This window comes from Rattus norvegicus, chromosome 7 (assembly GCF_036323735.1).
Source record: "Rattus norvegicus strain BN/NHsdMcwi chromosome 7, GRCr8, whole genome shotgun sequence".
Taxonomy (NCBI): domain Eukaryota; kingdom Metazoa; phylum Chordata; class Mammalia; order Rodentia; family Muridae; genus Rattus; species Rattus norvegicus.
Genome location: NC_086025.1, coordinates 74,234,797 through 74,378,975, shown reverse-complemented (window position 1 = coordinate 74,378,975; position 144,179 = coordinate 74,234,797). Strand labels below are relative to the sequence as shown.

The 144,179-nt window shown below is 39.2% G+C and overlaps 1 long non-coding RNA gene across 4 annotated transcripts; it reads left to right on the top strand.

The window, feature by feature from the left end:
- Window positions 1–65,753: 65,753 nt before the first annotated feature.
- Window positions 65,754–124,364, top strand: LOC102556196 (uncharacterized). 4 transcript variants are annotated; one of them, XR_010053379.1, is made up of 8 exons: window positions 65,754–66,388; window positions 67,745–67,924; window positions 75,131–75,371; window positions 75,476–75,534; window positions 79,118–79,308; window positions 79,729–79,981; window positions 80,185–80,468; window positions 80,901–81,333. It is a non-coding gene; the product is annotated as an uncharacterized LOC102556196 (long non-coding RNA). The 4 variants fall into 4 exon arrangements; XR_005487099.2 differs by lacking the exons at window positions 65,754–66,388; window positions 67,745–67,924 and adding exons at window positions 73,208–73,693; window positions 77,023–77,145; XR_005487098.2 differs by having other exon boundaries at window positions 65,758–67,924.
- The last annotated feature ends 19,815 nt before the right edge of the window (window positions 124,365–144,179 follow it).

The window sequence follows — 144,179 nt, the reverse complement described above, 5'->3', positions numbered from 1 at the left end:
TTAACTACAGGTAATGGAGGGCATGAGAGGGTACTGTGTGAGAATGAATAACAAAAGGGATAAAATTTTCATCTAGGAAATTGGACAATGCTTCTCTCAAGAAACAAGGGTGAAGTGGGAGCTGAAGGTGAGTAGAAAGTCAGCAATAACAATGGGAAAAGAGATCTGAGCCCAGAGCTAAGGCAGTCCCCCACCCCTCCTTACCCAAATCCTGCCCAAAAAGAGCTGGTCTCCCAGGAGTCCTATCGGTCCTAAGCCCACAGTTGAGACCACCACTTCTGCTCCAATAACTGTCCAAAGAGGGAACCGGCAGGAGCACACAAGTCACAGGAAACACCTGTGACAGGACACAGCCTAGGACAGGAGCATTCCAGTCTCCCTCTGTGCCCAGAGCTAAGGCTGTCCCACAGACCTCTTTACATAAATCCTGCCCCACAGACATTCCTTTTAATAAAAAATTAGTAAAATAAATAAATAAGTGGTTTAGCTAAAACTGGCTATCTAATCAATCATCTCTAAGATTTATTTGTCTTATAAATTGTAATGTGACCATTTATGTCACATTTTGAAATTGATGAAGTTCAGAGATTTGCTTTCTTTGAAGGAAAAGAATTAAATGGATTCAAATTTAAATGAAATCAAGTTAAGAACTGTGGACTATTGATATTGTCTTACTAAACCTCTCTCTTTGGCTTCTTCATTTAACTCTGGAACAGCTTTTAAATCACTCCTTCTGCTCCTGTACAGGGTACAGTGTTGAATCCTCAGTAAAGGAAGACGTTGCTACCAAGGTGATTTCTAAAGACAAGAAAAAAAAGCAAAAAAAAAAAAAAAAAACAGAAAACCCAAAAACCAAACCAAACCAAAAACCCTAAAACCAATTGTATATGGCATGGAAAAGATAGAAGAGAGAAAACGTAGAGGGCAAACCGCCCATATGTGCCATAGATTGTGAATAAAATCCAATCCAAGGATTGGTAGATGCATGCAGTTTACAATACTAGTCCCATGATAAATGATTTTTAAAAAAGAAATATAACTACATCATATATCTGGTAAGGACATTTACAGAATTTTGGGTTTTTTCAGTTTCTATTATGTTGTAATTGTATGAAATTTAAGTTTCATTGTGAAAACTTTATACATAAATGTGATGTTTTAGAAAATTCTAATCAACTCACTTGACAATGCCTGGTAGTTCTATCTATCTATCCATCTGTCTGTCTATCAGTGAGGAACTTATAATTATGTATCTATCATCTCTTTATCTAGTAACATAATTTATAGATGAAAGGCATTACTTGATTCTTCTGGTCTCCATCTGGTCCCAGAGGTAAGGCTGTTCCACAGCCCTCAGGACCCAAAACCTACCCAGAGAGAGCTAGTCTCCCAGGAATGCTCTCACTCCTAAGATCACAGGCTTAAAGGCCTACAGGACAGACAAGCTCTAATCAGAGACAGCAAGAGAGCTAAAACAAGAGATACGCAGATAGCAAGAGGCAAGGGCAAGAAACTAAGTAACAGAAACCAAGGCCAATTGCCATCTTTGGAACCCAGTTCTCCCACCACCGCAAGTTCTGGATACCTCAACACACCAGAAAATCAAGATTTGGATTTAAAATCACATCTCATGTTGATGATAGAGGGCATAAATATCTTAAGAAATACAGGACAATGCAGGTAAACAAGTAGGAGCCCTTAAAGAAGGAAAACAAAAATTCCTTAAAGAATTATAGTAAAATACAATCAAACAGTTGAAGGAATTGAACAAAAGCATCTAGGATCTAAAAATGGAAATAGGAACAATAAAGAAATCACAAAGGGAGACAACCCTGGAGACAGAAAACCTAGGGAAGAGATCAGGAGTCATAGATATAAGTATCATGAATAGAATACAAGAAATAGAAGAAAGACTCTCAGGGGCAGAAGATATCACAGAAAACCTTGAAAAAACACTCAGAGAAAATGTAAAATACAAAAAACCATCCTAATCCAAAACATCCAGGAAATCAAGGACACAATAAAAAGATCCAACCTAAGGATAATAGATATAGAAGAGAGCAAAGATTGCCAACTAAAAGGACCAGTAAATATCTTCAACAAAATTATAGAAGAAAACTTTCATAACTTAAAGAAAGAAATGCCTATGAGTATGCAAGAAGCCTACAGAACTCCCAATAGAAATTTCTCCTGTCACATAACAGTCAAAGCACCAAATGCAAAAATTGAAGAAAGAATATTAAAAGCAGTAAGGGAAAAGGGTCAATATAAAGGCAGACATATGAAAATTATACCAGACTTCTCAGCAGAGATGATAAAGACTAGAAAATCCTGGACAGATGTCATACAGACCCTAAGAGAAAACAAATGCTACCCAAGACTACTATATCCAGCAAAACTCTCAATGACCATAGTTGGAGAAACCAAGATATTCCATGTCAAAAGCCAAATTTTCACAATATCTTCTCACAAATACAGCTCTACAAAGAATAATAGATGGAAAACCCCAACCCAAAGAGGGAAACTACATCCTAGCAAAAGCAATAAATTAATTGTCTTTCAACTAACCCCAAAGAAAATAGCCACACAAACATAATTACACTTTTAACATCAAAAATTACAGGAATCAGCAATCACTATTCCTTAATAACTTAACGTCAATGGACTCAATTCCCCAATAAAAAGACATAGACTAACAGTCTGGATATGTAAATAGGACCCAGCAGTTTGCACCATTAAAAAAAAACCAAAAACAAACAAACAAACAAACAAAAAACCTACTACACACTCATCAGTGACAAAGACAGATACTACCTTAGAGTAAAAGGCTAGCAAAGGGTCCCAAGAAATGAACTGAAATAGCCATTCTAATATTGGATAAAGTCGACTTTCAACCAAAATCTATCAGAGAAGATAAGGAAGGACACTTCACACTCAACAACAACAAAAAATCTACCAAATCTATCAATTCTGAACATCTATGCTCCAAAGTCAAGGGTACCATGTTCATACAAGAAACTTTACTACAGATCAAAGCACACATTGCACCTCACACAATTGTATTAGGAGACTTCAACACCCCACTGACATCAAGGAAAAGATCATGGAAACAGAAACTAAACAGAGACACAGTCAAACTAACAGATGTTATGAACAAGTGGATTCAACAGATATCTGTAGAACATTTAATCCTAAAGTCAAAAGAATATACCTTCTTCTCAGAACCTCATGGTACATTCTTCAAAATTGACCATATAATTGGACAGAAAACAATCCTCCACAGATAGTTCAAAATAATCCTATGCAACCTATCAAATCACTACAGACTAAAGCTGGTCTTCAATAACAACAAAATAACAGAAAGCCCACATGCACATAGAGTCTGAACAATGTTCTACTCAATGATAGCTTGAAATAAAGAAATAAATTAAAGATTTTTTAGATTTTAATGAAACTGAAGAAATAGCATATGCAAACTTATGGGACACAGTGAAAGTAGAGTCAAGAAAAAAACTCATACCTCTGAGTGCCTCCCAAAGAAACTGGAGAGAGCATATACTAGCAGTCTGACAGCACATCTGAACGCTCTAGAACAAAAAGAAGCAAATACAACCAGGAGGAGTAGATGGCAAGAAATGAACTCAGGGCTGAAAGCAACCAAGTAGAAACAAAAAGAACTATACAAAAAGAATCAAAAAACTAGGAGCTGGTTCTTTGAGAAAATCAACAAGATAGATAACCGCTTAGCCTAACCAGAGGGCACAGAGACAGTATCCAAATGAACAAAATCAGAAATGAAAAGGAAGACGTGACAACAGAAACTGAGGAAATTAAAAAAAAAAGATCAGATCCTACTACAAAAGCCTATACTCAACAAAACTGGAAATTCTATAAGAAATGGACAATTTTCTAGACAGATGCCAGGAACCAAAGTTAAATCAGGAGCAGATAAACCATCTAAACACTCCAAAACCCCTAAAGATATAGAAACAGTTATTAAAAGTTTCCCAATCAAAAAAAGCCCAGGTCCAGATCAGTGTAGTGCAGAATTATATCAGACCTTCAAAGATGACCTAATACCAATACTCTTCAAACTATTCCACAAAATAGAAACAGAAGAAACACTACCCAATTTGTACTTTGAAGGCACAATTACACTCATATCTAAACCACACAAAGACCCTACAAAGAAAGAGAACTTCCAACCAATTTCCCTTATGAATATCGATGCAAAAATACTCAATAAAATTCTCACAAACTAAATCCAAGAACACATCAAAATGACCATCAATCATGATCAAGTAGGCTTCATCTCAGGGATGCAGGGATGGTTCAATATACAATGTAATCCACTATATAAACAAACTCAAGGAAAAAAAGCACATGATTATCTCATTAGATGCTCAGAATGCATTTGACAAGATTCAATACTCTTTCATGATACAAGTCTTGGAACGATTAGGAATTCAGGGCCCATATCTAAACATCATAAAAGTAATATACAGCAAACCAGTAGCCAACATAAAACTAAATGCAGAGAAACTTGAAGCAATCCCACTAAAAGCAGGGACTAGTCAAGGCTGCCCACTCTCTCCCTACCTATTCAATATTGTACTTGAAGTCCTAACCAGAACACTTAGACAACAAAAAGAAGTCAAAGGGGTACAAGTTGGAAAGGATGAATTCAAAATATCACTATTTGCTGATGATATGATAGTATATTTAAGTGACCCCAAAATTTTCACCAGAGAACTTCTACAGCTGATAAACAGCTTCAGCAAAGGGGGTGAATATAAAATTAACCCAAACAAATCAGTACCTTTCCTCTACTGAAAGGATAAACAGGCTGAGAAAAAAATTAGGGAAATGATAATGTTCACAATAGTCACAAATAATATAAAATACCTTGGTGTAACTCTAACTAAACAAGTAAAAGGTTTGTATGACAAGAACTTCAAGTCTCTGAAGAAAGAAATTGAAGATCTCAGAAAATGGAAAGATCTTTCATGCTCATGGATCGACAGGAGTAATATAGTAAAAATGGCCATCTTGCTGAGAGCAATTCACAGGTTCAATGCAATCCACATCGAAATTCTAACTCAATTCTTCACAGAGTTAGAAAGAGCAATTTCCAAATTCAATGTAATGACAGAAATCAGAGATAGTGAAAATGATTCTCAACAATTAAAGAACTTCTGGGGGAGTCACTATCCCTGATCTCAAGCAATAGTGATAGAGCAATAGTGATAGAATCTGCATGGAATTGGTACAGAGATGGGCAAGAATATCAATGGAATAGAATTGAAGACCCAGAAATGAACCCACACACGTATGGTCATTTGATTTTTGACAAAGAAGCTAAAACCATCCAGTGGAATAAGAATTTTCAACAAATGGTGCTGGTTTAACTGGTAGTCAACATGTATAAGAATGCAAATTGATCCATTCTTATCTCCTTGTACAAATCTCAAGTACAAGTAGATAAAGGACCTCCACATAAAACCAGATTCACTGAAACTAATAGAAGAGAAAGTGGGAAAGAGCCTAGAACACACAGGCACAGAGGAAAATTTTCTGAACAGAATACCAATGGCTTATGCTCTAAGATCAAGAATCAGCAAATGAGACCTCATAAAATTGCAAAGCTTCTGTAAGGCAAAGAACACTGTCAATAGGACAAAGTGGCTACCAACAGATTATGACAAAAATCTTTACCAATCCTACATCTGATAGAGGACTAATATCTAATATATACAAAGAACTCAAGAAGTTAGACTCTATAGTATCTAATAACCCTATTAAAAATGGAGTACAGAGCTAAACAAAGAATTCTAAAACTAAGGAATATTAAATAGCCAAGAAGCATTAAAGAGTTCAACATCCTTAGTCATCAGGGAAATGCAAATCAAAACAACCCTGAGATTTCACCTCACACCAGTGAGAATGGCTAAGATCAAAACTCAGTTGACAGCAGATGCTGGCGAGGATGTGGAGAAAGAGGAACACTCCTCCATTGTTGGTGGGATTGCAGACTGGTACAACCATTCTGGAAATCAGTCTGGAGGTTCCTCAGAAAATTGGACATTGAACTACCTGAGGACCCAGCTATACCACTCTTGGGCATATACCCAAAAGATGCCCCAACAAATAACAAAGACACGTGCTCCACTATGTTCATAGCAACCTTTTTTATAATAGCCAGAAGCTGGAAAGAACCCAGATGCCCTTCAACAGAGGAATGGATACAGATAATGTGGTACATCTACACTATGGAATACTACTCAGCTATCAAAAACAATGACTTTACGAAATTCATAGGCAAATGTATGGAACTGGAAAATATCATCCTGAGTGAGGTAACCCAGTCACAAAAGAGCATACCTGGTATGTACTCACTGACAAGTGGACATTAAGCCAAAAACTCTGAATACCCAGGATATAATTCACAGACCAAATGAAGCTTGAGAAGGCAGACTAAAATGTGGATGCTCCACCTTATATGTAGCCACCAAACCCAGTCCCTACTCCTGATGCCAAGAAGTGCTTACTGACAGAAGCCTGATATGGGTATCTCCTGAGAGGTTCTGCCAGAGCCTTAACTGATACATATGAAGACGCTTGCAACTAATTATCTGACTGAGCATGGGGACTCCTATGGAGGAGTTAGAGAAAGGACTAAAGGAGCTGAAGGGGTTTGCAACCCCATAGGAAGAATGACAATATCAATCAACCAGAGCTCCCAGTAACTAAGTCACTAACCAAAAACTACACATCTAGGGACACATGGCTCCAGCTGCATGTGTAGTAGAGGATTGCATTGTCTGGCATCAATGGGAGGAGAAGCCCTTGGTTCTGTGAAGGTTCATTTCCCCAGATTAGGGGAATGCCAGAATGTTGAGATGAGAGGGGTTGGTTGAGAGGGATAGCCATCTCATTGAAGCAGGGAGAGGGAGATACTGGGCAAGGGGATAACATTTGAAATGTAAATACATAGCTATCCACTAAAAAAAAAGAATGTGGAAAGAAACCTGACTCAGCAGTTAGAAGTGCATAGTGTATATACCTCCCCTCACTCCACACACACACACACTCACACACACACACACACACACACACACACACACACACACACACAAAATGAAGAATAACAAAATGGAATACATAGTACATATACCACACAGACACACAAACACAGAAAGAAAAATAACAACATGAAGTATACAGTACATATATCCACACACAATACAAATGATAAAGAATAACAAAATGATTTTTTACAAAATGCCTTTCTCAAACAGCAGCCAATACAAAGGATTGCCGTTACCAAGGGCTCAAGTGATGTTTGAAAGCACACAAGGATGTTCAACTAAAGCAGAAAACAACTAGTGAGTGTTGATAAATGAGAGTGATGAAGGTCTCATTGGAGGATGCTGGCACAGCATTTGGATTACATTCAAGTCAAAGAGAAAGGCATTGGACATCATTATAATGCAGTGGTTATAGCATCATATCACAATACAGTAAATTATGATACTGTGTTTGCTCATGAACAAATGTAATGAATAAGAAAACATAATATATAGCAATAAAATAAATTCAGCATTGGACTTCATTCCTAAGAGAGATTTTTTTGGAAAATTCTGTTTTTATTCTTGAAATCCAGGTAAGAACTGGTTAAATATCACCTGGAGCAGCTAACTCTTGGGGATTACATATCCTGATTTCTCACTGCCTTTAAGGAGAAAAGGGATTGTGTCATTAAGATGCTAAAATTACTCCCTGAATCATCTTTTAATTATATTTTATTGTTATTATTTAAAAGTTTTTAAATTTAAATAAATTTTTGTCACAAACTCACCAAAATCCCCTTAGATCCTCTTCCCCTCCCTACCCATACAACTTTAAATTCTTACCAAAAAATAAAAAATACAACCACAACCTCCCTCCCACCAAACCATGAAAACAAAATAAAAACATACCCAAAAAGAATTCAAGGCATTTTCAAGGGACTCCTGACTGTGTGAATGACTGGGTCTCTGAGTCTTGTGCCTTTTCTTGGACTCTTTTCCTTCTGTTGGTTTGTCTTGCCCATCCCTGAGGTGATAGTTTTTATATTTTATTTTATTAATTAAAAAATGAATGAATGAATGAATGAATGATATCCTAGTCACTGTACTAAAGGCTAACAACTGAATTATCACTTATATCTGCTGAGTAAGGGAAAGTCAGTTTTATCCAATATAGTGACAGTAGATATATCAACCACTCTAGGACATTCTTCATGTTCAGGAATCATTGACCAGCATGCAATGGACTCCACAGTATTTTTGTATCCTTTTATTTGTTATAGACTCATTTTTAAGTAGTTATATCACTACTTAAAATACTTCAGAAATATAATTTCGGAGACTTCAGAAATATGGATACTGTCATTCTCAAGCACATGTATTTATTAAACACACACCGAGATCAGCACTTGAGCTGCAAGTGGATCTTAAAAATAATGCTGAAGGAGCTTCCAGTCTGAAGCATCATGCTGGAATTGCACAGGAGGCAGATTCACACCCTGCAGGAATGCAGACAAGGGTTGCAGAAACAGCAGCAATCTGGTGAGAATCCTTCCTGGTGACAATTAGATTTGAAGCACGAGACACAAGTGTTAGTGGTCTCTGCAGCACATTCGGTTTGCCCCAGATGGACACGATGACATTTGACTATGATATTAAGATATCTGCTTCACATTCTTTACTCAGTAATGTAAGAGTCTTCACTCTAGACTGCTCATCAGTAAGAAATCCACAATTATAGATATTCACCATGAACATGTTAATACCAAAATTCCACCCTTTTATTAAAAACAGGCATTCAGGGGGGTACACTTTGGCTCTAACTTTGATAATAAAGATGGAATCTTCCAAGCTATAAATTTCTAAAAAGTAAACATAGTTAGTTATAGCCTATGAAATCTCCATGCTATGTCCGTGGCTGCAGAACTGTCAGGATCACTTCGACATACCTAGCCTTAATTTCAATAGAGATTTTATCTCAGGGTCCTAGGCACGAGACCCCCGAACTTACTCTGAAATATTAGATTTAGCATACATTGTTATCTCGTGTCACAGGAACAAGTAGAAAGGCTACTTTTGTATATTTCCAGGAAATCCCTCTCACTCAGACACAAGTGACCCTGATCTCCTCATTCTGCACAGTTAATCAGACCAAGCAGGGGACAAGTGTGAAGTGGCCGATGTGAAACACTTGACATTTTCAAGAGACAGTCCCACACTTCTGAGAACCAACTTATTTTCTCTCCACTTAGACGACTTACTAGACTGTATTTTTCTAAAGCTATTTTAGGTTTCACAGAAAATTTGAGAGAGAGAAAAAAAACTGTCTGGGCTTGGGTGATGGCTCAGTAGATCAAATGTTTGCTGCTTCAAGTTGGGATCTGCAGAATCCACATAAAAAGTTGAGCAGTTGTGGCAGGTGCCTGTAATTTCAGAACCCAGAAGTCAGGGCCACGGGATGCCCTGGCAAACTGCAAAGCAGGTAGCCACGGGCTGCAAGATCGGTGTTCTGCAAGGGATCTTGGCTCAATAAATAAAGTGAAGAATAATGGAGACATGTGGGGTTAACTTTGGGCCTCTGCATGCATAGGCACACATGTGGATTCACACCTGCACATATATGTCCAATACTGGTAATATGTATATAAACATACACCATATAAACATACACCACATACACATGCAAAACTGTTTTCTGTACAGCCGTCACCCCATCCACCCCTCTTCCCCTACTTTTCTTTAAGCTGTTTTCTCTTCTTGATAACATTTTGCAAGATTGCAGTATACTCATTAGAGCTAACGAACCTACATGGTTACTTAATGGTTAACTAATGTCAGTAGAAGTTTACATTAAAGCTTACTCTTCATTATGTGTTCCATGGGTTTAAACAACATAATAGGTTTCTACCATCCCGGCACACTATAGAATAGTTTCACTATTTTAGAGACACTATTATCTGTTTCCACCTGTTCATCATTATGTCCTTCCTGTTGACACCCCGATTATCGCTGACACTTTTATTGTCCCCTTAAGCTTCTCCTCTCCAAGAATCTCGCAGAGTTGTAATTACACAGGACATAGCATTTTCACATTGGCTTATTTCACTTAGCAATAAGTACTTAAGACTTCTTATCACACAATGGTGTTTGGCTGGAGAGGTTAATTGCACTTTGTGTTCTTGCTGGATATCTTGCTTCCTTCCAAGACCTTGAAATGTTACACAGATTCACTTGTCAGTATTTGAGTAGATAAAAGTTTCCAATTCATTCGGTAAACACAAAAGATAACAATTCTTGACCAGTTCATAAATGTGTGTTTAGCGGTGTAGGTAACTGACAAACAGTGGTTCTCAACCTGTGGGTCGCAACCCCTTGGGTGGGAAGAATGACGCCGCTTTCACAGGACTTACTCCGACCTTCAGACGACACAGATATTGCCATTATGACTCATACAGCAATAGAATTGCACGGATGAAGTAGCAGTGGAGTGGCTGGGGATAACCACAACGTGATGATTTTAAACATATATTAAAGGGTCGCGGGAGGAGGAAGGTTGAGAACTACTGTTGAGAAACAATTTTCCCAAGGGCTACACAACTGTGTTCCCCTCAGAAGTGGGGTAGTGTCCCTGTGGTTCCAACTCCTGGCCAGCATGCTGCTACTCCAATTTGAACCAGTGAAGTAGCATCAGTCTGCTATTAAAAGGCACAGGGAACCGGAGGTATGTGATGGTTTTAATCTTTCTGTATGTGTTTCATGATGACTCAGAATCTTCACTCATTTTTAATTAAGATGCTTGGTTTCTTTCTTTTTTTTTAACTGTCATTCCTTTTCATTCCTTCCGTGTATTCAACTTTCTTTTCTCTTATAACCAATAGAATGGCAAAAATAAGCATATTTTGCGAGGTTTTCACTTAGGATAAATATTATGCAAAAGTAGAGCTAGGTCTTCGGCAGCTGCTTGTGAGGGCGTGCATGTCACTTCCGTCTACAGCCAGCAGAAATAGAAAAGTGCATGCAGCATGAAGACTTTTAAACCATGGCTGCCTAACCATGACCTGAACAAGGACAGCACTGATGTCTTCCGAGCTTGTACTGGTGACTCAAGCTCAGGAGGGCTCAAGCCTAGATAAAGACAAAGAACTGCGGGCAACGAAAGAGTGCTGCAAGCAGGAGAAATTGTCTTCCCCAGGGAAGAGCAGACTAACTGCTTATCTGATTCCAAACAGTCAGCTCTGGAAGCATATACATACAAGTAACATATGTAGACTGAGCAGACCGTGTGTGTGTGTGTGTGTGTGTGTGTGTGTGTGTGTTATTCCTCTATAACATGGGTGTTACTTACTTCCACTAGCCACAAAGAATTTGGGGAAGAAGATTCCCCCAAACATGCTTTAAAATACACACACACACACACACACACACACACACACACACACACACACACACACACACACATCACAGATTAAAGAAAAAGAGGCTGCGAGTTTGAAAGGCATCAAGTTAAAAGGTCTTGTGTTGGGCACCTGAGCTTATATTGTACATGTTTTCTATCATATGAACTACTATGTGTACTTTTATGATGCCTGCCTTGCCTCAATCCCTAGAATAATCGATTTGGTTTATGAAAAGACAATAAAAATATCAAAGTATTCCAAAAAAGGTTATCCCACACTTTGGTTTCATCTCACCCGTTATTTATTATACAAGTCAATTCCCAATGAAAATACGGACTGTTACTCTAGTGCCTGCGTACTGACAATTTCCCAACTCCAAACCACAACAATGAAGGAGACGAAGTCACATGACGCATAGCTCAAACCTTTCACAGCTTAATAGACAAGAACGGCCGAGAGACCGTGGCATATTCCTCATCTCGATTCCTTCCCTATTGTGAACAGATGGGAGCTCTGCTATTTAAAGAATAGTAGATCCTGGTATTTGGCCATTATCCAAAGCAGAAACCAAAGAAGGAGCAAATTCATCTGGCTCAGTAACAGAAGAACTAAATATAGACAGCCAGCCAGTGAGGGGTGCAAGTTGCTAAGCAGGGGGCTTCTTTCGTTGCAGTTAAAGGCTTTATTCATCCATTCAGTACATGGCCATTAAATCATTTTGATACATGTATTTCCCTATTTATGTTTAATGCCTACCCCATAATCTCTTTATTATTATTATTATTATTATTATTGTTGTTGTTGTTGTTGTTGTTGTTGTTATTTCAGTTGTTGCCATGTCAAGGATCAAACTTGAGACCTTGTGCAAGTAGGGAATTGTCCCATTTAGCAAAGATCCTGATTAAACTGATTCCCGAACTGAAACAGCTCTAGTTTCTCTGAGTCCAGTGAGCCTAATGAGATACTGTACCTCTGAAGAGTTTTACTCCTAAAGTTATTAGTTTATTATGAACAAATGAATTTCCTTCAATTAGAGATACAGCCCCTTCAAGGGTGTGGCATTCTGAGAGTTTCTGCCGTAATAACAAATACTTGCATTAAGTTGCCACTCATGTCTTGAACACCTACTGCAATTACATTTCCTCCGCAGAGAGAGGGAGTCTGCCGTCTCTTAAAGAAATGCTGGGGGCTTCCATGTACCCTGCAGTATCTGTGATATTTGGAGTCCTGTAGAGAGGAGTACGAAAATACACTGGGAACTGTGTAAGCGCAGTGCTGATCAGTGGGGGCGGTTTATTGATTAGAAGAGAAAGTGAACCACACTTCAGAGACACAGAAGTGTCTACTGTTCCGTCTCAGCAGCCATCGCTTCATCACACACATTTGAGATGTTATTGATGCAATTATGCCTTAACTCAGATATGAAGCAAACTGAAACAGAAGACAGCCTGGGAGAAGCTCATGGCAACACTGAAGCAAAGGAGGCAGATACAGCGGGATGTGTGGTACAAGCTTTGAAGCTGGATAAGAGCCTGTACTGTAATAGTCTGCTTGTGTTTACAGGGTAGGAAACACTGGGAACTGGGAGGACTTATGAGGAGTCCTTCAAGACTGTAGACATGCTTTATCTCCTTGTTTGGGTATTAGTTGCATAAGATGCTGCTTCATGCATAGCAATCCATCAAATTCAGGGTCTGTAGCTTTTCAATCTTCTGAACATATGCTACCTTTAATAAAAAATAAGTATTACAATCTATAACCAAAGCCCTGCCTTTGATAGCACCATCTTATTAACTGTAGGTTACCCTGTCTTTTAATAGATAAATTATTCAAGATTTATGAATTTAATTATTAAACTATTAAAAACTGTGTCTTCACTGATGAATTATTTTTAAACATTGGTTGTACTTCTGTTCACTTACTAAATTAAGTTTGATTCCTCTTTAAGCTATTTGTAACTGATCAACCACCTTTGTCTCTTAAACATGGACAAAAATCTAACCTGAAATTAGATGTGGATTGACTTACATATTGCAAACCACACCGCAGCATTGACCATTGATTTCTTTGACCTCATTGCTGCTAAAGCTAAGCTGACAGAATTGTATGGACTCCAGTTTCATCATGACCTCGTTCTTTATTCCATGGGACTTGTAAACAAAATCACATCTACAACTTAGTCAGTTACATGGGGATTTCTTAGACCTGCCAGTTTTCCTTTGCATGCATACCTGTAGGATCCAAGTCTTAACGTTTGTATGTATTCTGCCACTCATTATTTTAATTTTATCAAACTGATTCCTTACCTAACCCTAGATTTTATAAACAAAAATTTATTTTGAATTCACCACAACTCATAAAATAGAAGTAAATACCTGCGAACATAAACATTTAATGTAGTTAGGCACTTTTTAAGGTGAGATCCGGTATAGCTTGAAATTCTGTGTTTCCCCCAGGAGCCTTAGGATGAGTGAGGTCCTATGCCCACTTCACCCATACATTTTTCTTAAACCAGTAACTATGATTGAACAGTCCCATCATTTTCATAGACTTCAGTTTATACCTACCCTTTCGATTCATGTGAGGACTGAGGCAGGCCGACTCCATGACAGTCCCCAAACTGACATTGGAAGAGACTGGGCCTAAGTTTCTGTTTGGCAAAACTGGGCAAGTCTGGTCAAATCAGTTCCTGGAAAAGCTACAGCCCATGGGCAGCCAATCAAGAGCTGCCTTGCCGTCTGGTCTAAGACAGAATGACTTGGAAAAACAGGTCCTAAGCTCCCTGTGGAAAGTCCTAAAGCCTTAACCAACCCCAAAGACATGCATAACCCTAAAGACCAAGCCTACCTACCAATCAAGTGAAAGGTCACTTGCTCCTTCCTGAAATTCCCCTAAATTGAACCTGTGAGCTTTCCTCTACATTTCCATCTTGGCGAACGGTAGATCTCTGCTTGCTGGATTTCTGCAGAATAAAACACTGCTTGCTTTTGCATACTATTTGAGTCTGGGGTAACATTCTTCAGTGAATCATGGATGCTTACCTTCAGATATGTAATTAATTAATGAAATTTAAGCCATTACCTGCATCTAGTAAAGAGTCTGAGTTTTCTCAGTTTAAACCATCCTAAGACGTTTGCAGATACACTTTAATGAATAATCCCTGCTTTGAGGATCCATGTTCATAATAACTTCTCATAACAAGAAACGGGATCAAAGGTCCACTGCAAAAGTGATTTTTGCCTCAGAAAGTGTCTTAATAATTTTGGTGGTGAAAAGTTGTGTTTATTTAGGGATCTCAAATGTCTCTTCTTTTTGCATTATTAACCCATAATTTGTCTTCAGTATCACCCAAGGAAACTTTGATTTTATTGGATACTCTTGGTGAATTTTGAAGCCATGTGTCCTTGATGTACTAACTAATAGTATAATCCATGCATAATCCACAGTGACTATTTCTCTAGGTTTGGATTGGTGTTCACAAATCATATTTGTGGGCTATTCCAGTGGATATGTGGATCTCGGTGTTACTTCCTCTATTTGGGCTTCAACAAACACACATTTAAATTTTTAATTGCATTTAAATGAATGTTTATTGCCTTCATGGAAATCTAAAGGGTAGCCGGACTTCCAAATCAATTTTTGTTCTTTTATCTCATGCTTTCTTTAAACCTTCATGCTCTTTGATAGAAAGAATGGGGTTAGGGAGATAGTGCCCTACAGGCAGGCACCATAAGGCAGGCTCCAAAAGAGTTTCTATTTGGTGACTCACGTCTGCTAGAGCTGCATGATAGTTTTTGACAGGGGATTTCACTAGCAGTTCCACTATGTGCACTGCTTGAAGGTAAGAGAAAAACAAAGCCTTCACTTTGTGTGTATTAATCTTAGAACTCCCTCACAAGCAACAGTAGTTGTAAAGCACAGATTTGGGGATCCTGGATATCTGAGCCATACTCTTCATAAAATCACAAATGGTTGATGCTGCCCCACAACGTTGACCAGTGATGACCATAACCCACATGGTCATCATAAAAGTATGTTTCACATGTGGGGAATAATAATGAACATACTAACTATCCATATGCATATAAAACATTCTTAGCTATCCTGTAATTATGTAAATAATGGGCCAAATATAAATCATTCCAGTTCCTTGGAGTGTAATTTTACCAATGGTTGCCAAAATCACAAGTGTGCTTTTACTATGACTTTACACTTCCCCTTTCAGCAACTTAGTTTACAGATGGCACTTGCTCAGCGAACAGAGGCTTCATTGGAAAATCATCATACGTGTAACAGCAAAAAACAGAAAACAACTTAAGTGTCAGTCAATACGTAAAATTCAAATTAAGTAAAAAATAGCATATTCATACAACAGATCACTTTGCAATTAAAAATAACAGAATCTTTTAATATACCGAATTGGAATGATATTTTTCAAGATACACAGATTGTTAATAAGTACTAAGAAGTGGGTTACTACAATACTATTTGTGCGAACAAGATGAGAGGATAACAAGGATTTCCTTATCTCAGTGTAGCACATCTTTGATAGACCTCATGAGAAACTGATATGGCCTACAGTCAAGAAAGGGAATGGGTGATTGCAGATCAGTGATAGAAGACAGCTCTGACCGTGTATGGTTCTATGTACCATAAATAACATAACTGTAACTGAATTATATACTCAAGAGTGAAATATAGTATGAAAAATAGAACAAGAGGCCTATTCCTGACCAGTGATCTTTTTCAATTAAGATTTAAAATGTCATCTTAATTTTAGAAACAATGGCATACTCTGGACATCTGTAGTTGGCACAAACTTGTTTTGGACTGTAACAGACACAGTGCATCTGCAGAACCCATTCATCTTCATATTAAACAAATGGGAGATTTAAAGGGCAAGTCAGTCAGATGGATTGCCTCGTCCTTCTCACTTTCAAATGACACTAGTAATTGCCACCATTTCTCCTGGGGCCTGCCGTACTTTCCTGCTTATAACTGTGGTGGGCTGAAGGATCACCTGATGTTGCTGCTTCAGGCCCTCTAATCAATTTGTTTGTATTATGCTCTCCACTAAAGCACTTCTTTCTCAGAAGGCACATTAGGTGAAGGGAGATCCATTCCACGGCATATCTCCAGACTTCTATAGGATAGGTAGGCAGGTGAGAGGATGGATGGATGGATGGATGGATGGATGGATGGATGGATGGATAGAACAGAGAGACAGAGAGAGACAAGCAGACATAATCAGAAAAACAAAGAACAGAGAATACTTGAAAAACTCTGAATTCTCACTCATCTTACTTGATCCAAGATATTCCTCTTAATATTATGAATTCCATGACCCCTCTATACTTGTATCAAAAATGCTCCTGTAATGATTATGCATTTACTATTCATGCCTTATGCATTTTTTCCAAAATTCTCTATGCCTGACCATTTTGCAGAAAGACTTAATTTGGTTTATGAGAATAGAAGTAGGCTTTTGGCCCTCCCCTTTGCACTGACCAGGCTCAACATCAAAGTCAAATTAATTTCTATGAGATCACCCTTCAAAAGGGTGCACAGCTCTAATTGAGGTTCAAGAAACTCATTTCCAGCGCACACTAGCTGCACCAGAATTTCTGGCCTCACTGAACTGAGTGAGGCTGTTCCTGAGTCAGGAAACCATAGTGTTCGTCCCCAGAACGTAACAGTTCTCCACAATTCCTGGATTGTTTGGTAGAGGCACCCCACGTCTCTTCAAACCCCTATTCCCCTTTCTTCTGATGGTCTTTCTTTTTCTTGGGGTGGGTGTGTAGGAACCACTGAATCTTGTGAATAAAGTATCTCTGTCATCTATCCCCAGTCCTGAGCTCTGCACAGCTCACTGGAAGCTCAGGCACTCCTGCTAATCCTCTCATCGGAACACAGATGGTTATATATTTTTGTTCTCTGTTTTTAGTAGATACTAGGACTGGAAGATGGGGCTATTTCCTTTACTGATTTTCAGGAAAAAGAAGTAGTTTGGATTCATTTATAGTGTAAAACTCCTCTTTAGTTAACATCAATCTAATCAGATATCATGAGCATTGGTTATTTTTGACTCCTACCTGCTTCTTTCATTTCCATTTTGTTTTAAGAAAAAACAACTCTGATCTTTGCCAATTTTTTCCTCATCTCAGCTCTTTACTTAAAATGAATAATTAAAACCATGCAACTAAAAAACATCAGAAACCCTGCAGTCAAAGTAATTTATTTTAATTAAAATTTGATTCACAGGATTCAAACTGATCCCATAAGGCAAAAACTTGCAGCCAAATTCAGAAGATGTCTTGGGAGCCTGGAGAGAGTCCGTCAGCATTTCTAATACCAGTATAAGCTTAAGATCATTAAAATGACTCCAGGGAAATAAACACCAATGATGAGAGAGCATAGATATTAATGTATATTTCAGTGTTTGATCTGGAGGGACTATGGACACTGTTGGACTCCCAAGTTTGAAGATATTCACAGTTCCAGAAAAGGAATCTAGCAATATTTAAATGTTGTGTAAGAATGCAAGTTTTGATGTCCAAAGTAGCAAAGTAAGGTTAATATAAGGATAGACAACCAAGAGCACGAATAAAATGCATGCACCATCTGAGAACTGAAATTCCTTACATTTGTAATTCAACTTCTGAAGACGCACACTTGCAAAGCACTTGGGAGGCAAAGGCAGTCTGAGTTCAAGGCCAGATTGGTCTGCAGAGTGAGTTTCCTATGGCCAGAGACACACAGTGGAGATTCTGTCTCAAACCAAACAAACACATACAAAAGCAGAAGAACCTTGTTTGCAATAATCACACGGAAATAGCACCATGGACACAGTTAGCAGGAGTATCTTCTTATAGCCTTGCGTCTTTAACTTTATTTCTATTTCCTTCTAAATATTAACCCTATTTTCCTGGTACAGGGATTGAACCCAAAACCTTGGATACACCAGGGAAACACTTTGCACCGTGTGTGTGTGTGTGCCTGTGTGTGTGTGTGCCTGTGTGTGTGTGCGAGAGAGAGAGAGAGAGAGAGAGTTTTATACTTTGAATTCTAAAATATAATGAATAAATATTTATTTTATTTTATGTTATCAAGCCAGGCTTCTAACACTTCTAGTAAACGTCCTCTATGCTGAGCTAAGCCAAGGCATAACTTCTTTTCTTGACATCATTTCTTTTGACCACTGGTCTTCCCCACACCTGACATTTGTCCTTTATCTCTTTCACTGAGGATATAACATATCTCAGATAGCATCCCAGGTACTAGGATCCAGAAGTGGACAAATCTAGCATAGCCTAAAGCTTCACGAATGGTCATTAAATCCAGTCAGAAGAAACACTCAAATAGAAGAGAAGATGGACTAATGAGAATTTCTGAGAAGCAGAACTTTGTTCTCATAGTAATTTATTTCTCTGCTTTTGTTAGACTAAAATAATAATCAGGATTAAGACATATAAGAAGCATGTTGAGTTTCATCTAAAATGATAACAGAAGTTGTCAGCCATACTTACATTGGTTTCTGGTGCTAAAATACTTGGAGTTTCATCTGTCAATATTATACCATTAAAGTGCCTTAATGAACAGAGCACAGTGGTACACATCTTTAATTCCAGTTCTTAGGAGGCAGAGGCATTCTGATCTCTGGATTTAAGGCCAAGTTAGTCTACATCTCATGTTCTAGGCCACTCAGGTTTATACATAAGATCTGGTGTCAAAAAAAATAAAGGGTACAAACAATTGATCACAGTGCCCAAATCACTGTGCAGAATGCCCCACCTTCCCTTCCCTCACCACTTCTCTCTTCCCACCCCCTTCCTCTCTTCCTCCCTTCTGTCTCTGTTTCTTTTTGTCTCTCTCTTACACACACACACACACACACACACACACACACACACGTGCGCACACACTCACACCATAATGCAGTTCCAAATAACACATTAAAGGAACTCTCAGATCGTCACAATTCATTTTTATTATTTCAAAATACAAGTGAAATTGAAAGTTTCTAACCACTTAAAACTCTTACCGGACTCACACAATGGTAGAGGTCACACTAGTTCTGCTGGATGGATTTTATTAGCCAACATTATTTGTGAAGCATAGTAGAAACAGGACAGCATTTCATGCTACTCCATTTGCCGGCTCAGCTGTGGCTGCTGCCCAGCAGCGAGCAGGTGAGGGGGCCTCTTCACTCAACACTGCAGCTTCCAGTGAGCACAGTCAGCCTTTTGCTCTGAGACACAAATGCATTTCACTTCTTGCACATGATTGTTTCCTCAATTGACTCAGCTAATAGAGTTACCATTTCTCACAGATTCGCCTTCTTTGACTTTATCACAGTTCTCAGTAGAAATCTCTAATAATTGCAGTTGGCGCTATCACTGAAGCAACAGTACCGCCATGCTGGGAAACCCACTCCAACCCATGTGGACCGAGCAAGGGCAAAAAACTGGTCATCCTTTCAACGGTACCCCTTGCTTCTCATCCTGTCATGTGCCTTTTAAACTGATTTTGGCCTTATCTCATGTTCCGTGAGCTTTTCCCCATCACTACTTTCCACTTGATATCTGTGATTTGAATCCTCGAGTCTACTTACCTTTCTATTCAGTTTCAACAGGCTTGACCTTGGCTACAAGGGAATGAAAGACAAGTACACCGGATGATGTATTTGGATTCCACTGCCTTTGAGGCAGAGCTGTAGTAGGAAATACAAAAGGAAGCCCTGAACAATCTGTCAATTGTTAAGTATAGTTGTATAAACTCTCTCCCCAGATACTGGATTAATGTTCCTGAGTTTGGAAACATTTTATAATGTAGCTTTTCCCTACAGAATCTTTGTAGCAGACACTAAACAGGAACCTCAGCAATGTCTGGAAGGGAAGGATGTGCATCTTTTATTGTCTCAGTCAATCCACCGGGCCAGCAGGACATCCACTTACATTAGAAATTGTAATGTGGGCAGCCATCCAACATTAAAAATGATGGCTGGCCTCAGTGTCCAGTCTCCTAGGAGAATCTTCACATGCTCAGGGTGACACTGGAAAACTGTCATCTTTTTTTAAAAGCAATATTATAGTTCTAAAGAAAGGGTTTTGTATTTTGGCTAACAATTCAACCATTTCATCTTTGGGTTAATTTAAAAGTTCAGGTAGCTACCATCTGGTCTCGCAGATTTAACTCCATTTGTTAGTTCGTGATTTCCAGAATATCCTGGATATTTTCCAATGTTTTCTCAAGTACATTCAACCTTTTTCAAAAAACAATTTGTGAAAAAATTTGAAATTACTTCCTCTGCAAAGTGTTGACAAATACTTTATTTTACTCCTTGTTTTGTGTTGTTTCTTGTGTAACACACACTCGCATTGCAGAAAAGGGGCAGAGGGGTACTCAGTGTCTATACTTAAAGATGAAGCTTTCAAATTGGTATCCATGGAATAAGGAGGGTCTTGGTGTCATTTCATACTTTAATGTGAAGTTATATTATATTTCTACATTTTAGAAAATTAAATGAAATATTTACAAGCTAATTCCTTTTTATAGCTAAAGTAGTATATTTTTTATTTTTAATATGTAGTAATATTAACAGCATAATTAGTCACAAGATAATAATTGGCTATCTAGGAGAACTTTCAGGACTCCTAGTATATAAATGAATTTCTATAGTTTTATTAAAACTTTGCAAAAATGACTTCGCAAAATTCTGGTTTCCTGAGAAGACACATTAATACAAAATACTGGACTTAAATAAGACAAAATGTTTAATAGATACAAATAAAACATGGTCAGATAAGTGAGATGACCACTACACTGTACAACCAGACTAGATGTAACACTGTTACACATAAGAACAGTTGAGAGACTGTGAGGGATGGAATGAAAGTGTCTCTGATTGCCTTGTATTGTTTGAGTATTTAGTCACCATTTAGTGGAAATGTTTGGGAAGGATTTGTTTGAAAAGGTGTACCATTGGAGTGGGCTTTGAGGGTTCAAAATTCATCCTATTCCCAGTTAGTGCTCTCTCCTGCTTTCTCTCTAGTGCCATGCCTACTTTTCTGATGTCTCCTTTTTTCTGCCATGATGCTCCTGAGCTCACCCTCTAGAACTGTAAGCTCCTTATAAACTCGTCTGTAAGTTGCCTTGTTTATGGTATCTCTTCACAGCAGTAGAAAAGTAACTAAGACAGACTGAAAGATGGTTTGAAACAAAATGTCCTTACTGCCAAAAGTATCACACAGTGAATAATTAAGGGCTTGCTTCACCTTGAAGGCAAGGGTGTAGAATGAAGCCATAGGGCTCTGCAAATAAATACACATGAAGTCATCATTTCACATGAAGAACTAATATAAACATTTGCTATTAAAGGGGTACTGTAATATGGAGAATCAACCCATGCCTTTTAGAAAATAGTATTTTATTAATTCTTTGAGAATTTGATACAATATAACTCTATGATATTAACATTCCCTCCCCCCAACTCCTCCAGGATCCGCCTCTACCACCCTATCCACTCAGTGTAATATTTTCTTTCTTTCTTTTTTAAAGCCTATCTAATGCAGTTTGTGTCATCCAAACAAATACTCATGAGTGTGGAGCTGTTCCCTGGAATGTGCTCCATCAGTTGGGAGTAGGGTTAGTGCCTACCTCATTCTCCATGCTGGAATTCTGTGTGCTTGGATTTGCACAAGCTTTGTGAATGCTAGCACGATAAGTTTACTACCTTACTGTATCAAAGGCACTTTCCTGGCAGACATCCATAGCCTACAGCTCTTACAATCTTTTTGCCTCCTTTTCTGCATTGATCCTTGAACCTTAGGGGAAGAGCTATGATATAGAATTTACAAGATTTTTAAATAGATGTTTCCTATTTGGAGCTTAATATTCTACAGTTTTATTCTCTGTATGTTGTCCAATTGGGGGATTCTATGTTGGCATCCAATGAAAGAAGAAACATTTCCTTTCTGGCTTAATTTTTTCTTTCATTGGATATTTTTAAATTTACATTTTAAATGTTATCCCCTTTCTCAGTTTCCCCTCCAGAAACTGGCTATCCCATCCTCCCTCCTCCTGCTTCTAGGAGGGTGCTCCCTCACCCACCCATCCACTCCCTTCCACCTCCCTGCCCTGACATTCCCCTACACTGGGGCATCAAGCCTTGACAGGACCAAGGGCTTCTCCTCCCATTAATGCCTGACAAGGCCATCCTCTGCTACATATGCAAATGGAGCCATGGGTGCATCCCTGTGCACTCTTGGGATGGTGGTTTAGTCCCTAGGAACTCGGGGGTGAGGGTGGGGGTTGGGAGTGGCTGGTTTACATTGTTATTCTTATGGGGTTACAAACCCCTTCAGCTACTTCAGTCCTTTCTCTAACTCCTCCTCTGGGGACCCCATTCTCAGTTCAATGGTTGGCTGTGAGCATCTGCCTTTGTATTTGTCAGACTCTGACAGAGTCTCTCAGAAGGCAGCTACATCAGGCTTCTGTCAGCATGCTCTTCTTGGCATCAATAATATTGTCTGGGTTTGATATTTGTATATGGGATGTATCCCCCAGGTGGGGCAGTCTCTGGATAATCTTTCCTTCACACTTTGTCTCCATATTTTCTCCTGTGAGTATTTTTGTTCCCCCTTCTAAGAAGGTCTGAAGCATCCTCACTTTGGTCTTCCTTCTTCTTGAGCTTCATATGATCTGTGAAATTTTTCTTAGATATTTCAAGCTTTTGAGCTAATATCCACTTATCAGTGAGTGCATACCATGTGATTGGGTTACCTCATTCGGGATGATATTTTCTAGTTCCATCTATTTACCTAAGAATTTCATGAAATCATTGTTTTTAATAGCTGAGTAGTATTTCATTGTGCAAATGCATCACCTTTTCTGTATCCATTCCTCCCTTGAAGGACATTTGGGTTCTTTCCACCTTCTGGCTGTTATAAATAAGGCTGCTATTAACATAATATAACATGTGTCCTTGTTATATGTTGGAGCATCTTTTAGGTATATACTCAGGAGTGGTATAGCTGGGTAGTAATGTCCACTTTTCTGAGGAACCTCTAGACAGATTTCCAGAGTGGTTGTACCAGCTTGCAATCCCACCAACAATGGAGGAGTGTTCTTCTTTCTCCACATCCTCCCTAGCATCTGTCGTCACCTGAGTTTTTGATCTTAGAACATTTCTGCTGAGAGTTGAGAAATTAACTTTTCTATGGATGCAGCATGAAGTCTTTAACAATGGGTTTAGTATTGTGTCTAACAGTTCTAGGTTTTCCCTAAGCAGATCATGTTCTTATCACGTCTGTATGGTGCCTGTTACCCAAGTAGATCATGGTCTTATCACATGTAAGGTGCCATCCCCAATTACCTGTCCAGAGTTTTGTTTCTTCTGGATGCCAATGCAAGTTTCTGAAAGAGATTTCCAAATGTGTGTAGTAGGATCACCTTCACTGAAGAACAAGTAGTTTGGCAACATATAGTGGCCAAAGTGGGAATATGAAAACAGCCTTAAAGACTGTCAAGGTATCATGTGAGAAAGAAATAAAAAATATGGCTACAGAATAACTGTTTGGGGCTAATATTTAGAGCCTAAGAGGCTTCTAGCCCCAGTTTACTATTAAGATATTAACAGTTGGAACAACTATCCTCACAAAGATGTGTTTTTACATTGGAACTGTTAAACAAGTGCTATGTAAAATGTAGAGTTGCAGAAATCCCACAATCTTGCTTGCCCTTTTGAATCAGGAATGATTTTACTGTAATGGCCTCCTCTGGTTTTCTTGCTCCCATTATTTGCTCATAGGAACACATCCCTGGGGTTCTACTCTCCTCCTAATCGTCTTGCCTCTTACAATAATCAATAAACAGGTTAAAATTTCAACACATAAGTTTGGAGAGCACACAATCAGGTCTTAGAAAAGAATCATTTATCCATTCAGCAACAAGCTATGTACTTACTGAATGCTTGCTAGGTTTTAAGGTCTTCAATAACAGATCTCAGCAATCATTAAATAATTCAGATTGATTAAAACCATATTCCTAATGCACTGTCATGTTTTGATTTTTATAAAGTGTATAATCTAAGCATTCTATTTGGTCCAGAATGTATGCATGGCTTCTGAAATAGTTATTCCGTAATTTGCAGGAATATGATTAGTCACCATTGCTTTAGGATATTTGATTACCTTGTGAATCTTGGGATTGTGTTATTTACTGGAAAAATATGTTTCTAGTTGTGATGTGGCTCAGGCCAAGCATACACCTTTAGTCTAAGAGCTTTCTATTTATTATAAACAGAATTGAAAAAAGAACAGGATTAAATAAAGTCAACCATAGATCAAGAGGCAGAGCAAGCAGTCAGTTGTCATGGAGTGAACATAGGAAAAACAAAACAGAGTAAGAGGAAGTCAGGAGGACTGATAGACACATGGGAAGTAGAAGGGAAGGACATTCAGTTTGAAGGTTTTTGAGGCAGTGTGGAGAAAGAGAGCTTCTTTTAGGGAAGACGGCTATGGAGGAAGGTCACCTGGGTACTTTTTCTGACTCTCTGAGCTAGCAGGTTGTCACCCCAGCATCTGGCTCTTGAGCGTTCATTGGTAAAATCGAACAACACACAGTGGAAGCCACATGCTCTTTAGAGCAGGAGAGAGCAGTTGATAAACAGATGGTACTTTCTTTCACTGGCTGTGTGAACCTGGGCAAGGCATTTAGACTAGTGAGTCTGTTGGTCCTCCCCTCGATGTTGGATTTTTACCATTTACCATGTGGGCCTTCTACTCTCTGTTATTGGATGGCCTGCTTAACCAGATACATCTTTAGGAAATTGAAAGACAAAAAGAGAGCTCAAGGATCTTTCTCTTTTAGTGGGTATCTGTTTTTCCTTCCAGTTCTAAACACATTTTATAGTTCCCTGGAAATGTCCCTTCTTTCAACATGACTTTGTGTCATCTCAACAACACCTCTCTTTCGTTTCTTCTGCTTTTTTTTCTGAGCAAGGTATAGCAGTGACTCCTTGAGGTGCTCACTTCTATTGATGATACAGCATGAACTTTACATCATTTTTACTGTGCCTTGTGGGTTCCCATATCCCCATTTTCTCCTTTGGAAACTGCCTTCTGGAAGATACTCCTCTTGCTCCCTGGGTTTTCATTCATTACGTTGTTTAATCTTTCCACTGGTGGGTTGCTTGTGCCTCAATAGTTGACCCCACACCCCTGTGCATGTGCACAGTACTAACTGAGAGGATATAAACCTGGGAGGGATATGGCAGCATTCTGAGGGGTGAAAGCAAGTATATGGCCAAGATATATTACAACCGTGTAGAAAAATTTTGAAGCAAATACAAAAGTCACATACATATTCTTAAGTCTCAGTTTGTGTGCATGTATAAAGTGTTTAAAAATTATGTCAATGAGTTCTATGAATGATTAGATGAAATTATTCTGTAATACTCTAGCATCTCCCATATAAATATGAGTATATACCACAGCTGTAAACATACTTGGTGTAGTAAAGAGTTCATCAAGGGTGCTCTACCCATTGTTTACCCTGGGAAATATTTTTTAAGTTGATGTAAGCATAGCCTACTACATGTGAAGACAAAGGACATGCAATGACACAGTGGCATGTATAAAAAGGAGTGCCTCCTTTAAGATTCCCTCCCCTGCTGAGCCTATCTTTATTTTTACTTCTGGGTTAGTTTGCTCACTCAAGAATAAGAAATAGGTAAAACATCAAGAGCTCGAAGCAGTCACCTTCATTCATCAATGATCAGGATAATTGCCCAACTGGTGACAATTTAAAATGCCATATATATGTGGCAATTTAAAATTTCATATATACGTGTGCATATAAATGTGTATATATGTATATTCACTACATATATATATATATGTAATGAATATTAATTCTTGCCTTCTCTTGATAGCTGAAATGCTGGATGGAATGCAAATCTGTAAATGCCTACTTTAGCATGAGGAAAATTTTGTGAACATTCTTCCCAGTGTTCAAAAAGATTTCCCTCAGAAGAAATTCTTGCCTCACCTTGTAGATCCTTCTTCACAAAGTTGGCATTCAATGACGTTCATTGACTGAATAGAACATATAATAAGTTATCAGGGTCTAGCAGTTTTTTTTACGGCCCGAGAAAAGACACAGATGGCTGGGCAGATGGCATGTAAGGCCACATGATGTCTTCCCAGGGAGTCTGAAATGATTCACAGAAGACCATTGCATCACCACTGTGACCAGCTTGAGGCTCCTGTGAACCTGGGAAGACACATTAGTTAGCAACAGAATGATTAATAAGTGAGGGTTCAACATCCTGCCCCCTGCTGCAAACAGACAATATACAGAGAGAAGCAATAGCTTCAGGACATTGGCAAAGGTCAGGTAAAGACATCACAAAAGTTGAATCACAACCAGGGTCAAACACACAAAAGAAAATGTAGTTCTTTTTTATCTGAGAGCTTTTGGGGTTAGATGCTGAGCATGTTTACGTAATAGATAAGCAATTATAACAGGAACATGTTGACAAACTCAAAGTCTATTCAGAATTCCCTTGTTGAGTTCACACTGTTTTGTCATTCAAAAGATGTTCAGCCTTGAAAGAGTGGGCCCCACACTAGGCATCACAGCAGAGGTGGCTCTGGAGGTATTGGTGGAGAGGAACTGGCCTCTGAGGGCATAAGAGCTGAAGAACTGACCCTGTCTTCTGCTGATGCTAGCATTGGAAAGCCTATGAAGTGCAGTGTCATAGAACATGCAATGGTGGTACAGATAAGGGAGAGCCAGTGAGATAACCAGTTTAGCTACCACCCAGGCCCAGATCCAGCATTTTGAGGTGGCCCCACCCTCAAATCAACACCATCTGGGAACTGTTGGGGCACTTACAGGGGCTGATCCTTCTGATTGAAAGCTGCAGGATCTCCGTATCACAGGGCAACAACAGGATAACCTGAAGGAGTTCTGGTGAGGACCTAATATTGATGACGCCACTGATGCTAGAGATCTCAAACCAGACCAGTAATTGATAGCAATGAACATTTGCAAGTGGAGATGTGTGGTCAGAGGGATGTACCGTGGGAAACTCTGTAACACACTGAAGCTTCCAGGATGAGATGTTTCCTATGTTTTGTTTTTGTCTTGTTTGTGGTTTTTATTTGGGGTGGGTTGCAAGGTCAAAGGGCTGACATGAGGGGGATGGGAAAGATGGGTGGGACTGGAGTGGATGATGTGAAACTCACAAAGTATGAGTGAAAAGTTAAAGCTGTTCAGCAACTTAGGTCGTGAAGCTATTTAACATGTTGCTGATTGGTTTGCCCTGGTGCAGAAAAAATACATTTGCAACTTGTGACCTTCAAACCTTTACTTCTGATGCAAAACAAAACAAAACAAAACAAAACAAAACAAAACAAAACAAAACAAAACTCTTCAGATCTAAAGGCCTCACGGTGCATTGACCATAGCCCATCTCATGCTGTGTTGCTGTTGGCACAGTTACAGTTCCATCGCTGCTACCGGTGTTCTCCACATCTCTTCCCCACAATTCTCAGTGAAGGACTAATTAATTACCTTTGCTACGTGTTCTTTCTATGCAAACACTGTTGTACAGGAGAATTTGTCAGCACACTGAGTAAGCAGTAGTGTCTTCAAACATACGTGATATCATGGCCTTTCTTCAGTTTGCTATATCTAAAAGGTTTATGTGTCTGAATACCGAGTCCTCAGCTGTTAACACTATTTTGGGAGGTTATGGCACCTGTTGAGGTAGGAAGCTTGGCGTTCAGAGGTTGGCCTTTGTGGATGAAAGCCATACCTCATTTCTTTCCCAAGCGATCTACTTCCAGGTTGGTACCATGTAACAAGCAGCTGCCACATCCTCTCAATCCAAAAACCATAAGAAATTCCAACACTGCCATGGTAGATAAATTCCTTGGGCAATGAGCCAAAATAAACTTTCCTCTTTTAATTTACATCTGTCAAGCATTATAAAATACTCACAAAAATGTAATGAGCTAGCACATACAGCTAGACAAAAATTATTTTGAAATAGTCTGTGTGATGGTTCGTATAAGCTTGACCCAGACAGTGGCACTGTTGGAGTAGGTGTGACTTTGTGGGTGTGAGCTTTAATACCTTTGTCCTAGCTGCTCTGAAATCAGCATTCTGCTAGAAGTCTTCAGATGAAGATGTAGAACTCTCAGCTCCTCCTGCACAGTGCCTGTCTGGCACAGAGCATGGATGCTGCCATGCTCCCACCTTGATGATAATGGACTGAACCCCTGAACCCGTAAGCCAGCCCCAAATAGAAACCCTAAGTAAGACAGTCTGGTCAAATGCTTTTCTCTCTACCTCGCAATAGTCACAATGCTACTAGAGGAACGCAAGATTTGCCTGGCTCCATATTTGTTTTTACTGTCCCTTCTCTGATACATATTCTTTCAGTGGATGACTTGATGTCTCAGGTAGGACATGAAATGACAATTAGACTGAGCTTCTGGAAGTATGAGGAGACAACATTCAGATGTCAGATCCCGCTGGGCTTGGCATATGTGAGGAGTACTGCCTGATAAAGTTAGGTAATGATCCCAGCTCCTTTCTCCAGTTTGAAACAGTTCTGAGGATCATTTTTTTTTCTTGAACACTTAGAAAGAATTAGCCTAGGATTTAAATGAGATGACATTGTTGATCCATTTCTTCTACCCAATCCACTTCCTTCTTCCCTCTTCCATTTCATAGTGACCATCTTGCTGATTTCAGGACCACTCTCTAAAACACCTCCTGTTTGCTATTTCTATCTGAAACTTACTTGTCAGTAGGTACATCTGTGAGATGGAGTGATAATAGCCCATCAAAACACCATAGAGATGGGTTTTAAAGCTAATTACACAGTTGCTTGACAGGCAATGAAGCCCCATCACTAGTGATAGGTACAACATAGACAGTTCTCTATACCACATCGCACTATGATTATTAAGATTTTTCCATGTAAGGAAGAGTGATGACACACAGATAGAAAGAAATAAATGTACTGACTGGTGTTAAGTGTCAGGAATTGGCATAATAATAATGATTATGATTAACTTATTATATAATTTCAGCAAAGACCTTGATGGATCTGACAACGCAGGGAAGGAACTATAGTCCCAAGTTGCTGCAGCACCACTGACAAATACACAGAAGGGCATAGAGGATGTACATGTCCTGGGCCTGCTTTAATCAGGGTGAATAAGACAGGCATTTGAAAGGGACAATCTCTGTGTTTGACATCACCCTCTTAGATTCACGATTTAACATCTTTGCTAGAACATCGAAGATGGTGAAATAAAGCTCTTAGTGATATACTGGCAAGCTTGGCAGATACAGAGGACTGGATCAGAAAAGGGGCAAGTTTAAAGAGCTGTTGGGCAGCCAGAATTAAAAAGAAACATATTTATGAGTTGCAGCCAACAATAAGACCAGTAATGCCACTCCCAGGCATATATGCTATAGCTTCCACCCTCACTGTCATGGGCAATCAAAACTGGCCACCATCATATTGGCAGGTCCAATCTGTCAATGTTGCTGACACTGCTTTGGGGTCATAAGTAATTTTCCAATAACTCATCTTAATTTCATGACTTTTAGGCTCAGAATTTATGGAAAATGAGTTTGACTGCCTGAACTTGAAGCAATGTCCACATATTGGTGGTCTCAGAAAATCAATCAACTTGGTTTTTCAATAGAAAATGCTCTCTGTTTCTAACTCACAGTCAGAGAGGATTCTTTAATGGTAAGATAAAGATTCAGATTATTAAATTATACAAAAAGACAAATGTCCTATGCATGGATCTCTCTGTGCTCTGAAATTTCTGCCTCAGGGACTGGTTAAGATAGCTAAGTGCATAAAGTGCTTGTTGGGCACACATGAAGTCTGAACCAAGTGAATCTTTGGAGCTCGTTAGTCAGACTCACTGAATCAATGAACATCAGGTTCATGAGAGAGCTGACACAAACATAAAATGGACTACATACTTGGGTCACAGGATGTAGGACAATGAAGTTTTGCTACTATCTAGAAGCTTCCTTCCTACTACCTTTCTTCCATAGCACTAGAAGGTATATATAGGTAGATATATAGGCTGTGGGGAAAGAAAAGTGTTCAAACATCTTACCTAGTGGTGAAGCCTGTAAGGAACAATACTGTCCAACCTGGTAAAATATATATATTGGTACAATTGTGGCACAAATGTTATGAGGTTACCTATCACTTTCTTTTTGAATTTAAGGCCTACTCCATAAAACATATCTCATTCCTATTACTATAAACCAGGCCAAGAAACCTTGGCCATGGAAGTCATAAGTTCTAAGAGAGAGCTTACAATTATTTTGGTAAAAGAACATAGTATAACATTATCATTTAACTACTTCTTGTTATACCCACAGATTGGTACAGGTTTCAGTCCTCATCAGAGAAGCTTCTTTTTACACTGAGTAGAGAGTCATACAGTGACTTGTTCCAATAAGTGTAAATAATAAGTAATTATGTAGTGATCAACCTTAAATGGGACATTGTGTGATACATCTGCCATACAAGACTCAAGAAACATGAGAAGAGAGAAAGTTGAAAGAGTTGAAAGTTGAGGAACACATGCAAAAACTATGTCTTCTGGACATGGCATGTTCATGGTGTCAATGAACTCACAGTGGCTCTATTTACTTTTACCAGATCAAGCTATTCAAAATTCTAGCTTGAATAGAGAAGGGGCTCATGAATTTCTACTTTATTCAATTCCTTGAATAGTAGAGGAGCTATTGACAATAGACAGCTGCCGGAAGGAGAGCATTCAATTCTTAGGATGTAGCTCCTGGTAGGTAGTATATATTCCAATAGATGGCCCTACATCCATGCACATATGGACAGCATTCTCTACACACAGTGGATTAAAAATAGAGGCTATGAACTTAGAGAGACATGACAAAGAATCTGGAAGAAGTAGTGAGAGATAAATATGATCAAAATGCATAATATATTTGTATAAAATAACAGATGAGTAAATTAAAGATATATTTTAAAATAAGATTCACTGAGCAAGACAGATGACATTGAACTTCCACAGATTCATAAACATATGAACAAGTACATAACACATATACATATATACATACACATATTAAAACAATAACAAAATTAAGAAAAAACAATTAAGACCTTTGATATAGTTATCTCAGCATATTGTACCATATATATACATGTAGACATCTCCAGGAATATATTTAGAATTTGAGGTCATATACTTGGTATTCTTGAACATGCTCTCCTCCAAACTGAACTTTAAGCATTTTCTAAAGATTAAAAATCTCAAAAGATCAAGAAATTGTATTTTTTCATATAGAAAAATTTATACAAGGTGAACAAACTCTAAGTTAAAGCCAAAACACATTTGTTTTCAGTTTGAGAGCAATTCAAATTTCATTACTGAAAGTTCAAAATCAGCTGTACACACTTGGAAATTGGCAATGTACTATGTAAATGAAAGTGAGCTATGAAAAATACTTGTATCAGAGCCACAAGAAATGAAGTTAAAAATTCAAATTAGTAAAACTGAATGAATATTTTGAAGATATTAGAATCTGAACTTAGGTCTTTCATAAAGCAGTGAGTCATTATATCAAAAATAATTTTAAATTTTCTGAGACAGCTTCAAATGAACTATTTAAATATAGTTGGTCTATGTCCTCCTTTTCACACATAAGTGATTTAAATATGAAGACATGAAAATGTGTTTTATATAGATTGGCAGAAAAGACAGGTTTTAAAATATTTTGCACAATGTTCATGTCAGCAATGGGTAAAAGAAAATCACCGTGTGTGTGTGTGTGTGTGTGTGTGTGTGTGTGTGTGTGTGTGTGTTGCTATCTTAGATCTCCTTTGTGTTGTAAGCTTATGTGTCAACAAAGGATGTAGAAAAGTAAATTTCTCATATGAATGCATGATATAAGAACAGTTGAGTGATAAATCTGAAGAGGCCCCTGTGTCTGCCAGAATCTTTCTATGCATTATGTGGGAAGCCTGAAATGCAGGTTTTGATATTTATAAAGAATTATTCAGGTAAATCATTGGTATCCATGACCTGGGATTATCACTCTGATGCCTAAAGAAATGGTCTCAATGAATCTCTGTCCTGTGTGCCTGGTAGTTTACCTGATACCTATTCCTATAAAACATCCCCTCCCCCACATCTCTCCTCTCTCCTCTCCTCTCTCTCTCTCTCTCTCTCTCTCTCTCTCTCTCTCTCTCTTTCTCTCCCTCCCTCTCTCTTTCTCTCTCTCCCTCTCTCTCTTTCTTTCTCTTTCTCTCTTCTCCTCTTCCCTTCCCTCCCTGCTTCTGCCCTCCTCTACCTTCCTTTCCCTCCCTCCCTTCTTTTCCTTCCCCTTTGTGGGGATCTCTGCCAGAAAGAAATCCAATTCGACATAATGCAGTATCTAATGTTCATTCACACTTCTAGTTTCTGATACCTAAAAGTTTATTTTAGGCATATTTAAGGACACACACAATTTTGCAAAAGTTTCCAGATGAAGATCAATTCAATCCTATGTGTTCAATAAAGCTTAAGACAGAATTATATTGAGACTCTTTAAAGTACATATGGCCTCTTCCATAAAGATGGATTCTATTGACCGAGGAACAATTCCCAAGATAAGAATCTAGAGAGAATGGCTTAGATAAACATGAACGTCTGAGGGAGTCACGTGTGACCTGGTCCTACAGATAGCACTGAACAGTTGGATATTGATTACATTCATTCTCAGTCTTCTGGAAAGAAAGCAGGTTACATCTGTCTTAGTTAATGTTCTACTGCTGTGAACAGACACCATGATCAAGGCAACTCTTACGAGGACAATGTTTAGTTGGGGCTGGCTAACAGATTCAGAGTTCCAGTCCACTATCATCAAGATGGGAGCATAGCTGCACCTAGGCAGACATGATGCAGGAGGGGCTGAGGGTTCTACATCTTCATCTGAAGGCTGCTAGTAGAATACTCCCAGGCAGCTAGGACTGGAGTATTAAAGCCCACACCTACCACAGTGACACACCTACTCCAACAAGGCTATACCTACTCCAACAAGGCCACACCTCCTAATAGTGCCACTATCTGGCCCAAGCATATACAAACCATCACACACATCTCTTCTGTTGAAGAGATAACCTGAGTGTTTCACATTTCTGTTTTCTCTAGTGTTTGTGTGAGCACAAGGACCTCTTGCCCTCTACATTCTCTCTTTTCTCTCTTCTCTTCTCTTCTCTTCTCTTCTCTTCTCTTCTCTTCTCTTCTCTTTCCTTCCCTTCTCTTCCCTTCCCTTCTCTCCACTTCTCTTCTCTTCCTAAAAACTTCATCTGAGAATGAAAAAAGAAAATACAATGTAACTTTAATTCCTCATTCCCAAGTTCCAATAATCTGTTGCCTTAGAGCAAATTCCTATGTACAATTATATCTGCAAATATTTTAGCAAATTCGTGAAAGTTAATAACTTCCAAAATCACGGCATTATTAACGTAAATAAATATCTATTTTCCCTTCCACTTGGTTTTCTTTGCTCCCTCTCAAGTTATCAGCTGTGGAAACCAGGTCACCTGTCCTGTTGAATTTCCACAGCTGGGAGCTGTGAAGTTTTGAAGACAAAAAATAGTAATATATGAAGCGTGAGCATTCACAGTTTTCTACACCTGGTCCCTCTTGGAAACTCAAGCTTTCCGTTTCTCCTCTTGGAATGTTGTCCCATGTGTCCCTGACAATAACATGAAAGCTGGGGGGAAAGCAGGATGAGGGATTTGCCTTAAAAATGGTGAGGCCCTTGTTCTAATGCAAGGAACAAGGTATGAAGGAAAGGGGATAAAAGACAAGGACTTGTAGGGCTTTGTTTGTGGCTGTGAGAATCTACAGACTACATTTAAAACTGGTGAGGAGGTGTGAGGAGGAGCTGACACTTCTGGAGATAACACTGAAACAGAGAATGGTTTCCACATTCATTTTTCACTATAAATTAGAAGTTTACTCACCCCTCCCACATTTTGTTTTTCTGAAAAGTCAAGGAAGTATGCAGGAAGTATTTGCTTTGTGAGTTTTAAGAAGTTATGCAGCTTTTTTAATGTTACTAAAAGAAATTGTATCACTTGGGGATCTCACTGATTTTCCTCTGGTCCATTATTTTCTCAAGACTTCTCATTTAAAAAAGCCCAAGACCCATCAATGTGTTTATTTTGTGTATGTAATGGAGGCTATGCTTAAAGCTGCAAGTTGTTGTTCGAATTTTAACCTTTCACTCGACTACCATAGAGCCCTCTAACAGAGCTCTAACAGGGCTGCAAATTATGCAGTTGAACTCAGTTATAAAAATGACAACTACCAGCATATGAAAAGATCTAAGACCAGGCAGATTATTGAAAGGTATATTTGAACTAGTTTAGCCTCATGTCTTTTCTCTTTTGGCACCTTCATCATTCTCAAATGTCTGCAGCACTATCAGCCACCCCATTTCCACCAAACAAAATCCCAATGATCAAGAGAGCATCTCTTTCTCCTTTCTTTTTCAGAAACAATGTTTGTATTTCAGAAGACACGCCTTGTTTGTTGCTCTTCAACTCTTGTCTCCTAAGCCAGAGTTGGATGCCAAGACTTTTCCTAAGCTTGAGCAGAAATAAGAAATTCCCATGATCTCATTGTCTCAGGTCTATCACAAATCATCCTGTGGATGCTGGAGATCTTGACACTCTTCTGGTATATATGACCATGTGCAGAAGAAGTAGGTATCTTCATTGAAAAAATGGTAACCTGAGGTCCTACTTGCCCATATATTCAACAGTGTATTTACACGTTTTATAAGGTACCAAGTACATAGGATAAAAACACTACTGGAAGTAAAAACACGTGTGGGGAGGAGAGAACTTTAGAAAAATATTAATACTACCCCTTCTCTAAACTCCTGCCATAGACATTCTTTATGCTTTCCAATATCTTAAAGTTGTACTATTTAAAATGTGTCATTCTTGGGAAAGAAATAATTATAAGCCAGGTTTCTTTCTTTCTTCAGTGGCAGGAACTCTTTCATACAAGGCAAGTGGTCCTACCCTGACATGAGTCCATTTCATGTTATTAGAGATGGTGAGAGATAAGAACAGGAAAGACGTGTTTCAAACTGGAAGTGTAAGTTTCTGCTTTGGTTAATGAATTTCAGCTTACTCTGAGGAGGATAAAGGGGCAGGGCTAAGTTCACAGTAGAATGGGTAGCACTCAATGGGAAGGGAGTTCTCACTGTATTCTCTCCACACTACAGGAATTTGGGCCAAAGACTGATGAAGAAATACAGCAGGTGCATTTCGAAATAATATCCATTTTGCTACTTTTCTTTGAGACTTAACATTGTGGCTAGCAGCTGGAAAGTTTAGAAAGTTAATATGGGCCACCTGCACCCAGAGCAGACCCTGTATCACAGCTCTCTGTACCCAGATCCCATGGATGACAGAGCTGGACTCTCAGAAGTGAGGACAATCCTGAGAGCACAGGGGAGCCCACCACTTCTGCTCACATTCCTGGTCCAAGAGGAACCTGCATGGAACCCTCTAGACACAGGAACCTAGGAGCAGTCAGGGTCAGGATTTGTCCAGTTTCTGCCTGTGCCCTGAGCTAACCTTGTAACACACCTCTCCGCACTCAGATCCCACTGGGTGGAAGCTAGTCTTCGGGAGTGCTGACACACAGCCTTGCAGGAGGGTCAAGCCCCTGTCAGAGACAGCAAGATCAGCTAACAGTAGAAATAATCAGATGGCAAGAGGTAAACACAGGAATCAAGCAACAGAACCTAAGACTACTAAACATCATCAGAGCACAGTTCTCCAACCAAAGCAAATACTGGATAACCCAACACAGTAGAAAAGCAAGATTTGGATTTAAAATCCCATATCATGATAATGGTAGAGGACATTAAGAAGGATTTAAATAAATCCCTAAAACAAATACTGGATAACACAGGTAAACAAGTAGAAGCCTTTAAAGAGGAAACACAAAGCTCCCTTAAAGAATTACAGGTGAGGGAATTGAACAAAACCATCCAGGATCTAAAAATAGAAATAGAAACAATAAAGAAATCACAAAGGGAGACAACACTGGAGATAGAAAACCTGGAGAAAAGATCAGGAGTCGTAAACACAAGTGTCATCAACAGAATACAAGAGATAGAAGAGAGAAGACTCTCAGGGGCAGATGATACCATAGAAAACATTAAAAACCATTAAAGAAAATGTAAAACTCAAAACCATCCTAAACTAAAACGTCCAGGATATCCAGGACACAATGAGAAGATCAAACCTAAGGATAATAGGTGCAGAAGAGAGTGAAGATTCTCAACTAAAGAGCCAGTAAATATCTTCAACAAAATTATAGAAGAAAATTTCCCTAACCTAAAACAAGAGATGCCCATAAACATACAAGAAGTCTACAGAACTCCAAATAGATTGGACCAGAAAAGAAAAGATTCTTCCCATCACATAATAGTCAAAACATAAATGCACAAAACAAAGAATATTAAAAGCTGTAAGGGAAAAAGTTCAAGTAACAAATGAAGCCAGAAGATACTGGGCAGATGTCATTTAGACACTAAGAGAATACAAATGCCAGCCCAGGCTAGTATATCTAGCAAAACCCTCAATTAACAAGAATGGAGAAACCAAGATATTCCAAGACAAAACCAAATTTACACAATATCTTTCTACAAACCCAGCCCTACAAAGGGTAAAAGATGGAAAACTCTAACACAAGAAGGGAAGTGACACCCTAGAAAAAAGAAGAAAGTAATCTCCTTGCAACTGAATCAAAAGAAGAGAACCACACAAACTAATTGCACCTCTAACAACAAAAATAACAGGAAACAACAATCAGTATTCCTTAATATCTCTTAACATCAATGGACTCAATTCCCCAATAAAAAGACAAAGACTAACAGAATGAATACATAAAGAGAAATCAGCATTTTGCTGCATATGGGAAACACACCTCAGTGACAAAGACAGACTGAATAAAAGACTAGAAATAATTTTCCAAACAAAAGGTCCCAAGAACCAAACTGATTCTAATTTTGAATGTTATCAACTTTCAACCAAAAGTTATCAAAAACGATAAGGAAGGACACTTTATATTCCTCAAAGGAAAAATCCACCAAGATAAACTCTCAATCCTGAATATCTATGCTCCAAATGCAAGGGCACCTACATTCATAAAAGAAACCTTACTAAAGCTCAAAGCACACATTGTACCTCACACAATAACTGTGAAAGAGTTTAATACCCCCCTGTCAGCAATGGACAGATCATGGAAACAGAAACTAACAGAGACACAGAGAAACTAACAGAAGTTATGAACAAAATGGATTTAACAGATATCTAAGGAACATTTCATCCTAAAACAAAAGAATGTACCTCATGGTACCTTCTCCAAAACTGACCATATAATTGGTTGCAAAACAGCCTTCAACAGATACAAGATTGAAATAATCCCATGCATCCTATCAGATCACCATGGACTAAGTCTGGTTTTCAATAACAACAAAAAGACAGAAAGTCCACATACATGTGGAAGCTGAACAGTGCTCTACTCAGTGATAACTTTGTTAAGGAAGAAATAAAGAAATTAAAGACCTTTTAGAATTTAATAAAAATGAAGGCACAACACCCAAAATTATGGGAAACGATGAAAACATTCCTAAGACAAAAACTCATACCTCTGAGTGTCTCCAAAAAGAAACTAGAGAGAGCACACACTAGCAGCTTGACAGCACACCTGAAAATTCTAGAACAAAAAGAAGCAAATATACCCAAGAGGAGTAGAAGGCAGAAAATAATCAAACTCAGTGCTAAAATCAACCAAGTAGAAAGAAAAAGAACTATACAAAGAATCAACCAATCTAGGAGCTGATTCTTTGAGAAAGTCAACAAGATAAAGACCTAACCAACTAACCATAGGGAAGAGAGAGCATATCCCGATTAACAAAATCAGAAATGAAAAGAGAGACATAACAACAGAACCTGAGGATATTTAAAAAATCATCAAATCCTAATAAAAATGTCTATACTCAACAAACTGTAAAATCTTGATGAAATAGACAATTTTCTAGACAAATACCAGGAACCAAATTAAATCAGGATCTGATAAAACACCTAAACAGTCCCATAGTTCCAAAAGAAATAGAAGCATTTATTAAAAGTCTCTCAACCAAAAAAAGTCCAGGACAAGCTGGGTTTAGTTCTGAATTCTATCAGACTTTCATAGAAGACGTAATACCAATACTATCCAAATTATTCCACAAATTAGAAACAGAAAGAACACTACCAGACTCCTTGTATGAAGCCACAATTACACTTTTACCTAAAAAACACAAAGACCAAACAAAGAAAGAGAACTTCAGGCCAATTTCCCTTATGAAAATCAATGCAAAAATACTCAATAAAATTCTCTCAAACTGAATCCAAGAACACATCAAAATGACCATCAATCATGATCAAGTAGGCTTCATCTCAGGGATGCAGGGATGGTTCAATATATGGAAATCCATCAATGTAATCCACTATGGAGACAAACTCAAAGAAAAAAACCACATTTTCATCTCATTAGATGTTGAGAAAGCATTTAACAAAATTCAATACCCCTTCATGTTAAAAGGTTTGGAAGATGAGGAATTCAAGGTCCATACCTAAACATAGTAAAAGAAATATACAGCAAACCAGTGGCCAACATCAAACTAAATGGACAGAAACTTGAAACAATCTCATTAAAATCAGGGACTAGATAAGGCTGCTCACTCTCTCCCTACCTACTCAATATAGTACTTGGAGTCCTAACCAGAGCAATCAGACAACAAAAGGAGGTCAAAGGGATACAAATTGGAAAGGAAGAAGTCAACATATTTCAACATATTACTATTTGCAGATGATTTGATAGTATACTTAAGTGACGCCAAAATTCCACCAGAGAATTCCTATAGCTGATAAACAACTTCAGAAAAGGCAGTAGATATAAAATTAACTCAAACAAATCAGAAGCCTTTCTCTACTGAAAGGATAAAGAGGCTGAGAAAGAAATTAGGGAAATGACACCCTTCACAAACAGTCACAAATAACATAAATATCATAGTGTGACTGTAAACAAGCAAGTGAAAGATCTGTATGGCAAGAACTTCAAGTCTCTCAAGAAAGAAATTGAAGATCTTAGAAAATGGAAAGCTCTCCCATGCTAAGGAACTGGCAGGATTAATATTGTAAAAATGGTCATTTTGCCAAAAGCAATCTACAGATTCCATTCAATCCCCATCAAACTTCCAACTAAATTCTACATAGAGTTTGAATGCGAAATTTCCAAATTCATTTGAAATAACAAAAAGCCCAGGGTAGCCAAAACTATCTTCAACAATAAAGAACTTCTGTAGGAATCGCCATCCCTGACCTCAAGAAGTATTACAGAGCAATAGTCATAAAAACTGTGTGGTATTGGTACAGAGACAGGCAGGTAGATCAGTGGAATAGAGTTGAAGATCCAGAAATGAACCCACACAGCTATGGTCACTTGATCTTTGACAAAGGAGCTAAAACCATCCAGTAGAAGAAAGATGGCATTTTCAAAAATGGTGCTGGTTCATCTGGAGGTCAGCATATAGAAGAATTCAACTTAATTCATTCTTATCTCTCTGCAAAAAGCTCAAGTCCAAGTAATTCAAGGAACTTTACATAAAACCAGATACATTCAAACTAATAGAAGAAATAGTGGGGAAGAGCCTTGAACACATGGGCATTGGGAAAATTTCCTGAACAGAATATCAATGGCTTATGTTCTAAGATCAAGAATCAACAAATGGGACCTCATAAAACTGCAAAGCTTCTGTAAGGCAAAGGACACTGTCATTAGGACAAAATGGCAACCAAGGGATTCAGAAAAGATCTTTATCAATCCTACATCCAATAGAGGGCTAAAATCCAGTGTACCAAGAACTCAAGAAGTTAGATTCCAGAGAATCAAATAACCCTATTAAAAAATGGGGTACAGAGCTAAACAAAGAGTTCTCAGCTGAGGAATATAGAATGGCTAAGAAGTACCTAAAAGAAATGCTCAGGGGTTGGGGATTTAGCTCAGTGGTAGAGAGTGGGAAGCGCAAGGCCCTGGGTTCGATCCCCAGCTCCGAAAAAAAGAACCACAAAAAAAAAAAAAATGAAATGCTCAGCATCAGGGAAATGCAAATCGAAACAACCCTGAGATTCCACCTCACAACAGTCAGAAGGGCTAAGATCAAAAACTCACATGACAGCAGATGCTGGTGAGGATGTGGAGAAAGAACACTCCTCCATTGTTGGTGGGATTTCAAGCTGGTACAACCACTCTGGAAATCAGTCTGGAGGTTTCTCAGAAAATTGGACATAGTACTACCTGAGGATCCAGTTATACTACTCCGGGGCATATACCCAAAAATTCTCCAACATATAACAAGGGCACATGCTCCACTCTGTTTACAGCAGCCTTATTTATAATAGCCAGAATCTGGAAAAGCCCCGATGGCCTTCAACAGAGGAATGGATACAGAAAATGTGGTACATCTACACAGTGGAGTACTACTCAGCTATTAAAACAATGACTTCATGAAATTCTTAGGCAAATTGATGGTACTGGAAAATATCATCCTCAGTGAGGTAACACAATCACAAAAAAACATACATGTTATATACTCACTGATGAGTTGTTATTAGCCCTAAAGCTCGGATTACTGAAGATACAATCTACAGACCACATGACTCTCAAGAAGGACAACTAAATGTGGGGATACTTCAGGCCTTCCTAGAAGGGGAAACAAAAATATTCATAGGAGGAGATATGGAGGCAAAGTTTGCAGCAGAGACTGAAGGAATGGCCATTCAGAGTCTGCCCCACTTGGGGATTCAGCCCATATACATACAGCCACCAAACCCAGACAATGTTGCTGATGCCAAGAAGTGCATGCTGACAGGAGCCTGATATATCTGTCTCCTGAGAGGCTCTACCTGAGCCTGACAAATATAGAGGCAAATGCTAGCAGCCAACCATTGAACTGAGAACAGGGTCCCCATTGGAAGAGTTAGAAAAAGGATTGAAGGAGCTGAAGGGACTTGCAACCCCATAAGAACAACAATGCCAAGCAACCAGAGCTCCCAGGGACTAAACCACCATCCAAAGAGTACACATGGACAGACCCCTGGCTCCAGCTGCATATGTAGCAGAGGATGGCCTTGTTGGACACCAATGGGAGGAGAAGTCCTTGGTCTTTCTAAGGCTTAATCCCCCAGTGTAAGGGGATGTCAGGGTGGGGAGGTGGGAAGGGGTTAGTGGATGGGTGGGGGAACAGCCTCATAGAAGAAAGGGGAGGATGATATAGGGATTTATTGACAGGACATTGGGAAAGGGGCTAACATTTGAAATGTAAATAAAAAGAATATCCAATTAAAAAAACTAAATTGGAAAGAAGATGAGCCCATTTTCTACCATTGTTGTCCAAAGGCATTATGAGGAAGAATGGTCAATGATCAAGAAGAAGGGAAAAACTGACAAATAGGCAATGTGGGATTCCATTTCCCCCATTCTTCTGCAAATAACTCTAAGTTGGTAACACACGCCCCTTTCTCTAGCTAAGGTTATATTTTTTGAGCAGCTGTATTTCTGTATTAGTCATGACTACTTTTATGGACCTAATTGCTCACTTTGTGTAGCATCCTGCCTCTCTGTTCCCTCTGTAATGGGTGGATTATACACAGTAAGATCTAGTTCTGTTCTGCATCCTGGAGAAAATACACAGTCATATATATCTCTGCTTTCTATTTTCTCATGCTTCAGATTTTTCTGAATATTTTCACTGACTCCCAGGCATTTGGATATGATTTACACCTTTGTGGATTTTATACTTACATATTCAATCAAGTTTCTCTTTTGTTTTCAAAACTTAAACCAATTGATAAAGGAACATATCCAAATGTAACACAGGCTTCGCATAGGCACCATCCAGAGAACAAATACCACCTTTGTCCTCTACTCAACCTTTCAGTGTATTAGAGTACAATCTATTCAGTGTATTAGCATATCATAAATACATTGGCTTATTCATTTCATCAAACTTGATGATAGTCCTTTTGAGTCACTAAAAGATGCATATTCTATGGTTCTTCGGGTCTTTCTTTTTTTTAAGAAGAGGGTGTGGAAGAAAAGAAAACAGATAAACCATTAATAAATTCTTTTAATCTAAATCGTTGCATTTTCTTGCTACATATTTAAGAGTTTTTGTAGTACTCGGTATAGCTACAAAGACAGTTTCCATTACACTAGTGTTGTCTTTAATGAGGAGCCAGGGTCGTGGTGAATAGACAAACTACAGGATTTAAATGGAAGAATGTTGTGATGAGGCGGTTCTGTTGTACCAAGATGACAAGCCAGTTCGTGGTAACCTTGAAGTCTTTCATGAGGTTTCAATGTGACATGAATGAGTGCACAGAGACTGTGATGCTTCCTCTGTATAAAATAGAAAAGTGTCTTAACAGAGGAGAGTTCAAGGAGACAAAAGACAAATTCAGAAATAAAAAAAATGGATTATAATAATTGGCTCTCGGGGACTGCGTCTAGCTTCTCATCTGACAAAAATCCTTGCTGATAGGAGGTAAATGCCAGCGCTGTAGTACTCCCAAGTATAAAATGCTCCCACAGTTCAGTTTCTCAGTGTAGATATTTTGAACCAGAATGTCTAGCTCATTATCTCTGAGAGCTGAGTTAATAGGCATGGCTTAATAATTATTTTGTAAATAAAAATAAAATCATTCACACAGCTAAGCTGTAGATGAATACGGTTGCAGTGAGGTCCCCAGGGCACAGTTTGGCCTTGAAACCTGGAAATTAATTGGTTAAATGATTCGTTCACATGCTCCTTCTAAAAAGGTAAATTTTGATATGTTTAACAAATATGAGCACATAGATATGGAAAATAAAACATAAGAGAGATCATTCTTTACAGCAGCAACAAGAAACCTGTCAGAGAGAAGAAATCGGGGGTCAGGTCTGCAAGGTGAGTTGAGCAGACAGAGTTAGATAACTAACGGCTATCATGGAACCTGTTCTCTAGGTAAAAAGGAGTGATCTCTGTGGTTGGAGAAATGAGAGCAAAAGAGCCTGGTTCTTTCTATTCAGAGAGCTTTGGAGAATCTCTCGGGAGAGGAGGGGGGACAAGAAAGAACAATCAAGCAGTTACTAGATGTTTCACACAGTCCAAAGAAGATAGGAACTTGGGGGAATGACCTGAAAACTCATCACAGGAAAACAGTGAGCTTCCCAGTGAGATCCTTCTAAGTGAGAACGCACTGAAGCAGGCTAACAGATTATGTTCCCAACTGTTACAACCGGAGTCATTTTTTTATAAGCTTAATTACTAGAATCATCAAAATTGCAGAAGCATTTTTGAATACTTAATACATTTATTTTTCCAAAAATGTTTACTTAAATAATTTAATAATGATGTAAGCAAACAATTTATCAATGAGTGCGATGAAGGAAAACAACATAAAAACACACATATAATAACGCCACACTTAAACCAATTGCTTTGTGCACCTTCCCACCTTACCCAAAAAGAACTTCAGAACTTGAGCAAAAATTTCAAAATGTACAAAAACACCCGTCTCTGTAGATTTCAGTTCGGCTGGAATGAAACAGAATTATATGGAAATATAAAAACTATGGGGGGATAATTACAAAGCCAGCGCTACAAGCAGGGAGAGAAAGCTGGAAAGCTCCTGGTCTGCCTCTGTGGATAGAGCCTTAGTTATCTACTAGTGTGTGGCAGCTGCCTCTAAATTAGCGATTTAAAGGAACAAGCATTTTATTATTTCTCATGATTCCCTGGGTTGCCTAAGCTCAAATGATTACTTACAATGACCTTTATATGTATGCCGCGAGGGCTCATGTTTAAAGATGTAGTCTGAAATCCCGTCTCGAAAAACAAAACCAAAGAAACAAAAACCCACATAAACTGTAAGTCTTTTTTTTTTTTTTTTCAGAGCTGGGGACCGAACCCAGGGCCTTGTGCTTGCTAGGCAAGCGCTCTACCACTGAGCTAAATCCCCAACCCCATAAACTGTAAGTCTTAAGTACAGTTTTCCATCTTCCTTGAAATTCTCATGGTATAGTATCTGAACACTGTGATGGAATATTTTACGACTGAGTGTATCAAACCAGAGGAGGCAGAGCCTTGTCTTTGTCACAGCTTAGAGTCCTCTCTGTGTCACTATCTCTGTTATTTACATTAGTTTACTCTGGACTCAAACGCAGAGGACATAAGGCCACCGTTCAGTTCAAAGTATGACAAACCTTGTGAAGCCAACCATCATCTATATAGAGAAGGGAAGATACGAGTTCTAGGACACAGGAAAATGAATCTAGCTGATAGTCTGGGCAGCAAAACCAAGGAAGCGACTTCTCCTGACACTAACTTTGTACTATTGCCGCCATATCTCAGCATGAGGAATACTCAGAAATATCAAGAAACACACATGAGCTCCACTTAAGTAGATACCACGAGATGCCTAAAGCAAATTCGGTTGAGAAAGAAAAACAAGATCCACCCGTAACACCATCCTATCAAAAGTAAAACCTTCGGCAGAAAAAAATAAAGACGTCACTCCCCTCTCCCACCACTAGAGGGAGAATATCCCCAGAACAAGTTACATTGTTACATTGACTGGAGCTTGGAGTCAGTAAGAATTTGTCAAAACGACTTTTGTTGAGAGCGAAAAGATATTTACTGTGATCCTATGTCCTTTAACTTCTTTCTAAAAACAATGACTAGCAGTTTCTGATTTAAAGCATGGCATTGCTGTGGCAAAAGCAAATACCATTAAATTGGAAGTAAACAGTGAATAGAATGTTCCAGGTGGGAATACAAATAACGATACATTATTTTGTCACATTTTACCTTCCGAGTTTCATTATTAAAATTATTTCTCACATCAGAAGTCAGATAGGATGAGATTGTTTCAAATGGAGAGGTCCAAAATAATTACTCATTAATATTTTTAGTATTTAAAAAATATTTCCTATAGGATAGAGAGAGACAAAGCTAGACCCAGAGTGGACTCCCGAAGCTCACTTATGTCTGTGAGTTTTATGAGACGTTGTAGAATATGAGTGTTTTAACAGATTTTTACCACACATTTGACTCCAGATGTGGTATGAAGATGAGTCGTTCATTTTGGCATGGTAATGAGCCCATTTGACCAAATACCATGTACTCGGCTCACATTACATGTCAAGGAAAGATAATAGTGACATATGTCTTGCAAGAGTAAAGCTGTGCTCATAATAATACAAATAAATGTAATTAACACTTTAAGAGAACCTTTAAAGAATTAACTTATTCTACTTCTTTTTAAATCCTGCTTCATATTTTCAGGTTTTGAGATTCTATGTGTACCGTATTTGGGATGTTTAGAATTTTTCCATCAAGTTTGTCCCTTTTGTGGCATTTGAGATCCTATGCCACCTCTGCCTGTCCTCTCCTCTGTGAGGGTGTTAATGCCTTCCTTCTGGTCCTTAAGAGCTGCCCCGGTCCTATCTATCTCAATGACCACATTGAGACCCTCCTGAACATACAGATTTGTCTGCTTCCTTTTAATCATCTCTTCACCTTACAGTCAAAACTTTACTCCTTTAGGTCAGTGAATAAGAGGTAAGTGCTGAAGCCTGAGGGTGATCCTTGGCTCAGTTCTCCTAGCTTCCACTGTCAGTCTGACTTTCCATAGCTCTTTCATGATTTTACCAATTACACCGGCCTCTAGCATACTGGTACCTCCTCCTGAGACTTGTGAATGTACAACAGCTGTGCGTGGAGTCGTGCGTGGGGCCGTGCGTGGGGCCGTGCGTGGGGCCGTGCGTGGGGCCGTGCGTGGGGCCGTGCGTGGGGCCGTGCGTGGGGCCGTGCGTGGGGCCGTGCGTGGAGTGTGGCTGCAACTACTGGGGGTATGACTTCTGCTGAGACTACATTATAACTCACCCTCCTCTGAGTCCCTCATTTGTCCTCAGGTATAACCACCACTAGTGGTCCTGGGTTAGCACAGATTAGACAGTTACTAATTCCTGTTCTTTTGCTGTAAGAGGCAGGAATGATATTTCTAAAGGACCCATCCGCTTTGAGGCTGCTGACCTTGGCCATCTTTCCAGGGTTCCCTCTTCATGTTTTTTTAAAGATTGTATTTGAAATTGTCCTTAGTTTGTTTTCCTAGAGTCAAGGAATCTTGGCCAAATTATATTTCTGCCAGATTAGTAAATATATTTACTGCCACATTATTTCTAATTTTCACCAATCTGTATTTGCTCATCAATAGGACCTTGTAGGAGGAGTACACAAACACCTTCACTATTTGGTATCATATAAGATTATATCCTCAATAGGTATTCAAAAAATATATCTGTGATGATCTGGCTGAGTTTGTAGCTCACTTTTGCTAAAATTCCTTAAGCCCTGATTTCCAGCACCAACACACACACACACACACACACACACACACACACACACACACACACACACATGCATGCATGAACGCATGCACGAAAGCATGGATGGACACCTTTGAAAAACTGCTTTTAAAAAATGTGTGTATAATGTGTCCAATATTTCTAACTTATCCATGGAGATGATAATGCTAACATGAAATGGAAGAAATGACTGGAAAATAGATTTCATTTCACAATATCTATCTCTACTGAAAAAAATATAGAAAAGCGCTCGTGCTCACTGCCTCTAGCTCTCTGCTCCCAAACCCCGTGGGAGAGAGAACTCACCGCCTGGACAGGTGAGCACTCCTGAGACTGCAGAGTGGAAGAGACCATCAACACTGCCCACCCCTGCCCACATCCATAGCCCAAGAGGAAACTGTATACGGCCTCTGGGTTCCCTTGGATAAGGGCACAGGACCAGCAAGTCCCCTGTGTCTGAGACACAGCCGGAACCTGAAGGGACAGACCAGATAAACAGTTCTCTGCACACAAATCCCGTGGGAAGGAGAGCTAAACCTTCAGAGAGGCAGACACGTCTGTGAAACCAGAAGAGACTGCACTCTGCCCACATCTCTGACTCCAGAGGAAAACACCAAATGCCATCTGGGACTCTGGTGCACGGGGGCTCCCTGAGAGGGCAACCTCCTGGTTGCTGCCCCTGGGGAGAGCTCATAAGCAACACCCCACGAGCAAACATGAGCCTCGGAACCACAGGTAAGACCAACTTTTCTGCTCCAAGCAACCTGCCTGGTGAACTCAGGGCACAGGCCCACAGGAACAGCTGAAGACCTGTAGATAGAAAAAACTACATGCCTGAAAGCAGAACTCTCTGTTCCCATAACTGGCTGAAAGAAAACAGGAAAACAGGTCTACAGCACTCCTGAAACACAGGCTTACAGGACAGTCTACCCACTGTCAGAAATAGCAGAACAAAGTAACAGTAGAGATAATCTGATGGCGAGAGGTAAGCACAGGAACCCAAGCAACAGAAACCAAGACTACATGGCATCATTAGAGCCCAATTCTCCCACCAAAGCAAACACTGGATATCCAAACACACCAGAAAAGCAAGATCTAGTTTCAAAATCATATTTGATCATGATGCTGGAGGACTTCAAGAAAGACATGAAGAACTCCCTTAGAGAAATGCAGGAAAACATAAATAAACAAGTAGAAGCCAACAGAGAGGAATCACAAAAATCCCTGAAAGAATCTCAGGAAAACACAATCAAACAGTTGAAGGAATTAAAAATGGAAATAGAAGCAATCAAGAAAGAACACATGGAAACAACCCTGGATATAGAAAACCAAAAGAAGAGACAAGGAGCTGTAGATACAAGCTTCACCAACAGAATACAAGAGATGGAAGAGAGAATCTCAGGAGCAGAAGATTCCATAGAAATCATTGACTCAACTGTCAAAGATAATGTAAAGCGGAAAAAGCTACTGGTCCAAAACATACAGGAAATCCAGGACTCAATGAGAAGATCAAACCTAAGGATAATAGGTATAGAAGAGAGTGAAGACTCCCAGCTCAAAGGACCAGTAAATATCTTCAACAAAATCATAGAAGAAAACTTCCCTAACCTAAAAAAAGAGATACCCATAAGCATACAAGAAGCCTACAGAACTCCAAATAGATTGGACCAGAAAAGATACACCTCCCGACACATAATAGTCAAAACACCAAATGCACAAAATAAAGGAAGAATATTAAAAGCAGTGAGGGAAAAAGGTCAAGTAACATATAAAGGCAGACCTATCAGAATCACACCAGACTTTTCACCAGAGACTATGAAAGCCAGAAGATCCTGGACTGATGTCATACAGACCCTAAGAGAACACAAATGCCAGCCCAGGTTACTGTATCCTGCAAAACTCTCAATTAACATAGATGGAGAAACCAAGATATTCCATGACAAAACCAAATTTACACAATATCTTTCTACAAATCCAGCACTACAAAGGATAATAAATGGTAAAGCCCAACATAAGGAGGGAAGCTATACCCTAGAAAAAGCAAGAAACTAATCATCTTGGCAACAAAACAAAGAGAAGAAATGCACACAAACATAACCTCACATCCAAATATGAATATAACAGGAAGCAATAATCACTATTCCTTAATATCTCTCAACATCAATGGTCTCAACTCCCCAATAAAAAGACATAGATTGACAAACTGGATATGCAACGAGGACCCTGCATTCTGCTGCCTACAGGAAACACACCTCCGAGACAAAGACACTACCTCAGAGTGAAAGGCTGGAAAACAACTTTCCAAGCAAATGGTCAGAAGAAGCAAGCTGGAGTAGCCATTCTAATATCAAATAAAATCAAATTTCAACTAAAAGTCATCAAAAAAGGTAAGGAAGGACACTTCATATTCATCAAAGGAAAAATCCACCAAGATGAACTCTCAATCCTAAATATCTATGTCCCAAATACAAAGGCACCTACATACATAAAAGAAACCTTACTAAAGCTCAAAACACACATTGCACCTCACACAATAATAGTAGGAGATTTCAACACCCCACTCTCGTCAATGGACAGATCATGGAAACAGAAATTAAACAGAGATGTAGACAGACTAAGAGAAGTCATGAGCCAAATGGACTTAACAGATATTTATAGAACATTCTATCCTAAAGCAAAAGGATATACCTTCTTCTCAGCTCCTCATGGTACTTTCTCCAAAATTGACCATATAATTGGTCAAAAATCGGGCCTCAATAGGTACAGAAAATAGAAATAGTTCCATGCGTGCTATGAGACCACCACGGCCTAAAACTGGTCTTCAATAACAATAAGGGAAGAACGCCCACATATACGTGGAAGTTGAACAATGCTCTACTCAACGATAACCTGGTCAAGGAAGAAATAAAGAAAGAAATTAAAGACTTCTTAGAATTTAATGAAAATGAAGGTACAACATACCCAAACTTATGGGACACAATGAAAGCTGTACTAAGAGGAAAACTCATAGCTCTGAGTGCCTGCAGAAAGAAACAGGAGAGAACATATATCAGCAGCTTGACAGCACACCTAAAAGCTCTAGAACACAAAGAAGCAAATACACCCAGGAGGAGTAGAAGACAGGAAATAATCAAACTCAAGCTGAAATCAGCTAAGTAGAAACAAAAAGGACCATAGAAAGAATCAACAGAAAGAGGAACATTTCTCTATTATTGACGGGATAGCAATCTGGTACAACCTCTCTTGAAATCAGTCTGGAGGTTCCTCAGAAAATTGGACATTGTACTACCTGAGGACCCAGCTTTACTATTCCTGGGCATATACCCAAATGGTGCTCCAACAAACAACAAAGACACATGTTCCACTATGTTCATAGCAGCCTTATTTATAACAGCCAGAAGCTGGAAAGAACCCAGATGCCCTTCAACAGAGGAATGGATACAGAAAATGTGGTACATCTACACAATGGAATATTACTCAACTATCAAAAACAATGCCTTTATGAAATTCATAGGCAAATGGTTGGAACTGGAAAATATCATCCTGAGTGAGGTAACCCAATCACAGAAAAACACACATGGTATGCACTCATTGGTAAGTGGCTATTAGCCCAAATGCTTGAATTACCCTAGATGCATAGAACACATGAAACTCAAGACGGATGATCAAAATGTGAATGCTTCACTCCTTCTTTAAAAGGGGAACAAGAATACCCTTGGCAGGCAATAGAGAGGCAAAGATTAAAACAGAGACAGAAGGAACACCCATTCAGAGCCTGCCCCACATGTGGCCCATACATATACAGCCACCCAATTAGACAAGATGGATGAAACAAAGAAGTGCAGGCCGACAGGAGCCGGATGTAGATCGCTCCTGAGAGACACAGCCAGAATACAGCAAATACAGAGGCGAATGCCAGCAGCAAACCACTGAACTGAGAATAGGACCCCCGTTGAAGGAATCAGAGAAAGAACTGGAAGAGCTTGAAGGGGCTCGAGACCCCTTATGAACAACAATGCCAAGCAACCAGAGCTTCCAGGGACTAAGCCACTACCTAAAGACTATACATGGACTGACACTGGACTCTGACCTTATAGGTAGCAATGAATATCCTAGTAAGAGCACCAGTGGAAGGGGAAGCCCTGGGTCCTGCTAAGACTGAACTCCCAGTGAACATGATTGTTGGGGGGAAGGCGGCAATGGGGGGAGGATGGGGAGGGGAACACCCATAAAGAAGGGGAGTGGGAGGGGTTAGGGGGATGTTTGCCCGGAAACCGGGAAAGGGAATAACATTCGAAATGTAAATAAGAAATACTCAAGTTAATAAAAAAATTATAGAAAAGCAATATGAACATTAAAATAATGTTCTAGACATAGCTGATATTTTAAAGTTTTTATTTAAGTAGGTAAAATTATAAGAGTATCCTGATAAGGAAAATGAAAAGAATATTCATTCCTTTGGGTATATTGACCAATATGGTCCAACAAACAAACAAACAAACATTACAAGCTATTGCCAGTGTTCTTGTTTATTCTCTAGAACTTGATGGCAAGCCTTTACTGCTGAAGACAATATATACTTGAGTCATAGAACATAGAGAGGTAAAGTTGGTGGTGCCAAGTAGCTTTCTACTTCCTGGGTATCTTCCATAGTACTGGAAAGTACTCTGTACAGTCCTAGAGGAGAAACCCTATGATTAATCGCGCCCAGCTGAGGTGATGCTGAGCTGGTGTGAGGACCATCCTGGAAAGCTATGTCCACCAGGGCAATAGCGGCACGAATGTAGTGACAGCAACTAACAACCCTTGGCATGGAACCTAAACCTAGCACGATTATTGTCAGACCGGTCCTAGACCCTAAGAAAGAACCTATTATTCTGCTAAATCAACACAGTTAAAAACCACACATTTCCTAATGTCTCATCCTTAGACCTGCAGGTTAAGGTTTATACACAAGAAGTACAAGTCACAGAAGGAAGTAATTGAGGAAGATATCAGAAGATGGAAAGATCCCCCATGATCAATAGCATTAGCACAGTAAAAATGCCCATCTTACCAAAAGCAATTTAAAGATTCAGTACAATTCTCATCAAAATTCCAACACAATTCTTTAGAGACTTTACCAGAGGAATTCTCAACTTCAGATGGAAAATTTAAAAAACCCAGTTAAAACAGTCCTGAACAATAAAAGAAGTTCTGGAGGAATCACCATCTCTGAGCTCAAGCTGTACTACAGAGCAATAGTAATAAAAACTGCACGGTACTGGTATAGGAACAGCGAATTAAAGATGCAGAAATAAACCCACACACCTCTAGATACTTAATTTTTGACAAAGAAGACAAAAATATACAATGGAAAAAAAGAAAGCATTTTCAACAAATGGTGTTGGACTAACAAGATGTCTGCATGTAGAAGAATGCAAATAGATCCATATATATCACCCTACATAAAACTCAAGTCTAAGTATTTCAAAGACCTCAACAAAAAGCTGGATACACTAAAACTAACAGAACAGAAAGTGGGGACTAACCTTGAACTAACCGGTACAGGAGACAACTTCCTGAACAGAAAACCAATGACTCAGGCTCTCAGATCAACAACTGATAGATGAGACTGCATGAGACTGAAAAGCTTCTGTAAACCAAAGGACATTGTCATCATTACATCTGACATTGGGCTAATAGCCCAAATTTATAAAGCCCTCAAGAAGCTAGACACCACTTGAAACAATGGGATAGAGAACTAAACAGAATTATCAACAGAGGAATATCAAATGGCCAAGAAACACTGAAAGAAATGTTCGACGTCCTTAGTTATCAGGTAAATGCAAATCAAAGTGACTATGAGACTCCATCTTAAACCTGTCAGAATGCCTAAGGTCAAAACCACAAACGATAGCACATGCTGACAAGATGTGGAGAAGAGGGACACTCCTCCAGTGCTGGTGGCAGTAAAACCTTGTACAACCACTTTGAAAGTCAATTTGGCAGTTTCTCTAGAAAACTCCTGGGCACATACCCAAAAGATACCATAACGTACCATTGGGACACTTGCTCACCTATGTTTGTAGGGCTTTCTTCGTAATACCCATAAATCAGAAACAACCTAGATGTCCCTCAACTGAAGAATGGATAGAAGATAAGTGGTACATCCATGAAATGGAATACTACTCAGCTATTAAAACATGATGACTTTTACAGGCAAATGGATGGAACTTGAGATTATCACCCTGAGTGAGGTAACACAGTCCCAAAGGGATGTGCATAGTATGTATTCACTTACAAATTGATATTAGCCTTGAAATACTGGACACCTGGGCTATACTCCACAGACTAAAAGAAGCTAAGCAAGCAGGCCCAAGCAAGTTTGCATGAATCTCACTTAGAAGGAGCATAAAGGATGGAGGGAGGGAAGTGGGTAGGAGATGGGAATAGGAAAAGGAATGGGGAGGGGGTTCAGAATCAGGTGTAGAGGGAGATAGGTGAGATAGCCAGGTAGCCATGAGAATGATTGGAAATCCATGGCAGATAGAGTTTGAGAGGGTATCTTGAACATGTGTCAGAGACCTATGGATGAGGGAAGTTCCCAGAATCAATGGGGGTGACCTTGGCTGAGATCACAGCAGTTAGGACGTGGAACCTGAGGAGGCAACTTCCTGTAGCCAGCCAGGTTGGCTCCTCTTGCCAACCCAAGTGGAGCAATGCAGACGTCAACCCACCCACAGAAATCTATACCCCAAGTTTAACCTGCCTACAAGAAATGCAGGGATGTGGGGATGGAGCAGAGACTGAGGAATGGCTAAGCAATAACTGGACCCACATTGTGGGCAAGCACACATCCCTGACACTATTAATGATACTCTGTTATGCTTACAGACAGGAGCTTAGCATGATTGTCCTCTGAGAGGCTCCACCCAGCACCTGACTGAGATTCACAGACCCACAGCAAAACAGTGGGTAGAGTTCTGGACTTGAAGTAGATGGGAGTTCCACAGGAAGACCAATGGAGTCAGCTAGCTTGGTCCCTTGGGAGCTCTCAGAAGCTGAATCACCTCCAAAGGGCACACACTGAATGGACCTAGACCCCCCTCCCCCCGCACATACGTAGCAGATATGCAGCTTGGTCTTCATGTGGATTCTGAACAATTGGAATGGGTGCTGCCCCTAGAGCTGTTGCCTGTCTGTGGAATCTGTTCCCCTAACTCAGCTGTCTTGTCTATTCTCAGGGGGAGAGGGGGTGCCTAGCCCTCCAGAGACTCGGTGTGCTGGGGTGGAGGGATGCCAAGGGGGGCCTCCACTCTCTCAGAGGAGAAGGGGAGGGGAAAGAGAGAAGGGACTGTGGGGGGTGGGACAGAGATCTGTGAGTAAAAACAAAATAAAACAAAAAAACAAACAAACAAACAAAAAAACCCAACCAAACAAAAAACAAACAAAAAAATCCCAATGCCTAATGGCTTATCCTTATACCTACAGATTAAGTCATCTCCCCCCTATTAGAGGGGATTTTATTTGTAGAATTATAGATGGTGATCAGCACAGGGATGCATAACTGGTCAAAGTGCAAAGCAAAAGAGACTGCAGAATAGAGAGCCTTAAATGGAATAGATATACATACATACATACATACATACATACATACATACATACATACATACATACTATTACACTTCTACCTTCTAAGGCTTAGAAGCCACTATAGAATAGGGAACAAAAAGATCGTAATAGCCCAACAGAGGTGATAGATGACTAGCAGGAGACTGAGTTTTCCTGATCCAGCCGAGTATCTGTACATATGAATTCACAACACTTATGATAACATGCAAAAGAATTATAGAAGTCCAAGAAAGACCACATGCCAGCAGTGAAAGGGGAATTGGACGCAAGTTCCACCACTAGACAAAGAGCTATTGGCAACTGTTAGCTGCTGGGATAGAGAAAGTCGTTTTTCCTAAGAATGTCTGGGTGATATGTTGACCAACCTTGGAGAAGACCACATACCCAGGGATTTTTGGGTGCCACACACTGATCTTGAAGCCATGACAGACGGTCACAGGGTTGGATGGGGAGAGGAAAAGGAAGTAGATCCGGGAAGAGTTAGGGGTGGGAGGGTAAAAGTAATGAAACAATGTTGTAAGAAACTTATTAAAGAGCTAATAAAATGTTTTAAATTAATAAAAATAATTTAGCTATTGCTAGAACTAAAAGGTACATGGGGAAGACGCCATTAGAAGTCATTTGTGACAGGCTTAATTTCTCCTTTAACATGACACTAGAGAATTCTTTGATGCTTTAATGTCATCTAATTTAACTACTTTGTTTTACCACAGTTATAAAAAGGAAGAAAATGGGAAAGTAGAGTTTAATAACTGAATTGCCCATGTGGATGGATGTGCTAAAGTGCATGTGGAGAATCTCAGCCAGGTTGTGAGCATCAGGAAGGAACATAGCAGACATAAACTAAAAGATACATAGCAGACATATACTAAAAGATGCATAGCATACATAAACTAAAAGATGCATAGCATAAAGATACTGTGTATCTTTAACCAGCTGTATGGACTAGCACAGGGATAATGTATAAGAAATGTATACTGAATGCATTAAATATTACAGAGTAGGCTATTTTAATGTATCTTTATGTTTGCCTAAATTTAGGAAGTCAAATACCCTCTTCAATCTCAAATGTGTATTATGTCTTGTTTATTTGTTTTAAGTTATAATTAAAAATCTGTATTAGCAAAATATGACCCAATGAGGAATGACTAAGGCAAATTTTCTAAGATTCCCCTTGTACTGTGCAAGTAAGGTAATAAAATATTATCTGTCCATGAAAGAAGGGGAAACTAGTCTGCCTGCATCTACATAATGGGCGAGAAATTGGCCCGTTGAATTGGAAGTATTTTCTGTGACAAATGTAGAAATGGTACCCAGCCATTACAAAGCAGACAGAAACTGCAAGGTCATGGAGCTGGGGTCCAGATGGTTATTTGCCTGCCAGGATATTGGTCTAAGTTTCAGGACTGAAATTTTAATCCCCAAAGAACAGGACAGGCCTGTGATTGTCACAGAGAAAAGAAAATTGAAATTCTAGCTAACTACATCATTGCTAAGAATTGTATGCCACCCCAAGGCATTGAACTACTGGAAGTACAATGAAGTGATTGTTCTTCAACAAACTGCATGTGAACAACTAAAATTATAAGTAGGTTAAATTTTTCACATAAACTTCGGCTTCCTCTAGAACATTATTCTTTTTTGGTAGCACTTTTGGCAGATCATGTTCACAGGAAGAAGCCGGTGTTACCCTCAGCATAATGTACGATAATCCCCAGCAAGTAGGAGCCAATGCGGCGTGTGGCAGATTGATGACCCCGCCTCTGTTTGCGGCCTCTTTTTTATTCTTCCAATTTAGAATTCAGATTCCTACTCAGACTCAAAAAGATTCAAAACTTTCTTATTTCTGCTGAGCATAAATTTCCAAGACAACTTGTAAAATTAGAACTTTACCAAAAAGTGCTGTAAACGTCTAAATTAGATGGCTCTGGAGAAATTTCTATAGGCATATCGTAAAATTTAATGATTCTAAAAAAGAAAAAGTAGTTTTAAGCCCTCATGACTTATTGTATAATCCAGACAACAACAGAAATTGGAACACAGATCTTTACTAATCCTGACATGGAAATAAGTTTGGACACATAAATCAAGGCCTCAGTTGAAGAGCAGCAAGCAAATGGCCTAGCAGATTTTTCATTTCATTCCGTTAGAAATGTAGGTCCCAGTAGTAAATCTCCAGGACAGGCATTCTGTCTTTGAAATGGCTTCAAGCAGAGCCAACGCAAAGAGCCGCTAACAAATGCTGATTATTGATGAGGTAGAGACTGCAGCAGGTGGGTAAAGTTCTTTTAAGACACACCTGAAAAAAATGAGAATTGCAACAGAAATTCAAGATACTTTAAAAGAGAAACTCGCTTCCATTGTGTTACAATTGTCTGACTGTGTAAAGCCGGTTATTAAGTAACTGAAATCCTGGATCCCTCAGCTCATGTTTGCTATTTCTTATAGCCATGAGACAGGTAGGGAAAATTCTTCAGGCTGACATCTAGAAAGAAAGAGAACGTAGCCATCTGCTTCTTAACTTGACCTAGCTTCGAGGAGATCCTTGCTCTATGTGTTCCAGTTTAAGGATTCTAACTCGGCATTTCAGTGGAGAGGCATCCCACCAGCCTTGCAGCTCTGCTCTACATCCCTCCCATTGGCAACCCTAACTTCTCAGCTTGGTCCCCGTAAAGAAGCCATTGCTTGCTCCTCAGTTCTAGAGAGCCTACGCACTTGCCTGAAAGAGGTTTGGAATCAAAGAGGTTTGGAGTAGAAATATTACAGCATAAGCAGAGAGGCAGGGTGGGATGTAGGACATTAAAGGAAAGGCTGTGATTCAGTTCATAGAGCAGAATGGAGCATCTGTCTGAACAGACTTACCTTCAAATCTTTCTCATTAAAGAATGTGGAGAATTGATCAGGTTCATTCTTAAGTCCTGTTGTCTGGAGATGGTAACTGTATCACTCAATGTATATCAGTGGAAAGGACAGAAAAGCAGCTAAGAGCTAAGCATACCCAGGTCTACTTAGAGTAACATGTGCTTGCAATTCCTTTTTAAGCTGCAAAAGGATTTTTTAAAATATTGAAAACATATTGTTATTCTAACATTAGGCTCCATAAGCTGGTGAAAGATGAGAATACCTTGTGGTGTGCATGCATGCAAATGTGCGTGTGGCGTTCGTGCGTGTGTGTGTGTGTGTGTGTGTGTGTGTGTGTGTTTGTGTGTGTGTGTTTCTCTGTGTATATGTAGGTAGACATGTGTGTAGTATAAAAGATCCAAAGACAATTTCAGTGTTTGCTTCAGAATGTGGAATAAATCTATTTTATGTATTTATGCATTTATTTGTTTAATTACTTTATATATGCATGTGTGTTTTACCTGTCTGTCTATCACATGAATGCCTGGTACCCATGGGACTAGAAGAGGTCATAAAACAGTTGTGGACCCGCGGATCCTGGCCCGCAGCAGCTCTCTGCCCCCAGACCCTGTGAGAGAGAGACCCAACCGCCTGGTCAGGTGGGCACTCCTGAGGCTGCAGAGTGGAAGAGACCACCAACACTGCTCACCCCTGCCCACATCCCTGGTCCAAGAGGAAACTGTATAAGGCCTCTGGGCTCCCGTGGGGGAGGGCCCAGGAGCGGCAGGACCCCTGTGCCTGAGACACCACCAGAACCAGAAGGAAACAGACCAGATAAACAGTTCTCTGCACCCAAATCCCGTGGGAGGGAGAGCTGAACCTTCAGAGAGGCAGACAAGCCTGGGAAACCAGAAGAGACTGCTCTCTGCACACACATCTCGGATGCCAGAGGAAAAAGCCAAAGACCATCTAGAACCTTGGTGCACTGAAGCTCCCAGAAGGGGCGGCACAGGTCTTCCTCGTTGCTGCCGCTGCAGAGAGCCCGTGGGCAGCACCCCACGAGCGAACTTGAGCCTCAGGACCACAGGTAAGACCAAATTTTCTGCTGCAAGAAAGCTGCCTGGTGAACTCAAGACACAGGCCCACAGGAACAGCTGAAGACCTGTAGAGAGGAAAAACCACACGCCTGAAAGCAGAACACTCTGTCCCCATAACTGACTGAAAGAGAGGAAAACAGGTCTACAGCACTCCTGACACACAGGCTTATAGGACAGTCTAGCCACTGTCAGAAATAGCAGAACAAAGTAACACTAGAGATAATCTGATGGCGAGAGGCAAGCACAGGAACCCAAGCAACAGAAACCAAGACTACATGGCACCATCGGAGCCCAATTCTCCCATCAAAACAAACATGGAATATCCAAACACACCAGAAAAGCAAGATCTAGTTCCAAAATCATTTTTGATCATGATGCTGGAGGACTTCAAGAAAGACGTGAAGAACTCCCTTAGAGAACAAGTAGAAGCCTACAGAGAAGAATCGCAAAAATGCCTGAAAGAATCGCAAAAATGCCTGAAAGAATCGCAAAAATGCCTGAAAGAATTCCAGGAAAACATAAATAAACAAGTAGAAGCCCATAGAGAGGAGACACAAAAATCCCTGAAAGAATTCCAGGAAAACATAAATAAACAAGTAGAAGCCCATAGAGAGGAGACACAAAAATCCCTGAAAGAATTCCAGAAAAACACAATCAAACAGTTGAAGGAATTAAAAATGGAAATAGAAGCAATCAAGAAAGAACACATGGAAACAACCCTGGATATAGAAAACCAAAAGAAGAGACAAGGAGCTGTAGATACAAGCTTCATCAACAGAATACAAGAGATGGAAGAGAGAATCTCAGGAGCAGAAGATTCCATAGAAATCATTGACTCAACTGTCAAAGATAATGTAAAGCGGAAAAAGCTACTGGTCCAAAACATACAGGAAATCCAGGACTCAATGAGAAGATCAAACCTAAGGATAATAGGTATAGAAGAGAGTGAAGACTCCCAGCTCAAAGGACCAGTAAATATCTTTAACAAAATCATAGAAGAAAACTTCCCTAACCTAAAAAAAGAGATACCCATAGACAAACAAGAAGCCTACAGAACTCCAAATAGATTGGACCAGAAAAGAAACACCTCCCGTCACATAATTGTCAAAACACCAAATGCACAAAATAAAGGAAGAATATTAAAAGCAGTGAGGGGAAAAGGTCAAGTAACATATGAAGGGAGACCTATCAGAATCACACCAGACTTCTCGCCAGAAACTATGAAGGCCAGAAGATCCTGGACTGATGTCATACAGACCCTAAGAGAACACAAATGCCAGCCCAGGTTACTGTATCCAGCAAAACTCTCAATTAACATTGATGGAGAAACCAAGATATTCCATGACAAAACCAAATTTACACAATATCTTTCTACAAATCCAGCACTACAAAGGATAATAAATGGTAAAGCCCAACATAAGGAGGCAAGCTATACCCTAGAAGAAGCAAGAAACTAATCGTCTTGGCAACAAAACAAAGAGAATGAAAGCACACAAACATAACCTCACATCCAAATATGAATATAACGGGAAGCAATAATCACTATTACTTAATATCTCTCAATATCAATGGCCTCAACTCCCCAATAAAAAGAAATAGATTAACAAACTGGATACGCAACGAGGACCCTGCATTCTGCTGCCTACAGGAAACACACCTAAGAGACAAAGACAGACACTACCTAAGAGTGAAAGGCTGGAAAACAACTTTCCAAGCAAATGGTCAGAAGAAGCAAGCTGGAGTAGCCATTCTAATATCAAATAAAATCAATTTCCAACTAAAAGTCATCAAAAAAGATAAGGAAGGACACTTCATATTCATCAAAGGAAAAATCCACCAAGATGAACTCTCAATCCTAAATATCTATGCCCCAAATACAAGGGCACCTACATACGTAAAAGAAACCTTACTAAAGCTCAAAACACACATTGCACCTCACACAATAATAGTGGGAGATTTCAACACCCCACTCTCATCAAGGGACAGATCATGGAAACAGAAATTAAACAGTGATGTCGACAGACTAAGAGAAGTCATGAGCCAAATGGACTTAACGGATATTTATAGAACATTCTATCCTAAAGCAAAAGGATATACCTTCTTCTCAGCTCCTCATGGTACTTTCTCCAAAATTGACCATATAATTGGTCAAAAAACGGGCCTCAACAGGTACAGAAAGATAGAAATAATCCCATGCGTGCTATCGGACCACCACGGCCTAAAACTGGTCTTCAATAACAATAAGGGAAGAAGAATGCCCACATATACGTGGAAATTGAACAATGCTCTACTCAATGATAACCTGGTCAATGAAGAAATAAAGAAAGAAATTAAAAACTTTTTAGAATTTAATGAAAATGAAGATACAACATACCCAAACTTATGGGACACAATGAAAGCTGTGCTAAGAGGAAAACTCATAGCGCTGAGTGCCTGCAGAAAGAAACAGGAAAGAGCATATGTCAGCAGCTTGACAGCACACCTAAAAGCTCTAGAGCAAAAAGAAGCAAATACACCCAGGAGGAGTAGAAGGCAGGAAATAATCAAACTCAGAGCTGAAATCAACCAAGTAGAAACAAAAGGGACCATAGAAAGAATCAACAGAACCAAAAGTTGGTTCTTTGAGAAAATCAACAAGATAGATAAACCCTTAGCCAGACTAACGAGAGGACACAGAGAGTGCGTCCAAATTAACAAAATCAGAAATGAAAAGGGAGACATAACAACAGATTCAGAGGAAATTCAAAAAATCATCAGATCTTACTATAAAAACCTATATTCAACAAAACTTGAAAATCTTCAGGAAATGGACAATTTCCTAGACAGATACCAGGTATCGAAGTTAAATCAGGAACAGATAAACCAGTTAAACAACCCCATAACTCCTAAGGAAATAGAAGCAGACATTAAAGGTCTCCCAACAAAAAAGAGCCCAGGTCCAGACCGGTTTAGTGCAGAATTCTATCAAACCTTCATAGAAGACCTCATACCAATATTATCCAAACTATTCCACAAAATTGAAACAGATGGAGCACTACCGAATTCCTTCTACGAAGCCACAATTACTCTTATACCTAAACCACACAAAGACCCAACAAAGAAAGAGAACTTCAGACCAATTTCCCTTATGAATATCGACGCAAAAATACTCAATAAAATTCTGGCAACCGAATCCAAGAGCACATCAAAACAATCATCCACCATGATCAAGTAGGCTTCATCCCAGGCATGCAGGGATGATTTAATATAAGGAAAACCATCAACGTGATCCATTATATAAACAAACTGAAAGAACAGAACCACATGATCATTTCATTAGATGCTGAGAAAGCATTTGACAAAATTCAACACCCCTTCATGATAAAAGTCCTGGAAAGAATAGGAATTCAAGGCCCATACCTAAACATAGTAAAAGCCATATACAGCAAACCAGTTGCTAACATTAAACTAAATGGAGAGAAACTTGAAGCAATCCCACTAAAATCAGGGACTAGACAAGGCTGCCCACTCTCTCCCTACTTATTCAATATAGTTCTTGAAGTTCTAGCCAGAGCAATCAGACAACAAAAGGAGATCAAGGGGATACAGATCGGAAAAGAAGAAGTCAAAATATCACTATTTGCAGATGACATGATAGTATATTTAAGTGATCCCAAAAGTTCCACCAGAGAACTACTAAAGCTGATAAACAACTTCAGCAAAGTGGCTGGGTATAAAATTAACTCAAATAAATCAGTTGCCTTCCTCTATACAAAAGAGAAAGAAGCCGAGAAAGAAATTAGAGAAACGACACCCTTCATAATAGACCCAAATAATATAAAGTACCTCGGTGTGACTTTAACCAAGCAAGTAAAAGATCTGTACAATAAGAACTTCAAGACACTGAGGAAAGAAATTGAAGAAGACCTCAGAAGATGGAAAGATCTCCCATGTTCATGGATTGGCAGGATTAATATAGTAAAAATGGCCATTTTACCAAAAGCAATCTACAGATTCAATGCAATCCCCATCAAAATACCAATCCAATTCTTCAAAGAGTTAGACAGAACAATTTGCAAATTCATCTGGAATAACAAAAAACCCAGGATTGCTAAAGCTATCCTCAACAATAAAAGGACTTCAGGGGGAATCACTATCCCTGAACTCAAGCAGTATTACAGAGCAATAGTGATAAAAACTGCATGGTATTGGTACAGAGACAGACAGATAGACCAATGGAATAGAATTGAAGACCCAGAAATGAACCCACACACCTATGGTCACTTGATTTTTGACAAAGGAGCCAAAACCATCCAATGGAAAAAAGATAGCATTTTCAGCAAATGGTGCTGGTTCAACTGGAGGGCAACATGTAGAAGAATGCAGATCGATCCATGCTTATCACCCTGTACAAAGCTTAAGTCCAAGTGGATCAAGGACCTCCACATCAAACCAGACACACTCAAACTAATAGAAGAAAAACTAGGGAAGCATCTGGAACACATGGGCACTGGAAAAAATTTCCTGAACAAAACACCAATGGCTTATGCTCTAAGATCAAGAATCGACAAATGGGATCTCATAAAACTGCAAAGCATCTGTAAGGCAAAGGACACGGTGGTTAGGACAAAACGGCAACCAACAGATTGGGAAAAGATCTTTACCAATCCTACAACAGATAGAGGCCTTATATCCAAAATATACAAAGAACCCATGAAGTTAGACCACAGGGAAACAAATAACCCTATTAAAAAATGGGGTTCAGAGCTAAACAAAGAATTCACAGCTGAGGAATGCCGAATGGCCGAGAAACACCTAAAGAAATGTTCAACATCTTTAGTCATAAGGGAAATGCAAATCAAAACAACCCTGAGATTTCACCTCACACCAGTGAGAATGGCTAAGATCAAAAACTCAGGTGACAGCAGATGCTGGCGAGGATGTGGAGAAAGAGGAACACTCCTCCATTGTTGGTGGGATTGCAGACTGGTAAAACCATTCTGGAAATCAGTCTGGAGGTTCCTCAGAAAATTGGACATTGAACTGCCTGAGGATCCAGCTATACCTCTCTTGGGCATATACCCAAAAGATGCCTCAACATATAAAAGAGACACGTGCTCCACTATGTTCATCGCAGCCTTATTTATAATAGTCAGAAGCTGGAAAGAACCCAGATGCCCTTCAACAGAGGAATGGATACAGAAAATGTGGTACATCTACACAATGGAATATTACTCAGCTATCAAAAACAATGCCTTTATGAAATTCATAGGCAAATGGTTGGAACTGGAAAATATCATCCTGAGTGAGCTAACCCAATCACAGAAAGACATACATGGTATGCACTCATTGATAAGTGGCTTTTAGCCCAAATGCTTGAATTACCCTAGATCCCTAGAACAAATGAAACTCAAGATGGATGATCAAAATGTGAATGCTTCACTCCTTCTTTAAATGAGGAAAAAGAATACCCTTGGCAGGGAAGGGAGAGGCAAAGATTAAAACAGAGACTGAAGGAACACCCATTCGGAGCCTGCCCCACATGTGGCCCATACATATACAGCCACCCAATTAGACAAGATGGATGAAGCAAAGAAGTGCAGACCGACAGGAGCCAGATGTAGATCGCTCCTGAGAGACACAGCCAGAATACAGCAAATACAGAGGCGAATGCCAGCAGCAAACCACTGAACTGAGAATAGGTCCCCCGTTGAAGGAATCAGAGAAAGAACTGGAAGAGCTTGAAGGGGCTCGAGACCCCAAAAGTACAACAATGTCAAGCAACCAGAGCTTCCAGGGACTAAGCCACTACCTAAATACTCTACATGGACTGACCCTGGACTCTGACCCCATAGGTAGCAATAAATATCCTAGTAAGAGCACCAGTGGAAGGGGAAGCCCTGGGTCCTGCTAAGACTGAACCCCCAGTGAACTAGACTATGGGGGGAGGGCGCCAATGGGGGGAGGGTTGGGAGGGGAACACCCATAAGGAAGGGGAGGGGGGAGGGGGATGTTTGCCCGGAAACCGGGAAAGGGAATAACACTCGAAATGTATATAAGAAATACTCAAGTTAATAAAAAAAAAAAAAAAACAGTTGTGAGGCATAGTGTGGGTGCTGGGAATCAAATCTATGTCCTTTGGAAGAGCAGCCAGTGCTCATAACCACTGAGCCATCAATTCTACTGTATGCTTTGGAGCTTCTCAGAGTAGCTGGACCAGCTAGTCAGTGAGTTCCAGGGTCCCTCTATATCTTCCTTGTATGCCATTGTTCCTGGCATTTTTACATGGGTACAAGAGATCAAACTTATGTTTCCATGGCTACCAGAAAGTTATTCTCCTAGTCCAGTGATATATAACTTTTTAAATGTTTGTTTTATTTTTATTATGTGCATGTGTGTATGACTACGTGTGAGTACGTGCAAGTGGGTACCAATGCTGCAGAGACCAGAGGTGTAAGATCTCCTGGAGCTAGAACTACAGACAATTGCATAATAATAAAAAACATGGGTGCTGGGAATTGAACTTGGGTCCTTGGGTCATGGCATTACATGACCTCAACCACCAAGTCATCTCTTCAGCCCATGTCATCTTTTAAAAAGGAAAGGGTGCTCAGGTAATTGTCATAAGTTTTGCTGTAACCCAGGGAATAGTGATAAAAGTCCCACCATGAATTCTGACCTAGTTTATTTATTTACATGTACGCCCTAGTGTGTGCGTTTCTGAGTTTTGGTTTTTAGTAGACAGATACTTTTCCTAAAATGACTCAGAAATTTGGATTATCATCTGAAATTTAAGTCTCTTTGATCCTTGTTGCCCTAACTTGATTGTATTATATTACATTCTTTTATTCTTTTGTACTCTTCATCTATCATGTTTTGGTGACAGAGAGATCCATAGAATATAGCCAGAGTCAACTGGAAACTCCGCAAGGATTCTCTGGCCAAAACATCTATGAAAGTCTAGGAAGAAAGAAGAGAACTGATTCACCTTAATATACAATGTTTTGAGAACTTTAAATTGCTTTCCTTTCTTTCTTTCTTCCTTCCTTTCTTTATTTCTTTCTTTCTTTCTCTCTTTCTTTCTTTCTTTCTTTCTTTCTTTCTTTCTTTCTTTCTTTCTTTCTTTTTTTCTTTCTCTCTTCCTAATTTAACCTTGTTCTAGAGTCCAGACTTTATTCCCCTCCCATTCCACCTTTTGTTGCATATCCCATACCTGCTCCCCCAGTGTTCTTATTCAAGAGGATGTCCCCACCGACACCTTCCACCTCCCACCAGACCTCCCCACTCCCTGGGGCCCCAAGTCTCTTGAGGGTCAGATGAATCTTCTCTGACTAGTCCAGACCCGGCAGTCCTCTCCTATATATGTGTTTGGGGCCTCAGATCAGCTGGTGTATGCTGCCTGGTTGGTGGCTCAGTGTTTGAGAGATCTTGGGGATTCATGTTAGTTGAAGACTGCGGTCTTCTTATAGTGTCACCCTCCTCCAAAGCTTCTTTCAGTTTTTCCCTAGTTCAACCACAGGGTCAGCAGCTTCTGTTCAATGGCTGTAAATATCTGCATCTGACCCTTTCAGCTGTTTGTTGGGTCTTTCACAGGGCGGTCATGATAGGTCCCTTTTTGTGAGCACACAATAGCATCAGTAACAGTGTCAGGCCTTTGGACCTTCCCTTGAGCTGGATCCCAATTTGGGCCTGTCACTGAACCTCTTTTCTCTCGGGCACTTCTCCATTTTTGTCTCTGCAGTTCAGACAGGAACTATACTGGGTCAGAGTTTTTGACTGTGGGATGGCAACCTCATTCCTCCATTTGATGTCCTGTCTCTCCACTGGAGGTGGGCTCTACAAGTTCTCTCTCCCTACTGTAGGGAATTTCATCTAAAGTCACTCTCTTTGAGTCTTGAGAGTCTCTCACCTCCCAGGTCTCTGGTACATTCTAGAGGGGAAGAAAGACCATGTTGGATTAATTTGAAAACAAACTTCTGCTCTTTATCCACCAAAGAGGAGCTCTGGCATTGTTTGTGTTACAGTACAATTGTAGGAAACGTTTAAATATGACTTCTTAAAAACATCTCTCAAGTGGCTCTTCTTTTGTTACTGAAAAAAATTAACAATGAAGAGGAAGTAATCCTTGTAAAACCCATTTCATACGCAAAGAAAGAACCTTCTAGAATGTTCACTTTACATTCCTGTAGCCTCCTGTTCCAGCACCTGGCCCTGATTCCTTTCCTTGATTTTTCTTGCCTGAGACAGACGGTTATTGCACACACTGAAGCACTATTATGGCTCTGAGAGGTCCATTTTTAGATAGAATTTGCAACATCAGCCTGACAGCTATCTGCTAAAATTCACCGGAGACATTTTTATAAAAACGAATTTCAGACAAGGTTCTATAACTGGGTATTTGACATTGATTGTTCCCTCGAGGGGTACATAAAGTAATATAAGCTAAATAATATAAAAGAGGTTTGTAAATAATATTAGGTACAATTAATAACAATCAGAATTTATGATAAAGATAGGTTTAGTCAAATAGAACAGAGTAGAATCTGGGTGTTTATGTTAATTATTATGTGATCACCACTTAACGTTGATTTGGATGTTGCTAAAATCTACTTATTTATTTAATCTCTCCTTTACTCTCCATTCCCATCTCTTTATTATCTCCTTCTGTTATTCTTCCTGTAGTACTGACAAGATAGTAATCCTTCAGTCTCTAAGCCTCTAACTGTAGGGATTAAAATTTTATGTTGCTCTACTTGGTAGTAATTAAGATCTTACTTATACAAGGTAAGATGGAGTCCACTCCTTTGTTTCTAAACTTTCTGGGAGGTATGCATGATGATTAATTCCTATCAGCAATGAAAAAGATAAATGAGTCACTGAGTTGTAAACAGTGGTTAATGTCTTACAATCCGGATGTAAAGTCACTTCTAACAGTGTCAGCTCCAGATGTCCCAGTGCCAACCTCCTTGACATTTAAATATTCCCAACTTTGAAAACGTGTGTTTAGTGCCTTAGCTGTACACTTAGTGCTTTGTGTCTTCATCTGAGGCAGTGCTGAGCAACTCATCCAGCGGCATGAGTAACCATCACCTCTTAGCTGGATCCATGGTGAGCTCTATCACATTTTTATTATTTCAGTTCCTTCTTCTTACCGCCCTTGTTATTTTTCCATTTCTTTCTCTTAGAGCAGGGAGAGGGAAAATTTCCTCACAAGAAGAGAAACTCTGAATGTCCGTTCCTCATGAAACCTGCTGAATAATTTTGCAACATATCACTTCTGCATACTGACTGGGATCCTCAGCTCTTCTGAAGGTTTCCAAAATAACCCCCCAGCTCTGTAATAGTAATGGTAATTCATCACTCAGGTAAGTTAATCATTTTGTCATCTCTCTGGTCTCCAGTATGTTTCTTTTTATTCTCTTCTCAATATATAAGAATTCTCTTCTTCACCCCTATATAACTTTGCAAACACATATTTGAGCCCCCAAATCCAGTATTAGCCATTTGGACCTTCTCCCAATTCATAATGTTCTGAATCTTCTACTCTTCATTCTAGATTCCTTTTAACCATTAATTAGCTCTTCTGACTTGATGCCCCAATAAGACATAATCTTCATTTTCCTCCCCACAATACCGTTTCTACCCAACACTTTCTACAACTTTCCTTGATTTGTTTTACTTTTTATGTTTTCCACCTTCCATCCATTCTCACCCCAGTGGCATGGAAAAACACAGGATGAGTGTAGGAGATCAGTTGGAACTACAATAGTGTCACCAGAGCCTAAGAAACTAGGAAATGTATTTTTACAAACATGCATTTATTTAACAAACCACATGACTTCATATATCAGTTACTAAGTTATTCATGTCATGGTTTATGCTTGTATTCAATTATAGAGATCAGCAATAAATAAGTTAGATGTGATAAGATCAGTTTTGGAATCCACATTGAGTGTGTGTTGGACTGTTCCCAACTGGAATAAAAAGTTGTAAAAGCAGAGAATTCTCAAAAGAAGAAAGACAACTAGATAAGAGACATTTTAGAAAGTGTTAAACATCCCTGGTTATCAAAGAGATGCAAATTAAAGCTACTTTGAGATTCTCTCTCACCCCTGTCAGAATGGCTATCGTCACAAATGACAGCACATGTTGTGGAGGATGTGAGGAAATGGGATGACTTATTCACTGTTGCTGGGAGTGAAGAATGATGGAGCATCCAGGGCAATCAGTGCAGAGTTTCTCAAGCAACTAAAACAAGTACCCAGCTATACCACTTCTGCACATGCACCCAAAGGACTATATCTTGCTATAGAGACACTTGGTCACCACATTTATTGCTGCTCTATTTATCACAGCAACAAAATGGAATCAGCTTAAATATCTACCTAGAGGTGAATGGGTAATGAAAATGTACACAAATATAGGAAATTATACAATGCACAGGAAAATGGGTATACTGGAAAATATTGCATTGAGCAAGGAGACTCAGTCTCAGAATACAAACACATGCCATGCTCTCCTATGCAGATCTTCGCTTCTAGCTTTTATATATAGACAAAATTGAGAGAGATGCCAGGCACCAATTTATACATAGACACATGAGAGAGGAGAATGGGAGCTTTAAAGGAGAATGGAAGGGAGGGCAGCTAAGTGCATGTGATGCAGAAGTGGGATGGGGCTGCTGGGAGACATGAAAAAGAAAAGGCAGGGAAAGCCCAGCTCAAACCAAGGATGCATGGGAATGCCATATGAAAAGGTGCTAATGTGCATTAAAATAAATTAACAAAAAAGTTTAATAGGTGCCAAATTATAAAGGAGAGAATATAAAACAAAAAAACAGTTATTGCTTAAGATCAAATTAAAAACAGGATATAAAATGCTTTCTTATTCCATGAACATCATAAGGTAAAGATTATGATATGTTATGTTGATAAAGGAGAAAGAGAGAAGGCATGATGTGCTGGTGCGAACAAATTGGAATTGCTACAATTGACTCTTAAAATACAAATACGTGTATGGCAGTGGTCCTATTCTTACCAAAGTGGGAGCACTTACATTTCCTCTTGGTTTTACCAACATAGCTAACTAGTTAACATAACTAAATTATATGGTGTATGTTATTGTAGGCCAGCGGGCTGTGAAAGGTACCCTGAATTCCTGGGCGATATTTGTCGAATCCCCGGGAACCCTAAAAGGGACGGCAGGTACATACCCGGTCTCCTAGGAGATCAGGACCTTCTCACATAGCTGTAGCTGCCCCCCCCAACAGACCTCTGTAGAAAGCTTTGAGACAGATCAGTCATATAGGGCAATGTCCCAAGCCCCTTCTCCACAGGTGAGGAGGACATGACCACAGATTACATAGGCTCAAGGTAGTTCATCACATAGGACAATGTTCTGAGACCCTCGTGACCACAGGTTACATAGGCTCAAGGTAGTTTAGTCACATAAGACAATGCCCCAAGCCCCTCCTCCACAGGTGAGGACATGACCACAAGTCATGTAGGCTCAAGACAGATTAGCCATAGAAGCAGAACCATGCCCCTGATTATGTAGATGAGGTCTTCCCAAGCTCTCAGGCCAAACCAATAGGAAGTACCAGCTATCAGACACTGACCCATCCAAAAACTCTAATTTAAGAATCGTGCTCAGACGGATTAGAGGTGTGCAGAAATTATTCCATCATCTGAGGGCTTTTGTCATAAGAGCTGTAACACTGCCGATTGTGGAAGAGATCTGTTCTTCCAAAATTGCCTCCAGAAACTCCCCTGCATCCATCGCCAGCTAGTCAGTCTCCTGCTGTCAGTGGCAGCAGAAAGGAGAAGGACCAGCAGCAGGGGTAGCGGAAGCAGTGCCCCCTTCCTGCCTGAGTTCTCTTCCTTCCTTCCTGAACCAGAGCACTAGTCAGGCCAAAGATCACCTAGGAAAGCCCGCGGCTCTGCAGCACCACATGTTATGTTAAATTTTATAACAAAATAATTCAGTATAATTAATACACGCCAGTAAAATGATTCAGTACAAATAAGAAGAGATTTTTAATAAAGTTCTTTGTCAGTAACAGTCAATAGCTGGCATTAGATCATAGTGATCTATATGCTTGAATTGATTTTAAAATGACCCATCTCTATCAGATACTAATACCTACCAATCATATCATCTTCTTTTAGAGACAATATAATTTCCTATATGCAATAAATGCATTTTCAATGTACTATAAGCCTTCCAACAAAATAACACGTATCAGAATCTTCTGATGATTTATTGCTAATTCCCATTAGATATATTCTGACTCTTTGTAAGCAAAAAGCAATTGTGCAGAAGTTTATGTCCATTCTCATCCCTAAGCAAATTTCATAAATTTTAAAGACAGTTCTATTAAGTGGCAAATAATGTATGAATATAAAAGGCTTACACATAGGGAAATTGAGGGCAGATTAAAATCAGGACCCTGACAGAGACAGGTAGTTATTAAATGTTGTTATCTCCCTCCTGCTTTGAGTGCTTGACAGTCTATAGAACATGGCAGCAAAAATCAAGCACCAGACTGAGATTCGGAGCCTTTGTATTAAATGCCAGCTTCGCCGTTGACTAGTTGAGTGATTGTTCTAGGTTATGTGCCCTTTCTAATATCTAGTTTGATTATCTGTCTGTTGAAGATAAACTCACTTAGTGAGTTGGCAGGTGAGTGGGCAGCATATGTGAGTGGACCAAGCACTGATGGGTGCTTGCTCACTGTTAAATAGTATTAGTATCTTCTAGTCACTAGTCCCTCTAGGGGAGAAGTGATGCAATCTGACTCTTTGATACATCTGCCATTGGGGTGCGTGGTTATTGTCTTGGGATAAGTGACATGTAGGATGCAAATTAATACTCTACTTCACAATTCCACTGTTTATAAAGGGGATATAATGTTAAACTGTGAGAAGCTGAAAATTATTAAGTAAGGTAACTAGGGTACAGCAATATAAACACTGCATGTTCTTTCTTATATGTAGACCTTAGCTTCTAATATATATAGCATATGTATTATATGTTAACTATATTGTATTGTATTATAATCGGGGATTGTGAAGTATACATACCAAGCAACTATTAATGAAACAAGACCCAAATTATTGTAGGACAAATTGTCTGGATGACACAATCCAAGGAATGCAGCCAATGAACTGAGCATTTTAATCATTGCTAAATAAGAATGATGGGAATGAATAATTAGAAAACCTCACAAAACCTGAGAGAGAAAGCATACATTTTCATGTGTGAAGTGGAAATTTAGCCACTAAAGTTGGATTCAGAATAGGTCAGGATATCCCCCAAAGAGCCAGCACAAAAAGAAAAGTCCTAAGGTGAATGTCTCAGAACAAACTATACTATCAGAACAGAACAGACTCCAAAGGGCTCCACTGTCTACATTGGATCCTGTGGTGAGCTGCTGGCCAGCACCTGCTCCTGCTGTCAGAATCCTCATTACAAAGGAAGCATATTGGCACTGGCGCTCTATGGTGAAATTTTACTGAAAACACCATAAAAACCTATATAAACAGAACTGAAAAATCTGTCTGGAATCACAGCGAGGTTCTACATCTAGAACAGTGAATAATCACACATGAAGTTAGATAGTTCACATTCTTTTTTTTTTTTTTTTTTTTGGAACTGAGGACCAAACCCAGAGCCTTGTGCTTGCTAGGCAAGCATCTACCACTGAGCTAAATCCCCAACCCCAGATAGTTCATATTCTAATCAGTAAAAACTCCATTTAATCAACATTTAGTCCTGAAAAATATCTAATTTGTTTACCTTATTGAACTTAAAGTACTGAAATTGTCTTTTAGTTGTCAACCCTGCTACATTTTCACATGACAACATGGTTCTAATAGTTTGAATAATTGGTAGCAGAGACTATCAGCTGTGACAGCTCTTTAAATATAACAGGAAAAAATGAGTAGTGATTGGATATCAATTGAAAACCATTGAAATACCAATATCATCAAGACATAATGTTCACTATATTTGAGGAAAGATATATATATATATATATATATATATATATATATATATACACAATTAGGAAAAATATGGTCTGATAGTAAATAATAAATAAAATTATCTTAAATTCTCCTTTTCTTTCTTATATTTGAAACCAAAATCAAATTATGAAGTTGGAAAATCAATAGCAAAAATTCTACTTTCTGAAATAATTTTTATTTTAAGCAAGCATTCACATATCATGTCCAATAATTTATATAAACTCCTGTGAGTCATTGCAGAATGCAGGCATCCTTGACCTAAATGCTTCTGATGTGCAAAAAGTCAAGCAATCCAGTGACAGAAGTGTTTGAACTATACCTAAGTGTTGACTGTTTTGACAGAACTCAGTTCTAGGTCCCCTTGCAAAACTCAATAGAATGTTACATATTAATTAATCCCATCTTTCAAGGAACTTGCCCAAATTTTATTTCAAATTGACTAGCTATATAAAGGAAATGAAAATGGGTTGGCTAACAGGATCCTAAGACATTTTAAAATAAAATCAGTATTTCTCCTTTCTATCTCATTATCACAAACTTTGCAGAAAGAGTGGCGCATGGGAGAACAGATGGCTTCAATTCCCTCTTTTGTAGGCTGGAGATCATCGCACTTGCTACTCTAATATGGGAGGGTTCTAATGACTAAGGAACATTTTCATGGTTTGGAACTCAAATTTCCCTCAAAGGGCATAGATTTGGTTTCCAGGTTTTGCCGCTATATGTGCATAGTAGAACCTTTACAGGGCTCTAGGTGCTATAAAGGGGCAGTAGAGCCTTTGCAAGGTTCTAGATGGCATAGAGGAATGGTAGAACCTTTACAGGGTTCTAGGAGCTATAAATGAAAGGTAGAGGCCTTACAGGGTCCTGGGTTATGAAGTGATGGCAGAACCATTATAGGTTTTAGGATTCTAAGCATTATAATGAGATTCTAGAATCTTTACAGGTTTCCAGGTGCTGTAGAGGGATGGTATAACCTTTACAAAGTATGACTTAGTGAACAGAGGTTAGATGAATAAGTTAGGAAGTCAGGAAAAATGGGATGATCCCTGGAAGGGAATACTTGGATTCTGTCCCTCTCTTTTTTTCTTTAATCCCAGCCACTAAAAGGTGAGCAGTTTTCTCCCACTTCATATTCCTTGCCATAATACTGTACTTAAACCTGTGTCCTAAAACACTGGAGCTGGCCAAAGACTGAAACTTTTCTCTGAAACTTATTCAAACTTAAATCATTCTTTTTTATAAATTATCCCAGATATCTTTTTATATGAATAGTAAGTTAATATAGTTATAAAGAGATTAAAGGAAAAAATTCTTAGATCATCTCAGTGGACGCAGAAAATGTATTAACACAACAGAAGTTCATCTGTATTAAAAACTCTTGGACACTAAGAATATAAATTAAGTTTTCAACCTATTTAAGGAATTTGATTAAAATCTGAAACTAAGTTAATAATTAATAAAATATTAATGTTTGCTGTTTATATTTAAAATAAAACACAAATACCTACTGATCTTTTTCACTAAAAATGCTATTTTTGTATTAGTTACTTTTCTATTGGTGTGATAAGACACTATGACCAAGGCAACTTATAAAACAAAGACCATATTGTAGGTTTACCATTTCAGAGGTCGAATCCATTATAACCAAGGCAGGAGAATGGCAACAGGAAGGTATGGTGATAGAGTAGTAGATGAAAGCTTACATCTTAGGTTCTATCTATAACCAATTAGAGAGAGAGAGAGAGAGAGAGAGAGAGAGATTGGGAATGGCATGGGCTTTTGAAACCTCAAAACTCACCCTCAGTGATATACTTTCTCCAACAAGGCCACACATTTGAATCCTTCCTAAACAATTCCACCTACTGGTGACTAGGTATTCAATCATATGAGCCTATGCAAGCCATTTTCTTTCGAGACACTACACTTATCAAATATTATTTTACATACCATTCTGACAAAGTATTGTGCACATAATGCATGAGAGTTAATATTTATGAGGAGATTATTAATTTTGATATGCATCTATGGATGTATATCTATCTCTGTGTAATATATAATAATATTACATATTATATAATAATATTATATATATATATATATAATGATATTGTTCATGTCATTCCACACCAAATACACACATAGCACTTAATGTGCTCTTTGTAGGTAAATATTGAGGACAATCAAAACAGCCATAAGGGAAGATTAACACAAAATCATAAACTTTTAAAAAATATGAGGAGATGCATGTTTTAAAAATTGTTTTCTGTACCTTCATTGAATGATTCTCAAGTGTGAAGTTCATAAATGGCATCATTGTATGGCAATTCAAAAGACTGGGTACACTTGGAAATATATGAGATTACAGAGAAAAACAAACTGTGTAATGAGAGGTTAACTTTGACTATTCATTTTTGTCTTCTGTTAGTTGAAAATAGATATCTTTCTCATCTAATACATCCTGATTACAGTTTCTTCCCTCTACTTCTCCCAGCTCCTCCCAATATCCCCTCTCATCAAATCCACTCCCTTTCTGTCTTTCATTAGAAAAGAACTGGCTTCCAAGAAATAACAACAAACCATAACAAAACAAATAAAATAAAGTAAAATGAAAACTATCACATCAAATTTGGACAAGACAAACCATCAGATGGAAAAGAGCCAAAGAGAAGACGCAAGAATCAGAGACCCACTCATTCACAGACTCAGGAATGCCATAAAAACACTAAACCATAATGTAAAAAAATGGAGGACTTTCTGAAGAACTGTGCATACTGCTTCAGTCTCTGTGAGTTCACATGAGCTTTGCTCAGCTGAATCAGAGGGCTTTGCTCTCCTGTGTCCATCACCTCTATCACCCCTGACTCACCGTTTCTCGTTATTCTTTGGTAGGTTTGCCTGAGCTTGGAGTATGAGATAGAGACATCATATTTAGAGCTGTTTGTTCCAAGGTCAGTTGTCTGAATAATGTCTGGCTGTGGGTCTCTGTATCTGTTCCAATCTGCTGCAGGAGGGACCTTTTCTGATGATGGATGAATAAGGAACTATGAGTATAGCAGAATATAACTATGAGTGTGGCAGAATATGCTGAGTCATTTTATCACTATTCATAGAAGAACGGCAGTATTTCATTTTATCCTAGGTCACATAACTTTTTGAACATGGAGAGGTAGAGCTGGTGCCTACATAGAACCCCTGTGTCCTGGTGTTTATGATCTGGGAAGATGCTTTGCAGGCTACCATAAAAAAGAAATATAAGCTCCAACACAGTCACAGAATCTTTCATCTACAGTGCTGTCCTGCCTAAGATATAGGCTAGGGCAATGGTGGCACAAAGCTTGTGGGAGCAACCAACCAGTGTCTCATATGGAACCCATACCTGACACTGCTTAGGGGACCAAGAACCAGAGACTGTCCTTATTTACAGAGAAGCCATGGTTGATTAGTTAGGTTAATTTGTTTATAGGCTGACTAGTAGATAATATATTTCATAAAAAGAAGAAAAGTATTACAGCTTTCTGAGTACAAAAGGTACCATTTTTAAAAAATACCACTATGGCATATTTTAGCCACATTGTGTTTATATACCTGCCCACATCAAATATGTTACAAATAGATAATTATAATGAAATTCTTGTCTGCGTTTCTATTTTAGAAGTAATTCTGCCTCATTAAACAGTGATAAGAGAAGGCCACATACCACAAAAGAATGAGACAGGTGTTACATCCAAATGTTACCCCTTTGCAGGGGACATCCTGAATTTCTCAGGTCTAAGATTTTATGATAAAATATAAGGATTTTTGAACTTTTGTGTAGGAGGTACCTGTGACAAGGCAAAGACTATTTCCAGGTGAAAACTGTGCTATGAAACACAGAGGGCAGTGTGTTTGTTATTTTGTCTCCATGCCCTCCCCTGTATTCCAGATGACAGAATAAATCTATTTCTGGTGCTGGAGAGGCTGGGTGGATCCCAGCCTCTATAGCATGTTGGTATTAACCTAGCTTGATCTTGGTTTCACTAACAGTGAACGCCCTTGAATATTTTAATAGCATCTGTGCAAAGCTCAATGTTCTGAAGAAATGTGTAAAAAAGAAAGGAGAGAGAGAGAGAGAGAGAGAGAGAGAGAGAGAGAGAGAGAGGAGAGAGGAGAGAGGAGAGAGAGAGAGAGAGAGAGAGAGAGAGAGAGAGAGAGAGAGAGAGAGAGAGAGAACAGGAGAGAGGAAAGAACAGGAGAGAACACTAAGAAAAACAAAAACTACAGGTATAGTCTTAGAAGGTAGCACCCTCCTCTCTTCCTGTGGTCCATCCTCTGAATGTTTCTCTGGCAGCCATACCCTGTGCTGTCCTAATTTGTGGAACTCAGGGAACATGTATAACATAATTAAACAAGACTTGATTTATTTCTTGCTTACTCCTCTCCATTATAATGGAATCCAGAATAACAGAGAAAGAGGAAGCTGAGAGAAGGGACCGTACTTTCTGAAATGAAGTTCATTATTTACCCATTCCTGAAAGAAAATTCAGAAACCTTGTTAATATCTTACTTCTGTAGACACTCAGGTAATGGTTGTTTGTTAAGTATGATAGTAATTGAAAAAGTAGAGATTCTCATAAATGCCATGAAGGTTTTTGTTCGGTTTCAGAGACAAATGAGTATTCCTTAAACATTAATTTGGGTTTGAATGGACAGGGAAGAAGCTAGTGACTCATGGCCGGCCCTAAAGAAATTAACGAATACATTAGAATTTTAAATAATGATGAAGAGAAGGAGAAAGCAGAGTAAATTGGATGAGAAATGAATTATTTGTACTCTTTTGACTTTTTTGCACAGATATTTTCAGGATATGAGACACCAAAATAAAAAGGCTTCAAAGACAGCTGAGATTATAAGTCACAGAATTGTAACACAGACTTACCCTAGGGAGTCAGAGAATTACAATTATTTTATTACATAAAGGGATCTTATATAATATCTAGTATCATATAGTCAATTTATACATTATTAAACTGGGCCTCAGGAACTTCAGTTATAATCCCAAATCCACGAAGAAATTTTGTATATGAATTAGAACCAGCTTCCTACTTAGATTTTGGTAAGTCCAAGTCCTCAACTATTGTCAGGAGAGAGGTGACCATTAATGCTATGACAGGGATGGATTCAAGAGGAAGAGCTTTAAAAGGAAAATTAATTCAGAAAAATGTGAAGGCATTTGTGTGTCTTTTCCAGAGTACCCTGGGCAATTTATAACGAGGTTGTACTAACAAGGAAAAACAACAGATACTGTTGTTTAGAAATAACTAAAGTAGGAGTGAAGCAGCAATGTTTTTTTCCAGAAGCTTATCTTAAAATGCTCTGACTTTCTTATAGATTCTATTGAATTGTAAATATCAATGGTCTATTGATGAGATCATTTGGGAAATAAAAAATAAACCAATGCTGTTTCTGTGCCTTTTATGCAAGTTTATCTCTCAAGCATAAATAACTCTTTAATAAATGACTCATCAAAGTCTTCCATATAAATTGTGCTTGATGTGCTGTTAATGGATGGGATTTAAATTGAAATGGAGAGAACTTAGCTCTGAACACTTCATTCTGAGCCACTACCTTAGGGAGGTCATGTTCACTTATTCCCATTATAATTTATTATTTCCATTAAAATGTTTTCCATTTAGCTTTCCCCACTTAACTTTAGCTATGAGATATTTGCTAGCATTCTCAAATTTGTGTGTTTACGGTGGTGTCAAATGATATCTGTGGGAACACCATCTTGTGTGGGAACACCATCACTCCTACACCTCTTTTTCCTCTTTAACCGGGACTCCAATTATACATGTATTGTATACATACATACATATATACATACATACATACATATGCATAGAACACTTTGCCACAGGTCACTCCTTCTCAGTATTCTTCTTCTCTTTTGCTGTCCTTCCTATTTCATTTCTGTATCCCATCTTGAATAACTTGTTACTTTTCTTGTGATGGATCAAATACATGGTCTTGTTTATGTGAGGCAATCTTTTACTAAGCCACTAAGCTACATATCCTTGTTTTTATTTCTGTTTTTTTTTTAATTGGGTTGTGTGTGTGTGTTTTATAAATGTGCATATGCATATCTCTGTGTTATAAATGTATTCATGCACATCTCTGTGTGTTATTGAAGTGTATATGCACACCTGCGTGCACTATAGATGTGTACATGCACATAAGTGTGTGCTATAGTGCGCATATGCACATCTTTATGTGCATTATAGATGTATATATGCATATGGATGCATCTGTACTGTAGGTGTGTATGCTGTGTGTGCTATAAATCCTAGCATGGTCCACTGCCCCACATATAATGTTTTTAATAACTGAATATTTGAAAACATCTTTCTTCCATTTTTCAACTGAAAATGGCTTCCTTGTGTGCACTACTACTCTTGCAACTGTTGGTTTGTTCATTTGTAAAACAAAGGCACTCTGTCAGAACTAGCAAGGTTACAGAAAAGGATCTATTTCTGAATTTGCTTTATGCTGCAGGATATGAGTAATGGATTAAAACAACACAAGACAAAAAAAAACAAAAAAAAAACAACCAAACAACAACAACAACAACAACACCCAACAACTTTGAAATCTGAAGCCCGAAAGGAAAACTGCAATGCTACTTGGGTCCACTAGGGAAGAAAGTGAAGGAGCTAGCAAGTAATACACTTTATATTCCCAGGAAGGTAAGATTTTAGTGGACAAGAGAGAAAAGTATATTTTGTGAAGTGTTATAGTAGGGTATAAATTGAATTTCTGGTAATATTTTATAAGAATAACTTGTAATGACTGGAATTACTTTTGAACCGCTATCTATAGGTTGACTTTATCTTCTTATTGCTACTCCATAATGATATTAGATTTGGGGGATATGATGTTTAATATTGCTTCTGGCTGCACAATGTTCAACCTAGACTTTATAAAGGCAGAAACTGTGCATCCTACCATCTAGGCTGTGTGTAGCTGATTGTCTATACTAATTTTTGTTGAGGAAACAAAATGTATTACATGCGTAAGACAGAAATGTGGATCCTCCTCAAGTGCAGTGGAGAGGTACTGAACGTTATTTTCTTAATACATAAATAACTAAATTGTGTTTCTTTTAGAACTGATACCTCCAGAAACAAGATGGAAGGTCATTTGAATCGAGGAGAGACTGAGATTGAGGTTATGATTATGGATAGATGGAAGTGTGTGCAGAAGACACAGTCTATAAGAATGAGAACAAGTGGTTAAACACACGACTTATTACTGTGTGTGCAGAGTCATAAGGGCTGGTGTCTGACCACTGGCATCCCTGGGAAGACTCTTCCTCACCTTTGTATCTGTCTGAGAAAGCTTCTTGTGCATGAGTTTGGGGTAAGTAAATGGGTAGGAGGGCTGAAACTAGGTCATGTGTTAGAAGAACTGATAATAGCATCTGTATTCTGTCTCCTAGAGATTAAAATGATGCCATGGATGTTAGTTGAGGCAGAAACACAGACTGAAAGTAAGAGATGAGATTAAGGTGAAAATGCTATGTATTGCTTGAAACAATCTGATTTACATATTTTGTATCACAGCCATTTGATATGTGCAGAGCATATCTGATTAAAAGCACAGAAGGAGTTGGAGAATGATTTGAGTTGGACTGATTGTGAGAAGCATAGGAATAATGTTTCCGAAAGGCTAGCACACAGATCACCTGAGAAGCAGGGTGTGCGGAGGCATAAACAGCAAACCACATTCAAACGTTTCACACTGAGCAGAGAAGAGCACTGAGGAAAATCTACAATGCTGAGAAAACAGAATGCACTTGAATCTGGGTCCTGGAGAAGCTAAGGGAGTTTACCATTCCCACAAGCAGGTAGCAACATCTGTGTCCAAGCCCTTATTGGGTGTTGAAGGGCAGGGAGACATAAGGGGATTCATGTCTAATACTTTCAATCACTCCTGGGAAGCAGGCATTCAAGCAACCTGTCAGAAGGATTCTGGGCCAGGTTTAGAGTGCCGCAGTAAACAGACATTAATCACATGTTACTTTTTGTTTATTCCTGGAGCATTAGAAGCTGTAGACATCTTTGAAGCTCTCTGGTGAATACATATCCCATAAAGAAAAAATATTGAACTTAATTTAATCCCCTTTCAATGGGTTTCCTGGCCTCTGTGATCACCTTGGAGTCTGGAAAAGAGTTACCTTGAGTGCTCTTATTAGGGAATTACCGTTGCCATTGGGGTGTTTTCTCCAAGTGATAATTGGCCTTTTGTTAATTTCTTTCTTGTCTATGACATTTTACAGAGAGTTTTCTGTTGCAGTCCAGGGTGAATGAGTATTCAGGCAGAAGCAGGCGTTGCTCCAGGACAGGATTTCTGCAAACTGTTTCCTCCCAAAATGTCAAAACATCGGGCAATCAGCTTCATCATGCATCATTTTAAGAGGACAATTCTCTGTGGATCAGAACAAAGTCAGACAATATTATTTTAGACAAACAGCCTCGATCAAAATTGCCATTTTACCCTTAGGAGCATTCTATACAGAAGCAAACTGTATTTGTATTTTTCCTGATTAATATCTCTGGCTAAGGAAATCTTTCCCATAGAATGTCCCTTTATTTCATTCCATGTATGAAACAAATTTCAGATTGAACCTGATTGTAATTATGTATAATCATCAATGTACTGGTGAAAATCTGACAGATTTGATATAATATATTTTATATTGTGTGGTTAAATAAGTTAGATTTTGGTTTAGGTATGAGTGTTTCAATAATGGGCACACCACCACCACCACCACCACCATTATTACCACTTTTACCACCACCACCAAGAACAACAACAATAAAAATTCCAAAATATCCCACAAAACCCAGTCATAACAATGCTTTAAAGAGGAGAGAAGTAGCTTTCTCCAAGAATGTCCTCCAGCGTATGTGCTTCTTGGATTACTCTGGTGCTCGGCCACTGCTAAGATCAACTAGTCTCCAACCACAGTCATACACGGCAGAGGGTACATTATAAGCAGTATAAGGGAAGGATGGATAAAGAAGACAGTGGGAAAGAGGTGCATTATAGAAAGTGCTTCAGATCTCCTACATTGATGTGTATGTGTGTGAGACAGAGACTAAGACAGAGACACAGAGAGTTGGCAAGGGAGAGAGAGGAGAGAGAATGAATAATTTAGGGATGTGCCCAGAATTTGTTACGTGGGCACTTGAATATCAAAAATGGATGAGAGATACAGCCATCCAATTAGACAAGATGGATGAAGCAAAAGAAGTGCAGGCCGACAGGAGCTGGATGTAGATCGCTCCTGAGAGACACAGCCAGAATACAGCAAACACAGAGGCGAATACCAGCAGCAAACCACTGAACTGAGAATAGGACCCCCGTTGAAGGAATCAGAGAAAGAACTAGAAGAACTTGAAGGGGCTCGAGACCCCTTATGTACAACAATGCCAAGCAACCAGAGCTTCCAGGGACTAAGCCACTACCTAAAGACTATACATGGACTGACCCTGGACTCTGACCTCATAGGTAGCAATGAATATCCTAGTAAGAGCACCAGTGGAAGGGGAAGCCCTTTGTCCTGCTAAGACTGAACCCCCAGTGAACTAGATTGTTGGGGGAGGGCGGCAATGGGGGGTGGATGGGGAGGGGAGCAACCATAAAGAAGGGGAGGGGGGAGAGGGATGTTTGCCCGGAAACCGGGAAAGGGAATAACACTCGAAATGTATACAAGATATACTCAAGTTAATAAAGAAAAAAAAATGGATGAGAGACACGTCCCTTTGTCTAATGTTCATCTACTGAGGTAAAATGTGGAGGTTTTATTGTTTAGTTGTGGTAGAAGATCTTGCCACTATAGCATGTGTCTTTCTGTAACTTCTGGGGAAGAGGAGATTACCCAGGAGTGCACTATGAAATGATAACCTAATGGAGTGCAGGGAAGAAGGGTTTCTTTAGCACAAAACCAACTTCATGCATCTAGACAGACGACAGAATTCTTTACCAACCATGTCTAAATACAAATTAGTCAACACCACTTGTTTGGGCTTGAGGCTGTCCTCAGTTGTTCTCTTCTCGGTAGGGCGGGCCTTAAGCTGCTGCGATCAACAGGGCTTTGAAAGGACAGTCACAGTTGGCTGCCTCTCCTTCGCTAGTGAGTCAGCTTCTGCAGGAAGCGGGATGCTAGTTGTGGATTGACAATTTTGCGCACATCATTGTCAGCCTGGATATATATATTCTGCAGCTTCTCACTTCCTTTGATGGATCCAAAGAAGCCATTGCTTAGTATTTTGATAGCAATGAATCTGGAATAAGGAACAAAATATTCTTTCTGGCATGGGCCCAATATTCTGTGTTACTCAGTATTCTGGGGATATAAAAAACCCTTAAAATTCCTAACAATTTTGACAGAATTAAGTAAGTATTAAATCAATATTTAATAACTAGATTCTATCACAGCATGTAGAAAACTTGATAGAAAAATAATTTGTGATATTGCTATATTTTATCAAGTTTTTGAGCACTCCTCAGTAATTAGTCTCCTGCAGCTCTAGTGGAAAAATCAGTCAATATTCATCAGTTTTTGTAAAAGATATTAGGATTGGGGTTGGGGATTTAGCTCAGCGGTAGAGCGCTTGCCTATCGAGCGCAAAGCCCTGGGTTCGATCCCCAGCTCCGGAAAAAAAAAAGATATTAGGATTAAAGGAAAAACAAGAGTCCTTGAGGCCTTTTTATTATCTAGCACTTTGTTGTTTCATCATTAGAGGGAGTCATCAGTCCTCCGGGTTTTCCACTGACAAATAAGCAACAAGAGTTGGAATGGGGCAGGGCAGGGAGAACAACTTTATAACAATGTTATCTTGCTGTAAGAGTCCGAGGGAAATGTTAAGGCACTCTCTTTGTGACAGGACCAGCCAGCAATACACTGTTCAGACTGACGTGAACAGGGTTTAGTCCTTTCTGGTTAAATTCAACACACGTTGTCAACTTTCTATTTTTAGAAACTACGTCAGATACTGTGGGAGGAACAGATTTCTGAGTATAATCCTGGGACATCTGTGGTGTCACAGAACAGGAATTAGATACGAGATTAAAATAATATATGAGAAAACATGATATAGTTGTGGATGATGTCCAGAGGAAGCAGAGAAGTGATTAACCCAGGAAATGGCTTAGAGAAGAACTGATCTTGGGTCGACAGTTGATGGAAGCCGTGATAACAGACACGCGGTATGTGTCTCAGCCTCCTTTTCGGTTCCGCCCTTAACTTGCTCTGCTGACTTCATCAGCACATTCGCTAAGCTGAGCCTCTGTTTCTTATCTCCAAAATGAATCATTTTGACTTCATAGTCTTCAAAAGTCTAACAAAAATGTGTGAATCCATAATGATGTTTGTGGAAATAATGAATGAGGTATACTTTTCCTTAAGAGCCTCTCAATGTGTTCAAGGTTAAATGACAAGAAGACAAATAACTAGACTTAATGGATGTCCAGTGAAACACCTGACAATAACACTGCCTCAGACACATGACATATATTATCAGCTCAGATTTATCATAAAATCAGCAGTGATGAGGATGGGGATGAGAAGAAGGAAAATGAGGAGGAGGAGGAGGAAGAGGAAGAGGAGGAGGAGGAAGAGGAAGAGGAGGAGGAAGAGGAAGAGGAGGAGGAGGAGGAGGAAGAGGAGGAGGAGGAGGAGGAAAACTGCATAACCAAAGCTAGCATTTTGTTTAAGTAGTGCTTTCACTATATGTATCATTCAAATTATTTCATACTCTGACACTATTTAATAGAAGATATTAAAGCTTAGACAGGTTAGGCAACATGTTCAACTAACATGCCAAAGCTAGACCCAGAACTCTTCAGTGTTCTACTCTGTGTTGTGTCCATAACTATGATTTCAGAGTGGTCAAAGCCTTGGTATGCTGAGCAGGAAGAGATCAGGGTAAATGTTATCTACCCTGTGGTACTGGCAACATCGTGGGTACAGACACAGAATCTATGAGAGGCAACTCTACAGACCGAAGAAGCTTGCGGAGTGGGCATAAGCATGAGGTACAGGCTTTGCTAAAGAATCCAGCAGCCCACCTACCAAAACTGGAGTTCAAGCGAAGAACTAACATTGAGGAACAGGGAGCACAAGTATTAGTGAGCCCTGGTGTGTGTGTGTGTGTGTGTGTGTGTGTGTGTGTGTGTGTGTGTGTGTGTGTGTGTGTGTGTGTGTTCACATGGGCACATGCAAGGGGGGATAATATATATATATATATATGTATATATATATATATATTCAATAATATATATATGTATTCAAGCAGTGAATCTCTGACTGAGCCCAAAGCCTGGAGATCAGGCTGGGTGGGAGACAAGATGGCATGTTGTTTGAGCAAGAGTGCTACACAACCCAGGGAGTTTTTCTGAAAGGACAGTTCCTTACTGGCTGTGAGCAGTAAAATAACTCTGTAGCCCTCTATTTTGTCTGTGGAATGGGTTCATGGTCACTTACTTTTTGGAACTGCTCTTTAGATCAAATCACATAGTGTGTATGAAGTTGCCCCTAAAACACTGACATAAAGGTTTTATGAGAATTTTATTAGGTTTTCTTTGTTATTGTATCAGAGCCATGTTTTCTCTTACATGAGTGTAGGCAAATTCTAGGTTGGTGTAGAAAAACCCATTTCCTCAGGGGACCACGTTTCTGTTGCTTGTTCTATATGGTTAGGATACGTTCCAATTTATGGCTTAAGATGTATGTACTCTATTCTTGCCATCACTTCACACACTTGAACTTCTTTTCATGGTTAAAGTGGTCGCAGTGAGGCTGAGCAGTACTATCAACACACAGCGCTATACTCCAAGCTTATCTTGGGATATTAGGTTACTGTATTGGGAAGAAGTGATGGGCAGAATATCTTGTGTGGTTTGTAGCCCATAAATGACACCAGAAGAAGTCTTTTAGCAATACTAGTACTTAACAGTGACAATGGGAAAAATGGTAGAGTTCCAGATCAAGTGAAATTCATATCTTGTCCTATAGACACACACTAGTAAATGTCAAAAATTTAACTTTAGTTAAAAGTCTAACTTTAGGCATCCAACTAGTCACTGAATCTGGTGGTTGTCCTTCTTGGATGTAGTTTCTTGTGCAGTTAGAGGTAGTCCCTCCTCCAGTTAAAACTAATGAAAACTGAATTAAAAAGCAATGTTCCCTAGTCACATGACACAAAAATACTCTCCACATGTGAGGCTCAGGGTTGTTTTCCCCCATCATGAAGCTTGGGAAGCCATTTTTTTTAATGTGGCAAAAGCATAAAATGGAATGGGCATGGATCTTTCCACCATTGTCTGAAGGCTAGGAGAACTCATAAAGGCTCCTCTCTTCCCTCCTCTCCCCTCCCTTCCCCTCCCCTCCCTTCCCCTCCCTTCCCCTCCCCTCCCTTCCCCTCCTTTCCTCTCCCCTCCCCTCCCCTTCCCTTCCTTTCCCCCCCTTTCCCTTTCACTCCCCCTCTCTCTCATGCTTTCTTTCTATATCCCCCATTCTTCCCTTCCTCCCTCTCTCCCTTACCCCTTGCTCCAGTAAAACCTTATCAGTAGGTCTTACTTGTGAGTTTTCCATTCTGCACAGAATAAAGGCCACCTTTGCCTTCCCAACCAGGCCTTCAGGACTCTCCATACAGTGGGCCATGCTTGTGTAATTACTTTTCACGGGTCTCCCTTCTGTCCCTTTTCTAATTTGTTCTCCATCATACTGAAATTCTTCTGCTTTTCTGACATGGTAACTTATCCCTATTTCTGAGTCTTTTTCCTTGTTATTTCTGATGAAAATCTATTTAGGCCTCAGCTATAGCTTAAAAAAAAGAGGTGTTTTTTTTTGTAGCCAGTTTCTAGACACTTTTTTTCTTTTTAAATGTCTTCACTTTAAGTTCCTAGTGCCTACATATCATCTACCTATAAAACTGTCTAGTCATCTATCTAGTCTTCTGGTACCCTTAAATTAGAACATATGTATAGTATTTTTTACACATTTCTTAATAATAAAGGTCTTTTTTCATTATTTAGTCTTCTAGCACTCAATACATTGCTAGTATTCAGTGAGTATTTCTGAAAAAGATACGGAAAAGTCTATTGCCTTTTTCCCAAACTTTCTCAGTATCAGTTTTAATATTTTCTCCTGAATCATGAGATGTATGTATAAATTTTATTAAAAGAGACTAAAGAACTAGAACTAACTTATATGTTATGTGATATATGTGCTTACTAAGTGATATTAAATATGGTATAGAGTATTTATGTATGTAACACATATGACACAAAAATATATGCATGGTATATAACAACTGTGGATTGATATAAGGTTTATATATTATCTCAACTAACAGACACATACACATACACACATATACACACACAGATTTATATATTATCTTCTATGTGTTATATATTCTCAATGTTGAGTTTTTAAGCTTAAGAATATCTGTCATCATAGAATATTTCCAAACTGTAGATTCTAATATAACAATTTTGAGATTGTACCTAGGATTGTACCTTGACATTTTCAAGTTCCAAAGTCAGGGATGGGTGAGATAGGTCAGTTGATAAATAGCTTATTCACAGACATGAGGAACTTTTTTCAGATCCCTAGCACTCACAAAAGAAGGCTGGTAGGGAGGGGGGTCCTGTACCTACTCTGGTGCTGGGGACAAACAGAATTCTGGAGCTTACAGTCATCTTCCAAGCAGAATCAGTGTGCTCCACTATTCTTCAAACTGAGGTAGAGAACAATTTTAAAATTACACTCAGTGTCAATATCTAGGTTATATACATATGTACATCCATGTGCATATATCAATGCAGACAGATACATGTATACTTTCACACATGTGCACAGTTACTAAGTCATGAATATGATACTGATTGCATCCAACCATTTGAGTATCATGGAACCAGTAAGATTTTGTGCTCAAGGATGTCTGTACCTTGGAACCATTAGGGAACATTCAAAGTATGTATTCATGATTTTATGTCCACATATTTTGTATTCATTAGTGTACTGTGTGACCTGAACATATGGGTTTTTCCAAACCTTTCATGGCATGAGTACTCCTGGCCTTGTAGAGAGACAAGAGCTGACAGAAAATGAGCATACTATATAAGGAAGAGAACATTATAAGAGCCATTCTCTAGCCTATATGCAAAGCTACTGGTAAAATAATCCAGGGCATATTGTCATTTCACCTTCAGATATAACGGTTATGAACATATTGTCGTTGTCACTGTTGTCACCTTTGGGTATGTTATGAACTAGAATAGTCATCCTCTGTGAAGGCAAATGTGTGACCTGCACAGTGGATGTGCCACTGTCCCTTGCTGTGGAATAAATTGTTATATAAATAGTTCTATGTTCTCCAGCTCTCTAGGTGACAACAGCAGAGGGAAAAATCCACCATGTGCTTTTACATTATCATGTGAACATCATGGTCATGCCTATGCATTGCTCAACTCATTCTAACAACATGGTCTCCTGGAAGCTGCTTAACTTTATGGGGACACTGAACTAAGATTATTCTAGGGAAAGCATGGCCTTTCTAAGAAGAAAAGGCGCCGGGAGAACAAGAAGGCTGCAGTTCACCTCTTAATAGACCCAAGGGAAATCAGTGAGTCATCAGGATGAGGAAAGCTCCATTTAGACTGAACAGTCTGGGAAGGGGAAATGAGAAAGAAGCTACATCTAAAGTATAGCAGGCTCCTGATTTGGAAGTATTTTTCTAAGCGCGAACTCAATTCAGTTCTGGGCACTAACTGGAAAAGATCAGTGTCTCACTCATTCAGTCTGTAACATTTGTTTGTCACGGGTGGCACTAGATGAAGCTTTCAAAATTGGTAACCTTTTTGGACCACACTGAACATGTAGAGGAATGCCTTTGAAAATATTTGGGAAAGGTGTTCTGGGTACACAGTGATCCCCAGATACCTTCTTCCTGTCTCTCAGTCCCTGCATGATAAATTCGGGCCATTTAGTTTTATTGATACAATTGGCTACATTGTCCAATAAACAGATAAGAGTCACTGATACAATCTATGTTGCTGATGAAAATGATATTGAGATATCTTTCTTATGTGCTTAGAAATCAGCTGGATAAAAACACTAGAGTCTCAGTGAGGGGCTATAAGAGCAGTCTATACTCATAAGAGCTTGTTCCAAGGAGAGGTATGTAGGGACCCTCATCATCCCTAAGCTGATTTGCCCATTTCCCATTAATACATAGGGCAAGTGGGAACTGGAGGAAAGGCTTCAGTCCCTCAAGGTAGAGACAAAACCAAAAAAGACCAGGGATCTTCCTGAGAGCAGCCAGTGCAGGAGGGATAACTTCCAAACATGATTGAGCAAATCACCCCTTATGAGACTTGAAAGTTAGCAGAGCTGTAAGGAAAAGAGAGAAAAGTATCCAGACATCTCTGCAGACCAAATACCTAAATAAGAAAGATCAGTTAGAAAAAATATAAATAAATAATTTTAAATAAATCAGAGCTTTCAGAGGGGACCAAGAATGAAGAGAAAAGCAAGGACAGATTTAAAGTCAAGATTGACTTGCATAATTTAAGAACCAATTCATGTACAAAAAACTGGCAAATCAGCATAGGGATGGTGAGACTCTCTACACACTTCTCCTTGGGACAAGCTCTTACTAGTATAGACCACTCTCATACCCTCCACCAAGGCCCTAGTGCTCTACTCAGCTGATTTCCAAGCACATAAGAAAGATATCTCAGTATTGTTTTCATCAGCAACATAGATTGTATCAGTGACTCTTATCTGTTTCAAATGTTGTCAATTGATGTCATGTCATTTGTTATTATTTCAAATGTAGTCAATGCAATGGATAAAATGTGAACTATTTATTAAGCTATGGTGAATGAGCTGACTAATTATCTTAGAATACATAAAAATTATCATGAACCACATGTAAATTGTACAAGATGATTAACATTAATTCAAAAGATACGAATAAAAATGTTAAGCATCTTAAATAACCATAAGAGTTACATTTAAACTAAGACAGGAAGAATGAAAACACTAAGAGAGGTTAAACTGGGGTTGGGGATTTAGCTCAGTGGTAGAGCGCTTGCCTAGCAACCACAAGGCCCTGGGTTCGGTCCCCAGCTCCGAAAAAAAAAAAAAGAGAAGTTAAACTATTCGATAAACTAAAATTTGAAATATTCATAAGGTACAAAGTACTATACTGTGGATATTTAAATTCCTCAAAGAGCTAATATCTCTAGTGTATCAAATGTATTTACAAACTGAGGTAAGAAAAACAATGAACATTAAAATAAGTAATCTTAAGAGAATATATATATTTCTATATATACATGTATATTCATAATTGACAAAGTCAGAATATTTTAAACATCATGAACAACTTGACCAGTAAATCATCAAATATTCACAGTGAATCACTTTTGTGTCTTTAGTTGAGGGACACATCCATACTTGCTACTAGTTAGCAGGTATGTAGGAAAAGCAAACTTTTCTGTGCCTTGGGATATCTAAATATTTGTTTTAGTAACTCAGCCTGACCACATCCCTAATGTTTGAAATTCAGTACAATCTTTAAAGTTCTGTCTAAATCCTTAGAAATGATCTCCTGATATTAAAGCATGGTTTATGTCTGTGACAACCTTCTTCAGCTTATCCAGCTGCGGACATCCTGGTGTCTTCATAAGAGTTTCTACTGCTGCCTTGAAAACACTAGGACCAAAAAGCAAATTAGAGAGAAAGGGGATTATTAGTCTTACACTTCTCTGTTGCTGTTCATCATCAAAGGAAGTTGGGACAGAGGGCAGGAACCTGGACACAGGAGCTGATGCAGAGGCCATGGAAGGGTTCTGCTTACTAGCTTGCATTCCATGGCTTATTCAACCTGCTATTTTATAGAACCTGGGACCACCAACTCAGGGACAGAACCACTCATAATGGACTGTACCCTCCTACATGAATAACTAATTAAGAAAATGCCTCACAACCTTATTTTAAGGAGTGATTTTTTTTTTAATTAAGCTTCCCCTCCTTTCAGGTAACTTGGTTTGTCAAGTTGACATAAGACTCGTCATAGCACTTGGTAACAAAATTGTCTAAAAATTAAAGAATGAAGTATGTTGTAGCTTTTTAGAAAATTCAATCCCAGTGGACCCAGAAACTTCCTGTGGGATCATTGTCTAGTAAAAGCAATGGGTATGAAACAGAAATGAAACATCCTAAAAGAAAACATACTTTCACATATATGAAACATACATGTACAGCTCTCATTGTTTAAATTGGCATTAAGAAGGAACTGTAAAGGCCATAGAATGGTGAGAACTTGATAAAGGAAGAGGGGCTTAACTCAAGAGGAGGTGAGCCTGCGGTGTCAGTGTGTTCTCAGCCCTTTAAGAGTCATGTTTTCAGCCTAGCTTGGTCTATGACCTGTACTTCAGCTACTCTGAAGGCCGAGTCAGGAGTTCAGTATTGGATAGTTTATGTAGTTTAGTAAACCCCAGTCTCAAACAGAGAAGGAAAAGGTACAAAAGGGCTTGGAGATATAGATATGCTAGGGTTTTCCTGCCACCGTGAGACTCTGAGCTCAGTTCACAGCACTGGGAAAAAAATTCCAAAGGCTGTGAGCAGCCTTAGAGGGTTCACTGTACAGAAGGAAAACAGCCTGTTAAGTGCACAACTCTCACAATCAGCTAGTTGTATTGCAGTGTCCAAAAATGTGGTGTGTGTGTGTGTGTGTGTGTGTGTGTGTGTGTGTGTGGTGTGCATGTACTCGTGCATGTATGTGAGTATATATATGTATGTTATATGTATTCTTTATATACAAATATATGTAAATAAAAAGGAGGTCATGAATTTGATAGAGAACAGAGTGTTTGATAGAGAACATAGAAGTTGTTGGAGGGAGGAAATGATTATATTTTAGTTTTTAATATAAAAATTTTATTTTAGGTAGATATGAATTGATTAAATTGCAGACAGGAGGGCTAGCAACTTAATGGGTGAACAGGTCAAGAGTGCTAGAAGCAGCTTCCTGTTTCTGTCTGCACCTGGAGCTGACCCTGTGACACAGATCAATGTGCCCGGGTCCCGCCAGGAGAGAGGGGGGGGGGGGAGAAGGGGGGGAGAGAGCTGGTCTCCCAGGAGTGCCGACACACACAGACTTACAGGAGGGTCAAGCCACTGTCAGAGACAGCAAGACCAGCTCACACCAGAGATAACCAAATGGCTAGAGGCAAGTGCAAGAAACTAAGTCAGAGAAACCAAGGCCATATGGAATTTTTAGAACCTTGTTCTCCCACTACAGCAAATTCTGGATATCCCAACACGCCAGAAAAGCATGATTATGATTTAATATCGCATCTCATGATGTTGTTAGAGGACTTTTAAAAGGACAGAAAGAACTCCCTTAAAAAAACAAACAAACAAAAAACAAACAAACAAACAAGCAAACAAAAAAACAGGAAAGCCTTCCAGTATCTACCTGCACCCAGATCTGACTCTGTAATATAGCTATCTGTATCCAGATCCTGTGGAGGGAGAGACCTGGATTCTCTGATGTGAGAACAATCTTGAGAGCACAGGTGAGACCACCACATTTGCTCACCTTCCTGGCCCAAGAGGAATCTACCTGGATCCCTCTGGATCCAGGAACCGAGGAACAGTCTGGGACAGGATTCTTCTGGTTTCCACCTGTACCCAAAGCTGACCCTGTGATACAGCTCTCTGTACCCAGACCATTCTATGAGAAAGCAGGTCTCCAAGAGAGCTGACACACGGGCTTACAGAAGGGTCAAGCCACTGTCAAAGTCAAGATTGGTTAACACCAGAGATAAGCAGACGGCAAGAGGCAAAGGCAAGAACCTAAGCAACACAAACCAAGGCCACTTGACATCTTCAGAACCCAGTTCTCCCACCACAGCAAGGCCCAAACACTGGAAAAGCAAGATTTTGATTTAAAATCACAACTCATAATGATGTTAGAGGACTTTAAGAAGGACATTAATAACTCTCTTAAATAAATACAGGACAAAACAGGTAAACAGGTAGAAGCCTTTAAAAAGAGCTTTAAAATTGCAGGAAAACACAACCAAACAGGTGAAGGAATTGAAAAAAAACCATCCAGGATCTAAAAATGGAAATAGAAACAATAAAGAAATCACAAATGGAGATAAACCTGGATTTAGAAAGAGATCAGGAAAGAGAACAGGAGACATAAATGCAAGCATTGCTACAGAATAAAAGACATAGAAGAAAGAATCTTAGAAGCAGAAGATCCCATAGAAAACATTGACACAACAGTCAAAGAAAATGCAAAGTGCAAAAAGTTCCTAACCAAAATCATTTAGGAAATCCAAGACACAACGAGAAGATCAAACCTAAGGATAATAGGTATAGAAGAGAGTGAAGACTCCCAACTTAAAGGGCCAGTAAATATTCCAACTAAATTATAGGAGAAAACTCCCCTAACCTAAAGAAAGAGATGCCCATAAATATACAAGAAGCCTACAGAACTCCAAATAGATTGGACCAGAAAAGAAATTTCTCCAGTCACATAATAGTCAAAACACCAAATGCACTAAACAAAGAAGAAATATTAAAAGCAGTAAGAGATAAAGGTCAAACCTATTAGAATTACACCAGACTTCTCACCAGGGACAATGAAAGCCAGAAGATCCTGGGCACATGTCATACAGACCCCAAGAGAACACAAATACCAACCTAGGCTACTATATCCAGCAAAACTCTCGGTTACCATAGATAGGAAAACCAAGATATTACATGACAAATTTGCACAAAATCTTTCAACAAATCCAACATTACAAAGTATAATAGATGGAAAACTCCAACACACCCTAGAAACTACACCCAAGAAAAAGCAAGAAAGTAATCTAATTTCAAATAACCCAAAAGTTGGAGATTTAGCTCAGTGGTAGAGCGCTTGCCTAGCAAGCACAAGGCCCTGGGTTCGGTCCCCAGCTCCGAAAAAAAGAAAAAAAAAAAGGCGTGTGTCAAATAACCCAAAAGAAGATAGTCACACAAACATCCACTATCAATCAAAAGTTATCAAAAAATATGTGACAGAACACTTCATATTCATCAAAGGAAAAATCCACCAAGATTAACTCAATCCTGAATATCTATGCTCCAAATGCAAGGGCATCTGCATTCATAAAAGAAACCTTACAAAAGCTCAAAGCACACATTGTACCTTGCACAATAATAATAGGAGATTTCAACAGTCCACTCTCATCAATGGACAGATCATGGAAATAGAAACTAAACAGAAATGCAGAGAAACTCATAGAAGTTATGAACCAGCTGGCTTTAACAGGTATCTATGGAAGGTACCTCATGGTACCTTCTCCAAAACTGACCATATAACCAGTCACAAAACAGGCCTCAACAGATACAAGAAGATTGAAATAATCCCATGCATCCTGTCAGTTCACCAAGGACTAAGGCTGGTCTTCAATAACAACAAAAACGACAGAAACCCGCTTACACATGGAAGCTAAACAGAGGACTACTCAATGATAACTTGGTCAAGGAGGAAATAAATTAAAGACTTTTTAGAATTTAGTGAAAATGAAGGCACAACATACCAAAACTTAAGGGACACAATGAAAGCAGTGCTAAGAGGAAAGCTCATATCTCTGAGTGACTCCAAAAAGAAATTGGAGAAAGCATACTCTAGCAGCTTGACATCACATCTGAAAGCTCTAGAACAAAAAGAAGCAAATACACCCAAAAGGAGTAGACCAAAGGAAATAAGCAAACTGAGGGCTGGAATCAACCAAGTAGAAACAAAAAGAACTATACAAAGAATCAACCAATCCAGGAGCTGGTTCTTTGAAAAAAATCAACAGAATAGATAAAGCCTTACCCAGACTAACCAGAGAGCACAGAGAGAGTATCCAAATTAATAAAATCAGAAATGAAAAGGGAAGCATAACAACAGAAACTGAGAAAATTTTTAAAAAATCATCAGATCCTACTACAAAAGCTTATATTCAACAAAACTGGAAAATCTGGAGGAAATGGACCATATCTAGACCGTTATCAGGTACCAAAGTTAAGTCAGGACCAGATAAACCATCTTAGCACTCCCATATCTCCTTAAGAAATAGGCACAGCCATTAAAAGTCTACCAAACAAAAAAGCACAAGACCAGATGAGTTTAAGGCTGAATTCTATCAAACATTCAGATATAATACCAATACTGTCCAAACTATTCCACAAAATAGAAACAGATGGAGCACTACTGAATTCCTTCTATGAAGCCACAATTACTCTTATACCTAAACCACACAAAGACCCAACAAAGAAAGAGAACTTCAGACCAATTTCCCTTATGAATATCGACGCAAAAATACTCAATAAAATTCTGGCAAACCGAATCCAAGAGCACATCAAAACAATCATCCACCATGATCAAGTAGGCTTCATCCCAGGCATGCAGGGATGGTTTAATATACGGAAAACCATCAACGTGATCCATTATATAAACAAACTGAAAGAACAAAACCACATGATCATTTCATTAGATGCTGAGAAAGCATTTGACAAAATTCAACACCCCTTCATGATAAAAGTCCTGGAAAGTATAGGAATTCAAGGCCCATATCTAAGCATAGTAAAAGCAATATACAGAAAACCAGTAGCCAACATCAAATTAAATGGAGAGAAACTTGAAGCAATCCCACTAAAATCAGGGACTAGTCAAGGCTGCCCACTCTCTCCTACCTGTTCAGTGTAGTACTCAAAATCCTAGGCGAAGCAATCAGACAACAAAATACAGTCAAAGGGATACAAATTGGAAAGGAAGAAGTCAAAATATCAGTATTTGCAGATGATATGATAGTATATTTAAGTGACCCCAAAAATTCCACCAGAGAACTCCTAAACCTGATAACTTCAGCAAAGTGACTGAATATAAATTAACTCAAACAAATCAATAACCTTCCTTTACTCAAAGGATAAGCAGGCTGAGAAAGAAATTAGGAAAAGGCCACCCTTCACAATAGTCACAAATAATATAAAATACTTGGTGTGATTCTAACCAAGCAAGTGAAAGATCTGTATGGCAAGAACTTCAAGTCTTTGAAGAAAGAAATTGAAGATCTCAAAAGATGGAAGGATCTCCCATACTCATGGATTGGCAGGATTAATATTGTAAAAATGACCATTTTACCAAAAGCAATCTACAGAATCGATGCACTCCTCCATCAAAATTCCAACTTCTTTCTTCACAGAGTTAGAAAGAGCAATCTGAAAATTCATTTTCAATAACAAAAAACCCTGGATAGCCGAAACTATTGTCAACAATTAAAGAACTTCTTGGGGAATCACCATCCCTGACCTCAAGCAGTATTACAGAGAAATAGTGATTAAAAACTGTATGGTATTGGTACAGAGACAGGCAGGTAGATCAACAGAATAGAATTGAAGACCCAGAAATGAACCCACACACCTAAGGTAACTTGATCTTTGACAAAGGAGCTAAAACCATCAAGTGGTTAGAAAGTTAGCATTTTCAGCAAATGGTGCTGGTTTCAACTGGAGATCAGCATGTAGAAGAATGCAAATCGACCCTTTCTTATCGCCCTGTACAAAGTTCATATCCAAGTGGATCTTGGACCTCCACATAAAACTAGATACAGTCAAACTAAGTGAAGAAAAAGTGGGGAAGTGCCTGGAACACATGGGCACTGGGGAAAATTTCCTGAACAAAACATCAATGGTTTATGCTCTAAGATCAAGTATCGACAAATGGGACCTCATAAAAATTGCAAAGTTTTTGTAAGGGGAAGAACACTGTCAATGAGACAAAATGGCAACCAACAGATTGGGAAAAGATCTTTACCAATTCTATATCTGATCGAGGGCTAATATTCAATATATACAAAGAACTTAAAAAGTTAGACTCCAGAGAATCAAATAATCCTATTAAAAATGGGGTACAAAGCTAAACACATGATGGCTCACAACCATTTCTAGTGAGATATGGTGCCCTCTTCTGTCATGAAGACATACATGCAGGCAGATATAATGAGTCTTAAAACAAACAAATAAAAAGACAGTCTACATAAATATGCAAATAAAGTGGTTACCAAAATACATGCAAAATTTAGTTAAAGTTCAAAAGGCATCTCTTACTTTCAGTCAGCTTAGCTGGAGTTCTAGGAAATGCTATTGAAAGCTGACATGTTTTGACCTTGTAGACTCAGAGGTCATGTAAAGTTCAGTTGGAACAAGTGAGCCCTGGCCACTGTGAGACATTAAACAAATTACAGCCCCCAAATCACCCTGTGTGACAAACAAGCTCCATTTTAACCTAGAGACAGAAAGATTTACCCGTTCTGTGTCCAATAGCAGACTGTGTCTGATGTATTTGTGTTTCCAAATTTTATATCTGGCTAAACTGCAAAATGAATATTTTTATATGAGAATAAAAATGAGATACATGTTCATAGCTCACATGCAAATTAAGTTAATGTAAATTTTAAGTGTTCCAAACCCCTTAGCTCTCAAAAACTTTATGCTCAATGAAAATATCAACATATCCATTACAGTTGATGATGATGACCTTTTTACCTATTCAGGGAGAATAAAAGTATAAGATATAAAGTTTCATTTTATTATCATTATGACCTAGTTGGTATTGCACCTTGCTTTCTGTCCCTCCTTCAAAATTAATTTTCATAAATATATTTTCTATTTTCTCACTATGTACTCATAGGCCAGTGAACAAAATAATATCCCTGTGTGTTTACCTTTTCCTTGCCTTTGGACTATTTTTATGGAGCTAATTCTTACAGTAAGAATCTGAGCTCTCTGCTCCCAAACCCCGTGGGAGAGAGACCTCACCGCCTGAGGGCCCGGGAGCGGCAGGACCCCTGCGCCTGAGACACTGCCGGAACCTGAAGGAAACAGACCGGATAAACAGTTCTCTGCACCCAAATCCCGTGGGAGGGAGAGCTGAACCTTCAGACAGGCGGACACGCCTGGGAAACCAGAAGAGACTGCACTCCGTGCACATCCAGGCGCCAGAGGAAAAGACCAAACGTCATCTGAAACCCTGGTGCACAGAGGCTCCCGGAAGGAGCGGCACAGATTTTCCCGGTTGCTGCCACAGTGGAGAGGACTTAGGCAGTACCCCACGAGCAAACTTGAGCCTTGGAACCACAGGTAGGACCAACTTTTCCCCTGCAAGAAACCTGCCTGGTGAACTCAAGACACAGGCCCACAGGAACAGCTGAAGACCTGTAGAGAGGAAAAACTACACGCCCGAAAGCAGAACACTCTGTCCCCATAACTGGCTGAAAGAAAACAGGAAAACAGGTCTACAGCACTCCTGACACACAGGTTATAGGACAGTCTAGCCACTGTCAGAAATAGCAGAACAAAGTAACACTAGAGATAATCTGATGGCGAGAGGCAAGCGCAGGAACCCAAGCAACAGAAACCAAGACTACATGGCACCATCGGAGCCCAATTCTCCCAGCAAAGCAAACACGGAATATCCAAACACACCAGAAAAGCAAGACCTAGTTTCAAAATCATATTTGATCATGATGCTGGAGGACTTCAAGAAAGACATAAAGAACTCCCTTAGAGAACAAGTAGAAGCCTACAGAGAGGAATCGCAAAAATCCCTGAAAGAATTCCAGGAAAACACAATCAAACAGTTGAAGGAATTAAAAATGGAAATAGAAGCAATCAAGAAAGAACACATGGAAACAACCCTGGACATAGAAAATCAAAAGAAAAGACAAGGAGCTGTAGATACAAGCTTCACCAACAGAATTCAAGAGATGGAAGAGAGAATCTCGGGAGCAGAAGATTCCATAGAAATCATTGACTCAACTGTCAAAGATAATGTAAAGCGGAAAAAGCTACTGGTCCAAAACATACAGGAAATCCAGGACTCAATGAGAAGATCAAACCTAAGGATAATAGGTATAGAAGAGAGTGAAGACTCCCAGCTCAAAGGACCAGTAAATATCTTCAACAAAATCATAGAAGAAAACTTCCCTAACCTAAAAAAAGAGATACCCATAGGCATACAAGAAGCCTACAGAACTCCAAATAGATTGGACCAGAAAAGAAACACCTCCCGTCACATAATTGTCAAAACACCAAACGCACAAAATAAAGAAAGAATATTAAAAGCAGTAAGGGAAAAAGGTCAAGTAACATATAAAGGCAGACCTATCAGAATCACACCAGACTTTTCGCCAGAAACTATGAAGGCCAGAAGATCCTGGACTGATGTCATACAGACCCTAAGAGAACACAAATGCCAGCCCAGGTTACTGTATCCTGCAAAACTCTCAATTAACATAGATGGAGAAACCAAGATATTCCATGACAAAACCAAATTTACACAATATCTTTCTACAAGTCCAGCACTACAAAGGATAATAAAGGGTAAAGCCCAACATAAGGAGGCAAGCTATACCCTAGAAGAAGCAAGAAACTAATCATCTTGGCAACAAAACAAAGAGAATGAAAGCACACAAACATAACCTCACTTCCAAATATGAATATAACGGGAAGCAATAATCACTATTCCTTAATATCTCTCAATATCAATGGCCTCAACTCCCCAATAAAAAGACATAGATTAACAAACTGGATACGCAACGAGGACCCTGCATTCTGCTGCCTACAGGAAACACACCTCAGAGACAAAGACAGACATTACCTCAGAGTGAAAGGCTGGAAAACAATTTTCCAAGCAAATGGTCAGAAGAAGCAAGCTGGAGTAGCCATTCTAATATCAAATAAAATCAATTTTCAACTAAAAGTCATCAAAAAAGATAAGGAAGGACACTTCATATTCATCAAAGGAAAAATCCACCAAGATGAACTCTCAATCCTAAATATCTATGCCCCAAATACAAGGGCACCTACATATGTAAAAGAAACCTTACTAAAGCTCAAAACACACATTGCACCTCACACAATAATAGTGGGAGATTTCAACACCCCACTCTCATCAATGGACAGATCATGGAAACAGAAATTAAACAGAGATGTAGACAGACTAAGAGAAGTCATGAGCCAAATGGACTTAACGGATATTTATAGAACATTCTATCCTAAAGCAAAAGGATATACCTTCTTCTCAGCTCCTCATGGTACTTTCTCCAAAATTGACCATATAATTGGTCAAAAAACGGGCCTCAACAGGTACAGAAAGATAGAAATAATCCCATGCGTGCTATCGGACCACCACGGCCTAAAACTGGTCTTCAATAACAATAAGGGAAGAAGAATGCCCACATATACGTGGAAATTGAACAATGCTCTACTCAATGATAACCTGGTCAATGAAGAAATAAAGAAAGAAATTAAAAACTTTTTAGAATTTAATGAAAATGAAGGTACAACATACCCAAACTTATGGGACACAATGAAAGCTGTGCTAAGAGGAAAACTCATAGCGCTGAGTGCCTGCAGAAAGAAACAGGAAAGAGCATATGTCAGCAGCTTGACAGCACACCTAAAAGCTCTAGAACAAAAAGAAGCAAATACACCCAGGAGGAGTAGAAGGCAGGAAATAATCAAACTCAGAGCTGAAATCAACCAAGTAGAAACAAAAAGGACCATAGAAAGAATCAACAGAACCAAAAGTTGGTTCTTTGAGAAAATCAACAAGATAGATAAACCCTTAGCCAGACTAACGAGAGGACACAGAGAGTGCGTCCAAATTAACAAAATCAGAAATGAAAAGGGAGACATAACTACAGATTCAGAGGAAATTCAAAAAATCATCAGATCTTACTATAAAAACCTATATTCAACAAAACTTGAAAATCTTCAGGAAATGGACAATTTCCTAGACAGATACCAGGTATCGAAGTTAAATCAGGAACAGATAAACCAGTTAAACAACCCCATAACTCCTAAGGAAATAGAAGCAGTCATTAAAGGTCTCCCAACCAAAAAGAGCCCAGGTCCAGACGGGTTTAGTGCAGAATTCTATCAAACCTTCATAGAAGACCTTATACCAATATTATCCAAACTATTCCACAAAATTGAAACAGATGGAGCCCTACCGAATTCCTTCTATGAAGCCACAATTACTCTTATACCTAAACCACACAAACACCCAACAAAGAAAGAGAACTTCAGACCAATTTCCCTTATGAATATCGACGCAAAAATACTCAATAAAATTCTGGCAAACCGAATTCAAGAGCACATCAAAACAATCATCCACCATGATCAAGTAGGCTTCATCCCAGGCATGCAGGGATGGTTTAATATAAGGAAAACCATCAACGTGATCCATCATATAAACAAACTGAAAGAACAGAACCACATGATCATTTCATTAGATGCTGAGAAAGCATTTGACAAAATTCAACACCCCTTCATGATAAAAGTCCTGGAAAGAATAGGTATTCAAGGCCCATACCTAAACATAGTAAAAGCCATATACAGCAAAGCAGTTGCTAACATTAAACTAAATGGAGAGAAACTTGAAGCAATCCCACTAAAATCAGGGACTAGACAAGGCTGCCCACTCTCTCCCTACTTATTCAATATAGTTCTTGAAGTTCTAGCCAGAGCAATCAGACAACAAAAGGAGATCAAGGGGATACAGATCGGAAAAGAAGAGGTCAAAATATCACTATTTGCAGACGACATGATAGTATATTTAAGTGATCCCAAAAGTTCCACCAGAGAACTACTAAAGCTGATAAACAACTTCAGCAAAGTGGCTGGGTATAAAATTAACTCAAATAAATCAGTTGCCTTCCTCTATACAAAAGAGAAACAAGCCGAGAAAGAAATTAGGGAAACGACACCCTTCATAATAGACCCAAATAATATAAAGTACCTCGGTGTGACTTTAACCAAGCAAGTAAAAGATCTGTACAATAAGAACTTCAAGACACTGAGGAAAGAAATTGAAGAAGACCTCAGAAGATGGAAAGATCTCCCATGCTCATGGATTGGCAGGATTAATATAGTAAAAATGGCCATTTTACCAAAAGCAATCTACAGATTCAATGCAATCCCCATCAAAATACCACTCCAATTCTTCAAAGAGTTAGACAGAACAATTTGCAAATTCATCTGGAATAACAAAAAACCCAGGATAGCTAAAGCTATCCTCAACAATAAGAGGACTTCAGGGGGAATCACTATCCCTGAACTCAAGCAGTATTACAGAGCAATAGTGATAAAAACTGCATGGTATTGGTACAGAGACAGACAGATAGACCAATGGAATAGAATTGAAGACCCAGAAATGAACCCACACACCTATGGTCACTTGATTTTTGACAAAGGAGCCAAAACCATCCAATGGAAAAAAGATAGCATTTTCAGCAAATGGTGCTGGTTCAACTGGAGGGCAACATGTAGAAGAATGCAGATCGATCCATGCTTATCACCCTGTACAAAGCTTAAGTCCAAGTGGATCAAGGACCTCCACATCAAACCAGACACACTCAAACTAATAGAAGAAAAACTAGGGAAGCATATGGAACACATGGGCACTGGAAAAAATTTCCTGAACAAAACACCAATGGCTTATGCTCTAAGATCAAGAATCGACAAATGGGATCTCATAAAACTGCAAAGCTTCTGTAAGGCAAAGGACACTGTGGTTAGGACAAAACGACAACCAACAGATTGGGAAAAGATCTTTACCAATCCTATAACAGATAGAGGCCTTATATCCAAAATATACAAAGAACTCAAGAAGTTAGACCGCAGGGAAACAAATAACCTATTAAACCCCTATTAAAAAATGGGGTTCAGAGCTGAACAAAGAATTCACAGCTGAGGAATGCCGAATGGCTGAGAAACACCTAAAGAAATGTTCAACATCTTTAGTCATAAGGGAAATGCAAATCAAAACAACCCTGAGATTTCACCTCACACCAGTGAGAATGGCTAAGATCAAAAACTCAGGTGACAGCAGATGCTGGCGAGGATGTGGAGAAAGAGGAACACTCCTCCATTGTTGGTGGGATTGCAGACTGGTAAAACCATTCTGGAAATCAGTCTGGAGGTTCCTCAGAAAATTGGACATTGAACTGCCTGAGGATCCAGCCATACCTCTCTTGGGCATATACCCAAAAGATGCCTCAACATATAAAAGAGACACGTGCTCCACTATGTTCATCGCAGCCTTATTTATAATAGCCAGAAACTGGAAAGAACCCAGATGCCCTTCAACAGAGGAATGGATACAGAAAATGTGGTACATCTACACAATGGAATATTACTCAGCTATCAAAAACAACGAGTTTATGAAATTCGTAGGCAAATGGTTGGAACTGGAAAATATCATCCTGAGTGAGCTAACCCACTCACAGAAAGACATACATGGTATGCACTCATTGATAAGTGGCTATTAGCCCAAATGCTTGAATTACCCTAGATCCCTAGAACAAAGGAAACTCAAGACGGATGATCAAAATGTGAATGCTTCACTCCTTCTTTAAATGAGGAAAAAGAATACCCTTGGCAGGGAAGGGAGAGGCAAAGATTAAAACAGAGACTGAAGGAACAGCCATTCAGAGCCTGCCCCACATGTGGCCCATACATATACAGCCACCCAATTAGACAAGATGGATGAAGCAAAGAAGTGCAGACCCACAGGAGCCGGATATAGATCGCTCCTGAGAGACAAAGCCAGAATACAGCAATACAGAGGCGAATGCCAGCAGCAAACCACTGAACTTGAGAATAGGTCCCCCGTTGAAGGAATCAGAGAAAGAACTGGAAGAGCTTGAAGGTGCTCGAGACCCCAAAAGTACAACAATGTCAAGCAACCAGAGCTTCCAGGGACTAAGCCACTACCTAAAGACTATACATGGACTGACCCTGGACTCTGTCCCCATAGGTAGCAATGAATATCCTAGTAAGAGCACCAGTGGAAGGGGAAGCCCTGGGTCCTGCTAAGACTGAACCCCCAGTGAACTAGACTATGCGGGGAGGGTGGCAATGGGGGGAGGTTTGGGAGGGGAACACCCACAAGGAAGGGGAGGGGGGAGGGTGATGTCTGTCCGGAAACCGGGAAAGGGAATAACACTTGAAATGTATATAAGAAATACTCAAGATAATAAAAAATAAAATAAAATAAAATAAAAAAAAGAATCTATAAAAAAAATAAATAAAATAAAATAAAAAAAACAAAAAAAAAGAATCTGAGATATAGGATAACAAACAAAAATATTAAGTAGGACACCTAGGAGAGAGCTACATGAGTTATTTATGGCTATACATATATGTGTACTTAAATCATATTCATATACCTATGAATAAAGTACATTTAAGTTTTATGGTACTTATAAGTATTTTGCTCTTAAATATTTATGCCAATAATAAGATAGTAACTGGACACAGCTACCGAGGAACCTTAGCTCACCCCTTATTTCTCTGCAAATACTATAATAAGTTTCATTTTGTGTGTGAATCCCCTAAATAATTGAAAGTCTTTCACTCTTGAAAAGATTAAATAGTCCCCTTGTTTATACTCCAAGAACTTATTAATTTAAAATAATAATATCTAGGAAGTAAATTGAAGCTCAACTTGTTTGAACCTCTTCATATCCCAAAATAATGGAGTTAGAAAATGAGATCTCATTGAATTATGTATTAGCTGGTTGTACAATGAGCTGTTAACAGGACACAGGACTCAATTAATTCACTGTGTGGACGTTCAGCAAATGCCAGTGAGATGAACTTAGACAAAAATGGGGAATTATGAAAACAAACTTTCCACACATTTCACATGAAAGCCATCATGTCATATCTAAGGCTAGCAGTTAAGGTATTTAAAATCAGATTTACATTTTGTTGACTTGAAATATTTTAAATGCAATGTCTGATGTGAGTTTTTAAATTCAAATTCCCCATGATCAAGAGGGTGCACATTCATTCAGTAGTGTTATATTAATCCTTAAAACCTAAACTATCTTAGCTGTGCCTGACATGGTGTGTACAGAGCCATAAAAACACCAGAAAGAAGCAAAACAGCAACAGAAAAAGTCTTGGGGCATTGCCTGGAAAATAAATTTTGCTTCGAAGAACATTGAAGACAGATTTTCCTTAGGGGTGTTGGGCAGGGGTAACATACTCTATGAGGTGGTCTCCAGTCAAAGGTATTCAAAAATTCTAAATGTTTTTGCTTTTGTTCTCGTTTTGATTGCTAATGGAAAACAAATCCCACTGGAAGAATTCAAAGCCAGGTTTTAAAGCTGGAACAAACAAAATATTACACAGTCTTTGGTTAAAGCTTAAAAGAAACCTGGAGGATTATGGGTTTCTGTGACCACATTTTATTCTATGTATGAAACCCTTGATAATAAAAATCTCAGTAAAAATAACTTTCATGCACTTGTTACTCTGATTTCTCACATAAAAGATTTGTATTTATCATTTCTGTTATTATAGTGCTGCTGCTGCTGGTGGTGGTGATAGTGATGATAATGGTAGTGATGGTGATGATGATGGTGGTGGTGGTGGTAGTGATGGTGATGATGGCAATAGTGATGATGATGGTGATGATGGTGATGATGGTGATGGTGGTGATTATGGTGATGATGGTGGTGATCGTGATGATGATGGTGAGGTGATAGTGGTGGTGGTGCTCTGGGAGAGGTAGAGTCTGATTCAAACTTTCTATTCTCCTAGTTATGTGTCTCTAGTTTTTCAAAATCAATTTGTTTCCTTTGCAGAAAGGTTCATTCATACTGATGATTCTGTACATCACCTACCACATGAGGAGGAATGTGTTAAAATTAGTAAGGTTAAAAAGAACATGTTGAAATAAACAAACATTTATCTTAACATTTGTTTCAAAAAACACAGTAGCACTTCAAAATATCTTTTGACTGGTATCACGATAAGATTGACTTGTGCATGTTTTAAATAAATTTAATGATGTAATAAGTTCAAATGACCTAACAAAAATAATACACATACAATAATGTGCATCCTAAATATATGCCTACAGCTATCTTTCTGGGTCTGCGTTACCTTATACAATGTGAGCTTTGTTGTTATATGAATTTAGCTGCAAATTTATTACTTCATCGTGTCTTTGCAGTTGTGTTAGTCCCCATCGTGTGTCTGTACCACATTTTCATTCTTCGTCCGTCAGTTGTTAAGACATTTCCGGTGTTTTCATTCCCTAGCTGTCGTGAGCACAGAGGTGGTGAAGGTGGCTGAGCAGGCATCTGTGGGATGAGTTATGAGACAGCTATCTCAACTGCTTTCATTTTTATTTAACATATCCCTTGCATAGCAGTATTTTGTCAAACCAACAGGATTTTCCCCTTCCATTTTCTACTTTCATGTTCTAAGAAAAATATTCAAGAATATGACTTTTTTTTTTTTGCAAAACTAGATTTTTTTTTTAAACCCTTGGGCTTATCCTGTGACCCGAAGCACCTTAATGACTAAAAATAGCCTTCATTCACATTCAGGTCCTCACAGATGCTTCTCTTATTTTCAATTTCCCTTGTCAATACGTTATAATCATTTTGGATTTTTTTGGTAATTCAGAATAATCTCATCCAGGATCCTTAATTTACCCATCTGAATAACCAATCCCTTTTGCTCTTTGAGAGGTTGCATATCCCATCAGTTTCCATTGATACCTTTAGGACAAAAAGAAGCCCTTTGTTTTTGTTTTGCTTCATTGACAAGTCACAGTATGTGACTACCAACCTATGGGGCAGTGTACTGTGTCATCAAATAGAAAACTTGGTTAGGTCAAGGGGGTTCAGAAACCCCAGTACCCTCATACCTGAAGACAGTAAGTGGTTTATCTACTCCTGACCAGGTCCCTGTCCTGGGTCACATGGCCATGACACCCCATAGAGAGGAATGTGACAATCAGTCACATAAGGACAGTGGCCTGAAGCCCCTCTACATGCAGATGAGGCATCCCTAACATCTCAGGCCAAGCTAACAGAAAGCATCTGTCTTTAGACCCAACCCAAAAATGTATATAAGATCCTATCCACAAGGAATTAATCACACGAGAGTTATTTCATCAAAGACCGTCTGAGAGTGTCTGTCATATAGAGCTGTAACACTTTGGGGAAGAGAGTTCTCTACCAAAGTTTTCACCCCTTCAAGCTCCTCCAGCCTACCCCAGACACTTCCCACTCGATGGTCCTGACTTTGCCTCCTAGCTACTGCACCTTTCTGCCAGCTGCTGCACCCCAACTGTTACCACTGCATAGTGTCAGCTTCTCCACACCAACTCCAGGGCAGTAACAGCCATGGAAGAGATCTGATACTCTTTGGAGAGTAAAGCCCTTTAGCCCCTCCGGCCTAGCCACAGCCCTACAGATCTCTGCAGATAGCAACTGGTACACAGACCAACAAGCACCAACTGCCTTCTTGGTTTCCTTTAGTTATCCCTACCCAGGTCATGTGTTACTTACTCTATGTTCTCCCAAGAGGCTCTGTGCAGTCCAGACATTGCTGTCAGCACAGAGCAGAGCTTTTTGGGGAAATGCACAGCATTCATTTTCAGACCCTCAGCAACACCTTTCACCTGGCACATGGTAGACCAGTTGAGTCTACTGATTAGAAGCAAATGTATCCGGTGCATTTGTTTATCCTGACTGCTATAACCACACAGCTGACCAGGATTAACAACTTTGGCATAAGGGTTATTATGTCTCATGTGTTATTTGATATTTATCAGAGCAATTTTCTTCAGATTTTAGATAGTAGCTGAGTGTGTGGGCATTGGTTCCAGACTGCCTGGGTTAGAATGTCAGCTTTAAGATTAATTAGCTATGATACTGACCACAATTAAATTACCAAGCAGAAACCAAAATACAAACATTCTTGACATTTCCTCAAATCCAGGCTGGGAAAGCTAACGTCATTGACGTCATGGGAATCTGGTGAAGATAAAAAAGACTCGTCATGGGAAACACACTGCACAGAGGAGCGTCACTGCCATCATGACATTAACAGGTATTCATTGACGGATGGCTAAGTTTCAGGCAGCCATTCTGATGAAATTTCATGCATAGTTCTTATTGTATAGTTGATCATAATTTCATGGTACAAACTTTGATTTCTTAATTTCTAATTCAGTAGTAGATTTAAAGAATTTACAAATTGTACCTTAAACCTGGGTTCATGACACTAATTTTAGTATTGATAATTTAATGTTACATGAGAATATTCCATCATTGTGTGTGTGTGTGTGTGAGAGAGAGAGACAGACAGACAGACAGACAGAGACAGAGAGACAGGGAGACAGAAAGACAGAAAGACAGAAAGAAACAGAGAGATAAACTGACTTGTGACCAAACATTTATATTTCTAAGCATGCTTTACTCTGTGAAAATGTCATCTAGTTTGATTGAAGATAGTCTTTGTAATAAATATATAAGTATTGTAGGCATAAAGGAAGACTTAGTGGAGGGGTTGAGAAGGATATCCCTTTGACACAGATAAACAATCTTTTATTTTGAACTATCTAGCAAGAGCTTCTTTTGAGGGCTATCTCCAGGAGAAGGCTTCTTAGAACACTCTGATAATTAATAATACTGCATTTCTATTTATAGATAAGTCCCATTTATTCCTGAAAATTGATGGGTTTTATCTCATAAAAGATGTCTTGATTATGGTTTCTTCTCCTGTTTCTCCCAGTTCCTCCTCACAACCCCTCCATCTGGATTCACCCATTTCTATCTCTCTTCAGAGAGCAAACATGCTTCTGAGAGATGGTAAGAAAATATAATAAGAGAGAAGAAAAAACTTACATATCAGAATATAACAAAGAGAAGAAAAAGAGCCCAAGAAAAAAAGGAAAAGAAAGAAATATAGATGCATAGACCCACTCATTTGCACAGTCGAGAAACCCATTTAAAAAAACTAACAATTGGAAACTGAATATATGCAATGGACCCGTAAGACATAAAATACAGTAAAATATATAAAATACAACAAAAATAAAAATAGGATGAAGCTCAAAAAGAAAAAATAGACCTGACACCACATAATGGAGCAAGGCACCCTCCAAAGACATCACTGAGTTCCTTCTGTTGACCTTCACTGACCGTCGTGTAGCCTACTCTTGAGACCAGTTTGTTTCCCCGGTGAGATTGGCTTTCAAACTAGAATTAATTGTTATTTTTATGTATTATTGTTATTTGCCAATGGTTATCATTCGGGGATAGGTTCTAGATTAGGGATGAGAGTGTGTGTCCATTTCTCCTTTCAGCTTCTAGGTCCCCATCTGGTATGGAGCTAAGAAAGCCCAGTGCATGCTGCCACAGTTTCTATGAGCTCACCTGTGCTTGGATCGTGTTGATATAGAGGACCTTGTTTCCATCCTCTCTGTATCTCATCTGACTTTCTTCCTCTTCTTCAGGGTTCTCTGAGCCGGGAGGGGAGGGATTTATGGAAGCATGCTATTTAGGGTTGAGTATTTCATGGTCTCTCACTCTCTGCATATTGTCTAGCGGGTGGTCTCTGTACTTGTTCCCGTCTCTGCAGGAGGAAGCTTCATCGATGAGAACTGAACAAGGCACTGATCTACAAGTATAGAAAAATGTCATTCAAGTCATTTCATTCCCAGAACATTAGGAATGCTCCTGGTCATTAGCAGAACAGTATTTGACCTACACTCAGGTTCTTGGTTTCCCAAGAAGTGTCATGTATGCATTCCGTCCTGTGGACTTTAATAGAACTCAGATATTGATTGGATACTCCCACAAACTTCATGCTAGCATTGCACTAACATATCTTGCATAATAGATAAAAAGTTCATACCTGGGTTGGTGTGTTTCTCCTTTGGTAGCATGCAGAGAACATTTTGTACCCAAGGCTCTAGAACAGATGTGAAGGCTCTATGTTTTAGATCACCTTCACACATGTATAAATTTTAGGAAGCTTCTACTATATTAGGGTCCAATATTCCCCATCAAATCGCCATTAAATTTAGCTGTCTGTCCCTAGATTTCTCCTTCATCCCCTCTTCATATCTTGTCCCTCTTTTTTAATTAATTAATTTATTTTTATTGGATATTTTATGTATTTATCTTTCAAATGTTATCTACTTTCCCCTTCTCCCATTCATTCCCTTTCACCCCCTCTTTATGAAGATATTCTCCATCTCGCCCACCCACTCCCACCTCAACACCCTGGCATTCCCCTACACTGGGGAAACAAGACTTTAGAGGACCAAGGGCTTTTCCTGAGTCTCTCCATGTGTACTCTTTGGATGGTAGATTAGTCCCCAGGAGCTCTGGAGATTCTAGTTGGTTGATATTGTTGTTCATCCTACAAATTGTTGCAAACCCCTTCAGCTCCTTCACTCCTGACTCCTCCATTGGGTCCCTGTGCTGAGTCTGATGGTTAACTGCAAGCATCCTCGTCTGTATCAGTAACGCTCTGGCAGAGCCTCTCAGGAGACGTCCATATTAGGCTCCTGTAAGAAGCACTTCTTAGCATCAGCAATAGTAACTGGGTTTGGTGGCTGCATATGGGATGGATCCCCAGGTAGGACAGTCTCTAGATGACCTTTGCTTCAGTTTCTGCTCCACAATTTGTCCTTGTATTCCTCCCATGAGAGACCCTCCCCCGTTTTGGTGAGAAAAGGCTTATTAGGCTCACATGTCCCAATCACAGTACATTTTTGAGAGAAGTTAATGTTGGAACTCAAACAGAAACCTGGAGGTAGAGCTGTGGATGGGTGCTGCTTACTAGTTTGCTCCCTGTTCCTTGCTCAGCCTGCTTTCTTATGTAATACAGTACTAACTTCCCCGAGAAGGCACTGCCTACGAGAGTTAAGTCTTCCCATATCAATCCTTAGTCAAGAAAGTGCCCCACAGATTTGCCTACAAGCCAATTTGTTGGTGAAAATTCTTCAGTTGTCATTCTTCCCCAACCCCCACCTCCCCAAGGCTCCTGCTTTGTTTGTTTGGACTTTTGTGTTACTGAGACAGGATCTTACACTGTATCCCAGGCTGATCTGATACCGAGTGTTCCAAGCTGTCCTAGAACTTGTACCAATTCTCCTGCCTTAGTCCCCCAGCCTCCTGTAAGCATGGCTTCCAAGTATAACAACCATACTCAGCTCTCCACACCTAGACTTTTCATCTGTAAGATTTGATAATCTCTCTCTGGGGCCTCCAGTACATCTTTTACTTATTTACCCGACGGTGTTCTGATGCTATGTATGTGTTCCTTGTTCCTACTGCAGACAAAGCTTCTGCAGACAGATGCTAGGAAGGTGCTGAAAAATACTTAAGTATCAAATACATTAAACTAATGGTGACTAGCCTCAGACAAAGTAAGATGGACGCTAACTGAGTCAGTAAATTGATTCGGGGTACATTCCTGGGAGCGTAATGGTTTTTCAAAGGAAAAACCAGTTAAAATGAAAGAAGGAAAATGTTTTTTCCTATTATTTAGAATGAACATATTTTAAATTCATTCCAACTACCTGAAATTCCTCTTTGAAAGATCTGTGTATTTAGGACCAACTTTTATTCTTATTGTTTCCATTGTTTTCTACTAAAAAAATCCTATACTTTTTTCAAAAGACAAAGTATTCCATAAGTTTTGAATCATAAAAAGAATCGGCACCTGGAGACTTATGACAAAATAAAAATCTCTTTTTCTCTAAGATAATTTTCTCATATCTTTATGTCTCTATTTATATAATTTGCTTCACTTTCATTTTTAAATAGTTTATTCTATAGAGAATTCCACATACATTAAGTTTCTGGCAAGCACCAAGCTAGTCTGAAAAAAGAAAAGCTGATGTCCCACATATGTATCCCTTTCTTAATCCCTAGAAGCTGTAAATATTACCTTACACGTCAAAAAGTGAACATTCATCTTATCTTCAATATGAGTCTTTATAGACATAAGGATCATCAGATTAAGATGTCATTCTGAATTGTTCTGGGATCTGGCTGCCATCACAGTGTCTTCAGGAGAAAGAGCCAAAGGATGGTACACCCATGCAGATACACACGCTTACACACGAGGCTTTATATGTAAACAAATGCATGTATGCACACACCCATGTGTTTCCTGGGTGTGTCTTGGGTTTTTGTTGAGCACCCATGCACGAGAAAGTGAATTAGAGTCAAAACAAACTGAGGTAATATAACAGGAAGCAAAAAGAAGCATTAATAAATCTCTAAAACCTTTCAAGTGAGTGGCAAGGAATGAATTGTCTTTGTATATGACAATGCCTTCAATTCATTTCAATTTCAGGTTCTGGTTTGGTGGAGTTTCAATTTCAGGGGCCAAGTTTATTGGAGTTTGTTATAATAACTCACAGAAATTATTTTAGCTGTTTGATGTCTTTACATTTTAAAATATATCCAAGAGGAAGTCTTAGTGGCTAATATATTCCTGTCTTGTCATTTAGAGAAGGAGCTGAACTAGTAATTCAATCCACTAAGATTTGTTTTAGATTGACATTTTTAGTAAGTCACATCAAGGCTGAGGGCAAATCAATACAAATTGTATGATGCCAGCTTGAAATTCTCAAGTACTTCCAGCTTGAATGCATGTTGATCAGCAACCAGTAAAGTCAGTTTTCACTTAAGTCCATAAATGGGTGAGCAGCATGTACGAGTCTAACTAATTTCAATTGTATACAATTTTGCTTAACTTACTGTATATATCTACTAATTACAATGTTTTATTGGAGAAAATTTTCCAATAATCCAACTAAACTAAAATTTTACTTATCCATATAATTCATAGTCGTTCTGAAATTAATGTTTGTATTGGCTTCCACTGTGATGAAAACCAAGAATTTGTCATGCTTTGACAGCAAAAGCCTGTTTGAATCTCTCACCAGTCATTTTCAGAACTCATCTCCAATCCAAAGTGAGTTCAAATAGTTCCATATTTGCATCTTATAAATGAGGTAAATGAGATTTGAAAGACAATGAAAAAGGTTACTGAGATAGAAGTTAAAAGACCTCTGACCTTTTAGCCTCTCTAATCTTTACACTAATCATCCTCCACTAAGTTCTGATATCTTTTGGCTATGGTTGTTTTTAGTGATGCTTTTGTTTTGTTTTGTTTTGTTTTGTTTTGTTTTATGGACACAGGGGTGGTGGAATGGGTGGGGAAGGATGGGAGAGGATCTAATAGGTGTAGGCTTAGATTTTTTTTTTCACTACTTTATTTGGGGATCTTAAACAATTCAAATTCCCTTCAAACCCACTGACCAGAAGTAGGGGAAAAAGAAAGTTGATAGAAAAGGAGTTTTGTAGACCTGCTTAGAATAGTTCCTTGGGGCTATGCTACTCTTCATTGTCAGGATACCAGCAGTCCAGTTCAAAACAAGTCAGTAGTGGCAGCCGCACAATCCAGCAGAAACAGCAAGGCTCTGCTGAATCTGGACAAGTCTGTGAAAGCTGTCAGAACCAGTCAGAATACTATGAGAAGTTCTTTTGTGCATTTCTTTCTCTGAAATGAAGACCAGCGAAGACCATCAAAGACAATCAAAAATCAACAAAGCATTTCATGGCACAGCAATGCAATAACATCCTCTCACTGTTTGTGTGTTGAGTGTCTGTTTTCAGCAAAATATCACAAGTCTTCTCATAAGACAGCTTCCAAAAAACATCACGTGATACAACTGAATTGTTAAAGAAACCAGAAATTTCCACTTCACTTGGGGAAAGGGAAAGTGGGATCAAAATATATTGTATGAAAAAAATTAATAAAATAAAACAAATAACATGCAATAGAGTGGTATTTGAGCCTGTTTTTTGTACTTTTCTCCTTCTCTCTTATGAAATATAATGTAGGGATCAGGGGTACCTCAGTGCCCATGCCAATATACTCCCCTGAGAAATCATACCATGTAACTAACCTGATATAAAAGGGAGTTTGTTTTGGGGGAGAAAAGGGAGCAGTGGCCTGGAAAGGGGTTAGAGTCAGGCAGACAGGCGCACCATGAGGGCAGAGAAGTGGGGCGGGCAGAGGAGGACAGAAAAGACAGAAACAGGGAGAGAGACCAGCAAGGAACACATGGGAACAGAGAGAGAGAAAGAGAGAACTGGTTTGGGGAGCAATCCTTTTATATGCTGCCCACACGTGGCAGTGGCAGGTATGGAGAGAGAGGAGAGAGAGGAGAGAGAGGAGAGAGAGAGAGGAGAGAGAGAGAGAGAGAGAGAGAGAGAGAGAGAGAGAGAGAGAGAGAGAACTAAATGTCTGGGCTGTAAAGTTTAGGTTAGAGGGCAGGTTATTACAGGTAAGGACTAAAGGGCCCAGGTCTACTTTGGTATGTTAAATATGGACCTCAGATGTTTATCCATATCTGAATCCCAACATCCTATATATAATCAGTAATCTATCTAATGACGAAAGAATTAGGAATGAAGTTACATTACTTAGAGTAAGTACTACGTGTTCTTACTTTATCCTATAAGCTCTATTGTGCCTCAGATCAATTGACTCTAAAAATATACCAATTTTACTTAGGATTATTTATTTGTTTCTCCTTTCTTTTTCTTCAATTATCAGAAAATGTTCATTTTCCAGATGTCCAATTTAAACTGTCTCCACATCATCTACCACTCTGCTTTCTCATATCACTGATGTCCTTATACAATATGCGAACACAACTGCTTATCAGATTCAGTCATCACTTCTATCTGCAATGACAGTCTTTAACTGTTGAGTTGGGACCACAGAACTATTGGAAACCCCACAGAAACTCATTCCCTAAAATGTATTTATACACAAACGTACATAGGGTTTCTTAGAGGTCACAGGTAATACAGAACAGGGCCTAATCCCCGACTCAGAGCCCTTATCTCCATTGAGTATTTTCTCCGTCTGGGCGGATGTTACCACCTTCCATCATCTTCCATCTGACTTAGGGTTTGCTCTTTCTTCTCGTCTTCCAACTTCTTTCTCGAGCATATTTGTTAAGAAGATTTAAATATAAACATTCTAAAAGAAACCTCTGAGCGAAAGAACTGGAAGAGCTTGAAGGGGCTCGAGACCCCAAAAGTACAACAATGCCAAGCAACCAGAGCTTCCAGGGACTAAGCCACTACCTAAAGACTATACATGGACTGACCCTGGACTCTGACCCCATAGGTAGCAATGAATATCCTAGTAAGAGCACCAGTGGAAGGGGAAGCCCTGGGTCCTGCTAAGACTGAACCCCCAGTGAACTAGACTATGGGGGGAGGGCGGCAATGGGGGGAGGGTTGGGAGGGGAACACCCATAAGGAAGGGGAGGGGGAGGGGGATGTTGGCCCCGAAACCGGGAAAGGGAATAACACTCGAAATGTATATAAGAAATACTCAAGTTAATAAAAAAAAAGAAAAAAGAAAAAAAGAAAAGAAACCTCTGAGCATGGCAAGCCTGGGAAATGGCATCTTGGAGTCAGCACAATGTCTCATAAGAATTAAATATGTTCTATGTGTCTCTTCCCAGCTCTCAGTCCAGTGCTCAGATTGAGCAGACTGTGGTTTGAAGTCTCGATAGTGAAGGACCTGTAAACCAAACTGTTTACTATGATATAAAGTTTACCAGCACAATACTGCCTGCATTTTCAAAGGCCCGTGCTTCTCATTGCCTAAAGCCAAGGTTTTCGGCATGCGCAACCTCTGCATTCTGTCCTTAACCTTCCTGTCTAGCCCCATTTTGCACCTTTCTCTGTGGACTATATACAATAATCCAGAAGCACACTGGGCCCTTCCTCCCAGTTGGCTTTTCACATCAGCAACACATAATGTGCCAGGCTCAAGACCAACAGACCCTTCTCTTAGTGCCTACATCTGCTTTACTTAGAGTGAACCAAAGCATTGGACTTTCTTCCAGCTCTGTCACCCAAAATTTTATCCGTATTTCTAGTCTAACAACAACACTTCACTCTTCTCATTGCATTTACCACTTGTTTTATTGAGCCCCCATGCAGAGCATTGACAGTACAGCTCTGTCCTAATTTTATTATAAATTTCTTCCAGGCAATGGCTAAATTATTAGATTATGCAGATTTACCCTCCATGTATAGATGTTTCTCTATTATGGACATGGATATGCTATAAGTTTGTTGAATTTAATCAAAATCCTTTCTGGTTCTTGTACAATGCAATAGTCTTTGTTTCCCCTTCTTTTTTTTTGGTAATAAATACCAAACCTAAGGCATCATGAATGCTATTCAAACACTCAACCACTGCCAAACTCATTAGGTACAATTCCAGGTAGTAAAGCAGGAATGAATGTTAAATATGTGCCCCAGCTAAGACTCGGCAAAGCTGAAGAGTGAATGAAAAATGAGTGGAGTAGAAACCTATGCCTTTAAGGCAAGCAGAGAGCTTCTGGGTAAGTAATCCCATGAAGGTTAATTTGTAACCTCTGTTTTTAACATCATTTGATTGTGTGCTGTGACCTCCTACTGAGAACAGTTTTAGATCAAGTTACTTTTAGAAGCAGGTTTGAGAATCTATTCCTTTAGTCAGCTTTGGTGGATATTAACTGAATCGGATATAACATCTTTCCTGTGACTCATTCCTCGCCAGAGTCAGGAAGAAGTATTATTTCTATTCCTAAATTCCCAAAGAGGAAAGTAAGGCAAGAGAAGACTGTGTGGTTTGCTCCCATTTAGCATGAAATGTGGATAGCATATGTACTGACACAAAGCAACCAGACAGAGCTTTAATTGCTCATCTAACCTCCAGAAAGAGTCACCATCTGTTGAAGTTCTGAAGATTGTAAGATTATAAAACATGACAGAAAAGCTGAAAGCATAAGATAAACCTGGTACCTAGTCACCAATCCTAGAAGGATCCACAGGAAAATGTCAATTATCAGGTCATGTCAGCCAGGGAAGCAGATGGGCTTACCACAGATCTCTACCTCTCCCTCTTCTCCAAATTCCTAGCCTTGTAGTTGAACACTGGCTGCATCCCTGCCATTTCTTCCATCTCCAGAAGATCACACAGATCTTTTCCAACCTTCTATCTCACTCACCCTTTCCCACCTCAACCCCAATTAGCATTCCCAGGGAACCCACTACCCAAGCCTGCCAGAGAAGCAAAGTGGGTAGGTGAGCTTCAAATCTTCATTTACCCTCATCTCCTCCAAAAACAACCCCCACATCTCATCCCCAATCTGTGCATCAAACTAGATATTTTGGCCTCTCTGCATTCTTTGTTGTAAATTCTAGATGACTAAGCATATCATGTTGGGACACTTGGCTTTTCTACCCACTATGGACCCGCTCAATAGCTCTTTCCCAATTCCTGCTTAGTCCAGCTTGGCCATGACAAAAAGGGTGTGACATTTTTCCCACCCCTGGAACAGAGCCAGCAGGGCATGGACCCCCACAAGAGTTGATGATTGTTGTGGGGATAAAGCTTGTTTGTATAATAGTGTACATACTTTCATGTTTCTCCTTTGAGAAATGTCCTCTCTGCTAAAATAAATGACTTCGTGATAACCAGAGACAGCAGGAGTCTTGGAGGCAAGGGTGTGCCTATGTCTCAGTAATATGACAGAATGCTGTAACCTTTGCGACAGTCCTTAAGACTGTGGGAAAGAATGCTGAAAATGTGAACTCAAAACTATACAATTTCTCAACTATGCAAAGTAAAAGGGCACGATATGAATTGTATAAAGAGCCTTGCAGACCTAAAGGAACAGTTGCACTATGAGCCAGGTTGTCAGAAAACTACAAAAACAGCAGATACAAAGGCAAGCAGATTCATGAGTTCAAGGTCAGCCTGGGAGAAAGAGAGTTTAGGTCCAGACCTAGGCATCTTAGGAATGGTAGTTTCAGGGCAGGGGATCCATCCATCTAGCTTACCACCTGTGTTTAATAAAAACAGGAAGATCTCTGAATTCTTTTGCAACATTAAAGAAAAATTGTGTGCGTGCTATCTCTGTCTAACAATCCAAAGGCTGGGGTCACAGGATAAAAATCATGGGATAAACAAAAGGGAAACTGGATAATGACTGAACTGATATGTAGATAAAAGATATCCAGGACACAGTGAGAAGGCCAAACTTACTGATAATAGGTATAGAAAAGAGCAAAGATGCCCAACTTAAAGGGCCAGTAAATATCTTCAACAAAATTATAGAAGAAAACTTCCCTGACATAAAAAAGAGGTGCCCATGAACATACAAGAAGCCTACAGAACTCCAAATAGATAGGACTAAAAAAGAAATTCCTCCTATCACATAATAATCAAAACACCATATGCACAAAACAAAGAAAGAATATTAAAGACAGTAAAGGGAAAAGGTCAAGTAACATATAAAGGCAGATCTATCTGAATTACACCAGACTTCTCACCAGAGACTATGAAAGCCAGAAGATCCTGAGCATATGTCATACAGACCCTAAGAGAACACAAATGCCAGCCCAGTCTACTATATCCAACCAAATGCTCAATTACCATGGATGAAGAAACCAAGATAATCCATAACAAAACCAAATTTACACATTATCTTCCCACTAATCCAGCCCTACAAAGAATAATAGATGGAAACCTCCAACACAAGGAGGGAAACTACACCCTAGAGAAAGCAAGGAAGTAAGGGAGTCACCTTCTTGCAACAAACCCAGAAGAGCCGCACAAACATAATCCTACCTCTAACAACAAAAATAACAGGGAAGAACAATCACTGTTCCTTAATATCTCATAACATCAGTGAACTCAGTTCCCCAATAAAAAGACATAGACCAACAGACTGGATACATAAACAGGACCCAGCATTTTGCTGCATACAGGAAATGCACCTCAGTAACAAAGACAGACGCTACCTCAGAGTAAAAGGCTGGAAAAAAATTTCCAAGCAAATGGTGCCAAGAAACAAGCTGGATTAGCTATTATAATATCAAATAAAATCGACTTTCAACCAAAAGCTATCAAAAAAAATAAGAAAGGACACTTCATACTCATTAAAGGAAAAATCTACCAAGGTGAACTCTCAATTCTAAACATAATGCTACAAATGCAAGGGCACTCACAATCCTAAAAGAAACCTTACAAAAGCTCAAAGCATACATAATACCACACACAATAATAGTGGGAGACTTCAACATTTCATCCTAAGTTACCCCATGCTAACTTCTCTGAATTTACCAGATAAGTGGTCACAAATCAGGCCTTCACAGATACGAAAAGATTGAAATAATCCCATGTATCCTATCAGATCTCCATGGACTAAGGCTGGTCTTCAATGACATAAAAAACAACAGAAAGCCCACATACAATCGATCAGCTTGAAGAAGAATGCAAATGGACATTTTTATCTCCTTGCACAAAGTTCAAGGCCAAGAGGATAAAGGACCTCCACATAAAACCAGATACACGGAAACTAATAGAAGAGAAAGTGGGGAAGAGCCTGGAACACATAGGCACAGGGGAAATGCCCTGAACAGAACCCCATGGCTTATGCTCTAAGATCAACAATGGAAAAATGGAACCTCATAAAATTATAAAGCTTCTATAAGGCAAAGGACACTTTCAACAGGACATCCACAATATTGTCTGGATTTGATGGCTGCATATGGAATGGATCCCCCAGGTGGGGCAGTCTCTGGTCCTCACTTTGTCTCCATATTTCCTCCTGTGAGTATTTTTGTTTCCCCTTCTAAGAAAAACTGAAGCATCCACACTTCGGTCTTTTTTCTCTTTGAACTTCATGTGGTCTGTGAATTTTATCTTGGTTATTTCCAGCTTTTGGGCTAATATGCACTTATCAGTGAGTACATGCCATGTGTGTTACCTCACTCAGGAGGATAATTTCTAGTTCCATCCATTTGCCTAAGAATTTCATGAAGTCATTGTTTTTGATAGCTGAGTAGTACTCCATTGTGTAGATGTACCACATTTTCTATATTTATCCCTCTGTTGAGGGACATCTGGGTTCTTTCCAGCTTCTGGCTATTATAAATAAGGCTGCTATGAACATAGTGGAGCATGTGTCCTTGTTATATGTTGGAACATCTTTTGGGTATATGCCCAGGGGTGGTATAGCTGGGTCCTCAAGCAGTACTACGTGCAATTTTCTGAGGAATGTTTTGTTTTTCCTTTCATGTTGGTTTCCTGTAATAACTTTATTTTTTATTCATTTATTTCCACAGTCTATTTTCTTACAAGGGAAACTGAGTGTATTGGTTTGAGGCCTGATTCTTTTTCTGTGTAAGGCAACTGTTAGTTTAAAATTAGATTTTTTGATATATCAAAAAATATCCACAGATTTTAACATGGATTTTTTTTCAGTTAGCACCAACAACTTCATATTTCAATGTTTTGGTCCACATTTTTGTTATCAGGTAAAACAGCTTATATGTCTTAAAAATGTTTTACAATCTTCAAAGATGTATTTAATAGTTCAGAATATAGTCCATCTTCCTCGGGGCATTCTGTGTCTTGTAAGGAATGTCTGCTCTGCTGTTGTTAGAATTTTATGAGTGTATCTGAGTAATTGGCAAGATGGCTCAGTGGATCTAGGCACTGGCCACCAAGCCCAGTGATCCAAAGTTCAATCCCCGGGCCATTACAGTAAGAAGGAACTGAATCCCACTAGTTGTCTTCTGATCTCCACACACCTTGGCACACATATGATAAACACGCACACAGCGTTTTTAAAGTCTAGTAGGTGAACATCTTTAAATTTTTCTAATTTTAGTACAACTATTTAAGTTTTTATTTTTATAAATTTAATTTCTGATTATAATGCTTACAATGCAGCCATTCTTTACAAGGTAGTGACATACAGCTGCTCCCTCTGGTGGCCGAGATAAAACTTGCATATCTTTAAAATGATGGAGCTAAAGTGCTACCATCACTGTCTTTGAATATTCTTAGCATGAAGCATTTCACTAAGGTGTTACAAATAAATGCTGAGTTTGAAAATCATTTTTATCATCACAGGTTTAACTGTATTTTTTACTAGTTCCTCAAGTCATGATTTTCTATAATTTTTATGTTAACACTGAAAACTAGTGTCTGTGTCATACATGCAATAAGTTAACGATAATCTTTACTCTGTCAACCTGTAATATTTAATTCTTTAATCAGTCAGTTATTTCATATGCAGAAACTAAATACAGATTACCCGTACATATGTGTTAAATTGGACATCTAAATGTTAATATTATTGGCAAGAAGATACCTTGGTCAGTAGAGGGCTTGTCTTACGGTCAGGAGGCTCTGTCTTAGGATTTCCATTGCTGTGAAAAGACACTGTGACCAAGGACACTGTGTCTTATAAAGGACAATATTTAATTGGGACTAGCTTACAGGGTCACAGGGTCAGTCCATTATTATCAAGGCAGGAAGGGTTATCTAGAGAGTCATGTTGCTAGAGAAGGGGCTGAGAGTTCTGTCTTGATCAAAGGGCAACTGGAAGAAGTCTGATTTCCAAGCAGCTAGGAGGAGGATCACTTAAAGCCTGTCCCTGGGGCTTATAAATGACAGTCTTTGTGTTCAGTGGTGGGTTTTCTTGCTATGAATCTTAAAGTCTACCTCCACAGTGACACACTTCCTCCAACAAGGCCATGCCTCCTAATAGTGCCATTTCATGGGCCAAGAATATTCAAACCACCACAGACTGAGTTCATTCACATAAAAAGCTGGGTGCCGTGTCAGGACCTATAATCTCGCTGCTGGGAAGATGGAGACAGGCAGATCACTGGGGCTCACTAACCAGTCATCTTAGCTTAATTGGTCAGCCTTGGATCTCAAGGGATCCTTGTCTAAAAAAAGATGAGCATCTCCTGAGACACCCAAGTTTGGCATCTATCCTACACATGCCCAGACACAAATGTAAGATGGGTAAACCCAGTCCAAATGACTCTTTGGTGGGAAATTTGAAAGAGATTCCTGGTGAGGAAGCCCACCACTGAATACAGAGACTGTCTGTCATCTACAAGCCCTGGAGACAGGCCTGCAGCAGATTCTCATACAGCCTTGACATGGCAACGTTGCATACACAAACTTCCTTGAAGGCACAGTTGAATGAACTTTCTCAGAATAAGCCTTCCGGATCAGAGTTGGTGTTTCCTCTGTATAAATCATCAAGAACTCCTTTAAGTTCATTTTTGTGTAACTTAGTATACTCAGAATTGCTAAGTGAATTTTCATCATTAATATGAGAAATCCAAAAGTGCTTGTAGCCCGTAGGGAGGCTCGGTTTAGAGGAACCCAGACAGTTCACATGGTCAGACTTCCTGCTGGGTTTGCTGGTGCAGAAAGTTACACTGCCTCCCAGAGAGAAGCGGGGATTCAGGTAGAGATGGCTGAGTCGCAGCAAAAGTTCTTTCTTCTGGCCCGATGCCCGTCCCGCACTGAACGGATCAACACTGACCACACACTTCTAGAACCAGAAGCTGCCGCCCACAGTATCAGAACAGCACAAAAGACAATGGGTGTAGCATTACATTTAGATTTGCTCCTGAAGCACATCTGGTTTTGACCTGGTTTGAATTGACTTTATTTATTATTTACTTTGCTGTTCTAGCAGTTCTTGCCAATTTTGTCGTAATCTTGCAGACAAGCATCTTCACTGAACACTTGTGTCGGTCTGATGCCCTTAATTCTGGGTCATTCATTTTAAACAGTTGGAAGTTCTGCTTATTTTAGATAGAAAATAGAAGAGACAAAAGGAATGGAAATTATTCCTCCATTAAATGTGTGCTTCGGTTGTTTTGATTCTCTCAGGTGCTTTAGAGAGTTCTAATCCTCTTCATGTCTACTCTCTTCACACTCATGATCAATATCCTTAGCTGATTCTTCCGTGGTCCTGCTCACAGATCAATGAACAGAGCTCTCATACTAACCTCTTGGCATAACCTAATCAGCTTTTTCATTCCAATATGTCATCTGGGCTCTATGGGGACCTCACTCTCATAAAATCGGTGCAGTAGTAGCAATGTTCACCTAGTTTCCTGGCCCTGGTAACTATCGAGCTGCATTGACTCTTTGTTTAGTAAATATGTCATCTACTACTTGGGAAAGTATGCCTGTTCCAGTCATTCAAGGATCCTATGTCTTCCATGCTGGGGAAGCATGGCTCCTTGTGCAGAGTTCCTCCATGTTCTGCTGGTCTCCTCTCTTTACCATCACTCTTCTAAACACAGGGCTGAAGGTAAGTGGAGGGAAATCTCCATGGAGCTGCCCAGGCTTTAATCATATCCACAGGATCCTGCTTATCACCATGACACAGTCAGCTTTGTGTGCCTAGGATTAACTATGCTCTCCTAAGAAGCTGTGTGCAGGAATGTCACAAGTGCCTGTGGAGACGAGCTAAGTCATCAGCAGCGTGTTTCCTCCTTTAATCTCTGCAAACAGAAAACAAAGAGGAGAATGCACAGAGGAGGCCCGTCCACTCGCTTGGCCTGAGGATAGGATGCCATAGCCAAAACACATCTCGGTTGTCCTGGGGTTATATAGTATGCATTCCAATGGGCTTTCTTGTTTCTGTTTCTGATGTTTCTAGACTTAACAAAAAAGAAACTACTGAAGGATAAAGTCTTTTTTTCCTGTCTGGAATTTTATATCTTGCAATATTTCACACATGAATTGAAAACTACTGCCCGTTAAAGGAGTGAGATTAACCTCACCAAAGGAGTAGGAGAGATTAAGCAAGGTTTTGGGTTTGTTTGCCTTCTTGTTTTTGTTTGGTTTTAATAACACACGCAATGGTTCATTGGTTTCATGAATCTTTGGTTCATTTATTCAACAGTGTGAGTTTCATTCCTTCTTTGTAGATGAGATAATAGGTTATTTAGTTATGAAATGTTTGTCAACTCCATGATGTCACAGAGATGTTTAGTTTTGAAGTCATGTATACTTTCTAAAGCTTATATCCATTTCCCCTAAATGCTTTAAACTTTCAATCATATAAAAACTTTATTAATGATTTGATTTATTTTTGTCACACATAGCCATACATTTGGTTAAAAAAAATTTGTTCTAAACACTGAATCAAATACCTACAAAGCACCAAAAAAAGTGTTATATTTCAATGTTGAAGAGGAAAAAATAAATAGAAACATATATAAAATTACTTAGAAAATATGATTCTTAATTTAGGAGGCAGATAATTTTTTGAAATTATCTAAATCTATATAATAATACAAACTATGTTTTTCATTAACTGTATATATTGTATGTTTATTTGTAAAAATATATGTAAAATACTGGGTAAGAAATAACGTATCTCTATATATTGTAGTACTGTAAGTATAGCACCCCTAATTAGATTATAACATTGAACTTTTTTCAGAAGACCCCATTGAGTAGGCATTTTAATGCTGTTGTTTGATAAAGCATACTGATTCTGTAGGAATGAGTCAGTGAAAGGAGGCTAATGAAGTTGATTTAGGCACCAAACCCTCTACTCAGGATCCTCTGCCAGGTGCTTGATGCAAAGAGTGTTTTCCTTTGCTAAGAATGCACTGCAAATGGGAATATAGATGTACATTCACATTCTCCTCACATCCAAGTTGTACTTCAAAACCAAAATGATGAAAGTCATAGTGTACAGATCCTGGTTTCCATTTCTGTATTCTAAAACCACAACTCTTCATTTCTTAGATTGGAGGTCAAGTGTGTGTGTCATGGACTACAAAGATCTTCCTCTTCGATTGACATTACAAGAGAAATTTCAGGTGTGTTTTCTTCCAGTGAGGTATATTTGGCAAAAGAAGAAATTCTTTCCAAGTGTGTTGTGAAATATCAGAGAATGCTGAGTGAGAACTACTTGTGTCTTTTCCTGAGGTTTCCAATGTTGTGGATTCATTACTTGTATGTACTTTTGTTTTCCCAATGAGAATATACAAGAGCAGGCCCTGTGCTTCTCTTCACTGGGGAGCCTGGTGCACCTGTTTCAGTGCCAATCACTCGACCAATTGTTTGAGGAATGAATCTGGGATTGATCCGTGTGTCTTGGAAACGACTTTTCCTTCTGTCATTTGGCTTTCAGCATGGAAGATAGTCATGAATGCTAAGGAGGCTAGAATTGTTTCCTCTGTCCATGCTCCCACAACTGTGCCTCATGACAATTTAGTCTTCTGTATGTTTTCAAACTAGCAAGGGAGCTTACCGATTCTGGACTTCCTTTTGCATGAAAATAATTTTCATTTTAATAAAAATCCTTCAGAATACCTTAAAATCATCATCATATGTGCCTATTCAATCAAAGAATCAAGGCATGCATGTATGCCTAAGTTTTAGTCACCCTTGCCACAGTGTAAATCTCTCACTTTATGGGTCTCAGTATATGAGTTCACTCTCCTAACACTACTTCTCTTCCCTCCCTGTCCTGATCTCCAGACCTCCACGGTTTAAATCAGTATATCAAAAGAAACAACAGAAAACTTACAAACTAACAGGAACTGAAAACTCACAATTGAATGAAAATTGGGTCAAGACTTAGAATTCAGACTTTCTAGAATTGAATGAAGAAGAATATACAACATACTTAAACCTATAGAGCAAAATGAAGGTATTTCTAAGAGTCAAGTTCATCGCACTAAATACCTACAAAAAATAAAATAAAATAAAATGTGGAGGGAGAGATCACGCACACACAAACACACACACACAGAGGAAGAGCGAGAGAGAGAGAGAGAGAGAGAGAGAGAGAGAGAGAGAGAGATGAGGAGAGGGGAAGATACATTCAAACTCGGGGCTGAAATCAATAAAATAGAAGCAAATGATGCAAATTGGTGAAATTGGAGATGAAAAAGAGGTAACAACATACTGAGAACATCTAGATAATCATAAGGACTTACTTTAAAAACTTATGTTCTACCAAATTGGAATATCTAAAAACATAGGTAATTTTCTTGGTAATTTACCAAGGTGAATGAAGATTAGATAAACAACTTAAGCATACCTATAATTCCCATGGAAAAGAGAAGCAGTCATTAAAATCTCCCAGCCAAAAAAGTCCAGGTCCAGACAGTTTTATGGCAGAATTCCACCAGACTTTTAAGGGAGAGTTAATGTCAATATTTCTCAAATCATTCCACAAAATAGAAACAGAAAGAATATTTCCCAAATTGTTCTACAAGATTATAGTTACCCTGATACCCAAACCACATAAAAACCCAACAAGGGGAGAATTACAAACCAGTTTCCCTTATGTGGTGTTTTGAATAGGAATGGCCCAATTATTTCATGTGTTTGAATGCTTGGTCACCAGGAACTATGAGGAGGTAGGGTCATGTTGGCGGAAGTATGTCATAGGGGAGGGGGTGGATTGAGGTCTCAGATGTTCAAACCAGGCATAGTGTGGCTGTCTCTTCCTGCTGCCTGCCAATCTTGATGTAGAACTCTCAGCTCCTTCTCCATCACACTCCATGTCTGCCTACACACTGCCTTGTTTCGCACCATAAAAATAATAAACTAAACCTCTGGAACTGTAAGCCAGCTCCAATTAAATATTTTCCATTATAAGAGTTGCTGTAGTCACAGTGTCTTTTCAGAGGAATAGAAACCCTAAGACACCTTATGAACATAGATGCAAAAATGCTTAATGAAATGCTTAAAAACAAAATCCAAGAACACATCAGAAAGATAATGTACCAAAATCAAATAGGTTTCATCTCAGAGATACAGGAATGGTTTAACATACTTAAGTCTATCAACACAACCCACCATGTAAAGAAACTGAAAGACAAAACCACAAGAATATCTCATTCGATGAAAAAAATGGCCTTTGACAGAATTCAATAACCATTTATAATATAATATAATATGATATAATATAATATAATATAATATAATATAATATAATATAATATAGAAGTCCGGCAGAGATTGTGGGCATATGGGCTATACCTAACATAATAAAAGCAGAAAGCCGCTTCCTGGTTGCTGCCGCTGCAGAGAGCCCGTGGGCAGCACCCCATGAGCGAACTTGAGCCTCGGGACCACAGGTAAGACCAAATTTTCTGCTGCAAGAAAGCTGCCTGGTGAGCTTGGGACACACGGAAGCAGAATTCCTCTAGGACCGGGCACGTTCTGTGTTTACGGGAAGTCCCACACCGCGGATCCCGGCCCGCAGCAGCTCTCTGCTCCCAGACCCCGTGAGAGAGAGACCCAACCGCCTGGTCAGGTGGGCACTCCTGAGGCTGCAAAGCAGAAGAGACCACCAACACTGCTCACCCCTGCCCACATCCCTGGCCCAAGAGGAAACTGTATAAGGCCTCTGGGCTCCCGTGGGGGAGGGCCCAGGAGCGGCAGGACCCCTGCCTGAGACACCGCTGGAACCTGAAGAAAACAGACCGGATAAACAGTTCTCTGCACCCAAATCCCGTGGGAGGGAGAGCTAAACCTTCAGAGAGGCAGACAAGCCTGGGAAACCAGAAGAGACTGCTCTCTGCACACACATCTCGGACGCCATAGAAAAAAGCCAAAGACAGTCTGGAACCCTGGTGCACTGAAGCTCCCGGAAGGAGCGGCACAGGTCTTCCTGGTTGCTGCCGCTGCAGAGAGCCCGTGGGCAGCACCCCACGAGTGAACTTGAGCCTAGGGACCACAGGTAAGACCAAATTTTCTGCTGCAAGAAAGCTGCCTGGTGAACTCAAGACACAGGCCCACAGGAACAGCTGAAGACCTGTAGAGAGGAAAAACTACACGCCCGAAAGCAGAACACTCTGTCCCCATAACTGACTGAAAGAGAGGAAAACAGGTCTACAGCACTCCTGACACACAGGCTTATAGGACAGTCTAGCCACTGTCAGAAATAGCAGAACAAAGTAACACTAGAGATAATCTGATGGCGAGAGGCAAGCACAGGAACCCAAGCAACAGAAACCAAGACTACATGGCACCATCGGAGCCCAATTCTCCCATCAAAACAAACATGGAATATCCAAACACACCAGAAAAGCAAGATCTAGTTTCAAAATCATTTTTGATCATGATGCTAGAGGACTTCAAGAAAGACCTGAAGAACTCCCTTAGAGAACAAGTAGAAGCCTACAGAGAGGAATCTCAAAAATGCCTGAAAGAATTCCAGGAAAACATAAATAAACAAGTAGAAGCCCATAGAGAGGAGACACAAAAATCCCTGAAAGAATTCCAGGAAAACACAATCAAACAGTTGAAGGAATTAAAAATGGAAATAGAAGCAATCAAGAAAGAACACATGGAAACAACCCTGGATATAGAAAACCAAAAGAAGAGACAAGGAGCTGTAGATACAAGCTTCACCAACAGAATACAAGAGATGGAAGAGAGAATCTCAGGAGCAGAAGATTCCATAGAAATCATTGACTCAACTGTCAAAGATAATGTAAAGCGGAAAAAGCTACTGGTCCAAGACATACAGGAAATCCAGGACTCAATGAGAAGATCAAACCTAAGGATAATAGGTATAGAAGAGAGTGAAGACTCCCAGCTCAAAGGACCAGTAAATATCTTCAACAAAATCATAGAAGAAAACTTCCCTAACCTAAAAAAAGAGATACCCATAGACATACAAGAAGCCTACAGAACTCCAAATAGATTGGACCAGAAAAGAAACACCTCCCGTCACATAATTGTCAAAACACCAAACGCACAAAATAAAGAAAGAATATTAAAAGCAGTAAGGGAAAAAGGTCAAGTAACATATAAAGGCAGACCTATCAGAATCACACCAGACTTCTCGCCAGAAACTATGAAGGCCAGAAGATCCTGGACTGATGTCATACAGACCATAAGAGAACACAAATGCCAGCCCAGGTTACTGTATCCAGCAAAACTCTCAATTAACATTGATGGAGAAACCAAGATATTCCATGACAAAACCAAATTTACACAATATCTTTCTACAAATCCAGCACTACAAAGGATAATAAATGGTAAAGCCCAACATAAGGAGGCAAGCTATACCCTAGAAGAAGCAAGAAACTAATCGTCTTGGCAACAAAACAAAGAGAATGAAAGCACACAAACATAACCTCACATCCAAATATGAATATAACGGGAAGCAATAATCACTATTCCTTAATATCTCTCAATATCAATGGCCTCAACTCCCCAATAAAAAGACATAGACTAACAAACTGGATACGCAACGAGGACCCTGCATTCTGCTGCCTACAGGAAACACACCTCAGAGACAAAGACAGACACTACCTCAGAGTGAAAGGCTGGAAAACAACTTTCCAAGCAAATGGTCGGAAGAATCAAGCTGGAGTAGCCATTCTAATATCAAATAAAATCAATTTCCAACTAAAAGTCATCAAAAAAGATAAGGAAGGACACTTCATATTCATCAAAGGAAAAATCCACCAAGATGAACTCTCAATCCTAAATATCTATGCCCCAAATACAAGGGCACCTACATACGTAAAAGAAACCTTACTAAAGCTCAAAACACACATTGCACCTCACACAATAATAGTGGGAGATTTCAACACTCCACTCTCATCAATGGACAGATCATGGAAACAGAAATTAAACAGTGATGTCGACAGACTAAGAGAAGTCATGAGCCAAATGGACTTAACGGATATTTATAGAACATTCTATCCTAAAGCAAAAGGATATACCTTCTTCTCAGCTCCTCATGGTACTTTCTCCATAATTGACCATATAATTGGTCAAAAAATGGGCCTCAACAGGTACAGAAAGATAGAAATAATCCCATGCGTGCTATCAGACCACAACGGCCTAAAACTGGTCTTCAATAACAATAAGGGAAGAATGCCCACATATACGTGGAAATTGAACAATGCTCTACTCAATGATAACCTGGTCAAGGAAGAAATAAAGAAAGAAATTAAAAACTTTTTAGAATTTAATGAAAATGAAGGTACAACATACCCAAACTTATGGGACACAATGAAAGCTGTGCTAAGAGGAAAACTCATAGCGCTGAGTGCCTGCAGAAAGAAACAGGAAAGAGCATATGTCAGCAGCTTGACAGCACACCTAAAAGCTCTAGAACAAAAAGAAGCAAATACACCCAGGAGGAGTAGAAGGCAGGAAATAATCAAACTCAGAGCTGAAATCAACTAAATAGAAACAAAAAGGACCATAGAAAGAATCAACAGAACCAAAAGTTGGTTCTTTGAGAAAATCAACAAGATAAATAAACCCTTAACCAGACTAAGGAGAGGACACAGAGAGTGCGTCCAAATTAACAAAATCAGAAATGAAAAGGGAGACATAACTACAGATTCAGAGGAAATTCAAAAAATCATCAGATCTTACTATAAAAACCTATATTCAACAAAACTTGAAAATCTTCAGGAAATGGACAATTTCCTAGACAGATACCAGGTATCGAAGTTAAATCAGGAACAGATAAACCAGTTAAACAACCCCATAACTCCTAAGGAAATAGAAGCAGTCATTAAAGGTCTCCCAACCCAAAAGAGCCCAGGTCCAGACGGGTTTAGTGCAGAATTCTATCAAACCTTCATAGAAGACCTCATACCAATATTATCCGAACTATTCCACAAAATTGAAACAGATGGAGCACTACCGAATTCCTTCTACGAAGCGACAATTACTCTTATACCTAAACCACACAAAGACCCAACAAAGAAAGAGAACTTCAGACCAATTTCCCTTATGAATATCGACGCAAAAATACTCAATAAAATACTGGCAAACCGAATTCAAGAGCACATCAAAACAATCATCCACCATGATCAAGTAGGCTTCATCCCAGGCATGCAGGGATGGTTTAATATACGGAAAACCATCAACGTGATCCATTATATAAACAAACTGGAAGAGCAGAACCACATGATCATTTCATTAGATGCTGAGAAAGCATTTGACAAAATTCAACACCCCTTCATGATAAAGGTCCTGGAAAGAATAGGAATTCAAGGCCCATACCTAAACATAGTAAAAGCCATATACAGCAAACCAGTTGCTAACATTAAACTAAATGGAGAGAAACTTGAAGCAATCCCACTAAAATCAGGGACTAGACAAGGCTGCCCACTCTCTCCCTACTTATTCAATATAGTTCTTGAAGTTCTAGCCAGAGCAATCAGACAACAAAAGGAGATCAAGGGGATACAGATCAGAAAAGAAGAGGTCAAAATATCACTATTTGCAGATGACATGATAGTATATTTAAGTGATCCCAAAAGTTCCACCAGAGAACTACTAAAGCTGATAAACAACTTCAGCAAAGTGGCTGGGTATAAAATTAACTCAAATAAATCAGTTGCCTTCCTCTATACAAAAGAGAAACAAGCCGAGAAAGAAATTAGGGAAACGACACCCTTCATAATAGACCCAAATAATATAAAGTACCTCGGTGTGACTTTAACCAAGCAAGTAAAAGATCTGTACAATAAGAACTTCAAGACACTGAGGAAAGAAATTGAAGAAGACCTCAGAAGATGGAAAGATCTCCCATGCTCATGGATTGGCAGGATTAATATAGTAAAAATGGCCATTTTACCAAAAGCAATCTACAGATTCAATGCAATCCCCATCAAAATACCAATCCAATTCTTCAAAGAGTTAGACAGAACAATTTGCAAATTCATCTGGAATAACAAAAAACCCAGGATAGCTAAAGCTATCCTCAACAATAAAAGGACTTCAGGGGGAATCACTATCCCTGAACTCAAGCAGTATTACAGAGCAATAGTGATAAAAACTGCATGGTATTGGTACAGAGACAGACAGATAGACCAATGGAATAGAATTGAAGACCCAGAAATGAACCCACACACCTATGGTCACTTGATTTTTGACAAAGGAGCCAAAGCCATCCAATGGAAAAAAGATAGCATTTTCAGCAAATGGTGCTGGTTCAACTGGAGGGCAACATGTAGAAGAATGCAGATCGATCCATGCTTATCACCCTGTACAAAGCTTAAGTCCAAGTGGATCAAGGACCTCCACATCAAACCAGACACACTCAAACTAATAGAAGAAAGACTAGGGAAGCATCTGGAACACATGGGCACTGAAAGTAATTTCCTGAACAAAACACCAATGGCTTATGCTCTAAGATCAAGAATCGACAAATGGGATCTCATAAAACTGCAAAGCTTCTGTAAGGCAAAGGACACTGTGGTTAGGACAAAACGGCAACCAACAGATTGGGAAAAGATCTTTACCAATCCTACAACAGATAGAGGCCTTATATCCAAAATATACAAAGAACTCAAGAAGTTAGACCGCAGGGAAACAAATAACCCTATTAAAAATGGGGTTCAGAGCTAAACAAAGAATTCACAGCTGAGGAATTCCGAATGGCTGACAAACACCTAAAGAAATGTTCAACATCTTTAGTCATAAGGGAAATGCAAATCAAAACAACCCTGAGATTTCACCTCACACCAGTGAGAATGGCTAAGATCAAAAACTCAGGTGACAGCAGATGCTGGCGAGGATGTGGAGAAAGAGGAACACTCCTCCATTGTTGGTGGGATTGCAAACTGGTAAAACCATTCTGGAAATCAGTCTGGAGGTTCCTCAGAAAATTGGACATTGAACTGCCTGAGGATCCAGCTATACCTCTCTTGGGCATATACCCAAAAGATGCCTCAACATACAAAAGAGACACGTGCTCCACTATGTTCATCGCAGCCTTATTTATAATAGCCAGAAACTGGAAAGAACCCAGATGCCCTTCAACAGAGGAATGGATAAAGAAAATGTGGTACATCTACACAATGGAATATTACTCAGCTATCAAAAACAACGACTTTATGAAATTCGTAGGCAAATGGTCGGAACTGGAAAATATCATCCTGAGTGAGCTAACCCAATCACAGAAAGACATACATGGTATGCACTCATTGATAAGTGGCTATTAGCCCAAATGCTTGAATTACCCTAGATCCCTAGAACAAATGAAACTCAAGACGAATGATCAAAATGTGAATGCTTCACTCCTTCTTTAAATGAGGAAAAAGAATACCCTTGGCAGGGAAGAGAGAGGCAAAGATTAAAACAGAGACTGAAGGAACACCCATTCAGAGCCTGCCCCATATGTGGCCCATACATATACAGCCACCCAATTAGACAAGATGGATGAAGCAAAGAAGTGCAGACCCACAGGAGCCGGATGTAGATCGCTCCTGAGAGACACAGCCAGAATACAGCAAATACAGAGGCGAATGCCAGCAGCAAACCACTGAACTGAGAATAGGTCCCCCGTTGAAGGAATCAGAGAAAGAACTGGAAGAGCTTGAAGGGGCTCGAGACCCCAAAAGTACAACAATGTCAAGCAACCAGAGCTTCCAGGGACTAAGCCACTACCTAAAGCCTATACATGGACTGACCCTGGACTCTGACCCCATAGGTAGCAATGAATATCCTAGTAAGAGCACCAGTGGAAGGGGAAGCCCTGGGTCCTGCTAAGACTGAACCCCCAGTTAACTAGACTATGGGGGGAGGGCGGCAATGGGGGGAGGGTTGGGAGGGGAACACCCATAAGGAAGGGGAGGGGGGAGGGGGATGTTTGCCCGGAAACCGGGAAAGGGAATAACACTTGAAATGTATATAAGAAATACTCAAGTTAATAAAAAAAAAAAGAAATGTATATAAGAAATACTCAAGTTAATAAAAAAAAAAAAAGCAGAAAGCCCATAGCCAACATCAACATAAATGGAGAGAAACTCAAAGCAAATCCACTAAAATCAAGGACACAATGAGGGCTAATATTATATACAATCAATATCAAGAAAACAACCCAATTAAAAGCAGGATACAAGAGAGCTTGGAGGTAAGAGACTCTCAGGACTCAAAGGGAAGGATCTTAGATGAAATGCCTTACAGTGGAGAGGAAACTTGTAGAGCCCACCTCTATCAGAAAAAAAAACAGGGCATCAAGTGAGGGATGAGGTTGCTTTCCCACAGTAAAAAATTCTGACCATAATTGTTCCTGTCTGAAAGAACTTCAGTGATGCAAATGGACACCCCCACACACAGATTTCCACAGTGGCTATATGAATTTTCATTTCCACCAGCAATGAATGAATATTCCCATTCCTGCACATGCTTGTTAGCAGAAGCTGACATTTGTTTTATTGATCTTAATCATTCTGACTGCTATAACATGAAATCTCAAAGTAGTTTTGATTTGTATTTCTTTAGTGATTAAATATATTTAAATATTATTTTTGAGTCTTTGTTAGCCACTTGAATTTTTTTTTGAGAATTCTCTGTTTAGATCTGTACCCCATTTTTTTTTAAAAAAATTCCTTTTTTATAGTCCAGATTTTATCCCCCTCCCAGCCCACCCTCTAACTCTTCCACATCCCATGCCTCCTTCCCTCATCTCCACAAGGATGTCCCCAATACCCCACATCCCCACCCCAACAGACTTCTCCACTCCCTGGGGTCTCCAGTCTCTTGAGAGTTAGGAGTATCTTCTCTGACTGAGTCCAGACCCAGCAGTCCTCTGCTATATATGTGTTGGAGGCATTATATCACCTGGTGTATGCTGCCTGGTTGGTGGCCCAGTGTCTGAGAGATCTCACAGGTCTAGATTAGTTGTGACTGCTGGTCCTCCTACAGGTTCATCCTCCTCACCTTCTTCCAACCTTTCCCTAATTCAACCACAGGGGTAGGCAGCTTCTGTCCAGTGTAAATATCTGCATATGACTCAGCTGCTTGTTGGGTCTTTCAGAGGGCAGTCATGATAGGCCCCTTTTTGTGAGCACGCCAAAGCCTCAGTAATGGTGTCAGCCCTTGGGGTCTCCCCTTGAACTGTATCCCAATTTGGGTTTGTTGCCGGACCTCCTTTTCCACCTCTGTGATTCTACAAACTATATAGAGTAAGAGAGGTAGATTGAGGGGAAGGATATATCTCCTCAGGAAAGGAAAATAGAATTGACAGTTACAGATGGATGGGGTTGGGTGGCTGGAACAAAAAGATCAAGTTAAGAGGAGGGAATATAAGAAGAGGCAGCTAAAATTAAGGGTCTTTGAAGGTTAGTGTGGAAACCTAATGCAGTAGAAGATAGATAGATAGATAGATAGATAGATAGATAGATAGATAGATAGATAGATAGATAGATGGAAAAATAATCTATATGGAACTGCCTAATGATGGGGGAGATAAGAGTCCCAATTTGCCATTTCTTGTCACCAAATGAAGCTTCCAATACTAGAAAAAGGTTACCTCTAATTGAGCTGTTGATCCCATGAGATTCCCATCCCAAACAACCTAGACTATTGCCAGAGCTCTCAACAAAACTAAAACCAAGGCCTCAGTTGATGAAGACAACACCTATATAACTCATTGAACATGGTGAAGTTGAGCTGTTGTCTACACAGAGCCTTCACTTCTATGTGCTAGTGACCTTGGTACTGAAAGGTACTCTGCACACTGCCAAGGGAGATATGTAAAGAAGGTGGCCCAGCTACAAACACTGGGATCAACAATGATATGATGCCTGCAAAATATGCTAGTGCAATGGTGGCACAAAGCTTGTGGGAGCAACCAACCAATATCTGATTTGAGTGAAGGCCAACTCCATGAGATGAAACTCATACCCAACACTACTTGAGACTAGATAAAAAAAACTAAGATAGATAGATAGATACATACATACATACATACATGATAGATAGATAGATAGATAGATAGATAGATAGATAGATAGATAGATAGATAGATAGATCTAAATACTAGTGTTCTACTAAAAGAATAAAAGAATAAGGCAATAAGTTGAGTCTTTGTGACTCTTTCCATACTCATAGTTCAGTGTCTTGCTAAGCTATCATCATAGAAGCTTCCTCCTACAGCAGATGGGAACAAATTCAGAGACCCATAGCCAGACAATGTGCTGAAAATGAGAGATCTTGAAATGCTCAGTCCAAATGGTATGTTTCCATCAAATCCCTCCTCTCAAGGCTCAGGGAACATGCAGAAGAGGAGAAGGAAAAACTTGAGAGGAAGAGGTGGTGGAGAACATCACAGAAACAAGGTCCTTTAAATCAACAGCACATTTCAAGCACATTTGAACTCAGAGACTGAAGAAGCATCTTCTGAGCCTGCATGGGTCATTTTCAGATAGTGTCATAGAGTTGAAAGGAGATGTGGACATAGCCCCTCATCCTTAAACCAGAAACTATCTCTAGTTGATAACCACTTGCAAATGCAAATTTAGTTTTTTCCAGGGGTATGTCACGAGGGGAGCAAACTACTCTGAAGGGTGGACTGCATGCCTAGCAGTAGACAGCCCACAGGATGGACTCATGGGTGGCAGTATATATTATTTCTCATCTTAATGTTTCAGGATTTTAAAATCACTACACGAACAATTGATATCGATAATATAAAAAGTCTGTATAATTTTAAAACATTCTTCCTATATTTTGTTTGAATTATTAATTGATTCAGCTTCCATCAGTTTATACTTAAATGATTGTGAATAAAATACACATTCGTATTTTCACTTGTTCTCAATTGGCTTCTGGAAGACTAACAGACAGTAATCTATCCTAGGTACCAAGAAGGAGCCAATAGTTAATGAAGTTTTTCAATATCATTCATTGCTTTTCTAGAGTTGTATCTTCATTTTGCTTTATCAGAACTGAGATGACTTACATGCTTGATTACTCAGAATATTATAAAAGACTTGCCTTCAGTCTGAGGATTTAAAACATCATATTTTATTCAATGATATGGTAAAATCTAACATCATTATTTATCTTTGTTTCAAAACTAGTGTATTGACGTAATTTTGTGACATGAAATATCAGTATGACCTTTTGCAGAATCAATATGGCTCTAAGTTAGAAGTCACAATTGAGCAAATAAAACAGGATTTCTTTTTAGAAATTTTTGTGGCATTTTGTCATTGTTTGTTCGCTTGTTCATTTGTTTATTTTTGAGACAGGGTCTTCCTACATAGCCCTGGTGTACTGGAAGCTGCTATGTAAATCAGTCTGGCCTTAAACTTACAGAGATCCAACTCTGCCTCCCAAGTACTAGGATCAAAGGTGCTACCACTCCCAGTTTAGAAAAATATCTGTAAAGCAAAATATTTGTAAAAATAGTCACTGAGTTTTGTCTATGGTGTACTAGCTAAAGAATCACTCTAACGACCAATCCTGATAGTGCTTAACCTGTGCCAAGCACATTGCATTTTATCTGCTTTATATTAATCCTCGTGACCTCTCTTCTCTCACTTCTCACCAACAGACCTGAAGTGTCACGGTGACTTGTCACTGGGCAGGAAGCATTGTATCAGAGAATTTTTACTCTAAACCAGCATTTTATGTAATCACAAGGAGAGGCAGTAGTTTATAATTCCATAGGGAACATTATATAGATGTTTTTACTGGACTGGAAATTATATAATTACTAAATGGAATATTTGCTATGGAAGTATGAAGCAATGTAGCCTTAAAATAATTGTACTAGCCCATACTATATGATTGTGCTCAATCGTAAAATCATGTCTGTCATGAGGACACTGGGATATCACTGTCTGCATAGCCAGCAGTACTCACATAGGTATCGAGAGAGGATGGAGATTAGATGGAATTGAAGAGCAGACTGCCTCTAGTTCCGGTGGACAAGAAGATGTAGCTTACATAGTATGCCAGCAGGTGCCTCAAAGGACATCTGAACTGAATGACAGCCAAGAATGTCACACCTGATTTTGGCAGTGTGAAGTCGGAGCTGGAGGCACATCCAGACACAGAAGGCAAACTTTCCTGGACTGTCAAGCAGGAAAGAGTTACTGAAAATTGACAGCTGAACCTTGCACTTCTGTTCTATTCCAGTTAGATCAAGCCCCAGTGCCTATGCTCAGACGGTTAGTGGGGGGCCCCTCTGGGGTCATAGGTTGGAAGCACCTTAAAGCCCTACATAGCCAAGGGCTGCTCATGCTAGTAGACCAGACAGGAACAGAGTCACTTCCAGAAGTCTCCAGTTTTAAAAATCATCAAACATCAAGAGCTACAGAACCTTGACTAGAGAAAATTATTATAAAAGCTCTAAGTCATCAGGAGCAGGGTTTTAAGGGGCCTCTAGACCTCTCCACCCCTACCCCATCCTTAACCTTTCATAGAATCTTGAAATTCTGTGATATTCTGAACCTTAAGTAACTTTAAAAAAACCAAACTGGTGGTCCCTACTTCTGTCTAATCTCTCTATGAAGGAGATCTACCTCATAAGATCCAATGGCCAAGTATCTCCTGCATTTTGTTATCATTTAACACTTAAACACACAGGGTACAGGTAAAACTGACATTTTGTGAATTCTACAGTATGCTGAGAAAGTTAAAAAAACATGTAGAGTATGGCAAGGAAACTAAAGCATTCAATTAAAACAATATATTTATCGATATTTTTTACTTTAGAAATTTCCCTTTACATCACAATGTTTCCTCTGCCATCGTAAGAGTTTAGTAATTTACAAAGGGCCAATTTTAGTGAACTTTCCTTTTAGCTGTGTTCTCTAGTTGTCTACTGAGGTTCTTGTAAATGGGTAATTTAAAACAGCAGATCTCTTTCTTTCTCTCACACAGGGTCATGATGCTAATGGCCACAACAGTAAATTCATTTATTTATGGCAGATACTTAATGCTGGCTGTTGTTGGATCTCTCGGTGATTTTTTTTTTTAACAGCTTATAGATATAGAGGCTGCGGGCTTTCTCTGAGAGCAATTTACCAGTGTATGTTCCAGGATGGAGGTAACTAAGCATGACCTTTCTTTAAAATGCATAAACAAAACCAAAATGAAACACCAATTTGTAACGAAACTAATAAGAAACCAGAGGCAGTTAAGTATTTTCCTGCTTTATAGATTTCGTGAGACTGCTCTTTGCCATCTAAAGGATATTCTGTTTGGAGATTTTCAGTGACATGTGACACATGGTCAGTTGGATGTGACTCTAGTCACTCTGGTAATAGGAATAATCAATTAAAATAGAAAAATGCATGCAGATGTATTTGTCTTTCACTCCTCTTTTACTTGCCTTCTCTCCTCCTCGCTTCAAAGAAAAACTAGGAGAAGTTACCAGCTTGCCACTAGATAAATTTTAGGTGTGCTCAGCTTAACATTCTAATTATTTAAAAGTAGCATTTCTGTGACAAGTCAACTTATTAAACGTCTTAAGGAATGGAAGTTATTTTATACTATCAAACATTTAAAAACAAGACGAAGTATGAAGTGGCAAAGGTGTCAATACTCATGTTTATATTTATTCTGTTTATGTGATGTTAATAAACATAGTAATATATATGTGTTGTATAAATATTACGTACATATATACACACACAGACATATCACATCCTTTTATAAAAGGATAACGTGTAGGTTAACATTTTAATGCCAAATAAATTCTAATATGACATTCTCATGCATGGGTCTCTGGTCATCTTGACATCAAAGAGTTAAGTGCTAGTGAAGAGCTCCAAGCGGCCTCTTCAGATTGACACCAATCTGCAGCAACTGCATAACAGAGCTCAGTTCTGCTAAAATGCATATGCTATCTAAGAGCTTTCAATGCGCTTTTAAATAGCAATGTAGAAGTCCTAGTTGAACTGGAACTTGAAGACAGCCTGTTTCAAGAGACTCACAAAAAGAATTTTTCACAGTTCCATTCCTGAAGCAGCAAACTCTGGTGAGCTGCACCCATCAGGCAGAAGCACTTTGTCCCAGAGTGATTCTGGGCCAGCTTGATGCTAATGAACTTCTTTTCTAGGCCTCTAATCAGCTGCATTTCCTGGGACTCAGCCAAGCCTCCCACGCTCTCTTGAAGAGTCATGGACCATTTGGAAATAGTTCAGAATATGCACCTTTTATGCTTTGATGACATCAAAGTGGGGCTATTTATTCACCCAGAGGCAAACAGCCACACCACTGTTTTCTTTTTCCAAGCAGCTAACTTGTGGTGAATATTTACTGTGGCCAGAACGCCGCCTGGAAGTTTGTCACCCAGGAGCTCACATACACATCTGTCATGGGTCAATATCACTGCTGTCCTCATTTTCTCAGGTGAGTAAACAGACTCACAATATTGAAAAACCAGTTCACACTCACACAGACAAACTGGGAATCTACAACTGATGCCCTGAGACTAACCCTGTTCGACCTTTCACCCAGCCACTGGCTTCTACTTTCTGTGCTCTGCCCCATCCACCCCACCTTTCTACACACACAGTCCTATCACTCCAGCTTCCAGTTTGAATACTCCCTATTAATGACTGCCGTTCCTTCTGCTTGAGTGTAAACTTCTTCCTGATCTACCTTCTCAGACACAAAACACAGCTCTGGAGATAATGTAGAGAGGTTTTGGAGAACTCGAAAATTAGAGAGCTACTGTTTTGACTTGGCTATCAGTTTACTGTACATGCACTGGTAATTGAAAGGCAGGAAAAAGGAATACGTTGCTCTGCTAATCATTAGTGGTCTTATTCTATGATTCCCCCATTTATGCTTTAACTCTACACAGCTTGGCTTGTTTTATCCGGATCTCTTGTCAATGAACTCTGTAGTCTACTTCAGTATGTACTGGTCTCATCTGGTGTTTCTCAGCCTTTCAGCTGAATGTGATGATATCTCTCTGGGCTTACTTGACACGATTCTCTATCCCCTCACCCACTGGCATCCCCTTTGCTTGGTATCCCTCATCTATTTGATTCTTGATGCCTTCAAAAGTGCAGATCTCGGGTTGGAGAGATGGCTCAGTGGTTAAGAGCACTTTCTGCTCTTCCAGAGGTCCTGAGTTCGATTCCCAGAAACCACATGGTGGCTCACAACCATCTGTAATGGGATGTTCTCTTCTGAAGTGTCTGAAAACACCCACAGTGTACTCACATATAAATAAAATAAATAAATCTTTTTATAAAAGGTGCAGATATTTGTTACTTTTATACTTACAACTTCTATGAAATGTTCCCCTTGATTCACGTTTAAATTAGATATAACCTATGCAACATCTTTCTAAATAAAATCCAGGAGGACACTAGCAATCTCTTGATCAAGTCTGAAAAGTCACAATGCCACCACCTTATCTGAGAATCACATTCAGCTATGTAACTGGCATTTTCATAGGCATCTCAGATATAAAGCTAAATTCTTGATTCCTGTTTTATGGCTGTGATTAGTTAATCTCTACATCAATTCTTGCTCAATTTCAAATTTTCTCGGTTCTTAAAGGCCATCAGTTAAGAAATATCCTCACATAGTACATTTTCTTTGACTCCGAAAACCATCAACCACCTAGTCCTTTCCTGTTGTGGTTCGATTGAGAATGGCTCCTATAAATTCATGTGTTTGAATGCTTGCTCCCCATTTAAGAGAACTGTTTGTAAAGGATTGATAGGTGTGGCCTTGTTAAAGGAGGTTTATCACTGGGGGTGTTTGAAGTTTCAAAAGCCCACAGTAAGCCTGTCCTCCACTACCTGATGCCCATGATTACCATGTTATCTTAGCTACTGTTCCCATGCAATCTCTCACTACTGCCACACTCCCCACTGGGAATGTCATGAACTAACCCTCTGAAGCTGGAAATAAGTCCCCAATTAAATGTCCTTTCTTCTATAAGTTCCCTTGGTCATAGTGCCTAATCACAGCCATAAAACAGAAATCAAGACACTCTACATCTGCCAATCTTTGGTTTCCAGGTCCACCATAACATATTACCGTGCAAGTGTATTCACGCTGTGAATGAAACTTACCACACTTCTGAGTTCTTCTGCCTCCACTTCTGTTTTCTCTAACCATGACAACCATCCAAAACAAGCAAGCAGACAGACAGCACAATAGCAGCAACCAAAATAGCACGTTAAAGACTTCCCTGTGGTGAGTAGATAGCTCAGTCAGTCATGTACATGCCACACAGCAGCTAAGGTTGATCTCCAGGGACCACATAAAAATTCAGATGTCTGCAATGCAGGCTCAGGGGTGGGAACCAGAGGACCTCTGCGGTTCACTGGCCAGCAAGACTAGCATAATTGATGAGTACCAGGTCAATGAGAGACACTAACTCAAAGGAGGCATACAATTGTTGAGATGACACCCAATGTTGTCCTTTGACGTCTATATGCATATTGCGTGCACACGCGCACACACACACACACCAAACATAGTGTAATAATGGACACATGTATAAGAACATCTATACACCTATATATACATTAAAGAAAAAGACTTTCTAATTATTGAGACGACTCATTATCCTTTCCATGGTTCTTAAAAGGGGTTGGCAAACCATCTCCTATCTATTGGCCACATAGAATCACCACTTGCTTTTGTAAATGGTTTTACCTAGACACGACCATGATCATTCATGTATACGTTTTTCAGGACTACTTTTGAGCTACCATGGAAGATTATAATTGAAGTTATGTCCATTTGGGTCAGAACCTACAGTATTTACTCAATGAACTTTTACATAAAGTGTTTAGTGCTCTGTCTGACCTTCTACAATATAATTCCTATTTCATTCTGAGATCATCCCTCCTTACATTATCTCGACTTCTTCCTTATTACTGGAACGGGCCTAGTGCTTCACTGGTAAGAATGATTTCTTTGTAACTTTTTCTGCCCTCAATAGTAGATGCTCTCTACATAGATTTTTGCTTGCTTGGTGTTTTCTTATTATCTAGACCACATCTCCTTGGAGAGAGATATCCCATGCTATCTTATGTGAAATTGTCCCTAATCATCCTCTACCTCATTACACTTACTTTTAATTTTATTCAAAGCACTTATTCCCAGCAAGCAATTATCTAGTTTTTTGCTAACCTTTTATCTTTTTTCCACATTGGAAACTTCATGATCCTGGAATGTTTTCTACTTTATTCTTTGCTCTGCCTGACTGGTAGATTTATATATTAGATATGCTCAATAAATATGTACAAATAAATAATTCTGCTCATTGTTGTTAGTTCTGGGATAGGTTTCCTACCAAACATTCCCTTGTACATGCTTAAAGCTCACATTGCTTTGTAACGGTAAATATCTCCTGTCATCCTTGTTGAACATCCCCTACCAAGACAGCAATACCTCTGGTTTGATAAGGGGTAAGCAGCTAAAATACCGAGATGCTTTCAGGAAATAGCATCTGCTTTATTTCAAGTGAGCAACCACTTGTTTAGTGTAAATCCAATGATAGGATTGGTTAGCACATTACCTCAGATTCGAGAGCAAGCGCTCATACCACCAAGGTTTCTATGCGGAAAAAGCACATTAAAGGTTGTGGAAAGTGACCAGCTACCCGCCATACACACTTCTTCAAAATTCAGTGTTCTGACTTCAGGAGCATGGTGTGTCATGCTTCTTCTCTAGAAGCAGTGTGCCAGGTAGGCTGGCCACCGGATCAGGACTCATCTTCTCCTACAGTCTTAGTTTCAGGACAGCAAAGCAACCTTGTTCACTGGTCACCTCTAGGTGGCAAGATCAACCTGCTCCAAGGGAACTGAGAACCCTGCCAGTCATTCTCATTTCATTACTCTAACATTTCTTTCTGGCCTGTGGAGGGGTGTTATAAAGGTGCTGTAATTTATGGCATTTTTATCATAAAGCAGACTTTTCATTTCCTATATTTTCTGTTCATAGCCATTAACCCAATAAGGCTTACTAAATCAGTCCCAGCAATGGGAATAAAGGATAAATTCAGAGAATTAATTCATAGTGCAGTAGACATCAGACTTTGTCACCTTGCTCACATTTCCCCTCAAGTCCCTACTTAATGGAATGTGTTCTCATCATACAGTATTCCTGTATGTAGTTCTGTCTCTATACAATAAGAAGTTCTTTTCCCTTAGTAACAGTTATCGAATCCTGCTGTATCAGGCTTTTTAGTTAGGTGCTAAGGTTAAGTTGGTAAGTCTGACACAAATGGTATTTTGCAATCTATTGGGTATAAATTCTCGCTCCAGAGTGTCTTTACATCATTATATTTTTTTTAAGTTCGTGATCTTCATCCACACTGAAAGCTTATTGTAAAGATGAAATGATACTACATGTCTTCAAAATGGACACTATAAGCCAGATGGAGGTGGCCTATGTCTTTAATTCCAGCACTTGGGAGGCAGAGACAGGCAGATTTCTATGAGTTTGAAGAAGCCTGGTCTATGGATGAAGTTTCATGACAGTCAAGAATATGCAGAGAAACTCTGTCTTGAAAACAAAACAAAAAGCAAACAAAAAGACCCCAAACCCAAAATATTCACTATAACATCTTCCCCAAGACAAGTATTCAGAAAATGCTTATTAATTAATTACCTACTGTGTGATTTACAAAGGAGAAATCAATATTGTCAATGAAATAATGTCAGCCAGATATTCGGTTTTTGTTGATTTTTCTCACTTAGTTCATGCCTAAATATAATGTATCTAGGAACACAAACTAACATTCAATTGGTTTAGCTTGCAGATAAAGCTTGTGAAGGGCCCCGGCAAGAGTGATTTACTACAATTCCATAGAACCTTTACCACTAAAAGCCAAAATTATAATTTGAGAATTCCTTCAAGGAATTTGTGCTACAGAGATGTCATACGATTGATGTAAACATACTTTTATTATTTAGTTCCTCTACCTTCATCAGCATGCATACACAGCCACCAGCTCCAGTGAGCAGAAGACAAAGAAAAGCTTATCTTCCCCATTGGAATCCCAAC